The sequence below is a fragment of the Mesoplodon mirus genome (genome assembly GCF_964341445.2).
Source record: "Mesoplodon mirus genome assembly, chromosome: 4".
Lineage (NCBI taxonomy): Eukaryota > Metazoa > Chordata > Mammalia > Artiodactyla > Ziphiidae > Mesoplodon > Mesoplodon mirus.
This window is the reverse complement of record NC_138979.1, coordinates 185,891,276-186,007,078: the sequence shown is the minus strand read 5'-3', so window position 1 is coordinate 186,007,078 and position 115,803 is coordinate 185,891,276. Positions and strand designations below refer to the sequence as shown.

The 115,803-nt window shown below is 51.4% G+C and overlaps 2 protein-coding genes across 2 annotated transcripts; one reads left to right on the top strand and one right to left on the bottom strand.

Annotated features, from left to right (window-relative positions):
* Nucleotides 1-18,932: 18,932 nt before the first annotated feature.
* Nucleotides 18,933-24,750, top strand: HSP90AA1 (heat shock protein 90 alpha family class A member 1). The gene is made up of 11 exons (XM_082617840.1): nucleotides 18,933-19,080; nucleotides 19,611-19,772; nucleotides 19,866-20,232; nucleotides 20,523-20,656; nucleotides 20,953-21,273; nucleotides 21,494-21,659; nucleotides 21,833-22,023; nucleotides 22,357-22,504; nucleotides 22,731-22,999; nucleotides 23,315-23,648; nucleotides 23,954-24,750. The coding sequence occupies exons 2-11, from the start codon at nucleotides 19,611-19,613 to the stop codon at nucleotides 24,061-24,063; spliced, it is 2,202 nt and encodes a 733-aa protein (XP_082473966.1). The 5' UTR covers nucleotides 18,933-19,080; the 3' UTR covers nucleotides 24,064-24,750.
* A 24,826-nt stretch (nucleotides 24,751-49,576) lies between these two features.
* DYNC1H1 (dynein cytoplasmic 1 heavy chain 1) lies at nucleotides 49,577-115,177 on the bottom strand. Its single transcript, XM_082618168.1, has 78 exons — nucleotides 114,788-115,177; nucleotides 107,254-107,341; nucleotides 105,103-105,276; nucleotides 104,610-104,865; nucleotides 103,886-104,072; nucleotides 101,905-102,176; nucleotides 101,586-101,813; nucleotides 97,493-98,569; nucleotides 96,598-96,777; nucleotides 95,082-95,231; nucleotides 93,308-93,454; nucleotides 90,679-90,819; nucleotides 90,155-90,331; nucleotides 89,904-90,014; nucleotides 89,705-89,824; nucleotides 89,050-89,289; nucleotides 87,330-87,485; nucleotides 87,093-87,206; nucleotides 86,759-86,869; nucleotides 86,471-86,680; nucleotides 86,156-86,302; nucleotides 85,631-85,797; nucleotides 85,355-85,528; nucleotides 84,475-84,640; nucleotides 84,204-84,392; nucleotides 83,916-84,110; nucleotides 82,975-83,257; nucleotides 82,365-82,465; nucleotides 81,614-81,773; nucleotides 80,356-80,599; nucleotides 79,996-80,179; nucleotides 79,509-79,721; nucleotides 78,515-78,753; nucleotides 78,175-78,331; nucleotides 76,349-76,576; nucleotides 75,630-75,860; nucleotides 75,341-75,481; nucleotides 74,923-75,156; nucleotides 74,631-74,837; nucleotides 74,419-74,540; nucleotides 73,786-73,951; nucleotides 72,301-72,464; nucleotides 69,686-69,815; nucleotides 68,114-68,247; nucleotides 67,551-67,665; nucleotides 67,293-67,454; nucleotides 66,997-67,211; nucleotides 66,708-66,912; nucleotides 65,228-65,401; nucleotides 64,996-65,115; nucleotides 64,618-64,738; nucleotides 63,228-63,423; nucleotides 62,643-62,760; nucleotides 62,345-62,560; nucleotides 61,398-61,610; nucleotides 61,135-61,262; nucleotides 59,072-59,225; nucleotides 58,272-58,418; nucleotides 58,025-58,175; nucleotides 57,616-57,869; nucleotides 57,405-57,539; nucleotides 57,198-57,292; nucleotides 56,849-57,023; nucleotides 56,562-56,637; nucleotides 55,698-55,858; nucleotides 55,457-55,568; nucleotides 55,288-55,348; nucleotides 55,069-55,192; nucleotides 54,849-54,962; nucleotides 54,228-54,398; nucleotides 53,901-54,118; nucleotides 53,710-53,813; nucleotides 52,034-52,245; nucleotides 51,453-51,606; nucleotides 50,745-50,887; nucleotides 50,443-50,611; nucleotides 50,104-50,231; nucleotides 49,577-49,935 (listed from the first exon to the last, which is right to left on the bottom strand). The coding sequence occupies exons 1-78, from the start codon at nucleotides 115,038-115,040 to the stop codon at nucleotides 49,807-49,809; spliced, it is 13,938 nt and encodes a 4,645-aa protein (XP_082474294.1). The 5' UTR covers nucleotides 115,041-115,177; the 3' UTR covers nucleotides 49,577-49,806.
* Nucleotides 115,178-115,803: the final 626 nt, after the last annotated feature.

The following is a 115,803-nucleotide window of genomic DNA, read 5'->3' as shown; positions in this document are numbered from 1 at the left end:
CCCTTCGTGGTAAGTCCACCTCCCCTGTTAATGGTAACTGTTCCCCCAAACACGCCAAACCCCCCCATTCGACTCCCAATCAAGAACGCACTCCCACATCTAGACCAGGGGACTTCTCTTTCTTTCTTTTTTTTTTCTCTAATTTATTTGGTTTTATTTATTTTTACTTTTGGCTGCATTGGGACTTCGTTGCTGCGTGCGAGCTCTCTCTAGTTGCAGCAAGCGGGGGCTACTCCTGGCTGTGGTTCGTGGGGCCTTTCATTGTGGTCCCTCTCCTGTTGTGGAGCACAGGCTCAGTAGTTGTGGCGTGTGGGCTCAGTAGTTGTGGCTCATGGGTTCTAGAGCGCAGGCTCAGTAGTTGTGGCGCACGGGCTTAGTTGCTCCGCGGCATGTGGGATCTTCCCGGACCAGGGCTCAAACCCGTGTCCCCTGCATTGGCAGACGGATTCTTAACCACGGCACCACCAGGGAAGCCCGGGACTTCTCTTTCGACTGCCTCCCATTCTTTCCTCTCTGTTCCTTCTTCTTTCCCACGGGTACCACCAGATCCTTCCCCAGGCAGCCCTTGCTTCCCCAGGATGGAGCCTCTGCATCACCGTGGTCAGGCCTCCAGGATCCAAGCTGGCCATGCAGCAGCAACAGCAAAGGCTCTGATCATTTATCCTTTCATAATTTTTGTCACCATTACATTATTTTGAGTCAAATGTTGCTTGTCTTTAACTTCTGCTCATTGTCCTGTCCTCCAGCTTCAGATGAGAGCCCTTCAAATAGTTCCCACCTGTCCCATCAGGCAGTCTGGGTTCAGCCATCCCGGCTTTGTCAGTGGTTGGTTACATTGATGCTGGGCAAGGTGCTGGTCTACAAGAAGAGCTTGCACCAGAATGCAAGCCATCTTCATTCCTGCACACAGGGTTGAGTTCAGCTGACTTTCTTTTGGAGCAAGCTTTATCAAGGAAACGGCATGTTGAGTCTCTCCTGGGGCAAGCAGTCAGGCAAGAGTTTGTGAACTGGCAGCCAGTCCACAGATCACACTTTGAGCAGCACTGTCTTTTAGGGGATGATTTACAGTCTCAGGAGCTTTGTGAATAACCTCTCACTTCCCTGCCTGAGTTCAGAACTACTTGAGAGACACAAGAGTTGGACAGGTGGTGATTAAGCTATTAGCTTTATTACTGAAAAGCTGCTTAGAAAGAAGGGTTATACATCTGTGGCCAAAGATACTTCCCTTTGAGTTCAAGTTGCTTTTGAATTCATTTTACCCACCCTGCCCCAGTCTGTTGGGACTGTGGCAGACCCCCACCCCGGGACATAGAGCTGGCCAGGATACATGCGATCTGCAGACAGGTGATCAGAAGAGGACTGATTTGAGAGTGTTCAGTTCTCCTCCCAAACATCACCAGTCACGTCCTTCCTCTAAGAGAGGAGGAAAAGGCGCAGGGTGGGATGAGAGACCAGGAGTGCTAGGTGAGCGGTCAGGGGTCCTAAACCTGCAGTCCATGGCTTCTGAGGATCTGTGAAGTCCCTGAAATGGAACAGGGTGTGTGTTTGTGTGTTTGTGTGTGTGTGTGTGTGTGTGATATTTTTCTAGAGAGTCTATAGTAGGTGTTGTGGGTACTTTGACCAGATCCCTTTAACCCACGACCTGGGGCTGCTGTAAGTATTGGCTGTTAGTCACAGCTTCCCCCTTCTTTGATGAATGTTCCTTGACCAAAAGGGAACCCCAAGCCAGAGGGGCTATACCTGCCCCCACCAGGGGAAACTGACTGCCTTGGAGGGGGCTCAAAGACCACCCCCTGGCCTCAAGGTGGGAACAACTGTGTAGTGCAGCTCATGCTCCAGGACGTCTCCTGAGGTCAGGTTGAGCTCATCTCCCGCTTAGCCCTCCTCCCCTGCCCCAGCCTGTGTCCCTCACTCTCTTTCTCCTTGGAGCACTCCCTCCAAAAATCACTTGTACAGGAACCCCTGACTCAGGCTCTGCTTCCAGGAGCCTGACCCAGTTCAGGGCTCATTAGCTCTCATCAGATTCTGACAGTGGCTTATGATCCTGAAGTGGGTTGTAGAGTGACCCCCAAAGGATATATGTCCACATCCTAATCCCTGAAACCTGTGAATGTCACCTCATTTGGAAAAAAGGTCTCTGTAGATTAATTAAGTTAAGGATTTTAAGATGAGATCATCTGGGATTATCCTAAATCCAATGACAAGTGTCCTTAAGGAGACACACAGAGGAGAGCCACTCAGACGCAGAGGAGAAGCCACTTGCAGTTGGAGGCAGAGATTGGAGTGATTCGGTCACAGGCCAAGGACACCTGGAGCCACCAAAGGCTGGAAGAGGCAGGGGGATCCTCCCCTAGAGCTTCTTCTTTTTTTTTAGTTTATTATTATTATTATTTTTTGGCTGCGTTTGGTCTTTGTTGCTGCGCACAGGCGTTCTGTAGCTGCGGCGAGCGGGGGCTACTCTTCGTTGTGGTGCGCGGGCTTCTCATTGCGGTGGCTTCTCTTGTTGCGGAGCACGGGCTCTAGGTGCGTGGGCTTCAGTAGTTGGGGCACGCGGGCTCAGCAGTTGTGGCGCACGGGCTTAGTTGCTCCGTGGCATGTGGGATCTTCCCGGGCCAGAGCTTGAACCCGTGTCCCCTGCATTGGCAGGAGGATTCTTAACCACTGCGCCACCAGGGAAGTCCCTCCCCTAGAGCTTTAGGAGGGAGTGAGGTCCTGCCAACACCTTGATATTGGACTCCTGGCCTCCATAACTTTCTGCTTATGCCCCCCAGTTGTGATCGTTTGTCACAGCAGCCACAGACGCCTCCCGAAGGTTAGGAATTCCCTCTAGACTTCCCCGTGGAACTATGAGAGTGCCTGAACTACTGTCCCCACCCCCACCCGCAGCACTGCCGCCGCCAGAGTCCTCACCCCCAGGCCCTCTTAAAGGGCCGAGCTCATCAGGGGAAACGGCCTATACTTTGCCGAAAGCACTGCATAAGGCAGCAGCTTTTCTGTCCCTGAAGCTATTTCCGCCTTCTCTCAGCATCACTCTGCTTGGTATCGTCCCCTCATCAGTGGATCTATCCCTTTGTTCTTCTTGCTCTAAGAATAACCTTAAAGACCTTTTTGTTTTCCTCAGGGTTTCTGGCAAACCGCGGCACTTCCTGACAGTGTTTCTGGGGATTGTGTCATTTCCCAGGATCCATCTCTGATGATGCGCTCCTTCATTTGCATTTCGTCCGTCCTCTCAAAAAATGAGCTCAGCGGGGAGCTCGGGCTGGCGCGCTGATCTCCACTACTGCTTCCCTCTCCTCGCCTTCATCATGATTATTCATGATTTATAATCAGGATGTCTTTTTAAAGAAGCTCCCTACTTGGTAGTAGGTGACAGAATAAAAGGTTCTTGATTAAATGGTGGCTCTTTTCTGCTCCCTGAAGGTCAAAAGCTAATGAAATACTTTGATCGAAATGAATTTTGCTATTCTTTGCTATAAAAATAGCAAAAATCTTCCAGGAGGGGTTGAACAGTTGTTTGGGTGGATGCTTTTAGAGGTCAGGAATCATCGATCCGAGGGCTGCTTCTCAGCAAGGAACTGGAGAAGGCAGACTCGGCTCGGCCTGTGCACGGATGTGATGTAAATGACTCGCATGCCAGGTGCCTAGTTCACGGAACTCTCCCTTCTCTGCTTGGACCCCTGTTACAGCTTTCTAACTGTCTCCGTGCGTCCAGGCTTGGGACCCTTGAATCCCAATCCCACCAAGCCGCCAAGAACACGAATCTCCAGATGGCCTGCTGTTCCCTGCAGGCTGGAGACCACTTCCCTCCGTCCAGCCCCGGGCCTTCCAGATCTGGGCCTGCCTCTTCCAAGGCCCTCCTCCCCACATGGCTCCCTGCCTTCCAGCTGCTCTTGCTACACTGCTTCTCCCCTCGCGCCTTTGCACACGTGGTCCCCTCCACCTGGCGTGCCCTTCCTCCGCCCCACCCTCTCTTCCTCGTGACTCAGCTCAGGTGGCATTAGCCGTCAGGAAGCCTCCTCTGGCCCTCACTGTGCTCCCATCACACCCTGAGCCTAGTTTTATCATTACACTTACGTCGGGGAGTACAATGACCTCTCCTCATGTCTGTCTCCCCAACAGTGAGTTCCCAAGACCAGGAAATGAGTCTTGTGGACTCTGGACTCTCCAGACCTAGATCAGTGTGTGTTGAAATGAGGGTTGCGTGAAATCTCTTGTCTCTTGGAAGGAACATCAGGCATTTAGCAATGCCTATTCTCTATTCATCTACCTTATAAATAAATTATTTTAAAATGTTTGGAATACTTTCTTATATTTATTCTTATCCAGAAAGAAAAGAAACTAGAAAATTTTATAATAGAAAATCCATTTCGCTTTTTCATTATTTTTATATTTCTGCCAACTGCCAAAAATTATTTGAGGCAACTTATAATGAAAGGGAAAATATCAAGCCATTAAACCACAGGCCTCCACCACCACTCTCACCAGTAACAGACTTCTGCTTACATCTTATTGGCTGGGACTGGGTCACATGACCCCTCTGACTGCTTAGGGGCAGGGAAAGCAAGTACAGCTTTCCAGCCTTCATAGTGAGAGCTGTCAAGGGAGAGACAGTTGGAAATAACTGATTAGACAACTAAGAGTGTCTGCCAGTGAACGTAAGTAGCATTTAACAGTCCTTAATTTAGGTTCTTATGTGACCCAGGAGTCCTGCTCATGAGCAAATATGTTTCCATCTCTTCAATTTGGAAGACACTCTGGGCTCTACCTAAGAAAGGAAATGCACTCTTCTGAGGTCTTCCTTCCTGAGAATGCTGGAAGATGCTTACATGACATACCAGTCAAACTTTTCGGGTGCAACTAACAGGATCCCGACTCTCAGCAGCCTAACTGAAAAAGCCAAACCATGGGAGGTGCAGGGGGTGGGGAGCTTGATTCCACACCTGGATCTTGAAATCTTCTCACCATCCTGGTGACATTCACTCTCCATGATACCAGACTTATGGCCTCAACATCCCAGACTCACATCCATCCGTATAACCTTGAATCTGAATGGAAAATAAGCTTCTTCCCAGCATTTCTAGTTAGAAAGGTCTGATTGGTCCGATTTTAATTGTATCCTATCCTGAACCAATCAATGTGTCCAGAGCCACAGGTTAGGATGAGATAGGAGCATGCCCCAAAGGAACAAAGGTACTGACACCAGAGGAAGGGGATGGAAAGAACACCCAGGGGAACAGAAACAGCATCCACCACACTGGTGGGTGACCATCTTCCAGGCTGCTGTGCCGCTGGTCTCTAGTTCTAGCGCTGCTGCTGAGACACGATGACAAGTCAAAATCAACTCCCACTTCCTGAGCACTTACTATGTACCAGGCGTTTCCCATGGTTAAGAATCCGCCTGCCAATGCAGGGGACAGGGGTTCAAGCCCTTGTCCAGGAAGATCCCACATGCCACAGAGCAACTAAGCCCGTGCACCACAACTACTGAGCCTGCACTCTAGAGCTGGCAAGCCACAACTACTGAGCCCACACGCCACAACTACTGAGCCCACGTGCCAAGAGCCCGTGCTCTGCAACAAGAGAAGCCACTGCAATGAGAAGCCCACGCACTGCAATGAAGAGTAGCCCCCGCTCACCGCAACTGGAGAATGCCCGCGCACAGCAACAAAGACCCAACACAGCCAAAAATAAATTAATTAATTTTAAAAAAATTATACAAAATAATCACAGGAAGTAGGTATTATCATTCCCATTTGGCTGATGAGGAGAAACCATCACAATGCAAGTATGTGACAGAGCCTGGATGTGAACCCAGGTTTTTGATTCCAGGGCCTGTCAATACAGAGGACAGAAGTTTGTGATTTACAGAAGTCATGTCATTCATGCATTTAGCTTACACACACACACACACACAGCCATGTAACCAGTGCAGGAATCGTGCCCACCACTGTGTCCATATGCCCTGGTCACCATTGCCTGTGCCCTCACGTGGTTCCAGTGAGCAATCAGCCTTGTTTTTCATACAACTTGGCCCCTAAAATCAAATTAACCACCCCATGTGGTGCTCAAGGAAGAACCAACACCAGTTCCAAGCTGGAGGAAAACCCACTGCACACATCTACAAACAGATGCCGCCCCAGGGGGATTTCCAGGGGGACTGCCCCCCGAGCCACCAACTGTGCAACCCAACCAGAGCTTCAGACGCTCCAGTTCAGCTTGTCTGCATTGTCAGAACAGTGCTGCTCGGTGGAGCCTGGAAAAATAAGCACCAAGTTCTGGTTTTGCTGCAGGCCCTCTAGCCTGTCCAACACCAAGAGTGGACGTGCCGCCTTCCTCGGGAATGGAAGTTGGGGATGAGCTGAACGTCCTGAGGTCACCTAGCTCCCTTTCCTCTGACTCTGTCCACCTTTCTGGTCCCCAAGTTAGCTTTCGAAGCAGGACGAGAACACGCCACATACGTCAGTCCCCTTGACAGTGACAGGACAAGTCTAAGGAAGTTGGGCATGTCCTACTGGGGCAGGTCCAAGTTCATCCTGTGCCCCCCTCAGGTCCTGACAGGTAGCAGGTGCTTGGCACGTGTGTGTTCGAGGTATCTGTCCTCATTCGGGGATTCCCTCCCACAGAGCCTCTCTCACCGGCTTCGTTCCCCCCCCACCCGTGTCAGGGTGACTTGCTGGCCGATCCCCGGGTCCGCTTCCAGGTGTTGATGTTGTGGCTGCTGCTGTCGTGTTGGCTTGAACACTTCTCCTGACACCTGGTGAAACCCTGGCTCCGCCCGCACTGGGCTCTACCTTTACCAAGAGCTGACTGCTCGTCTGTGCTGTGTTTGGTTTGGAAGTCCGGAAGACGGTGTTTGTGCCGCCCGTGGGGTGCTTGTTCACTTGGACCCAAAAGAGGCCGAAGTGCCCCCTGGGTGTCGGGCGTGTATCTGGATCTGCCGCCCAGTCTGTCTGTCTCTGGGAGCACACCCCCGTCCCACCCTCTGGGTCACCAGGCTCCCACGGGAGAGAGCCTGACCTCAAGGGAGCCAGCCACGTGTGTTGCTTGTAGTGTTCAGGGTAGTGGGACTAAGGTTTACAATTCCTGCCCTAAACGCTCCCAGGTAGCTCACCAGCCTTCCACGCCACCCTTGGTGAGGGCTGAGGGCCGCAGGATGGCAAACGTTGGCGCCACCGTCGCTGTCCACTCCCTTGTCTGCCCTTTCTTCCTTCGTTGCACTAGCGTCACTCCAGGGCCTGCTAGGGCCCAAGCGGTGCGCAAGAGGTTGCCAGGTCCCTGCCTGAGTGCACCTGACACGCAGTACAGGGCCAGAGTGCATGTGAGAGAAGTACTGGGAAGGAGCAGAAAGGCGTCCAGTTCCCTGGGCTCCCAGAAGAGGAGGCTCCGGAGCACCTGCCCACGGAGGGAAAGCGCTGGGCCGTGGGGGCTGCGGGGAGGGGAGGGGGTTGGAGTGACGGCTCCGGAGACCAGAGTGCTGCTGGCCGGAGGTGGGTGGCGGAATGAAGGCAGGGCCCGGCAGACTGTGCCGAGAAGTTTGGACTTGACCCCGAGGTCAAAATGAGCCATGGAGCAGGGATCCAAATCCGTGGCCACGGGCTTCCCTGGGGGTGCAGTGGTTTAGAGTCCGCCTGCCAATGCAGGGGACACGGGTTCAAACCCTGGTCCAGGAAGCTCCCACATGCCACGGAGCAACTAAGCTCGTGCGCCACAACTACTGAGCCTGCGCTCTAGAGCCCGCGAGCCACAGCTACTGAGCCTGTGTGCCTAGAGCCCGTGCTCTGCACCAAGAGAAGCCACTGCAGTGGGAAGCCCGGGCACCGCAACGAAGCGTAGCCCCCGCTCGCCGCAACTAGAGAAAGACCATGTGCAGCAACGAAGACCCAATGCAGCCAAAAATAAATAAATAAAATAAATAAGAATTTTTTAAAAATCCGTGGCCAGTAAAGACATGAAAAGATATGATTACTAACCTAGGAAATGCAAATTAAGATCACCGTGAGAGGCCACTGCACACCCACCAGGTTGGAAAACAATGTTTACTACATCACAGCAAGTGTTACTGATGATGCAGAGCAACGGGGACTCTGCTGGGAGGGTCGACCGATGACATTGTTTTGAAAACAGTTGGCGATGTTGGCCGAATTGAAGAGTTCAGTACCCAGTGAAACACGGAAACGTTACTGAATATCCACAGCAGCACTGCTTGTAATCGCAAACATCTGGAAATAGCCCAAATGTTTACCAACAGAACAGATTCACAGACTGTAGTGCAGTCGTGTGGTGGAATATTATACAGCGGGAAAGACGAATAACTACAGTTATTTGAGTCAATGTGAACACACAGTGGTGAGCAAAGGTCACAGAATACATGTGATAACCATTTATTTATGTTCAAAAAAATCCATCTTTTAAGGACGGACGGAGACACACACACACACACACACACACGGTAAACAGAGCACTTCAACGTGATTGGTGGAGAATTCCCGGCGGTCCAGTGCTTAGGACTTGGCGCTCTCACTGCCGAGGGTGTGTGTTCAATCCCTGGTCAGGGAACTAAGATCCCACAAGCTGCGTGGCACAGCCAAAAAAATTGTTAAAAATAAAGCTCATTGGGGCTTCCCTGGTGGCGCAGTGGTTGAGAGTCTGCCTGCCGATGCAGGGGACACGGGTTTGTGCCCCGGTCCGGGAAGATCCCACATGCCGTGGAGCAGCTGGGCCCGTAAGCCATGGCCGCTGAGCCTGCGCGTCCGGAGCCTGTGCTCCGCAACGGGAGAGGCCACAGCAGTGAGAGGCCTGTGTACTGCAAAAAAAATAAAAATAAAAAAATAAAGCTCATTGTTTAAAAATAAATAAAGCTCAAAATTAAAAACATGATCAGTGATGTCGAATAACATTCAACAGGGTGGGCCTACATGGCTGCTAATACTATACTCTCTCTAGCTGAGATATATATATATATATATACATATGTATGTATATATATATACACGACAAATCAGTATTCTGAGAGAATTCACTGAGTTTAATGCCCCTCACTGCTGCCATCCTCCCTAAAAAAGGAAAAACGTTGGGAGGCTTGCCAACCCTTCTGTTTTAAAGGGGGAATTTTTAAATAATAATTTTATTTATGGATTTTTTTAAAAAAGAGATTAGACAAGATAGCATTAATGACAGGAACTCCAAGGCCTCTGAGAACACAGGGACAGGTTGCTAATCCATGGGTGGTGGGCACAGCGGCGATCACGACTGGCCGGCTTCCCGCCCCTAAGAACACCCTAGGGGGCTTCCCTGGTGGCGCAGTGGTTGAGAGTCCGCCTGCCGATGCAGGGGACACGGGTTCGTGCCCCGGTCCGGGAGGATCCCACATGCCACGGAGCGGCTGGGCCCGTGAGCCATGGCCGCTGAGCCTGTGTGTCTGGAGCCTGTGCTCCGCAAAGGGAGAGGCCACAGCAGTGAGAGGCCCGCGTACCGCCAAAAAAAAAACAAAAAACAAAACACCCTGGGGTTTCTAGAGCATGAAATTCTTCACCAGCCCCTTCATACACTTGTAAGGTTTAATTCCCTAGTTATTTTAATTAGGTTAATGAGATTGAACGTTGACTGAAATGTCGTGTTGGGTGGATTTACTTATCCTGTATTTTTAAGTGAAATGCCAAGTTGTTGGAAGGGTTTGGAATTTAAAGGCAGCATGTTGTCGGCGTGCTGCTCAGAATACTGCATTGTGACGTAGCTTAGAAATTAATTCTTATTATACATCCAGTAGCAACTTGAACTGTGAACTCAGCACAGTATTTGTCATAACATATTCATTGGGACACAGTTGTTAAGTAACACATTTACACACGCTTGTCTGCCCTAACTTCAGAGAAGGTAGAGGGTGTTTGCAAAGTGTGGAATTTTCCAGTAGCTCATTCACTGCTCAGTTCTACATAGTAACACACTTGTGCCCCAGTTGATCTGCCTTGAGTGAAAAAATTTAGAACCATATGAAGACAGATGGAACCTGCTCTAACTGTCCCATCCCTGCCCCCCTTTTCCAGATGAAAAAACTGAGACTTAAAGAGACTTGCCCCAAAGTCAGCAGAGGAGGAAAAAAAAGAGGATCAAAGAGGCAGACACCACCTCTCACTGGGCAGGGAAGAGGCAACGATGATCTGGCTCTTAAAGAAGCGGGCGTTTTCCAGGCAGGACTAGAAGAGACAGGCAGGGGCAATGGCACAGGTGCAGAGGTGTGGAGGGCAGGAGTCTGGCCAGGGAGGGGAACCCTTTATTGCAAGGTTTCGAGGTGAGTGGGGAGCAGGGGGAGAAGCAACAGGATCACCTCGCTGTGGAGGGCCTGGTAGGGACCCCCTCATGGGGAGTCAGTGCCAAAAACGCCGACCCCATTCGTGGCCCGACCAAGCTGCCCACCACCTGGGCCACATGGGCAGAGTCCTAACTGACAGCCAGGTGACCCCTGGCTCAGTGCAGCTGGAAAGGAACTGTCAGCTCTTAGGCCAGCCAGGGACATAACACCTGCTCGTTCCCCCACCCCGTTTCAGCTTCGGACCCACCTCACCTCACCCTGGGGCATCTGAAGATCATCAGCCCCTCTGGGCACCTGTCAGGGCAGCTGGGTCTGCTCTCCCACTGGCTGAACAAGAGGCTGCCCTAGGGTGGGTCTCAGCCTAAAGGCCTCTGCCCTTGTATTGGCCGAGACGGAGAAGGGAACAGGGAGGGCAGAGCTGCCCCCGCCGGCCCCGCTTTAGGGCCACCACCCGGGGATCTCAGGAGATGTCAGGGAGGCTGAGAGGCCCAGGGAGGGCTGGACACACCCCTAACTCCATCTTAAGACTCAGAAGATTCGATTTGAAGTTGGCATTTTTCTATCCTCCGGTCTTTCTTCATGTATGTGGGGTTTTAGTGGTGAAATACATATATATACAAATTATATATAATTTAATACAATATATATGTGTGTGTGTATACATATATATATATTTAATTTTAAAAAGTTGCCTCCTGTTTTCTCACAGTTAGTTTCATTCCTACTCAGTGGAAGGCTGGAAGCTTTGCCACGAACTCTCCAGGGTGAGACATTAATGATGGTGATCTAGGGAATTCCCTGGTGGTCCAGTGGTTAGGACTCGGCACTTTCACTGCCGATGGCCCAGGTTCAATCCCTGGTTAGGGAACTAAGATCCCGCAAGACGCGCAGCGTGGCCAAAAAAAAAAAAAAGAAATGATGGTGATCTAGACTGCAACTCACATAATTCTCTTTTTCCTAACTTTCCAGTTCATGAGAAATAAAGAAAAATGAAATTCCTAAACATCAAATCCATCTCCAGTTGGAGGCCCCAAACACAACCAATCACCTGGCCAGTAGATGGCACCAAAGGCTAATCTGCCTATGGACGGAGGGTTCCTACCTGGTTCCTTCCAACACTCAGTTACCCCTTCTGCACAAAGATGGTAGATGGCCACCTGCTCTGTGCCCGGTTGTGAGCTGGGTTTGGGGGATAAAGAGATGAGAAAGACAGAGTCTAATTTCAGTTCGTCCCCGTGGGCTAGAGCTGTGGAAGAGGCACCCAGACAGAAGGAGGGCTGGAGGAGGTGACTGTTGAGCTGAGCTGAGCTCCTACAAGTGTTTCCTGGAAGAGAGAAGGGTGTCCTGGAGGAGGAACTGCCCTGAGATTCCAGGTGCGTCTGGGAAACAGCTGACAGTGGACAGCAGGGTCGGGGACGGTAGATCAGCGCCAGACCTTAAAGTCTGTGATGATCTCTGTCCAGCGAATGAACGAAAGGGTGACGGGCCCTGCCATCACCATCATCCCCACCAGGGTGTGTTGGATCCCCTGCCCTGGGGTCATTCTGCTGCCCGGGAGGCTGGGAGGGGCCTGAGAAGGGAGGAGGGAGGCTGGAACAAAACCAGAAACCACCACCACGCTTTCACGTTCTGTTCTTCCTCCCTCTGTATCTGACTCTCTGCCATATTCTTCTTAACTCCCAGCTCACCTGATCAGGGTTGGCGGCGGGCTCTGGGTGACGGGTGGGGGTGTCTGCAGCCAGCGTTCCGGGCCTCAGAGCTGAGAGCCCCGAGGTCAGGATGCGGGCTGACGTCACAGAGTGAGCGGCTGGAGGAGTGAGGGGCCCAGGAGCAGGATGCTCTGGGCACCTGGGCCTGGGGTTTGAACACCTAGAAAGGACTCTGGCTCGGTGTCTAGGGAGCCCAGGGACATTTCTGCACCGGGAGGTGGGTAGGTGAAACACGAATGCAGACCAGATAAACCCAGGGAGAGGCAGCTGAAGGCGACCAGGTGACTAGGATGTGGGGAAGAGCTCCCGCAGACCTGGCAGCTGTCAGAATGCGGGGCTGAGGGAGAAGCCAACGATGACTCAGAGGCTGGACGGTGAGTTCAAGGGAAGGTGGCAGTGCTTCCGGGAAGCAGTCTGCGTTCCTGCCCAGGACCACGGGTTCCTTTAGGACCCGAGGACAGGCCAGCACTCGTAAGCGTGTTTATGGTCCATCTCCCCGCCCCCCACTAGAATGTAAGCTCCTGAAGCTGTGGCCCGGGCCAGGATTCTCCAGCTCCGTGTGCCTTGCCCGGGGGCGCAGCACACACCTGTCCTCTGCCTGACTCGGGGCAGGCTCGGGAGGGAGACCAGGAGGGCTGGGCGTGGGACAGGGAGGGAGAGGCCCCCACCCCTCTCCTCGGCCATACCCCACACGCGCACGCGAATGCGTGCAGCCCCTGACCCCAGCCCCCTCTCTCACCCCCTCCCAGCTCCACGGCTGCACCGAGACTGTGGTCTTCAGGAAGTCGTGCTCCTGTCCACACACGTCCACTTCCCTCCCACCTGGCCGGCCCTTCCGCCGTGTTCTTGCTCACGTCCCCAGCGTCCCGTTTACTGGACGCCCATCCTCTTGGATGCCTCACAGATGTTTGCGCCCAGCATGGTGACACCGAGCGGGTCACCTGCCGCCCCATGCTGACTGCAGCCCCCACCCCCCCCAACACACACACACAGGATGCCGCGGGGCTCCTTCACGTCACCCAGGCTGTCACCTCGCGCTCCTGGTCTCTCCCACGCTTGCCCCTTCTCCACCCACCAGGTCTGCAGGTACAGGCCCTCCGTGGGACTCACTGGTCCAGACCTTCATCTGCACCGTGGTCGGAGTGGACACAGGTCTGACCGGGCCCCGGGGAAGGCCTCTGATCCCTGCCATGGTCCTCGGGCCACATTTCGAGTCCCCTGGCTCAGGGCACTGCACGATGCGCCACCCCCTGCCTCAGGCTGCTCTGTGTCCCCCTCCCCCATCACACGGAAGGGCTTTTCCCACGGCCACTTGCTTTTCCGCCTTGCCCTCTCCCTCTTCCCCACGGACTCCTAGTAATCCTTCTAGATTTCGCTTTTGCAAGCACTGTTCCTTCTCCTTCTCCTGGGTGCTCCCCTAGCCCAGCGGCTAACGCCCGCCCTCATCAGCTCTCAGGGAAGCCTCCGGTGGGGCCCACACCCTGCCAGCACGCGGCATCTTATAAATCCATGGGTCAACGTGGTGCTGGCTGCACGTGTGCCTCCACCACGAGGGCAGCGACCCGATTTCCGCCCAGTGTGTCCCAGGGCTTGGACACGGGCTTTCAGTAGATAGGCTTAAATGAATGGTGCTCCTTAAACAAGACACCATTTCCTCTATCGAAACTGGCAAACAAGTTTTTTCCGGCCACACTCAGTGCTGACAACGGTGGGACGGCAGGGGGAGGGAGTGTTCGCCATCCCCTCTTCTGGTGACAGCATGTCAGGAAGCAACCTGCCCCCTCCCAGACTTCCAGGAGAGGCTGCCCCACGTGGGCTTTGAAGGATGGGTTAAAATTTGCCAGAAGAAATAAAATTTTGGTACCAAAGTATCCCCAATTTTATAGTCAACAGGAAAACCGGTTTGCTCTGTGGAAATCTACCTTAGAGCTGACTCTAAAACACATATGGCCAGAAACAGAGGGCTGGCCCCCTTCCCTTGCTCGCAGCATTCATCACCGCCTTTGGGGCTCTACTTGCAGCCCTCCCTTCCCTCTCAGGCTTGAGCCCAAACCCAGCAGATGGTCACGAGCGCAGGACAGCATCCTGGTGCTTCTGTGGCTGCCAGTACAGTCACCCTGTCTCCCTGCTCTCCATCAAGGGAACAACAGTGCCCCCATCCTCTGAGCACTCACTGCGTGCCAGGCACTAAGGTTTCCTGCGGATTAGCTCGGGGCATCCTCCCACATCCCTGTTGTAGAGATGAGATGACCTAAGCACAGAGAGGTTGCATAGCGTGCTCAAAGTCACACAGCCAACTGCAGACTGTGCTATAACAGACATCCTGCTCCAAGTCAACTGTACCTATTTCCAAAGTATGGATTTTCCAATATAGTTACAATTTGATTGTAAACACTTCTCCAAGGTCATTGCTACACATCAATTTTTTTAAAAACAGCTTTATGAGATATAATTGACATGGAATAAAATGCACATGTTTAAAGTACAATTTGATATGCTTTGAGATAGGGAAACACCTGTGAAATCACTCCTGCAATCGAGATAGTGATCAGATTCATCACCTAAAGTTTCCTCATACCAAGGGACTTCCCCAGTAGCCCAGTGGCTAAGACTCCGTGCTCCAGATGCAGGGCACCTGGGTTCAATCCTGGTCAGGGAACTAGATCCCACATGCTGCAACTAAAAGTCTCCTCGTGCCAAATCCCTCCTTCCTGCTCCTGTCGGCCCCACTCAGCCAGGCAACCACTGATCCGCTGTCACTACAGTTTGCATTTCCTAAAATTTTATGTAAACGACTGGCATCTTTCCCTCAGCATAATTATTTTGCGTAGAGAACATTTACCAAGATAGACCATAATCTGGGCCATAAACCAATAAATTAAATAAAAGGATTCAAATCATGCAAACTATGTTCTCTAACCACAGTGGAATTAAATACTAGAAATCAATAACAAGGGCTTCCCTGGTGGCACAATGGTTAGGAATCCACCTGCCAACGCAGGGGACACGGGTTCGAGCCCTGGTCTGGGAAGATCCCACTTGCCGTGGAGCAACTAAGCCCGTGCGCCACAACTGCTGAGCCTGCGCTCTAGAGCCCGCGAGCCACAACTACTGAGCCCATGTACCGCAACTACTGAAGCCCTAGAGCCCATGCTCCACAACAAGGGAAGCCACCGCAGTGAGCAGCCCTCGCAGCACAACGAAAAGTAGCCCCCACTTGCCGCAATTAGAGAAAGCCTGTGTACAGAAACAAAGACCTAACACAACCAAAAAAAAAAAAAAAAATCAGTAACAAAAAAGACATCTGGAAAACCTCCAAATATTTGGAAACTAACATATTTATAAATTACCCATGGGTCAAAGAAGAAATCAAAAGGAAAATCAGAAAATTATTTATTTACTTTAATAAACATGTATACAGCAGTTGCTGTGTGCCAAGCCCTGTCTTGGGCCATTTCCAAAAACAGAATGTGCTAATTTAGCCCTCATAACAACCCTATGAGGAAGACACTTTCATACCCATTTTTTGGACGCTGAACCCAAGGCACAGAGGGAGTAGTGACTTGCCTGGGTCACACAGATAGGCAGTGGCAGAGCTGGGATTTGAATCTGGGACACCTGCATCCAGGGTCCGTGCCTTGTGTCCCACTTTATCAATGGAGGGACACTGAAAGGTTTCAAATGGTAGAGAAAAATGGTCAGATTCCTGACAGCAAGATCACCTTGGGATGAGTTCAACAAATATTTAGGAGCTAAATCTGCAGGACTTGGAGATGTATTAGAATAGTGTTGAGAAAGCAGGAGACGGCTGGGTGCAAAAGGAAGAAGTGAGAGTGGAGGGCAGGGTTGGAGGGCTCAGCAGTGCCCATGCCAGGAGGGAAGGGGCCCCACATCCTGAGGACCTATTTCCATCAGGGGATGGGGGTGTACAGGGGTCCCTAAGGAAATTCTTGCGGAAGGTCCACTAGAACACTGAGAGGGAATGGTGTTTCAGGTGGAAGGAAGGGTGTATGCACGGCGCTGTGGGGGCAGCTTGTGGAGTGAGGTTTAAAAGGAGAGCGACGGGGAGCACAGTGGGAACCGAGCACCGGTGGGCGGCAGGGGCACCCGCGAGGCCTGGCAGGCCTGGGTAAGGAGCTGTCTTTCTCTCTGGAGTAACGGGGCGTCAGCCAGTGTCTGGGGAGTGTGTGCAGGAGGGCTGACGGGGCCAGATCTGGGCTCTCATAGCTCGCCCCAGCTACAGAGTGGAGACACCCCAGAGCAGAGGCAGGAAGCAGTCTGGCGGCTACGGAGGGCTTCCAGGTGAGCGGCTTCCCAGCACTGGGGGAGGGGTGGGGGACGAGGCTGGAGGCAAGTGGACGGACTCAAGAGGTATCTAGGAGATAGAAGTGGCAGGGACCACGCCAGGTCCCCTGCGGGGATGCCTGGGCTTCTAGAAGGTGGTGGGATAGTCATCTGGCTAGTGAGCCCTGGAAGAAAGCCAGGTAGGTGGGGGAAGTGAGGGCAGCACCCGGGTCTGGAGCTGGAAGAGGGCCAGCGAAAGGCCCGGGGAGAGGACGAGTCTGAAGAGCGAGCAGAGAAGGAGCAGTGGGGGAGAGGGAGGCCCCAGCGTGGTGCTGGTGTAACCAAGCGGAGGGGTCGGGAGGGCACCGGCGGTTGGTGTGGAACCGGTCCCAGGCGTCTGGAGGGACAAGACCCAAACGATCCTTGTACTCAGCGACTGAGGTCGGCAGGCCGGCAGGGGAGAGCCGGAGCGCAAGAGGATTTGGAAGAAGGGTGTTAAGGCTGGAGCTTGCTGGGAAACCCTGGCTCCCCAAGCGGCCTCTGGAGGGGAGGGGAGAAAGCTCCAGAAACCGAGAATTTCACAGCCGGGGCTTTGAACGGCTCATCTACAAGAAATCTTACACCTCCCGGGCAGTGGCCCGAGTGGAGTGCAAAGAAGCGGACCAGGCCTCCGAGTCAGGAGAACAGGAGGGCGGCTGCCGGGCTACAGGAGGGGAGCCCTTGCGCAGCTGACAGTGGCAGTGGCGACAACGAAACTTCAGCGCTACCACCCCATCTCCCCTCCCCTGCTCCCTCTCCTCTTCCTCCCCCCTGCCCGCCCCCAGCCCAGGCCGCAGGGAAAACCCGGGCCACCGGGAGCTTCCACACACAGCTGGGGCCAGAAACACGTTTTACAACGCACCCCTACGAATGCTAACAACCCCCATCTACCCTCACCACGTGGCTGGTAGTTTCCAGTCTATTTTGCCTGTTTTAACGCTGGTCAGGACGCCCTGCGTCGATTTCACTGCCTCCTGAAGGGTCTCCAGCCCCAGCGGAGATCCCTGTTGCTGGAAAAGCTAGGTTTCTCTGTAGACTAGGAACTGGAGAGAGTCGTCAGCCAAGTTTGTTTACAACCTAAGGAGCTTCCAGATTGTTCCGGGGGGGGCGGCAATGGTGGGAGGAGCTAGAGACAAAGGAGCCGGGAGGAGGGGGAGGGTTTACCGGGAGAGGCCTGGGCGGGGCAGGGGTGTGCTGCCGGGCGAGCCTCGGTTTCCTCAACGGTGAACACCCCTCCGCCCCCGCTTATTGACCTGGGTGAAGCCCAAAGACGCCACCCCGCCTCCAAAATTCTTCCGTGATCTGGCAGTAAACACTTTTGGAATTCCCATTTAGAAATCGGTTTTTAAAGCAAGTTAATCACCCAAACCATGAATTACATACTTCGTATGGAAACCTCAAACTACACATAAGAATAAGTAAAAGAGATGAGCTTTACAAAATCATGATGATGCGCGTAGCTGGGTCAGCTTGCATGGTCACCACGTCCCGGAATTCCAGACTAGGGCCCGCAACGCGTTGAAGGATACGGTTTTAAAACAAACCCAAAGTAGGTACAAGTCCCCAAGGGACTGAGCAAAAGCTGGGAGAATTCCGTATTTTGTGTCCGTTTCAACATTTCTTCCTGGGCACAGCGGGGCCTAAGGACAGGACCAGTCCCCAAATCCGAGCGGCGGCCTGCCTTGAGGTGGGGTCTATAGCGATGAGTGGGGAACCCCTCGTTCCCCATCCCACCTCAGCTTCAGAAACAGCCGCACGGGAGCCCCACGAGTCCCCTTTGCTCCCCATGCACATACGCGGGTCACCCCTCGCTCACACACCTCTGCACCCCACACCCAGGCCGCAGCCCCGGGCCTCTGCATAACGAGGCTCTGGGAGGCACCTGTTGCCAGAATTCCTGTACCCTGAACCCATAATCGCTGCCCCCGGCAAAAAAGTGCGCCCCGTACCTCCCGACCCGGCCCTAGACGCCCAATCGCTGCCCAGGGCCCCCAAACCCCTAACCGTGGCTCTGAGCCTCTGATCAGTGCGCCGGGCGTATACATGTGACACGGGACCGGACCCCTCACCCCTGCTTCGATTTCCTACATGCGGCCTCAAGGCCCCAAACCTGGCCCCGGGCCCCCAGTCTCGGGCGCTAACGGTGGAGGAGCCGAAGCTTCCACAACCTGGGGACACGTTTTAACCACCGAGTTTACTTTTCTGCACTTCACGGAGCCGCGAGCACGGGCACTCAGTCCCCGGTCGCACTCCCCGCGGCCTGGACAGGCGTGGCGGTTCACCAGGGCGGCCTTTGGGCCGACGCGCGCCGAGCAGGGGTCGTGGGGCCGAGGCCGCCGGCGCGCAGAACGCAGCGAGCTCCGGGGCAGGGCTGAGGGTGATGACCCGGAAGGCGCGAGACCTTCCCGAGAGCTCCGCGCCGCGCAGGCGCCCGACGGGCCGCGCGGGCGCGCGCGGCACGGCCGTTGGGGGCGGGGCGCGAGGGCGTGGGGCCGCGCGGGCCCGGGGTAGGGGCGGGCGGTGTCCAGGGCGCAGGCGCAGGCGCAGGCGCAGGCGCAGGCGCGCGGCCGCGGCGGCGGTTGGGGAGGGTTCTTCCGGAAGGTTCGGGAGGCTTCTGGAAAAGGCGCCGCGCGCTGGGCGGGCTCGCCTCTATATAAGGGAGGCGCGGGGGCGGCGCGCCAGTTGCTTCTGCGTCCTGGTGCTGCGTTGCTGCGGAGCGTTTGCGGTCCTTTAGCCGAGGTGAGGGGGCGGCGGGAGGGGCTCCGGGGGGGGCTCCGCGTGGAGGGGGCTCCGAGGGAGGCGGCTCCACGGTGGGGGGGCTCCACGGGGACCCGGGGCCGGGCGGGAGACGGCGGCGGGTGCACCCCCCTCCGCCGGGGCCCCTCGGCAGGCGGTGCCGGGGCGGCCGTGGCGTCTCGCAGGCCTCGGGCCTGCTGCGGTTTTTCCTCCCCTCCCCCCTGCGGGAGCGGGCGGGCCTGCGGGCTCCGCGGAAGCGGGGGCGGGAGCCGCGGGGGCCTGCGTTCTGCGCCTTGGGAGGAGTCCCCGGGCCCGGTTCCCGGCCGGGGTGGGGGTGGGGGGCGGCGGCGTCATGGCGGAGTCGCGCGGGAGCGGCGCCCGTGCGGCCGGCGTGGGCTGCGGCGGCTCTGGGGCCTCGGAATGAGGTCATCCCTTTGTCAGCCGGCGCCTCGTGCGCGCACCGGCGTCCGAAGCGGGCGCGGGACGTGGCGGGACCCCGTCCGGCGGCCTCACTGGCTCCGTGTCCTCTCCAGATGCCCGAGGAAACCCAGACCCAAGACCAGCCGATGGAGGAGGAGGAGGTGGAGACGTTCGCCTTCCAGGCGGAAATTGCCCAGTTGATGTCGCTGATCATCAACACATTCTACTCGAATAAAGAGATCTTTTTGAGGGAGCTTATTTCAAATTCGTCCGATGTAAGTCTTTCAATGTAGAATTTGGACTTAGTTTCGGTGTAAAATTTACCATTTAGGGGCCTTGTGCGTAATCTTCTGTGTTTTTTTTAATAGGCTCTGGACAAGATCAGGTATGAGAGCTTGACAGACCCCAGTAAACTAGATTCGGGGAAAGAGCTGCATATTAACCTCATTCCGAACAAGCAAGATCGCACGCTCACTATTGTGGACACCGGGATTGGAATGACCAAGGCCGATTTGATCAACAATCTTGGTACCATTGCCAAGTCTGGGACCAAGGCGTTCATGGAGGCTTTGCAGGCTGGTGCAGATATTTCTATGATTGGCCAGTTTGGCGTCGGGTTTTATTCGGCCTATCTGGTGGCCGAGAAAGTGACCGTGATCACCAAACATAACGACGATGAGCAGTATGCCTGGGAGTCTTCTGCAGGAGGGTCCTTCACAGTGAGGACTGACACAGGTGGGCATCCGAGAGAGCACCTTGCTGGGTCAGTCGTTAGTGGGGGCAGTGGGCCCCTGAAGGTGCTGTGAAGTGTGTGTTTTAAAAAAAAAATAACTTGTGTTTTCCTGAAGTGGGATAGCCTGTTCTTGCTTAACTGCTCTGGGAGTCTTTCCGTTTGCAGTAAGGGTAAAGCCGTGCTTCACAGACGTTAGAATGACTGCTAGGAGAGCTAAATTGACAGTATGTTCGTGAACCTTGATTAGGCCATTGAGATTGAAATTGAGCTCGATTTTCCATTTCCTTTTCAGGAGAACCTATGGGTCGTGGAACAAAAGTTATTCTGCATCTTAAAGAAGACCAAACTGAGTACTTAGAGGAACGGAGAATAAAAGAGATTGTGAAGAAGCACTCGCAGTTTATCGGCTATCCCATCACTCTTTTTGTGAGTGTCTGTTTTTCACGTAGGTAACCAGAGCGACTGAATTGAAATCTTTCGTCCTTAGAGCTCTTGATAAAAGAAGAGGAGTTCTGAACGTGCAGTGTTTACTGGGCTGGTGGGTGGAGCTCTGTCTTACTCTGTCCAGGCACTCAGGGCTGTTGAGGTAACATCAGAAGCTGATGAGTAGCTTCCTGGCTACTTACTGTTTTGAGTTGGTTTTGGGTGTAAGTGCCTCAGCGCTGTTCAGCTTATTTTCTTAGTTCTGGGATGGAGAGGTGATTTACGTACGTCTTTTGAAGGTGGAGAAGGAACGTGATAAAGAAGTCAGTGACGACGAGGCAGAAGAAAAGGAAGACAAAGAAGAAGAAAAGGAAAAAGAAGACAAGGAGTCTGAGGACAAACCTGAGATAGAAGATGTTGGCTCTGAGGAAGAGGAGGAAGAAAAGAAGGATGGTGACAAGAAGAAGAAGAAGAAGATCAAGGAGAAGTACATCGACCAGGAAGAACTGAACAAGACGAAACCTATTTGGACCAGAAACCCGGACGACATTAGTAACGAGGAGTACGGAGAGTTCTACAAGAGCTTGACCAACGACTGGGAGGATCACCTGGCGGTGAAGGTGAGCGCCGGGGGCGTCAAAGCCGGGGCCTCTGCAGGCGCTGTGCCTCAGACGGTTAAATTTGAGGGTGGTCTCTGGCAGCTTTCTCTTGCCCACTGCCCCGTCCTTCTCCCGAAGTCTTGAAGTTAGGTAACTGCAAGTGTTTGGCTCTGGGGGTTAAGAGGTACCTGTTGGTGAAAGTTGATTGCACCGTCTTGATCTTGGCTGTGTTTTATTACAGCATTTTTCAGTTGAAGGACAGCTGGAATTCAGAGCTCTTCTTTTTGTCCCAAGACGTGCTCCCTTTGACCTGTTCGAAAACAGAAAGAAAAAGAACAACATTAAGTTGTATGTTCGCAGAGTTTTCATCATGGACAACTGCGAGGAGCTGATCCCCGAGTATCTGAGTAAGTGCGGTTGGGCGGGAAGAGCGGCCGCCGTCACCGGTCAGAGCAGTTCAGCCGATCAACTCCCGGTTTTTAAAGGGGAAAAAGTCGTTCGTCTGTGGTTTTTCGGGTTTACGTTTTTGTCGATTTTGTCTTTGGAGTGACCTTGAGCGCAATTTGGTCTGTTTTTTCAGACTTCATCAGAGGCGTGGTGGACTCGGAGGATCTCCCTTTAAACATTTCCCGTGAGATGCTGCAACAAAGCAAAATTTTGAAAGTTATTAGGAAGAATTTGGTCAAAAAATGCTTAGAACTCTTCACTGAACTGGCAGAAGATAAAGAGAACTACAAGAAGTTTTATGAGCAGTTCTCTAAAAACATTAAGGTTAGTTATAAACACACTTCACCATTAGGACTAGTAATCAAACTGGCTTCTCATTTTATTTTTATTTTTATTTTTTTTTTGCGGTACGTGGGCCTCTCCCTGTTGTGACCTCTCTCGTTGCGGAGCACAGGCTCTGGACGCGCAGGCTCAGCGGCCATGGCTCACGGGCCCAGCCGCTCTGCGGCATGTGGGATCTTCCCGGACTGGGACACGAACCCGTGTCCCCTGCATCGGCAGGCGGACTCTGAACCACTGTGCCACCAGGGATGGCTTGTCATTTTAAATGATTTTTTAATGCAGAGAAAGTCTTCCTAAAGCTCACCTATTTTTCAGCTTGGAATACATGAAGATTCTCAAAATCGAAAGAAACTTTCAGAGCTGTTGAGGTACTACACTTCTGCTTCTGGTGATGAGATGGTTTCCCTCAAGGACTACTGCACAAGAATGAAGGAGAACCAGAAACACATCTATTACATCACAGGTAATGGGCAATAAATGTTAGTCGTATCTTTGTGCTTGTGATTCCATAGGAACAGTTGGGTGTGTTTTCTACCCATGTGGTGTTAACATATAAATTAGTAGGGGTTAATCTAGGCAATGTAGTGTGAGCCTAGCCCATGTCTGTGTTTAGAACAGACTACATAGGAAGAAACAAAAGGAAATGAAACTGCTTCCTGTTACGGATCTAAAACTTTTTCACATATCAGGTGAGACTAAGGACCAGGTAGCTAACTCTGCCTTTGTGGAACGTCTTCGGAAGCACGGCTTGGAAGTGATCTACATGATCGAGCCTATTGATGAGTATTGTGTGCAGCAGCTGAAGGAGTTTGAGGGGAAGACCTTAGTGTCAGTCACCAAAGAGGGCCTGGAACTTCCAGAGGACGAAGAAGAGAAAAAGAAACAGGAAGAAAAAAAGACAAAGTTTGAAAACCTCTGCAAAATCATGAAGGACATCTTGGAGAAGAAAGTTGAAAAGGTGTGTGAATACAGTCTTCTCACCTACATTTAAAAGGAGTGTCAGGTGTTTTTCAAACTGAAGTTTTCTTAACTTACTAATAGAAAACTTGAGCATTTCCATTTAGTGATGGATATAGATCTCAAGATCCTTAAAGACTTCAAGTGTAAGAGAACTCAAAGGAAGAAAATGTCAGGTATCTGAGTTTGCAAATAGTGTTTCTGATTCGTCAATACTGAAGTTCTTTAAATGTTCATAATAAAGCTGACAACAAGTACTTACAAGTTAGAATAGGAAATCTTCTTAGGCCTAGTTATCACTGTGTTTTGATTATAGGTGGTCGTGTCTAACCGATTGGTGACATCCCCGTGCTGCATTGTCACAAGCACGTATGGCTGGACAGCAAATATGGAAAGGATCATGAAGGCTCAGGCGCTGAGAGACAACTCAACGATGGGTTACATGGCAGCGAAGAAGCACCTGGAGATAAACCCTGACCATTCCATCATTGAGACCTTGAGGCAGAAGGCAGAGGCTGACAAGAATGACAAGTCTGTGAAGGATCTGGTCATCCTGCTGTACGAAACGGCTCTCCTGTCTTCTGGCTTCAGTCTGGAGGATCCCCAGACACATGCTAACAGGATCTATAGGATGATCAAACTTGGTCTTGGTAAGCCTTGTGCAGATACCACGTGTCAGTACTATTGGGGGAAAAGCTTAAACGCATGACTGCTGAAAAGGGTAACATAACTTTCAGCAATTTGAACACAGTTGGGCTGTCCCATTCAGTTTGGGAAACCCTAAGCCACGTGAGTTAAAGAGGTGTAATAGGCCTTTTGATTGTACAGGATAAAAAAGGAAACGGGGTCATATACCGCGTAACTGCTCGGCCTTGGAAGGTGGCTGTGAACTGGCGGTGTTGGGATAGTTCGGTGGTTTTAGGAAGTCTCGTCCGTGGTGTTCATTTCCCAACAGGTATTGATGAAGACGACCCCACTGCTGAGGACAGCAGTGCTGCTGTGACGGAGGAGATGCCGCCCCTCGAAGGAGACGACGACACGTCCCGCATGGAGGAAGTAGACTGAGCTCTGCCCGAGGGATACGTAGCCGCGCGTTCGGCACTCTTGTTTTCAGTTCTTCTGATAACGTTTTCAAGCATTTCTTTAGTTTTGTTAACATTTAAAAACCTGTATGGCATGACAGCTACTTAAGGGGAAGATAAGATTTCTTTCTACTAAGTGTGATACTGTGGTAATTTAGGCACGAAAAGCAGAGCTAGTTTTTTTCTAGTTTCATGTTGGCTTATTTTATAGCGTTTGTTGTAAGGTGTATGTAACCTACGTTAACTTCATGGTCTGAAGTGTTCAGCTATCAAGCGGACTCTTTAGTAGACCAACTCTTCTGTCACTGAAGTGTTCTGAAGTATATACCTTGATGTTTAAAAGAAAATACTTCTTAAAGCAACTTTCATCTTCTGGGATTTACTTTTTAAACCTTCCATCGCCTGGGTTGACTGCATGTGCCAGGCCCCTAGGAATTAGTATGAGTATGTTCAACTGAACCAAAACCAACTTGATGGGAGTTACTGTCCATACATAGGGCTTGTTTTCCACAGAAAAGTGTTGTTGAGAGTAGCAGAATTATAAGCCTATCTAGGCATGTTGTAAAGCTGTTTGAAAAGTGACTCGGAGCAAGTTTTGTGAATGGAGACATAGTGCTCGAGTCACATTCTGCTTTAAAAGTTGTAACAAATACAGATAAATTAAAAAGAACTTACGTGAAAATGTCTTATTTGGGGGGTGGGTATAGGTGACGGGATGGTCCCAGAATGTAAAATGTTAGGTGTGCACACTTGCCTACGAGGAGTCAAGGGAATAGATGATCGGTGTGGACTGCCGGAGTCTTACTGCTGTGATCTTCCAGGGCACACTCAGGTGGCAGGTGGGGGGTGAGCATACATTCTCGTGATGTGTTTTTTGGGTTTTTTTTTTTTTTTTTTTGGCTGTGCAGCATGCAGGATCTTAGGTGGTATCTTAGTTCCCTGACCAGGGATTGAACCCACGCCCCCTGCAGTGGAAGCTTGGAGTCTTTTTAACTACTGGACGACCAGGAAATTCCCAGAGCATATATCCTTAAAAGACACAGATGAGAACAGGTGAATCTGACACTATGTGTTAAATTTCCTAATACCATTCTCCCGTAGGATTTTCATGTCCAAACTGTGCTTTGACGGTATTTGTGAAACGTATCTGATGCTCTAATTATCGTCTCTGAACTACCTCGGCCTTAGGAATGTCTGGAAGTTGTTCACCACGTGTACTTAATGAGTGCCGTTCCACCTGAAACCGCCTCTGCTCCGGGGTCTCCGGTTCCTTATTGCGCGTCAGGCGAGGTGGCTGTAGAGAAGGTGCCGATGGCTGTGAGCAGCAGTTGGAGAGGCGTGAGCTGTGGGAAAGTCGGTGGTAGCATCTCTGTACAGGATCTGCATCCTGAGCCTAAGACCACGTGAAGGGTGACCGTGCTGAATAGGGGGCAGGGAGAGGACCTGAGAGTCCTATGCTGCAGAAGATCTGTCACCTAGTGTTCAGTGGGTACCAAGTGCCCAGTGAAGTAATCGCCTTTAATCCTTAGAATCTTCTGCAGCAGCAGTTCTTACCTCCCACTTGTCTAAGGAGAGAATTGAGGTGTCCACACTGCTGAGGAATTAGGAATTGAAAGGCCAGGGCAGAGGGGAAGTTTTCTTCCGCGTTTCCCGTGTCTAGTAGGAATATAGAGGAATCCACTTGAAGTCAAAGGAGCATTTCAGGGAAACAAACTGAGAGCCTCTATAAATAGTCTCCCACTTAAAAAAAGATCTCCCACTGAGCATGTTTTCCGAGTTACTGGAAAGCGTTTATGGCAGATACATGTACTTTGGAACTGTAGTACCCCCAGAACTCGTGTGCCAGTGACTGGACCATGGAGACCCTGGATGCCCAGCCCCGGGAGGGGGGGGTTGGTGAGGAGTTGAGCTGAAGGACACACGAACACGGCCTGGAGGTGACGCCCCTCAGGCTGGCGGGGTCTCGAGCCAGCTGCTGCCCAGTCCAGGGTTAGGTCCCACCCTGCCTAGGCGAGTGCTGAAAAGCAGAGACAAGGGTGTGGTGCGAGGTGGAAAAACATTCCTTATTCACAGATTATGTGGCTGCGAGGACAGTCAGAAAGGAATCTACAAAATTGGTACAAGAATAAGTATAGCAAAATCCTAAGATACGAGATCAGATTGAAATTTTGTTAGCAACAAAGAACAGTCATTAATATTTTAAAATGCATAATACCATATAGGAATAAATTTTACAAGAAGTCTTGCAAGACCTGTATGCTGAGAACTGAGAAACGAGACCTAGGTAAACATAGTGGAAGAAGCCAGACAGAAAAAGCTACCTACTGTGATTGCATTTTCGTAAAATTCGAGAAAAGCAAAAAGCAAAAAGCAGCTCAGCGGGTTGCCTGGCGCCAGGAGTCCTAGTGGGACATAACTGCAGAGGGACGAGATTCCATGCCCCAAAACTTGAGGCGATGGCTGCACAGCTGTAAATGTTTATTAAAATTTAAAGTACACAAAATGGGTGAATTTTAATGGTGTGTGGTACATGAGTGTACATGATTAGCAAATGAAAAAAGCAACGCAAAGGTATAGAAAGCAGTCTATTGGGGTTCAAAAGTGACTGAGCCGGCCATGTCCTGCACCTCATTACTTGTAAATTGGAGCCAAGGTACCTTAAAAGCCTGTTCTGCTTCATTTTAACCTTGGGAAAAAAAAAAAAAAAGCCTGTTCTGGCGCTTCCTAGGTAGTGGGCTTAGCAGGTGCCTGGTCAGGTAGGACCTTTCCTCCTGTGAGTCCTGGGAGGTTGCCTTCCTTACCTGGGCTCAGGTCCGCAAGTGCCAGCCCCCTCTAGCTTACTCTGCCCTTGCTCTCTCGGGCCTCAGAACTTTCAGTAGTTCCTACCAAGCACGGATTTGTCATATGTTTTGATTGAATGCCACCGAAGGACCAGCCCTGCACACAGATGAGAGGTACATCACTGGGAAGCTGGCCACGGTGAAGGCCAAGGAGCCCCAGCTGAGGTGAAAGCGCAGAGCTAGGAGGGGTCAGCTGGTGGGGCAGGGCCGGGGAGGGGGGTGCTCCAGGAAGGGCGTGGCAGCTGACACAAAGCTGACCCCACTTCAACAAAGAAGTGGGGGGCTTCCCAGCATAATAGGCCAGGCTTGAGAGCCGGGATGTGTGAGATTTGGGGAACACATGGGCGTCTGAGGAGAGAAAGCTGGAGGCTGAAACTGATTAACTGTGTGTGCCTTGAACGTGAGCCATTAGCCTCGGGCCTGGATTGGAGACTGTCCAGCAACTTAGCCAATGGGAAGGCAGTTGCTATGGTCTGCCATGGGGCTGCTTTTTTAGGATGGGCGACCCCATGCCCACCCCTTGAGAAACGTCCTCAATACCAGGAATACTGAGGGGATTTGGTAGATCAGCTCCACCAACTCTGAAGTTGTTTCATCTTCATGAGGTGCCCCTTATTCCATTTTATGCTACAGGTGGGAATAATCCTACTGATGGTACCAGGGCGCAAGCACGCCAGCTCCCACTGGCTTCTCTATCCCACAGCCCCGAGCTAGGGTCTGACGACCTTGCCTCCAAAGATTGAGGTTTAGGAAGAGCCAATAGGACCAGTCCTGACTTCCAAGAATAGAGATGTTTGTTTTGTTCTCTTATGTATCCCAGATACTTAGTGTTGGGCACATGGCAGGCACTCAAATATTTGTTAACAAATTAGTGTAAGCACTTCACAGTTTACAAACACTTTAACTTACAGTTTCTAATTGTTTTCCTAACTTTTATTTTGGAGATTTCCAAAACACTTGCAAAAAGCAGAGAGGGACAAATAGGTGTTGACAAGGACGTGGAGAAATTGGAACCTCGCTGCTGATGGGAATGGAAAATGGTGCCCTTTTGGAAAACAGCCTGGCACTTCCTGGAAAAGTGAAGCCTAGAATTACCATATGATCTAGCAATTCCACTCTTAGGTATGTACCCAGGAGAAATGGAAAACGTGTCCACAAAAACACATAACAGTCCTCCCTGGGTATCTGTCCCTCAGGGGCTTGGTTCTGGGACCCCCAAGGATATCAAAATCTGAGGATGCTGAAGTCCCTTATATAAATGACGTGGTCAGCCCTCCGTATCCACAGGATATGTGTACACACGTTTTCATAGCAGCGTTATTCATAAAAGCCAAAAGGTGGAAACAAACCAAATGTTCATCAATGGATGGATGAATGGATAAATAAATGGGGTGTAATGGTGCAATGGACTATTATTTGGAATATTGTTGCCATAGAAAGAATGAACCTTGAAAACCATGCCAAGTGAAAGAAGCCAGTCACAAAAGGCCACAAATTTATTGTATGATCTTACTCATGTGAAATGTCCAGAATAGGCAAGTCCATAGAGACAGAACGTAGTAGCTGCATGGTTGGCCAGGGACTCTGGGGAAGAGCCATGGAGAGTGACCACTTAATGAGTGTAGAGTTTCTTTTTGGGGTGATCATAGTGTTGAAAAATTGATTGTGATGGCTATGCGATACTGTGAATATAGTAAAAGTCACTGAACTGTACACTTTAAAGTGAATGAATTATATAGTATATGAATATCTCAAACTGTTATTGAAAAAATGTAAAAGAGTTTGGTGGTCCCTCAAAAAATGAACAATTAGGGCCTCCCTGGTGGCGCAGTGGTTGAGAGTCCGCCTGCCGATGCAGGGGATACGGGTTCGTGCCCCGGTCTGGGAGGATCCCATATGCCGCGGAGCGGCTGGGCCCGTGAGCCATGGCCGCTGAGCCTGCGCATCCGGAGCCTGTGCTCCGCAACGGGAGAGGGCACAACAGTGAGAGGCCCGCGTACGGAAAAAAAAAAAAAAAAAAAAAAAAAATGAACAATTACCATATGATCCAGCAATTCACTACTGGGTATATACTCAGAAAGCAGTGACTCAAAAAGGTATTTGTACACCAGTGTTCATAGCAGTGTCATTCATATTAGCCAAAAGGTAGAAACAATCCAAACACTCATCAGTGAATTAATGGATAAACAAAATGTGGTACATCATATACACAATGAAATATTATTCAGCCTTAAAGAGGAAAGATATTCTGGCACATGCTATGACATGGATAAATCTTGAGGACAGTAAGCTACATGAAGTAAGCCAGACATGGAAGGACAAATACTGTATGTATGATTCCACTTACTTCTTTTAATTAATTAAAAAAAAATTTTTTTTTTGGCTCTGGGGCATGTAGGATCTTAGTTCCCTGACCAGGGGTCAAACCTGTGCCCCCTGCCGTGGAAGCTCGGAGTCTTAACCATTGGACTGCCAGGGAAGTCCCCTGTATGATTCCACTTAATATGAGGTCCCTGGAGCAGTCAAATTCATAGAGACACAGTGGAATAGTGGTTGCCAGGGGCTGGGGGATGGGGAGTTGGTATTTAATGGGGGCAGAGTTCCAGTTGGAGATGATGAAAAAGTTCTGGAGATGGATGGTAGTGATGGTTGGTTGCACAACAATGTAATTGTATTTGATTCCACTGACCTGTACACTTAAAAAAGGTTAAAATGGTAAATTTTATATTATGTATGTTTATAGACACACACACAAAAGTAGAGGGAACTGTTTTATGAGCCACTACATACCCATCGGCCAGCTTCAACAATTATCATTCTGGGTTCTCAGTTGAGTTTTCAATCCTCTAAGTATCATTACTGATTCCTTTTGATAGATGAGGAAACTGCAGCTTCAGGTGGCCACGGGTAAGAGGTGAGGCCATGAATAGACTGTGTTTCCCACTACTCACTTCCCCAGTGGGTTGTCCACAGACCTCGGCTTTTTTCCACACCTGCTTTTTCCATTCAAAGACCCATTCAAAGCGTGTGATTGATGGAGCCTGTCCTACGCTGTGTCCTAGATACCTGGTCTCTCAAGGCCTTCACACACCACATCACAGCTCCTCCACCTGGGACAGTAAAATGTACATAACCTAACGTTTACCATTGTTAAGTGTACGGTTCAATGGCATTAACTATATTCAAAATGTTGTGCAACCATCAACACTATTTCCCAAACTTTTTCATACCCCAAACAGAAACTCTGTACCCATGAAGCAATATCTCACCTGGGATGGTCTTCGTGCCCCTCTGTCCCAGGCTAAATCCTCCCGCTGCCTGGCCTCAGTTTACCTGTGGCTACACTCCCTGCATCCTCTCCCTTTCTTGGTGGCATGTCTCACAATTGTCCTGCAATTAGTCTACGGTCCGTCTTGCTGTCTACCACGAAGGTAAGCACGTACATAGTTTGCTCACTGCCAGCCCAGTGCACCTGATATGTATTTGTGGATTGAATGAATACCTGGTACACACAACTGATATTTCCCCCCTTCCTGTGGGGATGGCAAATTGTTTAAGCAATTTTGTATAATTTGGAAAGATGTCCTTCCTTTTTCTAAGACTTCAAGATCTGCTCAAACCTTTGAAAGTGTGATAAGAGATTACGCTTCTATAGGAAGGAACATCACTGTTCCTCCTCGGAGGAACATTCCAGGAAGCAGGGCCCTTCGCGAGTCATGGTGTATTAACAGCGCCATCGAACTCTGAACAAAGGTCCTGCGATGCTGTTGCCTCTCCGAGGAGCTGAGCATATTATCTGCCAAGTGTATCTCTCTGCTCAGAACATACGTCATCTTTTTTTTTTTTTTAATAATGTTTATTTATTTTTGGCTGTGTCAAGTCTTAGTTGCGGTGCGCGGGCTCAGTAGCCCTGCAGCATGTGGGATCTTAGTTCCCTGATCAGGGATCACACCTGCACCCCCTGCATTGGAAGGCGGATTCTTAACCACTGGACCACCAGGAAAGTCCCTAACATACATCATCTTCTCATGAAAGTACCGTTAAGTCCTCAACACTAGACCAATGAAAGTTCTAGAGCTTTAAATGTGGTCCAAAAAGCACTGTTGTTTTTTTTTAATTCCAAGTTAAAAAAAAAAAAACAATCAGAGTGAAAAAAATTGATAAACCAACTACCCACTTTACAAAAAGTTGAATGGATGAAGCCAATAAAATATTTAACATTTGAACTCTGTTCATTGTACGTGGAACCTCATGTGCTGTTGTTCCGATTCAGCCAGCTGGTCACGGCCAGTCAGGCCGATCCACACCCCACGCAACCTCCCTCCGTGCCCTCAGCTTTCTGAAGCAATTTCTGAATTTCACCCTATCAATTCATCTGCAAGTATTTCATCTTTTCTTTAACATATCTTTGTAACTCAAACAGACTGAAGGTACTTGGCACTACAAATCAATGCACAATTAAAAACAAGACAGGATGTTCATTTTCACCGCTTGAATTCAACACCATACTGGAGGTTCCAGCTAGGGCAGTTAGTCCCGATAAATAAAAGGCACCCTGATCGGACAGGAAGGAGTAAAAATTATCTCTACTTGTAGATGATATGATCTTGTATATAGAAAACTGTTAGGAAGGGACTTCCCTGGCGGTCCAGTGGTTAAGACTCCGAGCTCTCAATGCACGGGGCACAGGTTCGATCCCTGGTCGGGGAACTAGATCCCGCATGCCTCAACTAAGAGTTTTCTAATGCCACAGCTAAAGATCCTGCATGCCGCAACTAAGACCTGGTGCAGCCAAATAAATAAATAAATTAAAAAAAAAAGAAATCAATAGGCAGCTTCTACACAGGGTGGTCTGGCCTGCTGTGGGAGTGCAGAGGAGCGGCTCTTAACCAAGACTTCGAGGTCAAGGAAGGCTTCCTGGAGGAGGTGCCAAACTAAGCCGCGGAGGTTAAGAGAGTCGGGATGGGGGCGGGGTGAGGGAAGCCCTTCCAGCAGAAGTCAGATCTGTGGATGGTTGGGAGGGAGGGGGCTTGGTACCTTCCCAAATCGGGATGGAGACGTGGGAGGGGCTGCAGCCCTGGGGCAGGCGCAGTGCTCCGGTCAGGACGCCGCCGGGGAGGAGCGCGGGGTTAAAGAGTTTGAAGGTCAGCCCAGGGCACAGGGGAGTCACTCAAGGTTTTGTGGCAAAATTGTGTCCTTAGAAAGGCCCCTCTGGCCGCGAGTGGAGCACGAATGGGGGGCCTAGCGCGGCGGAAAGGATCAGAGGAGTTTCGAGAAGGGGCAGCATGAGTCCACCGCCTGCACGTTGGGGCGCGGCGGGCAGGGAGCCTCAAGATTCGTTGCCATGGAGATGCCTGTGACGTCACACAGGTCTGGACCGCAAGACCTTCCTTCTCGACTCGGTGATGGTGACTGTGGGAACAAAATGAACATGCTATTCAGAAGGTAAGTCTGCAGTGACCGTCCTGTGCCCTGCGCACCCGACGTCCGTATTCCGACCCCAGCTGCTCTGAGTTAGCATTAACCGCGGCGCCAACTTCACCTGCCCAGGGCGTCCCGCCGGCCCCGACTTGAGTAACAACACGGCCCCCCGGAGTCGCCCTCAGGAGCCAGTTCCTTGCTACGTCTGGAGGCTGCAGGGGGCGCTGCGGGTCTCGGGCAGGTGGGCGCAGGTGCGCCCGCCCCGCACGAGGTGCTGCTTCCCAGGGCGCCTTTCCCCGCAGCTGCTGCCGGGCGCGGCGGCGGTTAAAGCCGCGCGGGCGGATCAGGACGCGGGTGGGTCTCCAGCGGCCCCAGCGTCCAGGAGGGGCCCGAGGCGGCCGAGCCCAGACCCTGAGGGGGTCCCTGCCCCGTGGGAGGAGGACCGCCCGGCCCCGTGGTGGCCTTGCAGGAGTGAAGACCGCGTTCCCCACGTGGTGCGGGTCGCTGCCCCGCGGGACTGAGGACCTGGCCCCCAGCCCCTGGGGGGGTCACTCGTGGGAGGGAAGAGCCTCCACCGTGCGGGTGGGCCCTGCGGGAGCGGAGCACCCTGGGGGCCCCTCTGACAGGAGTGAGGAGGGGGCCCCACTTCCTGGATCTGGGCTCCCTGTCTCGGAGAGGCCGCGGTTCTTGCTCCCCTTAAGGAGGAACATCTGTTGTCCCCGCCCCCGCCCCGCTCCAGGAGTCGGGCCTGCAGGGCGGAGAGTCTCCGGCACGAGGTGAGGCGGGGCCGTGAGGGAGTGAGAGGGGGCACCGCAGCTCCCCTCCCGGGGGCGCCCCGGGCCGGCTCTGACCGGTTGAGGGCGGGAGGGCGGCCCTCCGGCTGACCCCGCCCCCTCCCGGGACGGCGAGCAGCCAGTTCTTGGGAAGTCTGGAAGCTCCCCGCCCCCAAGCCCACAGGAGAATTCTAGGACGCCTAGGAATTTACCTGGGGTTAATTAACGTCTGCACGCAAAGCTACGCAGTATTTTTCCAAACTAAAATATTATTTTAACCTGTGGTTTCCTCTAGACAAACTGACGTCAAATAAGAAGTAAAATCCCGGATGGTCTTGTTCTCTAGGTTTTCTGTGGGTTCCTTCAGCCTGAACGGGAACTCTTCTGTTTTGGTTGCAGAACTTTGTGATCTGATGGATTCTGAGGGGAGCCCAGGAGCTTCGGAGAGGCTGACCTACCACACAAGGTAAAATGAGACGTGGCCACCTCTGAAACGGCTTTTCCCTTTAAAGCTGGGTCAACATTGTCTTAAACTGGAGTTGTAAGGTTTTTTTAAAAAATTATTTATTTATTGGGGCTTCCCTGGTGGTGCAGTGGTTGAGAGTCCGCCTGCTGATGCAGGGGACACGGGTTCGTGCCCCGGTCCGGGAAGATCCCACATGCCGCGGAGCGGCTGGGTCCGTGAGCCGTGGCCGCTGAGCCTGCGCGTCCGGAGCCTGTGCTCCGCAACGGGAGAGGCCACAACAGTGAGAGGCCCGTGTACCGGAAAAAAAAAAAAAAAAAAAAAAATTATTTATTTATCTTGGCTGCCCCAGGTGTAAGCTGCAGCATGCAGGATATTTAGTTGTGTCATGTGGACTTCTTAGTTGTGACATGCATGCAGGATCTAGTTCCCCGACCGGGGGTTGAACTCCGGCCCCCTGCATTGGGAGTGCAGAGTCTTACCCACTGGACCACCAGGGAAGTCCCCAGGAGTTTTAACTTTTGACCTGATCTTTACATGGCATTAAGGGACAGGAGATTGCAAAATGGAAAAAACCAAAAAATCCACTGTCATTCCTTTTTTAAAAAATATTTATTTATTTATTTTATTTATTTATTTTCCTTACTTTTTTGGCTGCGTCGGGTCTTAGTTGTGGCACATGGGGTCTTCATTGAGGCATGCAGGATCTTTAGTTATGGCCTGCAGGCTCTTCATTGTGTCGTGTGGGCTTCTCTCTAGTTGTGGCGCGCAGGCTCCAGGGCACATGGGCTCTGTAGTTTGCGGCACGTGGGCTCTTGTTGAGACGCACGGGCTCAGTAGTTGTGGTGCGCAAGCTTAGTTGCCCTGCGGCATGTGGGATCTCAGTTCCCTGACTAGGAATCAAACCTGCATCTCCTGCACTGGAAGGCGGATTCTTTACCAATGGACCACCAGAGAAGTCCCTCTCATTCCTTTTTAATTTATATCTCAGAATAATTGTACCCAAAAGTGTCTGGTTAAAATAATAGCAAGTATGTATGAAGGTGTCTGTCTTAAAAATTAACACTGGAGGAAAAAAAAAGAAGAAAGAAATACCCCCTGTGACTTGTGCACGAAAATACAGACTTTAATGTCCCCCGCCCTTCCCAAGAACCTGACCACATACCCGGCAGAACGTATTTATTTGGAGCGTCCATTCTTTTTTTTTGACCAGGGATCGCACCCCGTGCCCCCTGCAGTGAAAGCGTGGAGTCCTAACCACTGGACCACCAGGGATGTCTTGGAGCGTTCCTTCTTGTTCTATGTGCAGTTAGGAAAGGGGGATAATGTGCAGTCTCCTGACTTCCCTTTAGACTATTTCACTTGAATAATATTTGCTGAGAACCTACCCTGGCCCAGGGCTGGGAGTTGAGCCAATGAAGGTGTCCTTGGAAGATGTTCACATCCAGGATTGTTTCTTGTTAGAGAGAGAGAGAGAGAGAGTGTGTGTGTGTGTGTGTGTGTGTGTGTGTGCATGTGTGCACAGGGGTTTATCTTTAGAAATTCGACCTTCAGAGACTTCTTGCTCTCTCAGGTTCCTGGTCGAGGAAAGATGCTCAGATATTTGAAGCTTAGCCCAGATCTTAGTTTCACGTGGGTAGAAAAATAAAGACCTAGCATCCTGTGAAATGACAGACTGTTTCCAGGCTGCCTATTTGCACTCGAATAAAGCTAATCGTCTTAGAAACCACTTTTGGGGAAGAGGAGTTTGAGAAATCTTTCAGGACAAATTTTATTGCAAGGAAAGGATGCCCATTTTGAACTGTTGGTTAGTTTTTGAATATTGTTAAGTGAGAACTTTTTGAGTGTGTTTTTCCTTTGAAGGGGGAATGCAAAATTGAGTTAAGCACTGGGGCCAACTTCGAGGTGCCCCGTTTGGCATGCTGAATCCCTTCGTCCCCAGCGTGCCTCTTCCATGTGGTCATATGGAGGGTGGGGGCCAGGAGGCTCACGATTATTTTTGCTCCTTCTTTGCAGATCTTGAGAGTAGATTTGCTAAGCTCCTCTTTGTCGAAAGACCATTTTGCATCTGCTCTGTTCTTTTCTCCAGACCAGCGTCTCTCTCGCCCAGCTCCCCTGCTCTCAGAAGCTGGCTTTCTGGACTTCACCTCCACCTTCTGTTTGCGGCCGTTACTCCTGGACTCCAGGTAGGAACCTTCAGAAGTGGCTCTAGTTCGGGCGCTGGCGTGTCCCTCAGGGGTGTTGCTGCCGGGTGTGGCTCCAGGGGTGGGGTGACCTGGGCTGCAGAGTCTCTGGGGTTTCGGGCTGTTTTGGGAAGGCCCATTATCTTTTTCCTCTTCCTGCCTTGTTAGCAGGCTTTTTTTTTTTTTTTTAATTGGAGTATAGTTGATTTACAATCTTGTGATAGTTTCAGGTGTACAGCAAAGTGATTCAATTTTATGTATATATACATATATATTCTTTTTCAGATTCTTTTCCATTATAGGTTATTATAAGGTATTGAATATAGTTCCCTGTGCTGTACAGTAGGCCCTTGTTTATTTTATATTTAGTAGTTGTATCTGTTAATCCCAGACTCCTAATTTATTCTTCCCCCTCCTTTCCCCTTTGCTAACCATAAGTTTGTTTTCTATGTTTGTGAGTCTATTTCTGTTTTTTTTTTAATTAACTTATTTAATTAATTTATTTTTGGCTGCATTGGGTTTTCGTTGCTGCGTGGGGGCTTTCTCTAATTGCAGCGAGCAGGGTCTACTCTTCATTGCAGTGCTCAGGCTTCTCATTGTGGTGGCTTCTCCTGTTGCGGAGCACAGGCTCTAGGCGCGCAGGCTTCAGTAGTTGTGGCTCGCGGACTCTAGAGCGCAGGCTCAGTAGTTGTGGCGCACGGGCTTAGTTGCTCCATGGCATGTGGGAGCTTCCCAGACCAGGGATCGAACCCGTGTCCCCTGCATAGGCAGGCAGATTCTTAACCACTGCACCACCAGGGAAGCCCTATTTCTGTTTTGTAAATGAGTTCATTTGTATCATTTTTTTAGATTCCATGTATAAGTGATATCATGTGATATTTGTCTTTTTCTTACTTCACTTAATATGATAATCTGTAGGTCCATCCATGTTGCTGCAAATGGCATTATTTCATTCTTTTTTATGGATGAGGAATATTCCATTGTATATGTTAGCAGGCATTTAATTTTTTTTTTTTTTTTTTTTGGCCGTGTCTTGAAGCTTGTGGGATCTTAGTTCCCTGAGCAGGGATTGAACCCATGCCCTCTGCAGTGAAAACACAGACTCCTAACCACTGGACTGCCAGGGAGCTCCCAGAAGGCATTTAATTTTTATTATTAATTTTTTTTGCTATTATCCAGTATTTTACTAATTCATTAAAGTGTTCTATTTACAAAGTGAATTTTTTAAAGCTTCAGTAGGAAAATTTGGCAAGTGTTCAACCTGCAACAAATGTCTACTTACCACATTGACCCTTTGCCAGTTAGTACATGAAACCAGCAAAAGATGCTAGAAGAGGCTGAGAGACAAACGCACCCTCTCATCTTCCATCTCTGTCTTCCTGTTGGGCTTTTACTCCTCTGGTTTAATAACCACAATTGTGCAAAGTTGAGGGCCCGATGGGCAAGGGGATGGGGCTAGGACAGGTCAGGGGCAGACCAAGGACTGGCCAGCAGTTGGTTTGCTGGTCCCTAATTTTTCCATTTGAAAACCCCAGGTTAGGGACTTCCCTGGCGGTCCAGTGGTTAAGACTCTGTGCTTCCACTGCAGGGGGTGCAGGTTCGATTCCTGGTCAGGGAACTAAGATCCTGCATGCTGTGTGGTCTGGCCAAAAAAGAAAAAAACACCCAGGTTACCAGGTTATGACTTCTTGACACCTGTGAAGTCAGTCTATGAAAAAGACCTTTTCCCAGGTGGCCCCTGGGATTGTTTCTGGATTTTTGTGTGTGTGTGGCCATGCTGCATGGCTTGCGGGATTGGGACTTGAACCCACATGCCGGGTATTTCTCCCCACGTATTGGAAATATCACTTTAAATGATTGAAATCCTGGCGACCAAAGTTGAATTCAGGATGGTTTCATGTCTAACCTGGTCTTTGGCCATCCTTGGTGCTTTCATGTTTGACTACAGATGCCTCCGGCCCAGGTTGGGGGCTGTCCTATCCCTCACAAACTAAACAGTGCCGTGATCTGCTCTTGTTCTTTTGTTTTGTTTTGTTTTGTTTTGCGGTACGCGGGCCTCTCACTGTTGTGCCCTCTCCTGTTGCGGAGCACAGGCTCCGGACGCGCAGGCTCAGCGGCCATGGCTCACGGGCCCAGCCGCTCCGTGGCATGTGGGATCCTCCTGGACCGGGGCACGAACCCGTGTCCCCTGCATCGGCAGGCGGACTCTCAACCACTGCGCCACCAGGGAAGCCCTGCTCTTGTTCTTTTGAAGTTCAGGTGAAAAGAACAGAATTCTTTAAGATCATATGATTTTTCTCTGAGTACAACACTTGTACGAACAGGGCTTGTTAGTTTCCTGTGGCTGCCATAACAAATGACCACCAACCAGGTAGCTTGACAAAACAAGAGATTTATTCTCTCGCAGGCCTGGAGGCCAGAAACCTGAGATCCAGGTGATGGTTGGTTCCTCTGGAGACTCTGAGGGATACCCTGTTCCAGGCCTCTCTCCAGCTTCTGGTGGCTGCCAGAAACCCTGGGTTTGTGGACCCATCACTCCAATCTCACATCACTCCAATCTCTACATCGCCGCCTGCTCTGTGTGTGTGCGTGTGTGTGTGTGAAATCTCTCTCTTATAAGGACACCTGTCACTGGATTTAGGGCCCACCCTAAATTTAGGATGATCTCATCTTGAGATCCTTAACTTAATTACGTCTCAAAGACCCTTTTTCCAAATAAGGTCACAGGTTCTGGGGTTTAGGGTGTGGACATATATTTGAGGGAGGGGGTACCATTCATTCCACTCATTTTACGGGGCCTCCTGAGAGAATTTTGGACAGCACCCTCCCATCAAAGAAGAAACACCATACAGCATGCAGACTTGCACCACCCGGTGGATGGGTGGCACTGATTTAAAATGTACTTTGGGACTTACTTGGTGGTCCAGTGGTTAAGGTGCGACTAGGGTTCAATCCCTAGTCGGGAAGCTAAGATCCCACATGCCTCGTGGCCAAAAGACCAAAACATAAAACAGAAGCAGTGTTGTAACAAATTCAAGAAAGACTTAAAAATAAATAAATAAAAAAAATAAAATGTACTTTCCCAGGGGCTGGGTGCCCTTTGAGCCTGATCCCCTTGGGTGGTGATTTGCATGGAGTTGGATGTTTCAGTGACATGTTCATCTCAGAGCAGCCAGTGAAATCATAGACCAGCACAGAGAGCAGCGTGCTAATCCCTCTCACAGCCATGATGGGCTCCTCAACGGCTCACGCATTTTACTGATAGGGAGACTGTGGCTGGAGAAGCTACTTTATTTTTTCAATTATTTATTTATATTGAGGTATAGTTGATTTTGAAGTATAGTTGATTTACAATGTTCTGTTAGTTTCAGGTGTACAGCAAAGTGATTCAGTTATACATACATATATATCAGATTGTTTTCCCTTGTAGGTTATTACAAAATATTGAGTATAGTTCCCTGTGTTACACAGTAGGTCCTTGTTTCTCTATTTTATATATAGTAGTGTGTATCTGTTATATTCTAAACTCCTAATTTATCCCTCCCTGCTTCCCCTTTGGTAACCATAAGTTTGTTTTCTACGTCTGTGGGTCTGTTTCTGTTTTGTATGTAAGTCAGGAGAAGCTACTTTATTTATTTATTGGCCTTGCTCTGCGGCTTTGTGAGATCTTAGTTCCCAGACCAGGGATTGAACCCGGGCCCCGGCAGTCAGAGCGCTGAGTCTTAACCACTGGACAGCCAGGGAATTTCCTGGAAAAGCTACTTTAGACATCTGAAGTCGTGCAGCTGGGTTAGTAGCAGACATGGGTTTTGGACCCAGGAAGTCTGGTCCCAGGGCCTTCAGCTATTCAGCCTCCAGGAGAATCTCTGTGTGTCTGGCTTGGAGGTCTTACAGGATGGTGGAGCCGCTCTAGCCGCAGTGAAAGGAGGGGTGTGTCACGGGGGGAGAGCATTTGGTTTGGGATATACAGAGCGAGAGGTCTGTGAGCACACGTGCGTGATTCATCCAGGAAACCTTCACTGAGCACCGCTGCGCGCTCCTCACCGGGCCAGGCCTGGGGGACACAGCTGTGGATACAGCCGCGAAAAGCCCAGGTGATGGAGCGTGAGCGGGTTGCAGGGGCTGCCGATCCCGGAGACACAGGAGGAGGAGGAGGAGCAGGAGGAGGATACGGAGCACGTTAGAGAGACGAGAACCAGGGAGGACAGCGCAGCCTGTGTGCGCGAGAGACGGTGGGGAAGGTCAGCACACGGGAGACACCGGGCCTCGAGGACGGCCTCGCGCACACGCCGGTGTGTGTGCCGGGCAGACGCTGGGCGGGCAGGGGGCACTCGGGGGTGGAGCTTAACGGGCACGACTGGCAGGTAGCAATTTGGTGGCTCTCGGGACAGAGTGGTGACTTCTGAACTCTTCCATAGGAAACGTGCAAACAAACAACAGGTCTTCTAACATCTCCAGCTTCCGAGCAGGAGCCTTTGTAGACACAAGTGCGGCCCCCCTGGAGTTGTCACCTGGGTTAGGCTGTGGCCTTGGCAGAGGACCCCGAACTGTGGAGGGTGGTGGACAGGGAGAGCGCAGCGCAGCCCCGTGGGGTAAAGGAGCGGGGACGGGGCGCTGCGAAGAGCCAGAGGAGAGAAGGTACAAGGTCACCCGGCTGAGACGGGCCCGGGGATCCTCGGGCCGACAGCCACCTTCCGGGGGTGGAGGGGAGGGCGTGGGGTAGGGTGAGGAAGGGGCTGGGGGCCTCCCCAAGGCCCACTTTGACCTTGGCTAGGAAGAAGTGTCCAGAAGGAGAGGCCAGGAAGAATTACTGTGTTTGTGTGACCTGGTGGCTTCGAGGTTTCAGAGAATTCTCCAGTAAATCTGCATGATAAGGGCTTTTTTCTTAATTTTTATTTTTTGCGGTACGCGGGCCTCTCACTGTTGTGGCCTCTCCCGTTGCGGAGCACAGGCTCTGGACACGCAGGCTCAGGGGCCATGGCTCACGGGCCCAGCCGCTCCACGGCATGTGGGATCCTCCCGGACCAGGGCATGAACCCGTGTCCGCCGCATCGGCAGGCGGACTCGCAACCATTGCGCCACCAGGGAAGCCGCCATGATAAGGGCTTTTAACAGTAACCTGTGAGGGTGGAGAGGGTGGGCTGTCTGTTACCGCTCTGCCTGAGAAGCTGCTGGGCGGGGCGGGGGCTTAAGGGGGATCCTGAGACCTGGCACCTCGGGGCCCAGGACATCCCAGGGGTGGCGTGGTGTGTGTGTGTGTGTCTCTGTGTGTCTGTGTGTGTGTCTCTGTGTGTGTGTGTGCGCATGTGTGTCTTTGTGTTCCGTGTGTGTCTCTGTGTGTGTGTCTGCATATATGTGTGTGTCTCTGTGTGTTTGTATGTCTGTGTGTTCCATGTGTGTGTCTGTGTGTGTGTGTCTGTGTGTGTGTTTCTGCGTGTGTGTCTGTGTGTCTCTGTGCGTGTGTGTCTCTGTGTGTGTCTCTGTGTGTGTGTGCATGTTTGTGTGTCTTTGTGTCTGTGTGTTTGTCTGTGTCTGCCTGTGTGTGTCTCTGTGTATTTGTGTGTGTGTGTCTCCATGTGTATGTCTGTGTGTGTCTGTGTCTGTCTCTGTGTGTGTGTCTCTGTGTGTGTGTCTTTGTGTCTGTGTCTGCCTGTGTCTCTGTGTATTTGTGTGTCTGTGTCTCCATGTGTGTGTCTGTGTCTCTGTGTGTCTCTGTGTGTCTCTGTGTCTGTCTCTGTGTGTGTGTCTCCATGTGTGTGTCTGTGTCTGTGTCTGTCTCTGTGTGTGTGTGTCTCCCTGTGTGTGTGTGTGTGTCTGTGTGTGTCTCTGTGTGTGTGTAGGGGAACAGCGTGCAGTCACATGGCAGGAACCAGGACCAGCTTGTGGCCTTAGCTCTGTACCTCAGGGCGAATCAGATGTTCTTGGCCTCAGTTTCCCCAGCTGTAAACTGGTGGACACCCTCAGACCATCTGCAAGTTTCCATCTATTAACTGAATTCCTCCTGGCATCAAAGAAAGGATACAAGACCTACGCAGAGGGACTTCACTTACTTAACGTCATTTACTTATTGTATAACGTGTAATGTTTTTTTTGTTTTTTTGGCCTCACTGCGGGGTATGAGGGGTCTTAGTTCCCCAACCAGGGATCAAACCCACGCCCCCTGCAGTGGAAGTGTGGAGTCTTAACCACTGGACTGCCAGGGAAGTCCTAATAGCTTTTCTTAACCATGTGTATGAAATGCCTTTTCATGAAAAAGTCTATAAGAAGTCCTTTACCCTGGTGCCCGTCAGCCAGTCCCTGGCCTGCACCCCAGGCAGGGGGGCGGGGAATGGGGAGAAAGGGGGGTCAGCTTCCTCTACTCGTTATAATTTCACTTTTTGGCACTTTTATCTAACCTAGGCCTAGAGAGAGTACTAAGTAACTCCCAGGGTGTGTTCCTTTGGAAATCAAAATTAATTCTGTTTGGGCCTGTCAGAAGGACACGGGAGCCACCTGAACAAGTTCCAGCCAAAGTCGGAACAACATAAATGTTGCAGTGTTTATTATAACCCAAGTATAAAGTAAATGAGTCCGTACTGATATGCATGAATGACTGAATAAGTAAGTCAATAAATGGGAGAAAAATCACCCAGGCCGAGGAATTTATGGAACTTCGCCCTCCGGGGGCATCATCCTAACTCCCCACGCCTGAGTGGAGGCTGCGCAGAGAGACTTCTTCCCAAAGAGGACGGGGTGGAGACGGAGGCGAGGGAAGGTCACTGTACAGTGGAGAAGGCTGCGGGGCATGGCCACAGCCCGGCGATGGACACGTCCGGGTGACAACGCCTGCTGTGATGCCCTCGTGATGAGAAGGCGCCTCACCTCTGTCACCCCCCCACACCCGTAACCCCGTGTGTTCACAAGGAGAGCATCGGTACATCCCGACCGAGGGGCGGCCTCGCAAAGCTGTCAAGGTCCTCAAAAGCAGGGGAGGTCTGAGACACGGCCAAGAGGAGCCTAAGGAGACGTGAACTAAATGCGACGTGGCGTCCTGGATGGGATCCTGGGACAGAAAAACGATTTGGGGGGAAAATTAGTAGTGTCTGAATATATGGATTTCAGTTGATACTAAAAAAAAAAGTAGATTTTTGGGTTTTGCTGGGAACTTTCTAGCCTTTAAAATGCTAATGCATATGGTGCTTTAGAGTCTGGTTTGTAGCATTTCCTGTTTCCGCCTCAGAACTGGTGTTCCAAGGAGCCCGGTTTGGGGAAGCCTGAGTCGACCATGTGTGGCGCACACAGTGGCTGGTGGTGTGTGTTTGTAACAGACGTGTTTCCCACAGAGCCTAGGGCACCAGCCCCTGGGATTCCGGAGGAAAGCAAGTGACATGAAACAGCAAGGAGGTGTGTAGTCTCTTTTCTCATGAATTTGCGTTGTGATCTGTCTTGGTTTGTTTTCAGTGGATGTTCTATCTCTTCTCTTCTTGGGGTGCATGTTTTTTTAAAAAAAAAATTGTCAAATTTTTTAACGACCTTGTGCTTCTCAGGGAAAGCTCTCTGAGTTTGTCAGCTTGGGCAAATCCGTCCCCAGTCTGGGCTTACATTTCTCATCTGCTGAAAAACAAACCACAGCGGGGAGGACGGGATCTGGATGAGCGGCCCCCACTCTGCTCCAACGTTCTAGAACTTTCTGTGTCAATGGATGTGTGACTTTCCCCGTGAGCGTCTATAAGACCGGGCATCCGGGTGGGAAGGGGCTTTCCGCAAGTCGAGGCTCTTGTCGTGTGCGGCCTCCCCATGCCGCCCGCTGCTTGTGGGTTTCCTTTCAGTGAAAAACATTTTTTTAGAAAATGCCCTAGATTTGTCTTACTGAGCTATAACTCACAGAGCGAATAGCTCTGACTTTTGACAACCGTACCAGGGCATTGGAGACAGAACAGCTCCCCGGCTCCAGGAAGCTCCCCCTGCCCTACTGTGGTCAGCCCTCCCCCACCCCTGGCAACCACTGACCTGTGCTTTGTCCCCGTGAACTTGACGTTTTGCAGTTAAGTGAAAGGTCCATCACCGGCCCCCGAGCCATGGCTGGTCTGTGGAACGGCCAACCCAGCTGCATCCAGGCAGCGTTCCGTGTGGCCAGCACCAGGACCGGATTCCAAAAGAGGCAGAGAAACATGCTCCGTGGCCTCAGGGTACTCCCTCCCCTCTTGGCGGGGTGGGGACACAGTGGGGAGGGGTGGAGGCCCAGAGCAGACCCCGTGTCCCCGAGAGCAGGAACCCTTGCCCAGGACCCCACCCCTCCTTGGAATTAGTCTTCTCAGCGGTTCTTGGTGTCAACTTTTCAGGCCTTTTCGCTCCTCCCCAGCTAGAGATGTTCAAATTCCTGTCCTTTGAGAGTCTGTCTTTTGATCAAGAACAAGAGTTGCTTTTCCTGGCAGCCTGGTGTTAGAGGGGAAGGTTCTAGAATATCGGGTGCGAGTCCTGGGTTCTTCCCAGGGACCCTGAGCAAGGCCTGGCCCCTGTGTGGGCCTCAGCTGCTGCATCTGTAAAGGAAGGGTTTGGGGTGGATGATCTAGAATCTTCCACCATCTTCTGGCTTTGGGTCCAGAACACGTGCCAGGTGCTGTGTAGAATGGACGGGTCCTTCCTGGTCCTTCCTGGTGTGGTGGTGGGTGGTTGAATCCAGCTGCAGAGTCTGTCTCCTCTCCGCATTCCTGGTTCCAGTTTCCCCGCTTGCAGTGGCCCAGGTTTGCATTTTAGACCCACAAGCCACACCTGCGAAGGGGTTCCCCCACCCCTGTGTGCAAGCTCCCAGGAGATGCCTCTCCTTGTCACCACCCACCCCGCAGGGCCACCGTCCACAAGTGTCCGCATGGCAGGAACTGCTGGCCTGGGCGGTGGGCCCCTAATTCCTTGCCTTTGAACATGAATCTGCTGTCTGCCCCCCTTCGTAGAAAGGACTGTTCAAACCTTTTATTTGTCCAGGCCAATCACAAGAAGAATCACCTGGACTGTGTTGAAAGTATCTGGAGAGACATATGTCGCCGAACAAGCCGGCAGCTGCTCCTGTCTTTAGGGAGAGTCGGGAACCCCCTTGAAATCCAAGTTCCCAGAGGCCAGCCAAGGGCAACCTTGCAGGCAGACCTTTCTAAGGACAGTGGTCTCGGGCCTGTGCTGTGAACTGCTCTCTGGCCAGGGGTGTTGCTATATTTTAGAAAAAACTTCACTTGGATATTTAAGTTGATTGTTTTTTTCCCTTTTCCAATTTTTTTTAAGAATAAAAATACTCAAAGTAGTTTGCCTGAAGATTGACAAGACAATAGGTTTGCAGTTAGTCAACCTCAAAACGAATCTCAGTCAAATTAAATTCACTCTCGCTCATCTCGCAGGTGCAGTTCACCCTGGCCTCGTGGTGGTTTAAGACCCCAGGTGTCGCTGAAGAACAGGGCGGGCGTGCTGCTCCGTCGTTCGACCCCAAAACAGTGAGCAGAGGACCTGGCCAGGTGTTTCTCGGTTTGCGAGAACTGATGCCGTTGGGTTATTGCAGTGTGAGACCACCCCTGCCCCCCAGCAGCCAACATACACCCAGTCTGGTGTCTGGGGCCTTGGGGCCTGGCAAGGACACTCACTGCTCTGCCGGGGGGTGGGTGTCACTAGAACGGGTGTCCACTTCGTGAATTCCAACAATTCTGGCCAGTGTCTTTTCTTTCTCTTTTTTTTTTAATTAATTTTTATTGGAGTATGGTTGCTTTACAATGTTGTGCTCTGACCAGTTTCTGAATCTGGAGTGATTTCGGTTGCCTCTAGATTAAGGTGTTTGTATTCATTTTTGCCTTCTGGAATGAGTAATAGTGTCGGCTCTCCAAAGGGGAAATAAGCCCTCTTGGGAGTTTTCACCACCCAAGGGAAAGGATTCCACGGGCTCCCTGCTGACTCGGGCCTTGGGTCCCTCTGTGTGGGTGACTGAGGCCGCGCGCGGGTCAGTGGGGTGGGAGGTGCGCACGCATCTGGCCGTGTGAATGGACCTGATTGTTTGCCAGTCCTCACGGCCGGGCCGTCTGGAAGGAGGCCTCAGCAACGCACGGGGTCGCACACAGTAATGAGCCGCGGGCGCTGGGGCTGCTCTCTGCAGGCCTTTCCAGCCAGAGCCCCTCGGCCCAGAGCACTGGCACGGGAGGAGAAGAAAGAAGAGCAACAGGTAGGAAAGTCTGGTGCGAGCTGGCAGGTGAGGAGGGTTGGAAAGCTCCGAAGCCCCCGTGGCCGGCGGTGGTAGCGGTGGGGACACGTGGCTGCCCTGGGGGGGGTTTCCTGCCCCCGCTGCTCAGACCTCCTGCGCACGCGGCCAGCCTTTGAGAACAACCTTGGGCACCTTGCAAACAGTGAGCATTTGGACTTAGAGACTCATTTCCGCCTCCTTCGGCCGCCTGGGACAGCTCTGTGTGCCGGGGACCGAGGCTTCATGGCTCGGCCGCAGCCTGTTTGTGCAGGCCGGTCAGGGAGCTGGGGCGGCCTGAGTGTGGCCCTCACCAGGGTCATGGCGCCTGCTCTTTGGAGGAGCCGCTGGGAGGAAATGAGCTCAGACCCCTGGTGGTGGGCAGGGTGGAGCCAACGCGGGGATGAGGGCTTTAAATGATGGGCCTCAGGCTGAGCCCCCAGCAGTGGTGAGCCCTTGGGCTTTCTGGGGGCTGTGGGATACTTATCGAACACATTAAAAAATATATTTATTTATTTGGCTGCACCGGGTCTTAGTTGTGGCACGTGGGATGTTTAGTTGCGGCATGCAGACAGGATCTAGTTCCCTGACCAGGGGTCGAACCCGGGCCCCCTGCACTGGGAGAGCAGAGTTTTCACTGCTGGACCACCAGGGAAGTCTCTATCGAATGCATTTTTAACGATTTATTTGCAGGGCAGATCATGCAAAATTTGCCAAGGTCAGTGATGGAAGAAATATTTAGGCATGTGAGGGGTGTGATCTACTTGATTCCACTGCTAGAAATTGCTAACTTGGGCTTCCCTGGTGGCGCAGTGGTTGAGAGTCCGCCTGCCGATGCAGGGGACATGGGTTCGTGCCCCGGTCCGGGGGGGATCCCACATGCCGCGGAGCAGCTGGGCCCGTGAGCCATGGCCGCTGAGCCTGCGCGTCCGGAGCCTGTGCTCCGCAACAGGAGAGGCCACAACAGTGAGGCCGCGTACCACAAAAAAAAAAAAAAAGAAAGAAAGAAATTGCTAACTGGCTCAGAAATCCTTTTGTCATCAGTTTTTAGATCTTTATGATGCCGATTCAGAAGATCTCCCCGGTCACTCCTCCTGTAGTTTCAACGACTGCTCTCTGGGCGATGTGAACTGTGACGTGCCTTTGCACATGCTTAAGTCCAGGAGTCCAGGGGAAGTGAGCTTAGAAGACCCCCTCTCGGGGAACATTCCAGTCCTGGTTGGTCCTGACGGCTGCCAGCTGGGCCCCTGCATCCCCGGAGGCCAGCGGCCTGGAGGTGCAGGGGCGGCTGGCCAGGCTCCCAGGACCCCCGGAGGACTCGGGGATGGCGGAGGAGGACTGGGGACCCCACGAAGTCGGCAGACACCAGGGCAGAGCCAGAGCATCACGACCGCCACCTAGACTCGGGACCGAGAGGGACAGGGGGCCCAAGCTCTCACTCTCCAAGAGGAAACTGGAACTTCTACTTGCAGAGCCTGAGAAAAATAAGAGAAAGAAGCAGTATGTGGCCTAGACCAAGGTGAGCGGGGTGGGCGGGGTCACCTGGGAGCAGGTGTGATGCGTGACAGGCCAGGGCCTCAGCGGTCAGAGCAGTGCTGACTAACATAAAAAGGGAGCTTCCGTGAAACCTGTGGCCCCTTTATGTCTCTTTTTAGGGTTTAAACAATAGAAATGTATTGTCACAGTTTTGGGATCTAATAACCCGAGACGAAGGTGTTTGTTAGTAGTTTACGTCCTAAATAATGTCTCTGGGCCCCACTACTTCGCCTACAAATGGGTTTCCAGTTCAGGAAAGGCCCCGCCTCCCTTGAATCCCAGAGAATTTCCTTACTTTTGCTAAACATTTATGTATTTTTTAAGCCTTGACTCGGGGCGGTAGGGGCCCACTGCTCTCTGGCTGACGTGTCTCCCGTTGGGCCCTTACACCCCCAGAGCTCTTCACACGCAGCCGCCCTCGGGGGGGCTCGGGCTCTCGGGATTGATGACAGAGTTTCGTCAGGAGAGTGAAAGCAGATGGGCCCCCGTCCCTGGCCTGAGAAGACTCCCTCTGCCCCGTCCCGTCCTTTCTCTGTCCCGTCTCCTCTCCCGAGCAGGGTGTCCTGATGGGGTAACCTCTGAAAGAACAGGCGGCGGAGGCTTGTTCCTTTTTCTGTCTCACTGAGCCTTTTTTTTTTGGTTTGTTTTATTATTTCTTTGGCTGCATCAGGTCTTCGTTGCTGCACGCGGGCTTTCTCTAGTTGCGGCAAGTGGGGGCTACTCTTCGTTGCGGTGCGCGGGCTTCTCATTGCGGTGGCTTCTCTTGTTGCAGAGCACAGCCTCTAGGCTCGCGGGCTTCAGTAGTTGTGGCACGTGGGCTCAGTAGTTGTGGGCTCTAGAGTGCAGGCTCAGTGGTTGTGGCACATGGGCTTAGTTGCTCCGTGGCATGTGGGATCTTCCTGGAGCAGGGATGGACTCCGTGTCCCCTGCGTTGGCAGGTGGATTCTTAACCACTGCGCCACCAGGGAAGCCCCTGGTTCCCCTTTCTGCCAGCTCTGGCCACTGTCTAGCCTGAACCCCTGATGGCAGGTGAGGGGTGGTCTGATGTGGGGTCCCTCCTCGGGGGTGAGGCTGGGGGGCAGGAAGTAGGGGCCCCGGGTACTCCTTGTGGGGTCCACGGGGAACCCCGACGGGGAGCCTCAGTCCTGGGCCTGCAGTGCCCTGCCCCCACCCCCTACCCCCAGGACACACGGGGACAAGGGTCTGGCAGTGGGAGTGGCTCCTGCCCTGCGTTTACCCTGCGCCAGGCCTTCAGGGTTTCTAGGATGGCATTCCTTCCCCTGTGCCCTGGAATCCCTGCCCGGCACCACCCAGCACCTGTGCTCAAGACCCTTCCCCGTAAATGGGGTAGGGGTGGCGAGGAAGGGTCAGGTGGGGCCAGACACCCACGGTGGGCCTCCGGGGCTCTCCTGGGCATTAGTGGCGCTCGGGCAAGAGCCTGCGGCACCGTGAAATACTCCCGGGGACTGAAGAAAAGCTAAAAAGCCTTATTTATTGCTTCAGAGAAGAACATGTAAAATGGGCCCCAACCTTCAGTCCGATACCGCTCTGGACTTCCTCAGGCCACCCAGGGACCCCAGAGGGCCCGTCCAGAGCCGAGTGGGAGGCGGCTCTGGCTCTGAGGCCCCAGGCCGCTCCGCGGAGGCCGCTGGGGCTGGGAGGGTGTGGGCAGGGCCAGGGCGTCCAGTCGGGCCTCAGGCCGTCACGGCGCTGGGGCCGAGCTTGGCTCACAGGCAGCCCGCGGCAGGACGGCCGGGGTCACGGCGGGGCCCGCGCTGACGCCTGCGCCGGCGCCCTGGCGCCCCAGGAGCTCTCGCGAGGCCCCGCACAGGCCAGAAACCTGCTTCGCAGGACAGCACGCCCGTCTCTTCCACCCGCCACCCTAGGGTCGTGGAAACCAAGGTGCCAGAGAGGAGGCGGGACGAGGGCGTCCACCTGGGCCATGGGTTCCCGGTGACGGGACACGGGACACGGCGCCAGCCCCACGCCCCGGGAGCGCCAGCGCTCTCCTAGGAACGGGGCTGCCTCTGTGTTGTGAAGGGTCCAGGGTGCCCACAGGAGCCGGAGCTGAGACAAGAGGCCGGAGCCGGCTCATGCTTAGTGTTTTATTTCATAAAACAAGCCACGCTTCGGCCCTCAAAGCCACGTCCCTGTATCCCTCCCGTTTCCGCCTCCCAGCCGTCTGGCTTCTTTCGGCTTCGTCCAGCCTCACACCAACAACTTTCCTTTGACAAGTCCGTACCTTCCACACATCCTAATGATGAATAAACGTTAAATATTAATTTTACTGTTACAGGAAGGGGCGCTAGAAAAGGCGAGTCTCACTCGGTGCAGAGAACGGCGACGCCGCGCTCGTAGAAGCTGCGCGGGTCCTCCTTGGTCGCGATTTCAAAGTCCACGGTGAAGATGAGGTCTGCTCGGGTGAAGTTCAGGTAGACGGGGAGGGTCACCTGCGAGGAGAGGGGGCTCTGGAGCAGGGGCTTCATGCGAGAGGGAAGGGGCGGGTCCTCCTGGGACGCAGGCACTCGCGGCCGGAAGGGGTCGGGGACGTCGCCCCGGCGCCCGGTGGGTGTCCTCAGAGTCTCCCTGACCCCAGAGGACGGGAAGGAGCCACTCACCACGTTAGCCTTTTTCTCTGCGTTTGTCTGCTTGACCCAGCGCAGCTGCGTCAGGGGGAGGACGGTGGAGATGGCGTTGGAGAGCGAGAGCTTGTTGTTGCTGCACGTGGCCCCCTGGAGCTTCAACCCTGTCGGGGGGGGGGGGGGCGGGCGGTCAGGACCCCCGAGGGGAGCACGAGCTGCGCGGCCACAGGCCTGGGCTCCAACTTAACACGTGCGCGTGGGAACCACCAGCAGGCGGCCTGCGAGGGGGCGATGGCCGAGCTGCAGGCCCGGGGACGGGGGAGGGGAACCTGAGGGAGAAGAGAAGCCCAGCCGGCCGGAGCGGCCCCCACTCACCCGTGACCCCAAAGCTGCAGGCGTCCAGCGTGGTGCTTTGCGAGGTGGTGACGTTCACCTCCAGGCAGAGCTCCTCCAGGGACCAGCTGTTGGCCTGGGCCACGTACTGCCTGGTGGCAGTGATGTACGCCTCGGGCACAAACAGGCCGCCCAGGCACACGTGGATGTTCTGTGGGAAGAAGCAGCCCCAGCTGAGAGCCGGCCCCACTGGGCCCCTGAGCGCCAGCACCCGGGCCAGCTGCCGACCCTCCCGGGGACCCTCCCCGGGGATCCTCCCCCAGCTCCTCAGGAGCAGCCGCCACCTTTAGCTCCTTGGCGCCACCAGAGGCAGCCGCCAGTGAGATGTTCTGCAGCTGTTTGATCCTCTCACTGAAGTCGGAGACCCACTGGATGACGGTCATGCCGGCGGGCACCGTGTAGTGGGACCAGCTCCGGGGCAGAATTCCTGCAAGCAAGGAGCCCTGGCGTCAGTGCCGACGGTTCCCCCGGGGCAGGTGGGTGCCCAGCTGAGTGCGGGCAGGCCTGCCCCCGTGTGCAGGCTCTGCTGCTTCCCCTCCCCGGTGCACCTCACACCCTGCACGGGCCACCGTCCCCGCCGCACCTGCCCCGCGCCCATCCGGGTGACCCACAGGATGCGTCTGGAGGAGCACGACCGCCCCGAGGCACCACAGCCACAAACCCCGCCACGGGCGGCTTGGTGGTACTGCCAGTTGAGGCTCTCAGAGCCGATGGAAACCCCGGGGGTCCCTGTGCCTTTGGACTCCAGCACCCCGCCCTGCTCTCCCCCAGCCCTAGTCCTCCCTAAAGACTGCAGAAGTGAGTAAAGATTCTGTTCAGTGTTCAGTGAACCAGCATTAAAAGAAAACAAATTCTGGGGCGTTTCTAAGTCTGCTCCCAGGTGCGGGCATCGAGCTGTCCCAAGGGAAGTCTGGGCGAGGCCTGGCCGGGACCTGCCGCCACTCTGAGGGGCTCCCGGGAGCACCCGCACCCCAGCGGCGCCGCGGGCGCACCTTTCACCAGCTCGTTGATGAGCGTGCGCAGGTAGTTGGTCTGCTTCTTCTTGCCCTCGCACACCTGCACGACGTCAGCAAGGTCCTGGCGGACGTCCTGGAGTAACTTAGCGCCCATCTTCACCTCTCTCTCAAAGAATCTGAACAGAGGATCCTAAAGGTGTTGGGAAGGAAGGCCAGAGTGAAGGGGGGAGGGAGTCTGGGAAGAGGTCTTTTCTCCAGCAGAAAACAGAACCAGAAGTAACAGCCTCAGGGAGCCCCGGTTTCACAGCCCTCCCCGTATTGTTCACAGTGTCACCCCAGCTCGACCCTGCACTAGACCTCGCGTGAAGCTGTGGGCCTGCCTGACCGAAGGCAGCTCTGGACAATTCTGTAAAGAAGGAGAACGGCTGCCGCCGCTTCCTTGGGAGTCATTTACCTCCTCGTGGAAGACAGACCACCTTCATCCTAGGGTGTTCCCTCCAGCCCGGCCCAGGCGCGCGTGCGCTCCGAGACAACACTGAGCTCGGCTCGACCCGCCCGGCCCCACTTGCTAGGACCCCCCCAAGCCCAAGGACTCGGCGGGGGGAAGGGCCAGGCACCTTGATGTTCTCCACCGTGCGTTTGAGGTGGCTCAGCGTCTGAGGAATGAGGTGCAGCCAGTTGGACGCGGTGGTGTGCAGCGTCCGCATCCAGGCGGGGCGCCCGTCGGACGTGGCATCCGGCCTTGTCTTCTTCTCCGTCTCTGCGTAGGCCAGGTCGTCCTCGTCCTCCAGCATCTGCATCTTCAGCATCTTACTGATCATGTCCACGCCTGGGCCGCAGGGAGAGAGTGCACAGCAGGAGAGCAGAGGGAAAGGGACTTGAAGGTAAAGGCCGCACACCGCGCTTGTTTACACAGGTGTAACTGTGCGCCCTGCAAGGTACCACGCGGGCACCTGTCCTAAAGCACGGAGAATGGCCTGACCAGAAAGGTAAGGCGGCAACGACAGGTCACGTCCCGACTGCTGGGGCTGCTCCAGTGGCCGAGTGCAAACCCCAGAGGCCTCTCCTAGGCTCGCGCATCCACTGTCGCCGGGGTGGGCTCTGGGGCGCGCCGGCGCCAGGCGGGGAGGCCACCTGGGCTGCCAACGTGTGACCACTTCCGGCTGGGACTGCGCTGAGCCGCGTGGCGGCCTCCCACGGGCTCTGGACTCTGCCTCTGCCTGCGGGTCCCTGACCTGAGTGGAGTGCTCCAAGTCCAGTTCCTGAGCGGCACTGTCACCTGGACGCTGGGCTGGAGGACAGGGCTCAGCTTCCCCAAGCCAGGGCCCTGTGGCCCATACCTCACGGCCTCCACGTGGGCCCCACCACCTGGGGCACCGTCAGCTCTGGCGTGACACGGGGCTCGGATAACACTCAGTACAGTGTCGAGGGGGACCCAGCGCCGGTCCCAGCAGGCGGCATGGGGCTAACTTGCTAAGTGATCTCAGTGCACGCTGCCGTACGAGACAAGGCCCAGCACCCACGCCCCCCGCCAAGACCTGCCCAGCACCCAGGCCTCAAGCCCTCCTCTGCTTCTCGGCTGGCCAGCCCGGCCTCCCGTTCGGTCACCTGTGGGGCCTGCCACCCCCCGCCTCCCCCAGCGAGAGGCACGCGTTCGAGGTCGTGGTCAGTCAGAAAGAAGGCCCCATGGCTTCTCATTACAGAGCTGAATCGCGGGCCGGAGGTAAACTGTCGGGGTCTGTCCTATCAACCAGGGCGTGAGTTTGGGCAAATCACCCATCCTCTGGGCCTGTTTCCCATAAAGAGAAGCCTGGCTCAGATGAGCAGTTCTCAAACCTGAGTGTCTCAGTGACTGGGGGGCTTATCAAAACAGACGCCGGGCCCCAGCAAGCCCAGTTCTGATTCCCCACCGTGGGGCCCGAGGACCTGCATGTCTAAATTTGCAGGGGAGGCTGAAGCTGTTGGTCTGGGGACCACACTTTGAGAACCACTGGGTTAGATGATTTCTTGAATAGTCTTGAAGTTCTAAAAAAGTGTATTCCAAAAAGAGACTAAAAGATATGCCAAGAGTTTAAAAAAACTGAACAGGAGAAAAAATGAAATTACTTCTGAATCTAAGACAAAAACCTAAATGCAATTTCCCGACTCCACGTATGCAGCTATCGAGCCTTTTCCCCAGAACGGAGCCTGTACTGCAGGAAAGACACCAGCGGGAGCAGGTGGTTTTCCCCGCCTCCCTGGCGGTGGAGGAAGGGAGGTGCGGTCCGGGGGAGGAGGACAGCTGGGTACCCACCCTGGGTGGTGAGGAGGACCTTCTCAGCGTTGTTGGGCAGGCCCAGCCAGGAGGGGGTCTGCGTGTCCGGGAGCAGCTCCACCCACTGCACGAACTCCTCGCGCCTGGAAAAGCCGCGTGCTCTTAGTGCCATGACACGCGGGCCGGAAGCGCCCGCCGCCTCCCCGTGGGTCCCGGGGGTGGGCGCACACCTGATGCCGTCTGGCATTTGGATGTCTTTGTGCCCGTCGACCTTGCAGGCCAGCTTAAATTCACTGTCGAAACTCTTGGTGGTGAACAGACGCTCCAGGAAAGTGTTGAGCAGACGTTGGTCAAACTCGTTGTCCACCCGCCCGCCGTAGATGGACTGGGCCATCAGGGTCTTGAGCGCAGCCCAGGGGATCTTGTCTGGCGAGATGTTCTGCCTTCCCTGGGGGGTGGGGAGAGGCTGGTCACGGGGGTGGAGGCTCCTCCCCCACGCTCACAGCAGGCGGCCACCCGTACACAAGTCCCCCTCTCACGGCACAGCCCACACTTGCCTTGGCCGTGTCGTCCAGCCATGTGTCCACCGTGTCGCAGGCCGACCGCAGGTCAGACTCCCCGAATTCATACTTCTTCGACCACCCGAGGGGTGCGTATCGTAAGCGTTCCTGGATGACGGCGTGGAACCAGGCCAGCAGGAAGTACAAGCGGGCTCGCTCGTTGGGGGACTAGGTGGGGAAGTGAGCAAGGAGAGAATCACCAGAACGCAGCCCCCTTTCTATCTAAGAAAACAGTGCCGATCCTGTCGGAATCAAAGTCTTAAAAAGAGCTTTCCACGTACTAACACTGGAACCACTGTGATGTTAGTAATTAACACGAATATTATTGTTAGGAGAAAACTACGCCAATTTTTCTATTAATAAAGGTGTGCTCCCAACTACGCTGTTAAGGGAAGTTATTTAGCCAACAGAAAATTACATAGGAGAGAACAAGTTTCTAAAAACGGTAGAAGAGGTGGAGTAAGGCACAAAAGGAAACAGCACTTAAGAAACACAGAACTGATGCACCGCTCCTGCCACAACGCTCTCCTGCCCGCGAGCCGGGTCCCGGTCTCCTCTCGGTGCCTGGACGTCTGCGCGGCCGCTACACCCTAGCTCGGCTCCGAGCCACGCACTCACCTTGCATATCCGAGACACGGGGATGCTGCTGAAGGTCCTCAGCATGTTGGCCTTCACGCCCGGCGGCGGCTCGAACACGAAGATGCGGCCCGCTCGCAGCAGGTTCACGGGCACCTGAGCAAGACACGGCACCCGTGACCGTGGCTTCCACGTGTGCTCCAGCTCACACACACGTGCACAGGGTGCCAAACCAGCGCCTCGCACCCTCCGTGCCACCCACCTTGGGGTTAATCTCCATGGTGAGGAAGAGCCTGAAGCAGGCGTGCGGCTGCAGGGAGTGCAGCTTCTTCTCCAGCTGCATCAGCCAGCCCGGAGCCAGGTGCACGTTCTTCAGCATCACCCACCTGCAGGGCAGGGAGAAGGCCACAGCCACACCTCACCTTTCCGGCCTGAGTTCTTGGGCACTCGGGCCTCGTAAAGCAAAACCAAACAAGCCTACCTGCCCGACTTCACAGCTGTATTTATTGCCTTATCTGCTTGGTTAAAGCCTTCTGCCGAGCCTGGTACCAGAAAGCTTAGTGTCAGCACGTGGACGTGGACTTGGACTTCAACGCCCACCCACCTTGAAGTCTGGGGTGCCCCCCGTGGAACTGACCAGACACCCTTACCAATGGCGATGGACGTGATCTGTGTGTTCTGCTCAGCTGCGAGGTCCTCCACGTGCCCGCTGGCATCGTAACCGGGCACAGAGCACATTAGGACAGGGGTGTTTGGCTTTACCTGCAGATCAGGAAGTCGGAATCGGGTGAGAGAGCATCCCACCCGACAGTGCGCCTGTCGAGGGAGGAGAGCCCTGTGGAGGGGCTCGTGAAAACGGGCCGGTTCAGAGTCCGCAGGGCCAGAGCCTACCTCCGTGTCCACGATGTGGGTCAGGTCGAGCGGCTGCTCCATGATGGACATGAAGGAGTCCCCGAGGTTTGTGGAGACAAACATGTGAGCCATGGCCAGCAGGCGGTCGGGGCGGAAGGCCTGAATCAAGAGCAGCCGGTGGATGGCTTGCCCGATGGGAGCTGAAACGAGGCCGTGAGGAGGGCTGGGGGTTGGTGACGGCAGGGACTTTGAGATGCTCTCCCGCCTGGACTGCTCCTGCCACCAGCTCTCGCTCTGCACACACTCAGTGTCCGAGGCTCAGCTCAAACACCCCAGACGCCACGACGCCCGCCCTGTCCTCTCTGCCTGAGAACTGCCACCACCTCCACGCTGTCACTGAGCCCTCTGGGAAGAGCTGTGACAAGACCTACGCCTGGGTCTGTGGGTGATGAGCACTTACTGATTCTAAATGACTGACTACCTCATACCTATCTGTGGAGAACCCCGAAGATTCTCAGGAACGTCTAAGATCACGGACACCCCACAGCCCACGACTGAGCTGCAGCCACGCTGGACATCACCCTGTTCTTCCTCCCCATCGTGGGGCCTGTCTGGTCCAGAGCCTCGCGTAACACGCTCGAAACCAGCCGGCTCCCCGCCAATGTTAGGCAAGGACCTCCTGATCTGTTTCTCTTTTGGCCTTTAAGCATGAGTTGCAATAGGAATTGGGAGTTTTTCGCTTTCTTACGCCTAAGTCGTCTCCTAAGTTTTAACACCGAAATACTTATCTCAGGAATCAATGGCTTTTTATCTTTGGGGAGCGTCCCTGCCTTCGAGCAGCAAAGCCCAATTTTACACTCCGGTCCAGAATGAAAACAACGGGGGAGGCCTCGTGGGGCTTACTTGCAGGGCTTTCCTCGCTCCAGAGGTATGGCACCGTCTGCTCTGGGGAGCTGCTGTCCAGCCAGATGCCAAATTGCTGTGGGGACAACAGTGTCACCATGTGTCACCAAGTGTCACACCAAGTGTCACCACGGAGCAGAGCCCACCTCTGGGCAGAGAGGTTGGGACCAACGTGTCAGATGTCTGACGTGAGAAAACACCACACAACGTTCTGGGGGTTACACGACACGCGCGGCTCCCTGGGAGTGAGGCCAGCTTCCCCCCGGGAGCGTTCACAAGACACTTACCTCGTCGGCCTGAACCTTCGCAATCAGATCCCTAAACGCGGGCAGGCAGCTCAGCTGCACTGCCGCCTCGGCCTGCTCCACCGTCAGACCCTGGATCTTGGGCGTCGAGCCAGCGTTCAGGACGATCTCCTTCCCCCTCAGGAAGTGCTGGAACTCGGCATCGTAGGTGGGCTCCCTGGGAAGGGGGCAACAGTCAGCTGGGGTCTCTCAGATTCAATTCTACTGTCACTAAAAGAGCAATAATGGCTTTAAGGAGAAAACAAAGCTCATCCCTTCAGAAAATGCTAGTAGGCAGGCTGCAAAATGACGACGTTCTCTGGTGGAAAGTGAGGCAGGGCAGCCGACTTACCCGATGGTGCCCTTCAGTTTGATTCTCGCCAGCAGCATGGCGAAGGTGATGTGGTCCTGGTGCAGCATGCCTCGAGCGACCCGGTTAAACGCCACCTGCAGCCGAATGCAGGAAGCATTGCCGATCCTGGAGAACTACTCCCGAGCCCCCCACTACACACAGGCGCGCACATGCACGCACCCCGGGACGGCCGGGCGCGCGCCGTACCTGGAAGAGGTCCTTGGTGATGATGGAGAGGCGCTGCGTGTGGTCGGTGACACCCTTCAGGTTCGGGTTCTCATACAGGACGTTGTGGTAGATGTCCAGGAAGAACTGCAGGGAGTACTGGTACAGGAAGTGGATCTGGAAGTGGCGGAGGCGGCTGTTAGCGCCTGTGCTCGTGGGGCGGGAGCCCCCGGCCGGGCGCGGCCCCGCTCACCTGCTTCAGCGACTCCATGGTGAAGTAGATGCTGCTGCAGGCGGTGGACAGCGGCAGGTACTGCTGGGACACAGTCTCCACCTCCTGCATCACAATGTCCGTCTCCTCGACCTTCCTCGTCACCTCGGCGGCCTCTTTCTTGAGGTTCTCCAGGGTCGTTATGATCGTGTCATCATCCAAAATGCGCCCTTTCACCTCATTCAGAGCTTGTAGCAGAGACTTTTCTAGCTGACGTAAGCGCAGCTGAAATTCCCCTTAAATGATGAGAACATCCAGAGTTCACTACAGGACTTAAACGTTCCTTCCAAGGAGCGCTCTGTGATGTGTCCGACCCAAGCCTGGCGCACCCTCGTCCTGTGAACGTTCAGGCCCCCGACCTGCACCGAGAACCATGGATCCAGAGACATACCTTGGAGTTTAAGAAGATCGGAACGTTTTTCATCCACGTCAGGTCTTTCTGCCTTGAGAACTTCGTTGAGACATTGGCTCTGCAAACTGCTACGGGTGACGGTGAAGTTGACGAAGGTAACCCGGGAACAGAGATCGGGTGGGAACTCGACCTGCCAAAAGGGGCGACAGACCAGGCAGCTGTGCTACACATCCGCGGCCTCACCTAACGCCGCCCCGTCTTCACGGAGGAGGGCCCCGTCCCTTACCGTGGGATCCCGGGTGGACAGGAAGATGACAAAGGATGGCGACAGGTCTATGTCCTGGTCACCGAGGGTGATCAGCACTCTCCCCCCTGTTCGCCGGACTTCACGGTTCAAAACCGGATTCAGAACTGGATCATAGCTCTCCACGTCCTACGTATGTATATGTGAGGTGTTATTGACAGGGAGAGTTTTACGGTGTTTATTTTCACCCATATAACTGATTTTCTACTCCAGATAAAGACATCTCCCAGAAGCCACCCAGCTATTTAGACCCGCGCTGCCCAATACATGGCCATTAGGCACATGTGGGTACTTAAACAAAATGAAAAGTTCAGTTCCTTGTCACACTGGCCTGTGAAGTGCTCGACAGTGGGGCCGCCATGCAGTTCAGCACAGGCTAAAGAACGTTTCCGTCACTGTCCCGGTGGATGGTGACGATCTAGACCAACTAGAATTTTAAGTGCAAACACTGCTTCTGTTGGATTTTTTATAGATCTATCTCAGAGCTTTAGCTTTGCTTTTTTTTTTTTTTTTTTTTTTGGCCATGCCACTCGCTTTGTGAGGTCTTAGTTCCCTGACCAGATGTTGAACCCGAACCCTCGGCAGTGAAAGTGCCAAGTCCTAACCACTGGACCATTGGGTAATCCCCTAACCTTGCTTTCATATCAAATGATGTCTTGCAAAGTTCAAAAAGTAGCACGTATTATGTGATTCACATCAACTGCATTTGCAAAAACCTAAATGCAGTCCTATAGCCCTTCCCTCTGGGAAGCAGTGTCTGCAGAGCTGAGATGCACACGAACCTGGACCAGAAGCGGGTTGCCGAACCTCAGAGCACTCTCCAGGTTCTTCCTGAAGGCGTCGTCCAGGAAGCTGGTCCGTGTGATCTTCCGGTCCTTATACTCATTCATGATGAACTCTGTGGCCTGTCCTGAGGGGTCGATGATCAGCGGATACCTGAGGACGGGCCCCAGAGAAGTAGGTTAGAGGTCCACAGGAAGCACAAGGACGTGGCGGGCAGAGCCCGACAAGATGACGGGAGGGCTGTCCCACACTCAGCTGTGGGTTCCAGGTTTATCGGCAGAGACCGACGTGACCTAAGGCTTGATACTAAAATCCTCTTTTTGAAGAACTTCTATGAGGGGGAGGTAACTAAACCACAGACTCTGCCAAGAAGGGCTGTAGTTAAAGCTTCTTTCCTTTCCGGGACGGACAGGTGCTTCTCCAAGAAGTCCGCGCGCACCGCACAGGGCAGGCATCACCACCACTGCTGCTGCAGCCCCACGAGCTGGCGGCCGCGAGGGGTTTACGCTGCCCAGGACCCTAATACACACGCGTGATTGTACAAAATTCAGAAGCTACGGAAGGGCAAGTGGTGAGAACCGCCCCTCCCCCTCCTCCCTGGTCACCGGTTTCTGGTCTGTGTACACAAAGGAGGTTTATGTGTTTGAGACACACGTGTGTCCCCGGGGGAGCACACCACCCCACACCGTGGCCTGCCGGAAGCACCCTCACACACGGGCTCTGGACGAAGGGCCAAGTCTGCAAGGGCCCCCGGCCTCCCACCGGGGGGACACACGGTGACCTGTTCACTGGCCCCAACGAGGGGCGTCAGAGGCATTTCCGGGCCTCTGGTAGGACACACTCTGTCCTGTGAATGTTCTGAGATGCATCATTCTTCACGAGTGCTGGGCTTTGGGACACCCAGAAGCATGCATTTTCCACGTAAGACAAATGCAGCCCCCCCCCCCCCCGCACAGACCCCTCATAGACGCCACAATGGGTGGACGTTCCCGCCAGCGCCCCCTGGCGAGACCCTGCGCCACTTGTGAGACCTGAGGGTTGGTTCCGCTTTGTGCCCTGGGGACAGTGGCATACAGCAAGGGCTCAAAGGTTCCAAGATGTGCAGATGCGGTTAAACAGGACGCTGGGAATCAGTTCTTTGAAAGAGAAAGAAAACCCAGGGTGGCTGGGTTTGGGTGCTGCCACAGAGGAGGGTCAGTCCTTGAATTGCACTGTGAGCCCCCTCGGCTGCAGGCCCGTTCCTCCTCTTACTCTGGCCCCCTCCTTAAACCAAAATCAGGGAGCCGCTTCCCTTAACTCTCTCTCTAGCTAAACACTTCCAATTCTTGTAATATTTTAAGAGACAGTCTGTTTTTTGTTTTTGTTTTTTGGCCGCACTGCATGGCTTGGGGGATCTTAGTTCCCCAACCAAGGATCGAACCCACACGCCTGGCAGTGAAAGCACCGAGTCCCAACCACTGGACTGCCGGGGAATTCCCGAGAGGGTCTGTTTTGATTTTTGCCCAATACACAGCCATGCCCATCAATTTCAAAAGGTTACATGAGGCTTCCCTGGTGGCGCAGTGGTTAAGAATCCGCCTGCCAATGCAGGGGACACAGGTTCGAGCCCTGGTCCGGGAAGATCCCACATGCCGCAGAGCATCTAAGCCTGTGCACCACAGCTACTGAGCCAGCATGCCACAACTACTGAGGCCCGTGCACCTACAGCCTGTGCTCCGCAACAAGAAAAGCCACCGCAATGAGAAGCCCACGCGCTGCAACCAAGAGTAGCCCCCGCTCACCGCAACTAGAGAAAGCCTGCGGGCAGCAACGAAGACCCCATGCAGCCAAAAATAAATAATTTTAAAAAAAAGGTTACACGAGAACCACTCATTGTAGGACAGCTTGGACAGTCACAACATAAGAAAAAGGGAACCGTGCACAGCCCACCATCAGAGGTGAGCACGCGGACCCTCCCAATGTCCTATTCACCTCTTCTAAAGGTGTTTTGAAAAAAAATGCAAAGGGGAGAACTGCACACAAAGACTTCTAACCCGTGCCCTTGCTGCGCACAAGCATGTACCTATTGAAGCGTTTCAGCATGATGGCATTCTCCGTGCACAGGTCGTCTGCAGGTAGGGAGCTGGCCTGCCAGCGGAGACGCTCGTCAGCGTTGGACAGGTACTCCGTCCTCGCGATATCTGTGCGGAACTGAGAGGGACAGCAGTTACGTACGGATCCTTTTCTTCAGGACGCAGACAGGCACGGCTTCCCAGTGGAGATGGTGACAGCTTACTGACCCTCATTTTGGCTCCCACCTTTTTGAAATTCCCTGTGGACGGTTACCTGGATGTTGGCTTGCTGTAAGTGATGGGACCAGGTGGTAAACAAGTTCTGGCGCATCTGCTGGTCAAAGTAACCCGCATAAGCAATAAACGCAGCTGACAGGAGACAGTCCCCGGCAATGGTGGACATCTGATTCTTGAAAGTTTCACTTGTTTTTTCCCACCGTTCCCGTTCAGCAGACAAGCTCTTCAGAAGAGCGGTGCTCCGGTTTACCTAAAAAGAAAACCAAACAAGCTTTATGCTGAGAAGTGCAAATCTGTTCCTGCCCATGGTGGGCAGGGTCTGGGAGGGCTGGAGAGACAAGCACACTCATGGTTCAGATCCTGAAGGAGGTTGGGACCCAGATAACCCACAACTGAGGGCGACACAAGTCTCAGAATCTGAGGGCATAAGATGTGTGTAGAGAATTAAGTGTCAGCTTTGAGACTTGTGGGTGAGCAGATATGCGGGCAGGAAGCAGGTGGAAGGAACCTCCAGGGGAAGGCTGACCTGGAGGGAAGAGGTGCCATAGGCAGGAGGCTAAAGCGCCTATTTTGAGGACCCAGAGCAGTGTGGGCAAGAGTGATGGGGACCACAGCAGAAGGGACAAGCAGGGGGACGGGAGACCCTGACAAGGGGCCCTCGGTGATGCCACGTATGAAGCCCAAGGCGGGAGGACAAATGGGTTTGGAGCTGGTGGCGGGGGAGAGGGCTTCCCCGGCTCCCGAGTGCCCGGCTGGCGTCCACCTAACGCCACTTAGTAAACGCACAAGAGACGGTCACCAGGACCCCCGTGGACGTGAAAGAGCTCATCCCCCAGGATGACCGCGGTACGTGCAGCCCGTGTTGTCGCCTGTTACTCCAGCGCTTCCCCCGGCGAGGCCAGCGAGCACGGCACGGCGAAGGACACCGCAAGGCAGCGTTTCAGGGGAGCGGAGGAAAGAGAGCGCTCGCGACGACCGCCTTACTTTGGCTTCGACGGCAGCCAGGTCCGCTTTGATGGCCTGGGCCTCCGAGATGAGGACCGCGTACTCCTCCTTGTAGCGGGCGATGCTGGCCTCCAGGTCGCGGATCATCTGTTCCACCTCGTTGGCCTTCTGCTGGTTGTCCTTGGCGTCATCCTCCAGCTTCTGCAGCTCGTTGCGCAGAGGCTCCACTCGCTTTAACATGTCGGCGTAGTTGAGCTGCGGAGGGCAGATGGACTGTTTTCAAAAGGGCCCGGACACGAGGCCCCCTCGCACAGGGGTTCCCAGCCAGGCTGATTACCTGTGCGATGGCCCACTTAACCATAGGCCCGCAGGCCAGGGAGGCCCGATTGACGATTTCGTAATTGTAACTAGGGTTGGACATGTAGTTCTTCTTCATCTTCTCCCTTATGGCGTCACTGCAAAAGAGGAATTGTACTTCTAAGCGTGTGCAGGGCAAAGAGTAAAGAAGAATTTTCAGGAAATCGAAACGTAAAGGCTAGAGCCAGCTCAGAGACCACCAAGGATGAGCCGGCCTGACCCTAGTTCCCAGGTGACCAGGCCACTGCTGCTGAGAAGGACTCTCACCCTCCCATGCACTCCCTGTCCCCTGACAGGAGACAAGCTCAGGGCCAGCTCTGTGCTTGTAGCCACTTGTGGGGATGGAAGAGTATTCGGCTCACAGAGGTAAAGGGCTCAGGGAACTACTGTCAGGAACGGGGAGAGGAAATCTGACTAGTTTGAGTGGAAATGGCCTGGAAAGGTGTTTGTGCAGCTGATGAGCTGACATTACCTTCTGTGTACGCTAAGCCAGAGACACGAGGCCACAAGCAAACACGAGACCCTCATGCCACCAGAACGGCTTCCCCCACCAGGTGCCACCCACCTGATCTCCTCGGCAGAGAAGTTCACGATGGTGGGGATGAAGTTCTCCCTCATGATGATGGAGCGGATCTGCTTCCAGTCCGTCGTGCTCTCCCCCAGCAGTAGGCAGATGGACTCGAGTGCCAGCTTCACGGCGGCAGGGGGATTGGCCATGGACCGCACCTCCACCAGGTGCTGCTTCTTTATGGACTTCACAGCTGGGCGTGGCGGGAACACAAGAGGGTGGGGTGGAAAGGACGCGGTGAGAAGGGGACCAGAGCACAGCCAGACACTTGGACTCTCACCAGAAAAGGGGCACGTGTGCAGAAGATCCAAGAGAATGTGGGATGTTCTGTCTTAAAACCCTCTGGAACAGCTGACGTGGCCAAAATAATGACAGAGATCTTACTGTACTAAGCCTAAATCGCAACATTCTGTAGAAAGGACAGCATCTTTAAAAATGTCTCACAAACCCTCATTAATTCCTTTACCTCTATAAAGATTTAAGTATTAAAAAAAGAAGCAAAATTATTCATTTGTTTTACACCAATCGAACAAAGACCTTTTCAGTCTGTCACAATTTAGAAGTTGTCTTCACCGGCTGGGGTGAAGATGTGGAATTAACAGTTCTAAAAAAAATGGCCGATGCTTTCCATAAACTGAAATGCACATTTTCCTAACCTGAACTTTTATTAAAGCACTTTTTTAAAGTAACTCTTTGGCAGGTGAGAGCTAAAGTAAATTCTGATCAAAGTACAACGCTCAATGAAAATCTATGGTGCATTTTAATTCCTCCTGTGGTGTAATGTGAAAACGACAAGCAATTGGGTTATTTGAAGTAAGTTAAAGGCTGATGGGCAGGAAGAGGCCCAGGTTAAGGCCACGCCTAGGTACCGGGCAGACGGCAGACGAAGACGGGACGCCGGGGCACTGCGCTCCCTCCTGCGGCATTTCCCAGGTACACGGGGTGGGAAAGGGAGGACGGGGGACTGCTACCAACCATTAAATTAGTCATCGCTGGCCACGACCAGGACACTCTAATAATTATAAGTAAGACAGCAACACTGCCTACTTTACGATATTTCTGGATGAAACTCAAGCCAGAGATTTGCAAACAGCATATTTATGAAATTATCACCAGATTTAAAAAAATGTACTGACAAAAAGCTTCTTTTGTCAATTTTCTCTTATGAAAAGGGTTTCACTATGGTGAAAGCAGACTAGCTTTACGGAAACTTTGCTTTAAGAGATGAAGACAGTCTTTAAGTATTTAGAAAAGGCTTCAGAGACTTGAGACTCATCAATGACGCTTTTGGAAACGTACACAACCGGGACCTCTGGGGGAAGGCCATGCTGCCCCCTAATCTGTCCACCCTTCCCAGAGAGCCAGGCCTCTGGCAGTGTGCACACACCATTCTGGGCCTCGATGACGGCCGGCTCCACCTTGTCAAGATCTTCCTTGACGCTCATCTGTTTGTCTGCGATGACCTCCTGCTGCTTATGCAGCTGTTCCTGAATTTCTTGGCTCATGACCTAGAGAGGAAGGACGGCTCAGCTCTGGGGTGAGCACCGGTTAACTCGCCGAGTCCCAAAGTGGCACTCCTCATGCCGCCCGGGACAGACAGACAGGCGCGCGTGCGCGCACACACACACACACACACACACCCCCTGCCCCCACCACAGACCCGTTCAACCCTAAAGCCCATCTCAGACTAAACTCCCTACTCCCTCATGAGAGACGGAGCACGCCCGGCCCACACAGGCCACGTTCCCCAAGCACGAAGATGCACCTTCTTCTTCTCAGCCTCCTGCTGGTCCTTCACCATCTTCTTCAGCTTGTCATTGGCCGCCGCGTTCTTCACCTCCAGCTCCTGGCTCTTTATCCTGAGGTCCCGACGCAGCTCTTCTACCTGAGGAACAAAGCCACGTTCAGGGGAATGAAAAACACGCGGCAATTACCTTCCAATTAAGAGGCCCTCCCCTAGCGCAGCCCCAGAAAACGCTGCTCAGGCCGTGACGTACCTGGTCAACCGTCTCTTTGATCTTCCTCAGCCCGACGTTCAGGTGCATCTGCTGCTCCTCCAGCTCGCTCCGCTTCTCGTGGAACAGGTCGGCGTAGTGATTGATGAAGTCCAGGTAGTGGCGAGGCGTGATGGCCATGGTTCTGCCTCCTCGCTTCGCTAGCCGAGCGTTAGCCTTTTGGAAAAAAGTCAAATCACTTCGCTCTTCAGGACGTTTGTCCTCTGCAATTTAACCTCAGGAGATAACTGTTGTGCTGGTGTGGCGCGACGGCACAGCCCCAGCCCCCGGGAGTCGCATCGCTCGAGACGGAGTCTAGCTCAGGAGCCCACGGGACCGCAAGGAGCCCTCACACCTCTGAGCTTCTCCTCTGACTTCTAGGGGTAGGGCAGGGCCAACAGGACACCCACAGGCTCAGAGTGGTCTTCACAGAGCCTTCCAGAGGGGAGCAGACTGGACTCTTCTAACAAAAAGAGCCTAAAGGAGGGGTAGCAAACCACAGCCAGCCCGTCAAACCCTGCAACGCAGCCTCTGCATGTGGAGTGTCAGCCCCACGGCCATGCTTGCTCATGGCAACGCTGCTCTCGTGCCACAGCGGCAGAGCTGGGTAGCCATGCAGGGGCCCAGCTGGCACCTGGCCCTTTGCAGAGAGAGTGCGTGACCCCTGCTCTGGGGGAAGAACACAGGCCTGGCCAGAGAGGCAGCAAGAGAAGCAGATGGAATCAGTGTGGGCAGGGAAAGGGCCAGACGGCTCCGAACACACAGCCGGGCGACAGGCGGGTTGAGACGTCATTGACAGAGGTAGGAAAACAGGTGAGAAACAGGCATCTCTTTTGCGGGTGATGGTACAGTGTCAAATCCAAAGCACCTGGGGGTCTACTTTTACATCGGTTTAGCTTTACGTTAGTACGGCAGTTAGTTTTGCTTTTCCTACGATCTCAAAACTGAACCCACACTCAGCCATAAAAAGAAACGAAATTGAGTTATTTGTAGTGAGGTGGATGGACCTAGAGACTGTCATACAGAGTGAGGTAAGTCAGAAAGAGAAAGACAAATACCGTATGCTAACACATATATATGGAATCTAAAAAAAAATGGTTCTGATGAACCTAGGGGCAGGACAGTAATAAAGACGCAGACATAGAGAATGGACTTGAGGACACGGGGAGGGGGAAGGGTAAGCTGGGATGAAGTGACAGAGTGTCATGGACATATATACACTACCACATGTAAAATAGATAGCTAGTGGGAAGTAGCCACATAGCACAGGGAGATCAGCTCGGTGCTTTGTGACCACCTAGAGGGGTGGGATAGGGAGGGTGGGAGGGAGACGCAAGAGGGAGGAGATATGGGGACATACGTATATGTATAGCTGATTCACTTTGTTATAAAGCAGAAACTAACACACCATTGTAAAGCAATTATACTCTAATCAAGATGTTAAAAAACCAAAAAACAAACTCCCCCAAAAAACTGAACCCACCTGGTGAAGAGTCTGATGAACGAACACACAGCTGTTTACGATGGCTTCCCGGTGTGACGGTGGCTGTGGCAGTTTGTCATACACGACTGGCATGTAATCAGGCACGATGTAATTCGGCTTCTCCAGGTCCATCTTACTAGTGAATTCTTTGCCGACCTGATACAGAGCTTCAGTGGACCAGTCCCCAAACCAGTTCAACACACACCTGAAAACGATGCCCACATCTCAAGACAGCTCCCGAGAGCAGGGTCTGCCCCGTGGAAAGCAGAGCCAAGTGGGATTGGCGTACCTGTTGAACAGAGCGGGGGAGGTGGCCGCGCGGTCCTTGAGCCCCTCTGAGGATGGGTTCATGGTGAAGACGACGTGGAGGTTGCGGATGACCTGGCTGGTGAACCACTTGTACAGCTCCTCGTGTGAGTCCAGCATCAAGCCCTCCTTCTGGGCCCCCTCCTTACACTGGGTCATCAGGGTGGCATACTCATCTCCTTCGAAGAGGCCGGGAACCTAGGAAATAAAACGGCACCATGGCTGGCCGGTCCTCGGAACCCGGCGCCATGTAACACGATGCGGTGTGTCACTGATTACCTCTCCGTTGGCCAGAAGGGTATTCATCCGCTCCAGGAATCCAGAATCTAACACGTTGGACTCGTCCATTATAAAAGCTATCTTTTCGTTTTTACAGCCAGAACGTCTCAACACCGTGCGGAGATCTTCATCGAAGTCCTCCCCTGTGTACTTCCTGTGGACCTACAGAAGTGAGGCAGGTCAGCTCCGCTCTCGCTCAAGGAGCTGCGTGCATGAATAGGACCTGCTGTGGGGCTGAGAGGCTGTGGCCAGACCCACCTTAATCTGGTACACGCTCAAACCGTTCATCCAGGCCACGAAACGGGACAGGGTGGTTTTGCCCGCTCCACTGACCCCGATCAGAAGCAGGTGGCCTTGAGGCTGACGGAATATTCTGAAACATTATCAGAAAGAAGAAAAGAGTTAGGCTTTTAGGCTTCATTCCCCTTTTGACACTCAAGTCCTAAACCTTCTCAGGATCAGTCTACAACATTTGGAACGCGTTTTAACTTGAATTTGTACACTAAACATTCATACGGCAATTGTGATTTGCCAGGTCCGGTGAGGCGGCAGAGATCAAAAGGACATGGCGCCGCCCCCGGACACCCTGATGACTCGAGGGAGACAGGCCGAGTCTAGCAGGAGGGTGAAGGGCTGCCGTCGCGGCCGGTGGGAAGCTCGGCTCAGCAGAGCTGGACTAAGAAGCAGGAGTCGCTTGGCAGAGGAAGGCAGGGGCGTGGGAGGCCCGTCAAGAGGGCAGCACGAGGCCTGGCCTGACCCCGCCCCCGTCGGATCGAGAGCGGCTCGGGTGAGTGGTGAGGGTGTAGCAGCAGAACGCCCACCGGTCGATCCTGAGCACGTGGTCCAACACCTCATTGAACAGGACCAGGGGGACGTCGAGCTCTTCTTCGTAGAAGACTTTCAGCCTGGCTTTGACGTAATCCCTTAACTCTTCTTGGTCTACTGGGATGTAATCCTGTAGGGAAAAGGTAAGATCCAGTGACGAAGAAGAAATCATCTTAGTTCTTATAGCAAAGTGGGTTATATTTCCATATACCAAGAAACTGTCAAAAATGAGACGAAAGCAGGTATTTATAACATAGGAACAAAAATATAAGTAAACTAGGATGAGACATGGAAAGACATGGAAAATCTTTACAGAGAAAACTGAACTTCACTCAAAGACATCACAGAACATCTAAATAAAGGAAGAGATACACCATGATCATGGAGAGAAAAACACACAACTAAAAATGTCAGTTCCACCCAACTGACACATAGATTCAATATAATCCCAGTCAAAATCTCAGTGGCGGATGGTGGAAGTTGTTTTGGTGCAACTTGACAAGCCAATTCTAAATTTCATTTGGAAGGGGAAAAGCCCAAGACTGGAAAGATGACCCACCCCTTTAAGAACCAGGTGTTCTGGACAGATACCGTCCTATCAGGTGGACTTAGAACTGTGATCAGGACCACGTGGTTTTAGCACAGGAAGCAGCAAATGGACCAATGGACAGGACAGAGCTCTGTAACAGACTCACGCGCGCAGGGAAACCCATGTGACAGTGCGACACTGCAGAGTCCCAGTGCTGGGACCGTGGACATGCACAGAAGAAAAACTGAAAATGAACCCACAGCTCACCCCATACACTAACTCAATTCAGATGGATTAAGGGTTTAAACGATATTCCATTACGAATGTTTGTTCTTCAAAAGACACTATAGAGAGAGTGAAAAGACAAGCCACTGGGAGAAGATGTTGCCCATAAATGAAACAGGATTAGTATCTAGAGTCTAGCAATACATAGGAAATTCTAGAAACGCTGAGTGAATCTCTCTTGTTGTTCTTGCTTCTGTGCCTTTAATTCTATCAGGCCCTGTGCCTGCCACACCCTTGCCGACACTCAGATAAGCCCTATGAACACTTGCCTAAGCCACTATGTCAGGGTCAGCTCTCCCAAGATGCAGCCATCCACCCTATGAGACTGAGCTCCTACAGGAAGGCTGTCCTCATTCCTAAATCAGCATCGCCTACTGAAGGAAATGCACATCAAGACTGTCACTTCCTATGATGTCAGCTCTCTTTTTCAGAGAAAATGGCAGCTCACAGCTATTCTGGAAATGTCACTCTATTTAGCATCCTAGTATATGAAACATTTTCACACAAGTTATCCCTAACTGCCCTGATTTCACTGAAGCCCCGTCTCCTGCTGGTTGGATCCACAGCTCTTGGAGTGGCCACGGTCCTGAGATTCTCTGCCCTGAATTATCAACGGCTGCAAATACGTGGCCCATCATGCCTATAGCCGTAGCTTCCTTTATAGTGCACTTCAAGGCAAAGACGTTTCTGACGAGATTCTAACTAGAAGGACAGGAGCAAAGAAAGTATTCCTAACGTGATGTAGTCGCGCTACCTTTGACAACCAGTTGCTGTACAGGATGGGCCGGCTCATTGCCTTCTCCTTGTCTATGTTGGGGAAATGCTTCAGAGCAACCATATCAATGTTTTCGTCGGTCCAACGCCTCTCCTCATCTTCTACAAGTCTGTCGGAAGAGAAGACAGAGGCCGTGGTGAGAAAACACCTGGTTTTGTGGGTGCTGTGGGCTACTCCAAGGGCTGGCATTAGTCTTCTACCAGAAATTTTCATTTTCTACAAATGGAAGAACCTAAGACTCTGAACTCGAGATGACTTAAGTAATCTGAAACATAGATATTAAATACGAAAATCTTAAAAAAAAAAAACTCCTCTAAAAATGTTTAAGTACATTGATTTACAAAATGAAAACTTCATGTTAGTTTCTAAGCTTGCTTAATATAAATGTTTTAAGTATCAAGGGGCATTATGGGAACAGAAATAGAGAACTACAAGGTATACAGTTTTGGAAACACAAGGCTTACGGAGAAAACCACAGAGCAAGCAGGTGAGACTCTAACCGTCCCTACAGGTGTGCTACCTTCTGAGCAGCTGAATATATGATAACTTAGGCTACCAGATGAAGGTCCAATGAGCATGTCACGTACTTACTGTATGTAGCCAACCAGAATTTAGAAGCACAACTGCTATTGCGAAATTTCAATCTAAACAAAATTATATCTCTGGTATGTTAAGAAATGTAAAAATGATACTGTTGCCCAATTATTTTTTTTAATTAAAGAAGGGAGAACGAAGGTAGCGCACATAACATAAAAAGGACCGCCTTTTAAAGTGGTAGAGCCCCAATACGAGAGACAAAAGCTGGGCTGCCAGGGCTCGTGTGCCCCCGCTCTGCCTTGGTTAGCTCATCTCTCTCCCTGGCTCTCTGCAGGGCAGCCCTGTGGGAAATGAGAACTCCAAGGAGGCTGGCGTGGAACCCAGTCATCTACAATGACGCAATATTCCAAGACTCCTCGAAAGCATGGTGAGAAAAGCTGCCTGAAGGCAAGAATAACTGGTCCTGACGTGTAACTGCGAAAGGCTCAAGTATTTCTTAGTCTGGAGGGAACCATCTGCCTTGGGTCCTGCCAGGGGAGTAACTATTAACCAACTCCTACGACTACCCACACCTGAGGCCATGAGTGGTCAGAGGAGCTTGTCCTGCTGGGACCGTGTCCTCTACAGATGGGCCACCTCGGGCAACCTCACACTTAGCCGGGGACCGAGGGGACCTGCCCTGCCATCAAGTTCCTGCCCTCCTGCTCCTACTGTGCAGCCCCTCTTGCTCGGTTCTGAGTAACCTGTTCATGGGCAGAACATTTCCCCAGATAGTTTGCAACAGGAAATCGTGGTGCTCCACTAAATAGTAAATCAGTTAAGATTTGTTGTTTGTTAGAAGTTTAGAGTTAAAGCAACACAAGTCTAACTTTTTCTCACTAATCAAAAATGAGCCTAAAAGGCTACAAAGGACTGCAGTGCTAAAATACATAAAATTAACAATATAAGAAAAATCAATAAAAATGACAGAGCAGGAACTAGGAAAACTAAGAATTTACTATAAGACAAAGATCGTACAGAACTATAAACAAAGAATACAAGAAAAAGATTCTGATTTAAAAAGGTCAATAGGGATGTCCCTGGTGGCACAGTGGTTAAGAATCCGCCTGCCAATGCAGGGGACGTGGGTTCGAGCCCTGGTCCAGGAAGATCCCACATGCCACGGAGCAACTAAGCCCGTGCGCCACAACTGCTGAGCCCTCGTGCCTAGAGCCCGTGAGCCACAGCTACTGAAGCCCACATGCCACAACTACTGAGCCCGTGTGCCACAACTACTGAGCCCTCGTGCCTAAAGCCCGTGCTCCACAACAAAGAAGCCACCACAGTGAAAAGCCCGCTCATTGCAACGAAGAGCAGCCCCCTGCTCTCCCAGACCAGAGAAAGCCCGCGCGTAGCAACGAAGACCCAACGCAGCCAAAAATAAATGAATAAAAAACAAAAAAAAAAGTCAATAATTTTCAAGATGCCTTGAGAGAGAAAACGACTCCAACTTTTTACTGAGACTTACGGTGGTTCAAACCACAAAATCTTCCACAATCCAAGCTGACCACTACAGCCACTAGCAAGTCTCTCCCTTCAGCACTGGTCACTTAACTAGAAAAAGTCAAAACTTGCAAGACTTGAAATAAGTGGCCAACAGGTGAAAAGAGAAAACTAAAGTCCCAGAGATACAGCTACAAATCCTCTGATGAGAGCAAAGACTGAGGGTGAGGAAGGGGTGGTGGTTACGGAACTGCACCCCAAGCTGCTGTTAGGAGGCACTGAAATTCACCTGTGACCTCTGTGCCCTGACCTTGTGTGGGGCCCACTCAACAGTGAAAGAGGTGAGTTAAAGTGCCTTGCCGGAGGTTACCGGTAACCAGCAGGGCTATTGGGGTCTCGTACATGGGGGCGGCCGTGATCAACTCCCAGATGCAAGGCTGCCCTCACCACCTCACTACTGTTCATCACCAGCTCAGCCTGCCTCAGGGCAGGCCAGCCTCATGCAGACCCTAACTCGGGGGGGTCGGAAGGGTCAATGTAAGGGAGCATGGAGCTACCCAGAGCCTTGGCTTTACCTGTCCTGGAAGAGACGGAGGGCTTCATGTGCCCAAATCCGAATGAGGCCTTCCACAGGCAGAGTCTCCAGGGGTCTCAGTGCCTCGAAGATACCTCGCACCCACCGCGTCATTTCACGAGGTGAGTAGATATAGTGGGGCTGTGTGTCCTGAGTGAACCTCTCCTGCAGGAATTGAAAATATGCAAGTTACATGTAAATGTCCTAAGACATGGAAAGTAGTCAAAAAGTTAAATGCAGTATAACATTTTTATATTAAGAATAAAGACTCTAGACCCTGGAAAATTTGAGAATGAATTGGTAGATAATGTTGGGACTACTGTTCAGAACAAAGCAAGATCCAAGTTGCTCACTTTATGTTGCAATTAATTATATTTAAAGATTTATACGTAAAAAAAAAATAGGGCTTCCCTGGTGGCTCAGTGGTTGAGAGTCCGCCTGCCGATGCAGGGGACACGGGTTCGTGCCCCGGTCCGGGAAGATCCCACATGCCGCGGAGTGGCTAGGCCCATGAGCCATGGCCGCTGAGCCTGTGCGTCCGGAGCCTGTGCTCCGCAACGGGAGAGGCCACAACAGTGAGAGGCCACAACAGTGAGAGGCCCGCGTACCGCAAAAAAAAAAAAAAACCTACAAAAAATATTCCTCTAAAATATTTTTAGAAATGTAATTCCTAAGTTGAAGGAAAGCTTTTCTAAGCATTATTTCAAAAGCGGAAACAATTAAAGAAAATAGTCTATATTTAATAATATTTAAAATGCTGTAGGAAAAAACCTGCAATCATACAAAATTTAAATCATTTGCGATACGTGACAAGCTAACGCTCATAAAGTCCTCTAAGTAAGATGGCTGTCTCAGTGGAAAGTCGGCAGTTCTCTCGCAAGGGCCCTTGTCAGAGGCTAACAAAGAAACGCAAGCCAAAAACGTGAGAGCCACTTCTGCTCATCCAGTGGGCAAAGATCTTTTTTTTTTCAGCAGTGCCTCACAGCACGTGGGATCTTAGCTCCCCAGCCAGGGATCGAACCTGCGCCCCCTGCATTGGAGGGGCGGAGTCTTAACCACCGGACTGCCAGGGAAGTCCCAGTGGGCAAAGACCTTTTCGATAAATATTTTTTCAAGGCTGAAAGAGGCACTGTGGTGGAACTGTCACCGGCCCAGCCCCCTGACAGGTTTGGCCACATGCAGTCACCACAAGCACTGCAGGAGAACAAGTACAGACAGGCACATGTCGGTGCTGTTAAACAGAAGTGTCCACATCCTTTTAGAAACGGCACAGCACGGTCTCGGTTTCATCAGGGGAATGAACACATGTACGTGTGCCAGACGAGGACGGCAAGAACAAGCAAGAGGATATTCGCGGTTGCAGCACCGGCCGGAAGCATGATCTGTTGAGACCCTGGAGCAAGTCTCCCGGCTCAGCCAGAGCTCCAAGTGAAGCTCAGTCTCTCAACAGAGCCCTTTGGTCATGACGGGCAAAGACGCCGCGCACCTGGGACATGGTGTAGAATTCCACCATCGCCGCGGTGAGCGGTTCTGCGTATGTGCGCAGGGACGGGATGAGGCGCAGCATGGCCCGGTTGAAGGTGCCGTAGATCTGCGTCAGGGAGGCGGGTCCCGGGTAATCCACATACACCACAGGCACGTGACGCAGGAACCTGCACAAAGACAGCCCGGCTCAGCCTCGTATGGGCTGATGAGCAGCGTGCCTGGGAGGGCTGCCTCCCTGTCCCAGGCCGACCAGGGGCTTCCTGACCCGCCCCCATGGCTTCACGCCACAGCTGACTGAGGTCTCACACAAACTACTCGGGCCTGGGTCTGACACACAACTGTAGATGCAAAAAACCGGAAAAGAACCGAGCAAAGGTGGGAAAACAATTCAGGCTTATTTCAGCCTCATCCTGGCCCTACAGGCAGGTCTGGGGCAGCTCACTACTGTGCAGCCAAGTCGTCACCTTCATTTTGAGTGTGTTCCCAGCACAGTGACATAACCCCGGAGGAACCCCATGACGAGCAGTATTTTGTTACCTTTTTATAATTAAAACCAGTTTCGTCATGCTACATTTAAAGCAAACCCGGAACTGGTGTGTGTGAGATCAGGGAAGTCTACGGGGCTGTGTGTTACCTGTGAGAGAGGGGCTTTCTTCCAGGATCTGTGGGCGGGTTACAAGCCCCGACAAACTGGATCCTCTCCAGCTTCACCCAAGTTTGATCTGAGGTCCGGTAAAAGCCTCCGTGCTCCACCATCTGAGGGCAAGGGGGGAGTGAGACACGTTAGGGGCAAATGTGAACAGGACACGTTGTGGAGGAGAGGGCACCTCGTGGACATAAACACACCTGTCTGATGAAGGATATGACCCTCTGCGTCCCATATTTATCCATGTCTGGCAGGTTAATTTCATCACAGAACAACACCAGCCACTTTCCAAGCTGAACAGGGGCCAGAACGACCCCGTTAGGTGTGCGTCTGTACTCGCAGTAGTGGTCAAAAGTCTTCAGCAGGAGCTCTGGAGTAGTGGCACTGGAGAAGTTAAGACCCACGACCTGGAGAAGGGAAGAAACAAGTGAGGCGCTGGAAGGCCGACCCGTGCTCGAGCCCCGGGCCCGCTGCCCACTGCGGCCTCTTTACCTCCATGTCGGGCAGGGCCCGGAGGGCGCTGAAGAGCGTCATGGTCTTGCCAGACCCAGGAGGGCCACACAAGACCAGCGGCTTGTGCTCGGCCAGCCAGGTGTACAAGAGGGCCTCGTGGCGGACGGTGTCCAGTGTTGGCACAACGACATCAGGGGCGGCCACCTTGTGCGTCTCCACTTCAATCTGAGGCACCTTGGCCTGCCACGGCGACCATTCTCCGCTGATGGACACCTGCACACACGGGCGGGCGCCGGTCACCCTGGGGACCCATGTACCTGCTCGCCTAAAAGACTTGCTCACTTTCATGCAAGTCAGAACCTCCAAGTCAACCTGCCTCCCTTGTGCCACAGAAAACTCAAAGGACAAAACCCTCCTACGAAAGAAAAGACGGCGTCCAGTCGAGGCGCGCACTCACCTCGTAGTCGATGATGGGGATGTTGGGAGCAGCGGGCAGTGGCACCGTCGTGATCCTTCTGATGTATTCGCCCAGCTCTGCTCTCATTTTCAGCCGACTGTCTCCAGACAAGGACCAAAGGATGGCGTAAACCAGATACCGCTATTGGAATAGGAAGTGGGTCCCGTTTTGAATGCAATTTCAGCAATAAAGGAAAGACATTTACAACGATGCTACCCTGAAGCAGTGGTGCCCAGAGATGCTGCCGGCACCTCCCCCAGCACCTGGCCACAACCGGACCCCTCCTGACCTGGATGTAGCGCTCCAGCTGCTCTATCTGCATGGGGAAGTCAGGGTGGTTGGCGTTGTACTGGGCCACGTTGCGGCAGGCCTGGTGCAGCATGGAGAAGAGCGAGCCCAGGCAGCGCAGGCGAGTCAGGTCCATGATGTGCTCCAGCTTGAAGGCGTGCTCCAGGGCCTTGGTGACCAGGCCGTTGGACGTGAAGTACGGCTGCATGATCGTTGCTGCGTCCCTCTGGATCTATAGGAGGGAGTGAATGATGCTTACCTACCATCTCAAAAAGTGGGGGCGGTTTCATCTCCTCTAACCTAGGCCCAGGAGAGGGTCACGCGACTGTGAAAAATAGTTTTATGGTTGAAAAAATGAGGAATAAGGCGTCAACGACCAACGCTTATTCCTTCATCTTGGTGGTTCTCAAAAAAAAAATCACGCTTCCTAGGAACACTGGTCTTCACCATCGAAATGCAAAAGGTCCCCCTTTCATCAATTTGCAGAGAAAACTGAAAGAATTCCTTTAATTTTCCGTGCACGGCTACGCTTTTGCAGCTGCGACGGCACTGATTATGCAAACCTCCAGCGCGTGGCCGGCTTCAGCAGAGGAGCAGTGACCATCGTGAAAAGCGCCCCGCCTTCCAGATGCTCGGGGCGGGATGCCCGGCCCCGCTCTGCGCGGCGGCCCAGCACCCTCGGACGCCAGCTGGCGGCACTGGGCGGAGCGGCTCGCGTACCTGCAGCATCGGGGAGGCGGCCTCCTCGCTCTCATCCTCCTTGCCCTTGCGCCGGCGCTGGGCCTCGTCCTCCCCCTCGTCCAGGGGGATGCTACGCAGCCTGGCCAGGAAGTTGTTGAAGATCATGTCTGTGCTGAGCACGTCCTCACTGAACCAGACCATGCCGCAGCGCGACACCGTGGCCAGCGTGGCGTACTTCAGGTCCTGCACTTCAAACATTATGCGCACCTTGAGAGAAGAGAACACTGAGCACAGTTAATGACGTGGGTTTGGTAGAGACCCGGATGCTAAGATTGTTTTACCCATGTGCCCACTGAAAGAGCAATTTAAATCCAATCTTGCTGCACTTGGTTTACAAGTAAAAATGTCTATGGTTTGCCTCATCACAACATCCACCAACCTCTCTCCCTGAGAATCTGGGCAGGAAAAAACCTGCGTGTGGTGGGGAGGAGAGGACAGCTCCCTGGGTGGCAGGGTCAGCAGTGAGGGGCTGTGGCCAGGCTCCTGGCCTTGAACCCGCCGGCAGGCTGGCCAGCAGGGTCTCCTTTCGCATGTGGGGTTGGCAGCCTCGCCAGGTCCCACTGTTAGTCGCCAGTGGGGCTGAGATTCAGACTGGACCGTCTGATCCCAGAGCCTTAAGCTCACTGCTAACACGCCTCACAAGATCCATCTTTCTGACAAGTTAGAATCTACTGGGTAGTGAGCTGTAAGCAAAGAACCCGACAAGTCAAATCAAGACACGAGTCTGCGTACGTGCACATTCCCAGACCCGTGGCTTGGTTTCTGAAGCGGCGATAACCACCGATGCTGACCCTTCGTCACGGGAGAGGCTCCTGCTCACCAGCGGCTCAGGAGTGCCGCCGGACTCCTCCCTTCCCTCCTGCCCACCTCCAGCCTGTCAGCCGACCCCACTGGCACAAGCTTGAACTCACACCCACAGCTCAGCTACTTCTCAGCACTTCCACGGCTGTGCCTGGGGTGCCGTGGCCTCCCAGCTCACCTAGCGGGCAAGCTCCAGTCCTCAGTGACCCCGGGCCTGACCTCACCTCGCCCGTTTCCCCTTGGGTCCCGCCCCAACTTCTCTCCCCATCAGCCAGCCGCCCCGCTCTCCTCGCACACGCCGGGCACAGCCAGACGCTCCTCCCCCGCCACCCGCCCCTCCACCTGGAACGCCCGGAAGCCACAGGAGATGCCCCCTCGTGCCCTCGGCTTCCCCGGGGAGCCTCGGCGCCGCCCCTTCTGCCAGCGCAGGCTCCACCCCTCGGCACCGGCGGCTGCTTTCCTCCAGTTTACTTTCTCCATAGCCCCATCACCACTTATCCTGTCTCCCACCTCAGACTGTGAGCCCTGGGAGGGCAGGGGTTTTGTCTGTGTTGTTTACAGCTGCATTTTCAGTATCTAGAACAAGGCCCGGTACACGACGGAACTCCAGAAAAGTGGGGTCAAAGTCTGAACGCACACCCAGGCCAGGCCTGCCCACGCTCTATCGGGTGGTGTGGTCAGGACCTGGATCAAGGGCTCATTTCCAAGGTTGAGCCTGAAAGCGTCCACGTCTAAATCCCCTGTTCTGCCATTTCCCAGAGATCCTAACTACAACCCCACCTCACGGAGCTGTAGGAAAGGCTACCTGGGAATTACGGAGTATGCGTACTATTCAGCACGTAGTGGAAAGTTACGAATGAACGCTTCGAAAACGCTTCTCACTAGCCACAGGAATGGAAAGAACCTGGCGCAGAGAGGCCCCGATGCCGACTGCGACCGCAGAGGCTGGGGCCGCTCCCCTGGCTGCGCGCCCGGCACTCAGGGCAGGATACTTAGCCTCGTACGTTGGGCGGAAGGCTGAGGCGCTCTCCGTTGGGCAGGGTCAGCAGCTTGTTGTCGTCCAGCACGGAGTTCAAGTTCTCCACCCACTCGGGGTCCACATCGCCGTCAAAGACTATCCACTGGCGCTTCTGCAGCTCACCCCTCACGTTGTCTATGATCCTGGTGTGGGAGGAGTGTACAGCAGCGGGTGACTGAGGCTGAAAATGCTCAGCCTGTAACCGTCTCTAAAGTGACTTTAATGTGTCCAGAGCGTGGTAAGCAGAAGAACGGACGCTGTCACCACGAGGACACAGCGCCTAGGTTCCAGTTCTTGGAGTGCAGACGCCCGCCCAGTGCACTTACTTCCTCAGGACGTGTGTGAACAGCCCATCCGTCCACTCCCTGGTGTTGGGGTCCAGGGTTCCGTACAGGTGGTCTTTGCTGATGGCTTTAGGGTCGATGATGTGGGCCACGCCCTCCACGCCCTCGAGCCTCTCCAGGGCCTTCAGGAGAACGCGCCAGGCCATGCTCTTCCCGCTGCCCGAGGGCCCCACCATCATCAGGCCGTGGTTGATCTGGGTGATCTGATAGAGCTGGAGAACCTGAGGGCCAGACCGACCAGCACCGTGAGCACTCCAGAGAAAGAACGTGGCAGGTTCCTCCCCACTTCTCCCACCACCGAGCGAGAAACGTGTGCCGTGACTCTCTCAAGGCAAGCACTGGGACTCTCTAACCAGAGAGACCTTCAACCGGCCACAAGCACAGCCAATACAGAGGGTTTTTACTGAACTGTGGAGCCGTTTGACTGAGTCAGGAGATGCTCACCGAGCTGCCTCAGAAGAGGCCCCTGAGATGTCCTGCCGGGGGGACAGGGACCAGATGAACGAGCCGCCTGCCTAACCCAGGACCACAGCTGAGGGTCAGCACGTACAGCTTGTGCACGTGACACGCTTTTCTTAAGCGAATCTCACAGAGGAGAGAAAGGAAGGAAGTTGATACAGAATGTAAACTCTATCGATTAGCACATTTACGTGGTTAATCGTGGTACCGCAAAGTCTTGTAAGCAGATCTTTTACTGCCACAGACGGTTTTCATCACGATCCCCTTCTAGCCAGCCTTTTCAGAGAACAAACTGTACCATGTAATTGAACATTTCAGGTAACTTTCCCTATCACTACTCTCAAGTTAAGAAAAAATCCTAACAGGACTTGGGGCAAATCTCCACAAACCAGACGACGCGCCTGGTGGACAAAGCCCGGTAAGACGTGGCTTCTCCCCCAAGTCCACGGCCGTCGTTACCACTCGCGGCCGCCTGCGGGGTCTGTGAGGCGCCAGCCAACACCACGATCCCAGCTACCTTTTCAACCCACATCCCGCCGACTTCTTCTCCGTCTCCATATGTCAGGTACATCTCCTGGCACACTTTCTTGAGCTCCTCCCTCAGCGCTGTCATCTCGCCCCGGTGATACTGGACCCCGGGGAACACGTCCGACAAGAGGCTGAAAAGGAGCGGGATGTCTTCTGCCACCAGCTTTGGCACCATCGTCTCACAGACACTCTGGATCAGGATCTGCGTGGGGAGAAGGGGATGAGCTCTGTGGGGGGGGGGGCGGCTCCACGTCTACTGCCCTGTCCCTGGAGGACCCACGGCACAGCTGTCCCGTGAACAAGCAGTGAGGCCCAGCGCCCTGCCCCCACCCCCAGGCTTCCCGGTCAAATGCGGGTCCCCTCCGTTCACCCCGGGGCACATGAGCCACAGTGAGAGCCCTCAAGGCACGACTTCACGGTGGCAAAGGGAAAGACAAGCAGAGTCTGGGCCTGAGCGGTTAGGGGGCCCCGCCCACCTCTTGCTCAGGGAGATTCTCTGCGATTTCTCCTTCGTCCACCGCCTCGCCACGCTCCGCCTTCTCCCTCTTGATCTTCTGGATCCGCTCCCGCTTCACGTTTCCGGCACTCACCAGCACGCTCTTCAAGGCTCGGAGACCAAAGTCGTAGTGGCTTTGAGAAGAGAGCTGCTCGTCGCATAGTCTAAAAGAGAAAGGGTTTTCTTAAAAAACAGTACATTCTGAGCACCAAGAGCATCGAACATCAAGAAATAAGAGACGGATACGTGGAAGGTAGTGTCGTAACTACACAGGTAAACTTTAAATGGCACACTTGACACATGCTAGAAACACGATTCGGAATAACTCTAAGGGACTCACTTGAAGAACGGGACGATCTTGTTGGCAAGGACCTCGGCGGTGCGGAAGCCCTGTGAGTACAGCATGACCTGGGCGATGAGCTGCCGGTCGGGCTTGGTCATGGCCAAGCTCCGGAACAGCTTCTTCAAGTTGTCTGGAAGGTTCGACCGGCCCGCGTAGCCAGGGTTCATGGTGATGAAGATGGCCATGTCTGGGCTCACCTTGACTTGTTTGTTCAGCAGCTCACAAGTAATGGGGGCAGAGGCTGAAAATCGGAGGGTGGTGTTAAGACTCGTGATAGTCAAAAAACCACTCCAAAATTTCTGTAAAACTGCAGAGCAAGCACCCATCTCCCTGCTGGCCCAGGACTCCAGGGGAGCTGGAAGCTCTCACCAGACACGACGCCCACCGGCCCAGGCAGGCCCATCTTCACCCACTTCACCCACACAAAAGCCGTCCGAATGTGTAATGGATCAAGTCACCAGAGGCAGGAAGCCCACTATTTGTGCATTACTGAGCATCACAAGGTCAATGCAAGAATAGAAACGCAGCCCAACAATAGTTGCAGAAATAAAAACCAATCCATGCTGTGACAAAACTGACCGGCTGAGGTCACAAGAATGACCCTCTCCTAGGGCCATCAAAGGAAAACACAAAATAAACAGCCCCCCGCCTCCCATCCCTGGACTACTTAGGGATCAGACTTCCTCCATAGGAGAACATGGAACATGGAGTACACAGGTACTGATTTCTTTGACACTCCTTTTGTTTTACTTAGGAGGTCTGGTAAGATGAGTTACCGTTATTATGGAAAAAAAGGGAACTTTAACAGGTAAACTCCCCAGCATGGATGTATTTATTTATGTCCTCCAGCTCACGAGCCCAGGCTGTGGGCGCAACAAGCCCCTGGGCCCTCCGAGCAGGAACTCCCACCGTGACGAGGGCTCGTTCCCAACACTCTGGCCAGGAGGCCTGGCTCTGTGGGATGCAGGGAGGAGGAGGGGGATGCGGGGGGCCCAGAGCGGCTCAAAGCTGTGCTGTGCGCAGACGCTGGGGGAGGGAGCACGGGGACTCTGCTACAGGGGAAGGACTGACGACTCCGCGGGGCTGCTCTGGGGCAGGGTGCAGCGTTACCCTGGGCCCTACCGCCTGTCTTCACTCAGGACGCACTGCCCCGCCTGCAGCAGCCGTCCTGGAGCTACGGTAAAGTCTCGCTTCTAATCAAAGAGGCAGCCCCCTCTGCGCCCTCCAGGCAATGGTAAGGAGAAGCCGGTCTCACTCTTATCGTAGCTGGGGCTGGAGTGCTCGCGCAGCGCCTCCTGGATGCACTGCACCTGCTGGGACACGGCCGACAGCATCCGCTCCTCCAGGCGGTTGAACTCGTCAAAGCAGCCCCACGCGCCCACCTGGCAAAGCCCCACAAAGATCCGTCCCATCGCCTGAAACGAGAAGAAGGGAAGGGAGCTGAAACCACGGCCGTGGTGCTGGCTGTACGGGGCTCCGATTCTGGCTTGGATGACTGGTCCCACCCTGGGCAAATCACATCTTGAAACCCCTGTATGCTCATCTTTGAAATGGGAACAATATCGCCTTCCTCCCAGGGTGGGGGGGTGGAAGTGGCTGTGAAGGTGGCATCAGCTTCACACGTGAGGCAAGGAGCCCAGCCCCACAGGTCAAGTGCCTCAAAAACAGTGGTACAGATGTAACGTATCATTTTTCCTCCTGTGCCAATAAAATCCCAATGACAAAGTTAACACGTTGCTTAAAAAACCTTTCCCATAGTATTTGTTTATTCCCAGGCATAGACACCAGAAAGATATGTTACACTGAGGAGTCTGAAGAATTTGAAGACGTGAAGCTCAAGTTGGTGTCAAGCACGTGCTGGGAACCTCAAAAAGCTCAAGTAACCCTGTCCCCAAAGGACCATGCTGTGCTGTAAGGCTAACACAACTCTGAGAGGTGCCGCCTGCTATTCCCCACCCAGCCCTCTCAGGCCCTTAACTCTAGGTGGTTCCCACAGAGCTTCTCACCTGGAAGTCAAAGGTTTCATCACAGTTGAAAACTAAAACAAAGCGTCCAAGCTGATGGCCGAGGGCTTTGACAGACTCGGTCTTCCCAGTCCCAGCGGGCCCTATTATTTGAAGAAAAGGAATTGAGAACTCAAATAAGAACACACCTTTAGTTTTAAGAACTGTAAAACGCAATTCATTTTAAAAAACCAAAGTACAATCATCCCTCGGTCTCCATGCGGACTGGTCCAGGACCCCTGTGTCTACCCAAATCCATGGACCCTCGAGTCCAATAGTTGGCCCTCCGTATCCACAGGTTCTGCATCCATGGATTCAACCAACCTCGGATGGAAACTTTAATCCATGGTTGGTTCAATCTGAGGATGTGAAACCGGTGAACATGAAGGGCCGACTGCCTATCTATTAAAAAAAACTCTGTGTCTAAGTGGACTCACACAGTTCAAATCAGGGTTGTTCAAGGGTCAACCATAAATGTGATAACCGCCAACGATTTGAAGTTTTAGAAGGTACCAGCCACGCAGTTAAGAAATACATTTAGATCATCTGCTTAATCTTGGAAGAGTACGTTTCCTATCTGACTCCACCTGTCCAGGTGTGGGGAGGGACTCACCGAAGGGGGACCCGCCCAACCTGGCCTCCAAGGCCTGTGTCATCGTCAAGTAGCAGCGGTCGGTGAGGGGGGTCTGGACCAGCTTGTCCTGGACGCCCAGGTACTCAAAGCCGTAGTTAAACTTGGCGTTGGCCATTTGAATCGACAACTGCTGCAACACATCAGTTTGCTTAGGGTCAAAGTAAAATCGCATTTGGCTGAGCCACTCAAAAGATTTGGCGTTGTCGATCTTGCTCTTGATCAAGGACCTGGTGACATCTCTCTGGTGAACCAACTCTGTAATCTGAAGAAAGAGTCACTTTAAAGAGTTTATCAGAAAGTACATTTCACGAACTAAAGTATGAAAACTAAAGTACATAAGCGTATCCTCGGGGTGCGGGGGTTATTGAGTAGACTTTGAAATTGAGATTCTAGGTCCAGTTACAGTGTAAACATTCACTTTTAAAAACAATAAAACTGTTATTCACACAATGGAATTACACAGAATCCAGAGCTGCAGCAAAAACCAAGAAACAACAAACAAAAACTCTGCTAGTTGCAACTAGCATGAAACGTGATGGGAGAAGAGCTGTCTCTATCCTAACAGTCCATCTGCTGCACACGGGGGCGCAAAGCCCAGCAGCAGCAAGCAACTCGGGCTCAGAGACACGCCGGGCTGGTCCGCCACGGGACATGTTCTTTGGGAAGGAGAGGACGAGAGTGTGAAAGACCCAGAGGGACGAGTGTCACCCCTTTGTGTCAGGAGGTCATGTGCGTTAGCTCCTGTCCGCCAAGACTGCCTTTCAACAGTACCAGAGAGCCAAGTACACACCCCAGCGTTTGCCAACAGGCCATCCACTTGTTTTTCTCCCTGACACCAATTAGGATCTTTTTCAAGCGTGAGTTCTTTCAACTGTCCGAGGCGCAGGCCCAGGAACCTGACTGGGAGGAAGGGGACTAACCAAGTGCTCCAGCTTGCGTCTCCGGAGCGGCGGCTGCTCCATGAGGACCGAGTCGGCCAGCACGTTGAGGGTGACCTCCACGTTGCTGAGCACGGGGTGCAGGGGGGCCGTGTCGCCGCTCCCGCCGACGCTGCTCAGCGCCGTCTCCACGTTCTCAGACCAGGCAATCTGGGCTGACAGGACCACGAGCTGGGCCTGCGAGACACGGCACACGAGACCCAAAAGGATGGTTTTAAAGATCAGCCAGTGCCCTCACCTTCAGACTGTCCCCCTTCTACTGGACAGTACCTGGTATTTGTCAATCCAGGTGATGTAGGTATTTGGGTCAATTGAAGTTGCTTTACCAAAAATCTCAACTTCCGTAACAGACTCAGCGAGGAGTTTGGCCAGCGTGACCCTCATCTCCTTCTCCACTAGGGTGAGCCACTCATTGATTTTGGGATGTTCAGTAATCGACACGGGAGTTTTAAACAGAACCTGGGAGAAAGAAACGCTAAGAAGTAAAGCGCGCAGAGATGGGAGTGAGCCTTTCTAAGTCACAATCAATAAATGTAACTACCTCCTCTCCTTCACGGGATGAAATGCCCAGGACGACAGAGTTATCTTCATTTAGGATGATGCTCGAAACACCAGCAAACATTTTCTTGAAATGTTTCTGTAACTTAGCTACATTCTTGCTGTTTCCAATGATTTCAAGCAAATCTTCATCACCCACAAAATAAAACCTAAAATTAAAATAGCATTTAAGTTGCTAAAACATTACATATACACAAATAAGGGGAATCAAGGCAAAACTTCAAATTGTATAGGAAAGGAAAGTGGATATGGATTGTGATGGACCGTCTCCAGCCTGCATTCAGATCACATCCGAATTTCTTCCAGCCCTCAGCAAAAGATATACACTCACCTAACAAGATCCTGAAGAGAAATTCAATGGATTTCATATAATTCACCTCACCTTATGAATTTTTTAAAAACCTGCTCTATTTATACGAAGTCAACTATTCAGAAAGAAAAGAATGCCACTTAGAAAATAAAATACAACTTCCCTGCTGGTCCAGTGGTTAAAGACTCCGTGCTTCCACCACAGGGGGCATGGGTTTGGTCCCTGGTCAGGGAAGTTCCACACGCCACACAGTGTGGCCAAAAAAAAAAAAGAATCACAGCTATATTTTTAAGAGATGCTAGCTGCCTGGGAGGGTGAATAATAGTTTAAATGAAGCTTAGTAAATGAACTCACGGTAGAAAATTAAGGATTATTCGTTATAATTAGGAATCAACGGATGAAGGAGAAACGGTAGTCACTAAATCGGTCATCGGTAACCAAACCCTTGACGTCAGAGTGACCAACACACAGGCCAGGAGGGAGGGAGGGGCAGGAAGGAGGCGCCGGAGCTGACCTTCCCTTCAGCCCCTGTAAAAACCACCCTCTCTCTCACCTGGGGAAAGATGAGCGCTCTCTTTCCAGGTACTCTCCCAGGGCTTTCTGGATCTTTCCTAGCAGGTCTGCTAATCTCTCCAGAGACCTCTGTACCCCCTGGATGTTTAGAACATCCATGACCAGGGGAGACTTGGATACTTTTTTCATGAGAGCCAAGAATTCCGTGCTGATACTACAAAGCAAATTAAAAGCGAGGTTAACGTCAGCCTTCGTGCAAAGGGTGGCTACCGGCCAAGGCTACCCTTCAGCCCTCCATCCCGGCTCGAGGCTGTACCTCTGGAACCGCTGGGTTTCCACTGGCAGCAGGTGTTTGATGTCTGCGCTGCCCGTGAAGATGCCCTCCAGGTAGACCCAGCGCCTCTGCACGTCGATCCACACGTCGAAGAGAGCCATGATCCGGTTCAGTTTGTCTTCCCAGCTCAGGGCGTCCTCTTCAAACACCTAATAGCGGGTGGATGGAAGGCAGAGCTCAACTGCTCGACTCTCCGCTCTCAGATACACCAGAACTTACCCCGATGTGCAGATAAAGATCCTGTCAAGTTACGTGGCTCACATCTTCTACCAGGCACCTGGTAACCGTGAGTCTGGCCATTTTTATTTTTTAATTATTTAAAAAAAATCTATTTATTTTGGCCACACAGCATGCTGGATCTTAGTTCCCCTACAGGGATCGAACCCGTGCCCCCCGCAGTGGAAGCGCATGAGTCTTAATCGCTGGACTGCCAGGGAAAAGGCCCTGACTGTAAGTCTGACGGTAAAACAGTGGATGTGCGGGGGGGACACCTCCCCACGGCGGTACCTTATAATATGGAGAGAGCTTCATGGCGGACACACTGTTGATGTGCTCTTTGACCTTGTTGAAGAGGTCGTCCCAGCCTCGGATCAGGCGACACTTGTTCTGATAGTTAACCAAGTCTAATTCGTAAGTATTCCACACTTCTCTTATCTGAAATGAAACCAAAAGAGGCTCGTCATCAGTACGTGGGCGTTTGCCAGCCACACAACTGACCGAGCGTAATGGAGACAAAAGGGGCCGCATGTGCGGCTCAAACCTACGTCAGTCTGTGTCACAGCCTGAAACGAGATACAGAATGCCCGTCGGCCAATTCCTCACCTGCTTCAAAAACTCCTCCAAAGCCATCTCCCCCTGTGCCACAAGCAGCACGTCCTTGACAACCGCTTCATTCTTCTGCAAGTCGACGTCCCAGATCTGGCCGAGGGTCAGCTCAGAAACAACCCAGTTTACATGAAGCCGTTTCATCAGCTGTTTCCAGTGGCGGTCTTTAAGCGCTTCGGATTTCAGTTCAATCACCAGCATGTTTATCTGTGGAGAGAGGGAGCCATGTTACCCATGCAGCGTGTTTCTAGGAGACATCTGTGACCGCAGCTCCGAGTCACCGACCTTGAGGTAACCTTTCAGAAGCCTCTGGACAAACTCATAGGATGCGTACTGCCGTAATCGCGCGGGGAAGTTTTTCAGCTGGTTCAAGAGGCCGTCTAAATTTTGCCGAAGCTGTCAAGAGAAACACAAGATGGTATTTAGTTTGCCAACATTGCTTTAAACGATGAAATATTTTTAAAATGGTTTTAGAAGAAATTTTACATTAACTTGGATGAATAATGTAAACGACCATTAAGTGACATTTTGTGAACTCTAACAGTTCCTTGCTTGCCAAGTCAAGTCTACACTTTCATACGTGAAGGTACACGTAGCAGCTACCGTTAACTCCATGTACCTTCCGAGGCTGCACGGAAACCCATGGCTGCTCCTTCATCTGATCGATCTGCTCCCAGACCTTAGAGAGCTCTGACCAAACGCCTTTGAGGTCCTGTAGCTCCTCTAGGGCCACCTGCGATGAAGCAGAGTAAAGCAGCTGAACTTGGAAGCAGAGCCACCCCGGGGCTCTTGAGACACTGCGGGCCAGAGGCAGCGTGCGCACGCGGCCCCAGCTGCCCGCCAGAGCGGTTCGTACCTGGACGCGCTCCTCGCTGCCCCCGAGCAGGCCCGTGTCTGTCAGCTCCAGCGCCTCCTTGGCCTTCGCGCACTTCTCCCGGTCGTCCTTCAGCCTGCCGAACTTCCCTTCGTAGATGGTGAGAGCCTGAAGCGCCTCCTCCGGGCGGAGGTTGCCCTGAAGCAGTCAAGGCCAGAGGATCAGAGCCGGGGCTCAGGACAGGCGAGCTCTGGCTCTGAAATGGTGGAGGGGGCCTGCTGGGCTTCTAGAATTTGTGATTCCTTCAACACGTCTACGTAGGTAAACATTCAAAAGCTGTACACGGATGGTGCACGTCCATTACTGGGTGAACTTTTACCTCCAGACTTGACACAGGAAAGGTGGAGCACCTCTTGACTCCGCCATCCCTCACTAAGTGCCGTGGGAGACGGAAGAGAAGAGTCCGGACAGACCTGGGCCTGGAGCAGGACACTCCTGACCGAGGGGACAGGGTGCTTGGGGCTGCCCGCCACGCCCTCCCCGAGGTGCAGAGTCATCGTATCAGTTACCGAGAGAAGAATGGAAAGGAAAGCACCGTTCTCACCGGAGGAGACTCTACTGCAGCCGTAATTAACACTGTTAACCTTTGAGAATGACTACACAACATATCAAAGCTTTCACTATAACACGTAACTAGCAAGGTGAGGCAACAAAAGATACTCAAATTCAGGTGATCACACTCTTGTCTAGTGATCAGTACTCACTCCCCTGCACAGCCTGGAAGCACTGGCGTTAGCAAAAGCGCAAGCCTGCTTAACACCGGGGCCCCTCAGCCAAGATGAAACACAAGGCAGGACCTTGGGCCCAGCAGCACAGACAGGGCTGCGGGCAGGACAGACGCCAACCCAGTAGACGTGGGGCGGCCAAATCAGCCCCTAGGACTGGTGTGGAGAACCTACATCCTCACTACAAAACCAGACTGACGTTCAGAGCATTTCAAAACCCTTCCCCTTCTACGCGTACGTGTATGTCTAAGTTTGAATTCCACCCAGTGAGCCGGGCAGGCTGTGACCTACGTGCCTGAGCCCCACACTGGCTGTCCCCCTGCCCGGACACCCCCTTGGCCACGGCACGCTTGCCAGCCCCTCCCTCGGCCTCCACATGTCAACGCCCAGCGGAGCAGGAAAGCACCGACACCCCTTTCCCGCGGCACGTGTCACCATCTGACTTAAAACACGTGTTCTTCTCGTTCACTCTTTACCCTCCGTGCCCCAGTGGAGTGTAACTCCGTGCAGGTGGGGCTCCTTTCTGGTCACCGCTGTATCTCTGCTGCCCAGAATAGAGTTGGTGCTCAATAAAGACTTGAATGAACCCAGAGGCCAGGGTGTGGCAGGCCCTGGTACAGAAAGCCTTAACGACTGCGACAATGACGCAGAGTTCAGGGCTGCCCCCCACTGCACAGACCTAGCAGTGGCGGCAGCGGGATGCTTGGCCCGTGTCCACGAGAAAGGAAATTCTAACTTCTGACTATGCCTAAGTAAGAGGATAACTTACAAACAGAAAAACAATTCCCCGACTTAAGCAACTGTCACGAGGAGGTCTAAGTCGGCTTTCGTGTTTTCAAATCCACTACCTGGAAGTCCTGCTCCTTTTAATCACAGGGAAAAGTCTTCATTCTGGAAAGCTAAGCCGTGGCAGGGCTTTTTAAGTCTGAGAGCAGAGACGCCAGGTCACCCGCTGCCGGCCCGGGGCCGAGACTCACCGTGACAGGCTTGGTCTTCTCCCAGTCGGCCAGCAGGTCGGTGGTGCGGCTCTCCACCGCCCGGTCCTCCTGGACGATCTTCATCTGCAGGTTCGCCACCTGCTGCTGGATGGCGGAGTCCTTCCGTCGCATGATGTCGGTGAAGGCCCCCCACTCTCCCTCGATGTTGTCGATGTAGAGCCAGGAAGGCGGGAACTGGAACCTCTGCTTTTCCAGCAAGCGCTGGCCGTTGCGGTAGAGCTTTGAGGGTTACAGAATAGACTGAGCGATTTCCTTCACAGGGGCAGCAGAGACTGCTGTCAGACCCCCCACGAATGGGAAGGCGCCCCACGGCTACGGAACACACGGGCTCCCCTCCTGACGGTGCCATGGCCAGTCCCGTGACGGCTCCTGGCTGCACCGGGTGGCCCTGAGCAGGGTCTAAGCGTGCCAGAGCTGGGCGTCACACCCTCCTTCCAAAGTATGAGAAGGTATGATTCAAGTTTGAGGACTTGAAGGTCCACAACGACAGCAGAAAATTTTAAAAGACAGGAGCCAGTGGTTCTCAAACCCTGAAGTGCCTACGAATCACCTGCCCCCCCTTACAGGCACGGCAGGGGCGCGACAGAGACGCACTGCAGACCCCACCGGAGACACAGCGGGGGACAGAGCTCACCTCAACTTGCTTTTCAAACTGCTTGATCTTCCGTTTCAGGGACTGCACGTAGGTGATGAAGGTCACAGCGTCGGAGGTGCTGGCCGTGTCCACTGAGTGTTGCTCCAGCTCCTGGCGAGACTGTCCGGAGAGAGCAGTGTGTGTAACAGAGCGCCGAGGGCCCCGGGGTCCGCCACGCCGGCGGGGCCCGGCCCCTCACCTTGGAGATCTGGGAGTGGAAGTCGGCCATGTTGGAGCCGAGCATCTGCCCGAATTTGCCCAGGACTTCCTTGTGCCAGGAGTCGTACTTGAGGTTCACCTTGGACTGGACCTGCGGGCGGGGGAGGGAGGGAGCACACGGCGGCGCGTGAGCAAGGCTCTCACACTGCAGTGTCTACGCCTCGGCTTCATTTCAGTCGGACGCTGCCGGCCCCGCTCCTGGACGCCCTCCAGTAAGTCAGCAGCGCTCACCTTGCCGTAATCTATGACCACCGGCCCAAACTCCTTCTTGGTCTCCGCGTTGTCAAAGGTCCCGCGGGCCTTCCTTATCTGCACCAGGAGAGCCTGCCACTTGCTGAGATCTTCCCCGAGTCTGTTGTAGATGTTCTCAGCTTGCATGTCCCACAGACACTGATACTGAAGCCAGACCTGCAAGTGAACAAGAACATAGTTAAATACGACAGTTTGACTTTTCATTTTGTAAAACATTAACATATATTTTCATATGCTGTTAAAAATCCCATGTTCTTTCATCGCTGTTAGGAAAACTCTCACTTCAAATTCGCAGAATTTTCCTATCAAAAGAGAATAGTTTCCTGTTCTCCAAAATGACTAATATCCCACAAGGTTTGCCCTATCGTTCACTCGTTTTAAGACAGCAAATATCACCTCATCGTTCACATTACATATAGTCAAGACCTTTTAGCTCCATGTTCATTAAATCTTATACTCCTAAGTGTGTAAGACAACGTATTTGAATGAAATTAGCTTCTCACCTTGACATACTGCTCGACTTCAGTTACGATGCCCATGACTGCAGAATAGGATTCCTCCAGGGCGACGGGGCCATCTGGCATCCGTGTTAGAGCGTTCCGGTAGAACTTCTCTTCTTCGGTCAGCTCATAGTGGACACCCACCTGAGCAAACAAAGCCAGACATGAATGCAGGTAGTGCGCACAAAAATGTAAATCTCAGAGTCACTTTCCCTTAATTAAAAGAAACTGAAAGAAACTGTATTTAAGGGATAACATTCACTTATCCCAGTCACAGGTAACCAGAAGCCTACTTATAACATAACTCCTCAAACCAATGAAAGGAACATCAACCACAAGGCAGAAGATATGGCGTCACTATTGGCACGAGGCAAAAACAGAAAGCAGGCGAGCCCTAGGAGCAGAGGGCACGACGCCCCCGAGCAGGGCCCTGCGAGACCCGAGCCTCTCATCCAAGACGGCAGGACTGAAGGTGGCGCCTACGAGAGCGTGAGACGACCACGACCGAGTGTTAACACCAACGTGGATGCTGGAACCCACAACAGTCATTCATTTGTTTCAACCATTTGTGGGCTGTCATGTGCCAGGCACTGTTGTAGGTACAACAAACAGACAAAAACCTCTGCTCACATAGATTTACATTCTGTGGGAGGAGAGAGACAACCAAGGGAAAAGCAAAATGCACAGAATGTCACAGGGTGAGCAGTGCCATGGAGGAAAGCAGGGAAGAGGGGACGAGGGGATGCGGGTGCAGGGAGGGTGTGTTTTGAGCAGGGGAGTCGGGGGGGCCTCACTGAGGAGGTAACGCGTGGGCACAGACCAGGAGGTGGAGGGAGGGAGCCTTGTGAGTATTTGCTCCCAGGGCTTCCGAGCAAGGGGATCAGCAAGCGCAAAGGCTCAGGGGCGAGGGTCCGCCTGGCACACGTGAGGATGAGCGAGTGCCCAGCGCGGCTGCAGCAGAGCCGCAAGGGAGAAGCAGATCAGGGATGCGGCGTGTCACGTGGGGCCCAGCAAGGCACCGTGGTGGGTGAGACAGGAAGCCGTTAACGGGCTCCGAAAAGAGGAGCGTCAGGGCTAACACACAGTTTTAAGACGCACTCTGGCTGCTGTGTTGACAACAGACTGTAGGGGTCAAAAGCAGACACAGAGAGACCAGTCAGGAGGGGGCTTAAATAATCCGATTGAGGGATTATGGTGGTAGAGCTGGATGTGGTAAGAAACAGATTAGGGTTTTTTTTTAAATTTTTAAATTAACTAATTAACTTATTTATTTTTGGCTGCGTCAGGTCTTCATTGCTGCACGCGGGCTTTCTCTAGTTGCGGCAAGCAGGGGCTACTCTTTGTTGCGGTGTGCGGGCTTCTCATTGCGATGACTTATCTTTGTTGTGGAGCACGGGCTCTAGGCGCATGCAGGCTTCAGTAGTTGTGGCGTGCGGGCTCAGTAGTTGTGGCTCGTGGGCTCTAGAGCGCAAGCTCAGTAGTTGTGGCGCACGGGCTTAGTTGCTCCGTGGCATGTGGGATCTTCTCCGACCAGGGATCGAACCCGTGTCCCCTGCACTGGCAGGTGGATTCTCAACCACTGTGCCACCAGGGAAGTCCCGATTAGGGTTAATTTTGAACATAGCGACAGTGGGCGTCCAGGAGCAGGTTGGAGGATGGGAAAGAAAAGACTGGGGGAGGAGCAAATCTGAGGGAGGGGACTGAGAGACAAGTCCAGTCTGACACGTCCATCAGGTGGTCACATGGAGACGCCAAGGAGGCAAAGGGACAGGCAGTCTGGAGTTCAGGGTAAGGCCTGGCTGGAGACAGGAACACGGAGTTGTCCACACCCGGCTGGTATTTAAAGCCAACAGGCTGGATGAGACACAGAGAGAGTGGGGTGGAGACGGCGCTGAACACGTAGGGCCAGTGAAGCAGATGGGCCAGCGAGGTGGAGGAAAGCCAGGAGAGCCGGCAAAAAGAGGGTGGCAAGGAGGGGGCAGGAAAAAGAGACCTGAGCTTACGTTCACAGTTAAGAAAAGAGAGACGCTTCCGGATAGGATCGCTGTTTTCCAGAAAAGTCGGTTACAGCAGAGATGGTGGAATATGCTTATTTGAAAACCACTGGTCCTATTTAGAAGTACTATTGCCTAGAGACCAGGGACTAAATGCAACGGTCTCTTGAGTTTTCCTTTTGCTCTAGGAGTGTCCTAATAAGAGCGTACTATATCTGGGATTTGCTTTAAAATAATCTGCTGCTGGGAGGTGGGGAAGGGAATATAATGAAACAAAACTGGCCACATGTTGATAAATAAAGCAGAGTGGTATGAGCTCATATGATTCCCTCTGCTTTTGTGTTTGTTTGCAAATTCCCACAATAAAATGCAAGTGGGAGGGTGGGCAGGGAAAAGCAGGAATTAAAATTCCCAAAGAAGTTCACGGAGGCAATTCCTAAGAGACCACTGACACCAGAGCTCCAAACCCGACTGTGTGGAAAAGTAACTACTGGGAAAAACGTCAGGTCACACAAAGCTTCCTCCAGCTTTCCCTCAGAGTGCCGAGCTGAGGTCTGGAGTTTGAAAAGACGTGTCCAGCGCTCTTCGAAGAGGCGCGTGGAGGTGGAGTCCCAGAGCGAGGGAGGCGCGGCGCTCACCTGGTACCTCTGACTCTGGATCCTGGGCAGAGACAGCACTACCATCTTCCAGGCAAACATCTCCTGGTACAGCTTGTACCTGCACTCCTCGATTGGCGGGTTCAAATAGATGACCTGGTTGGTTATTCTCAGCTCATGAACGACATTCTATGAAGCAAAGGTTTCATGTTGACTCAACAGTCTATTTCAGTAAAATGGCTTTGACAAGGAACAGTTTCTCTAATTATTAAACTACTTCCGTCTGAACCACAAAGTCTGTTACTTTATTAACAGACTCGGTCTCCCCTGACTTCATGTTTGTGGTCTGTGCCCTCCCCAAAGGAAGAGGAAGTCAGAGGGCAGGCCCCGCTTGGGTCCTTCCTGGGTCCCCCAGTGCCTGGGTGTCATACACACAACAGGTGCTCAGTGAAGCACCATCGGATATGACGTGCGTGATGATATCTGGACACGAGGACCTTGCGACCTGAGACACCAGTGACATGAGGTTGATTTTACTGATATATGTTTACAAGTCGGGGTCAGTCTGTGCCACCTGCCAGTGCTTTAAGCTAATGGAGAATTCCAGCTCAGTCTCCACTAGATACTGTATCCACTCAGACACACTCACTGGCTTTTCTGCATCTCAGTATTTTAAAAAGTACACTCTGGGGATGAATATCTGTAATATTCCAAAGTGAAAACATTTTTCAAGCATAAAAGCGGGAAAAAAAAGAAAAGGTATAAAGTCTGCGTAGAAAAAAAGAAAAGCCAATTGTTTCTCCCAGATCAAAGTTTTTAGTTGCCCAGTTCTTCCAGGCTTCTGTCTTGTGAGACCTTTTTATTGGTAAATATAACACACATACTGTCAACTACATAAAACTAACACATGGCTTAATGAATTAGTGTAAGGTGGACAGCTTTATAACTACCACCCACGGCAGGAGACAGGGACCTGGTTGCAGAGTCTGAACAGAACTTTCTGGAAAGCTTGACAGGCCCCAGTTGACCCCTCCTTCACACGAATGGGAAATAGCTGGCTTGGAGACAAAGACTGCTGTCCAGTGTGCTGACCAGTGTGCTACCGCATTCTCCCACAAGAACTCGATGCAGAGGTTTGTGAAAACAGTGACATGTTAGGGTCATCGTCTGAACATCTGCTTGTAGCAGGTTATCATGTTCAGTTCTGGAAATTTCTTACATGTCATACATGCTTGGAAAGCAGAGATCTTTTTTTCCCCAGTGTAAATTTATTTCTAAATATTATTTTCTATTAAAAAAAACTTCTGTTTTTGAAACTATTTTAGACTTACAGGAGAGTTCTAAGGCACCAGCTTCCTCTAATGTGGTGTAATTACCAAAACAAAGACGTCAGCACTGATATAATACTGTGAACTGAAACACTGACTTCAGTCAGATTCCCAGGATCTAACGAGAGCGCACATAACAGTTAGTTGTCACAGCTCCTCACTCCCTTCCGGTCTGTGACCTTTTCTCAGCTTTTCCTGTCTCTCTCTCGTGACCCTGGCGTTCTGGTGACCTGTGGGATGGCCCACCACCTGGGTCTGCCTGACGTTTTCCTCATGGTTACGGGGGGGAAGACCATAGGGGTGAAGAGCCCTTCTCATCACACCACAGGCGACATCACACATCTCCCCTGGGATGCTGACTTGGGTCAGCTGAGCATGGTGGCACCTGTCAGGTTTCCCCACTGTAAAGTGACCTTTTCCCTGGTAGTTTTTAAGGGGAGAACCTTGTTTAATTTACTCTCGAATCGGCTGCCCTGGGAAATACTGACCTTGATCTTTGGCTCCCCTCCAGGTTTGTGACTAACTTGAGGTGCGTCCGTATCCATGTCAACCTCTGCTTTATCCTCGGCTTGTCCGAGAAGCACCTGGGTCCAAGCTCTCAGGCCAGCTTGCAGGCGGACGCCCAGTATCCTTTCAATCTACAGAGAAAACGTGTCCAAGAACAGTGTTTCTTCCAAAAGTTAGCTCACGGAGCACGTTAACAGAAAGCTGATGTTTTAGGTCCAGGATGAACTGTTTCTGACTACAAGCCTTCACCCCTGCTTCCCAGCCTCATTTCCTCACCTTCCAGCCTCAGATCGCCATCTACTAGGCTGACTGTGCTCTCCATGTGCAGGATCCCCACTTATAAGTGATAAAGATACTAACACAAACGCAGCAGATGTAGCGAAGGTCTTGATATTTGTTCGGTATGATAGACAATTTACAAAACAAAAGCATTTTCCTGGTAGCCTCAGAGATAAAACTAGAAAACTATAATTTGGAGATTAAACAATTTTCTTTTTCTTTTCAAAACTGAGGCATAACTGACATGTAACATTATTATTAGTTTTGGATATACGACATAATGATTCAATATTGGTATACACTGCACAATGTCACCACAATAAGTCTAGTTAACATCCGTCACCAAACAGGGACCATTTTCTTTCAACAAGTAAAGAAGAAAGCCAGAATTCTCTTCTGATCTGTAACGAGACAAACAGATTTCCTATGACTAGGATGTCTGTATGTCTTGTTTAGCGTCTGGCCACACAACCATCCTGGGAATGCTGCGAGAGCGGCTTGAGATAAACTGGGATTTGCGGTCGATTCAGAAGAGGAGGGCCTGTGACCTTTCACTGTTTGGGTCCCACTGGTGGATACACTGCAACCTCTGTATCCACTTTAAGGAGAAAGCCTGTGACCCACACACAACAACTTCAGAACTGACCAACTATCATCTGTCCACTGGGTGACCTCTGCCATAAAACATCCTCCTTCTAGAGACTTCACAGCTGCACTCTCTGACATACACTGACGAGAAAGTGACATGGGGTGGTAAGTATGCTTCAAACACACACACACACACACCCCTACACGTGTGAGCCAAGATCCTCTCCACCAGGAATAAGAGGTTCTTGGATGCTGGGTGGGATGGTGGAGGGGGACAAGGTGGTCAGAGAAGGGTGCCAGGAGAAGAGGGCCAGGAAGAACCACCTAAATTATCAGCAGGGCAGGGAAGGGCAAGTAGGAGGTTGTCAAATATCCAGAAAACAGAGAGAACTCCTTCTCCTCCCCTACAGCTCCCCGCTTCCAACTTACGAAGAAGGTGACTACGGCCGATACCACGGTTCAGCGCTATCATTAGCTACACGGGATTTATGGAGAGAACTGGACTGTCACTGGGAACTTCTATGGAAACGTGCTCCTCAGTGACAAACCAATCAGCTATGGGACAGGGCCCACCCCCACGCAGACAGCGGACAGGTGGGCAGCACTGCGTGTGACGGGCCCCGTACCCACCTCCATGTCCAGCTTGCTGACCCAGATGGGCAGGTTGGAGTAGGAGTGCAGGTTGAGGTCGTCCACGGCCTTCTGCACCCGGTGCAGGATCTCGGAGAAGGTCTTATGATCGTACACGCAGGTCTCCAGGGACCGCACTTCCAGGTCTATTTTCTCCTCAATAATCAGCAGATCGTCCACCTAAAGGAAGGGACGTTTAGTATTTAAAACACCCACTCACTCTGTTCCTTTATCTTCCGTATATTCTTCTCAATTAATACATGTCCGAGGCAGAGTTGTTCTTCCACAAATAGCTAACACCCTATGTGTGGGTGCGAGAACACACCCGTGTCTCTGTGGAGGAAAGGAAATGTCTGGAAACAAGCAGCTTCCCCCCCTTGCCCGCCCCTGCTCCCGGGAAGGGTGACCTCTGACTGCCAGTTTGGGAGGAGGACAGCAACGCACTCTGCTCAGCACTTGCCCTCGCTGGGAGCCGGCCGCGCACCAGACCAGCGGACTCTGTCCTGCCCGCGGTGGCAGGCGTGGGGCCAGGAGGTGGCAGCTGGGCGAGGGTCTGGGGAGGAAGTCCAGGTCTGGGGCAGACTGGCCGCGAGCACCATGACTGCAGATCGAGAGCCCATTCTCCACGCAGCTTTACCAGTAATAAAGCTCTCGTGCCCCTCACCTCTCTACTGGTTTCCTACCTGCACTCGGGCTGTCGCTTAACGGCTTCCCTAAAGCCGCAACACCATCCAGCAGCCAGGTGAGTGAAAGGCTGCTTTCTCCCTCTCAGCGGACTCGGCCCTAAGCTGTAGGGATCACGCGTGCCCTCTGTGGAGGAGCTAATGTGTTAACTGATTAGCCATCGCTGGTTTTAGCTCATTCCCCGGATGTGGAGGATGAAAGCAGAACACACCTTTTCTTGGAAGTTGAAGACAGTCTCCGCTAAGCGCTGCACGTAGGGGTCGAGCTTGTAGGACTCCCACACCAAGGCGATGCCCTCCGCGATCAGAGCCTGCACCTCCTTTTTCAGGCCCGCGACCAGCAGGGAGATGGTGTTGCGCTCCTCCACCTTCTCACACGTGCGTTCGTAAGTCCGAACGCTCTCGATCAGTGAGATGGCAAATGGGTAGAGCTGGTTTGCTTGGTGAGCCTTGTTCACAATCGCCAGCGGGACTCGGAAACCGAGCCACTTGAGGTTTCGCACTTCTTTGGAGAGTGTGATGATCTCGGGGAGGAAGTTAACCTTCAGCTTGAGGACGTTTCCGGACCGGCCCCGGACGCGCGTGCTCTCGATGGTGAAGATGCGGCCCGAGACGCCCAGGTTGCGCTGCTGCACCTTGCGGGCCCAGTCGTCAAAGATCTCCTGCGTGTTGAGCTTCATGCGGAAGCTGTCTCCGTCCTGCTTCAGCTTCTGCCCCTCCACGTGGTTCTCCCAGCCCTTGCCCAGCACGTCCTCCACACGCTTCATGTAGGCCGTCAGCTGTCGGTCGATCTGCTTCGCCCAAATGATGGACCCCGACACTGGTGGCAGGTCGCGCACGTGGCTCATCTTACACGCCTGGCTCTGCGGGTACTGGACCTTGAACTTGTCGTGCAGAGACTCGATGTCGTCCTTCACACGCTGGATCAGCTGGGTCTGGTACTCGCGGATGGCCCCACGGATGTGAGGCCTGACAAACAGCGCGTTGAACCTGGAGAAAATCCTGAACATCTCATTGGCGTTCTTGGCCGTGCCGAGCTGATCTCGAAGGCGAGCGGTGATCCGGGTCTCCACCCTGTCGATCCTCTCGTCGTATCTCTTCATTGCAGCCTCCCAGGCCTCCGTGCCCTCTTTGGAGACGTCGAGCCCGTCCACTTCCTTGACGTTCTCGTAAGCGAGGTTGACCTCCTCTATGGCATTCGCGTCAGCGGCATCAAAGAGAACCTCGGCTACTTTCATGTCTTGGGGTTCGGGCACCTCTCCTTGGTTCTGCTGTGCAACTGCTGTGACCTGGAAGGAGAGGACTCGTAACCAAAAAGGTCTGCCAAACGAAGACTCATCCTGTTGCACACAAGCAGCACACACCACACAAAATGACCCGTCCACCACGTAGGTTCAACGTTTAGTCAAACATTTCACAAGTGCAACTCAACAAGACCACGTAAGACACTATATGGTATGTTTTAACTCTGTGCTGGAAAGATCTTCTGACAATGTAGTTTCTTTGCTTAAGCTAAAAGAACATGTCTTAAAACCTGGGTTTGGGGTTCTTCCCTCTTCAATGTTTAGACTATGATTAAAATTGCACTGGAAAGCTCAGGAATTCACAGGAGTGCTATGTACAGACTTAGTATCCAACATGCTTTTCCTTTTTTTTTTTTTTTTTTTAAACTTTAAATTATAATCCATCGGTCCACACCACAGCAGAGGGACAGATAAAGTGCTACAGTAACTGAGAAGAGTCCATTCAGTTCCCTTCATGCTACTGGAGAGACAACAGAGTACACACAGGATCTTTGCCTCAGGAAATGTGAAGACTTCCAGGCGTGTCTCAGGCCCACACCCTCACAGAATTGTAACGCTAGGCAGGGGTCTTGATCTGGGGTCCACAGATGCCTCGGAGGAAACTCAGACAGTCTGTGAATTTGTTTGGGGAAAATCATTATTCTCACTAACTCCCTAATTACATCTAGCATTTCCTTCAGTTATGAACGTGGGCTGCAGCCACCGCTGTTCACAGCTCTGACTCTGTCATCAAGAAATCCTCATCACATTACAGTTGTACACATCCTAAGATCCTGTTTATGTTCACTGCTTCAAGACTATGGTATTAGTCCTGTCACGAGGTCTTGCTCTTTTACATGTTCAAGGAGGAGCGCACAGATTACTAGATCACAATTTCAAAACTGCTGACAACTGTTTATTTGTAAACCCGTGCGTTTTACTTTATGTATTTAAAAACATTCTGAGGACTCCGAGTGATGACAGTGTAGGAGCAAAAAGTGGGCACAGTGATTAAGCAGCCATTTCAGGACAACGGAAAACAAGCAATGGCAGCCAGCACCGTGCGCTGTGTTGTATCAGGTGAGAGCAGTGAGCTGCCGGCCGTCCTGCCTGGAGAGGCTCCCATCCGCCAGCTCAGGCAGGAACACCCGCAGCTTTGCAGGTGGGAGCACAACAGCAATAAGCCTGAAGGGGAGATTCTGGAAAAGACAGCCTGGCAAGGGCCGAGGTGCTAAATTACATGGACACACAGGAGAGCCTGGGGAGTCCTGCAAGAATGAGAAGTCTGGGCAGATTTACAACTTGCTGTCAACCAAGAATTCTAGAACCGGTGAAACTATCCTTCAAACACGAGAGTGAAATATTTTTCCCAATAAACAAGAAACGAGGAAAACTGTTGCCAGCAAACCTATGGAACAAGAAATACTAAAGCAAGTCCTTTAGGCTAAAGAGATAAGACAGCAGAGAGTAACTTAGGCCACAGGAAGGAATGAAGAGAACTGGAAAATATGAATCGGGGACAAACGTAAAAGATTGCATTATTATTTTTCTTTTCTTCTCCTGATTTTTCTAAGATATATATGACTGTTTAAAACAAAACTTGTAACGCTGTATTGCTGGGTTTACAATACATGTAATAGGTATGTAATATACATGTATGGGCAGAACAGTGTTATTTCCACTGTTATAAATGTGACAAGCAGGAGGAGACATGGCTACACCGGTTATGAGGTTCAGTCAGCACTGAGCACATCATGATAAATTAAAGATCTAGAGTAATCCCTAAAAAAGAAAATGCAAAGAAATACAGCTACAAGTCTATAGAGGAATTAAAATGATATACTAAAAATAACACAGAAGAAGGCAGTACAGGAACAGAGAAACAACAAAAATGAGACGAATGGAAAACAAATAGCAAATGGCAGGTCTAAATCCAACCATATCAATAATTATCTTAAATGTGAACAGACTAAGTAGTCCAAAAGACCGTTCTGAGAATGTATGCCTGCACACCTGAGTTTATTATACATTTTACAAATGTAAAGGACGTACATATACCCTATGGTTTACAAACAAAAAGAAAGCAGATAATGATCTTTTAAAACAATGATATCTGAGAAGAGGGACGTGGCAAAAAAGGGTTGAGACACCCTAGGCCAGAACGAATCAGCTCCAGTCTCAAGTCTCTCATGGACACAATAAAGGGTTAACATTTAAACCAACACACGCACATGTGTACATATAAATTAGTACCGCGCTGAGTAAAAAGATGCCGAGGATGCGTTATTAGCAATCTGCTTCACTCTGAACAGCAGGCACTCCTAATCGGAGAATGAACCCTTCTAGACTGGATCCCCCCCAACCCAACTAACAGCTTATTACAAAATTTTCAAACTACAGGAGGGTAGAAGGAATTCTAGACTGAATACCCATATACTGCCACCTAGAGCCTATAATTAACATCAACCAATTAACATTGGCTCTATATTGGCTTTATCCTATACCTATCCACTTACCAACTCTTCTACCTATAAGTATTTCTGGACTGGGTTTTTTAAAGGGAGAAAAGCATTGGTGAAGAAGAGTGGTGAACTGAGAAGAGATAAAAAAGCACGAACAAAGAAAAGGAGTCATTTAATTCTTTTAATAAATCTGAGGCAAATGCAATCATTATCCACATTTTAGAGATAAGGGGTCTGGGGAAAAGGTTAAATAATGTGCCCCAGGCACGTGGCTAGTTCAACGGTGGGATTAGGATTTAAACCCACGAAGTGTGGCTCTGGGGTCCATGCAATCTGGGGATAGGGATCAATCGATGGAGAACGTTAAAGATTTGAACTGAAACACCATGATTCAGAATCACTAGATCTTAAAAGATTACAGTGACGGGTAAAAACGGAGCTCAAGAAGTACTTCACAGTATAAAACAGAAACAAGTAGTTACATCTAAAAAAAAAAAAAAGAGAGAGAGAGAGGGTCATTCAAACAATGCACATACGAATTTTTAGAATGTGAATCACACCTGTGGCCTCAGGACCCTGACAATGACAGCTCTCAGCTGCTCGTGCTGACGTCTAAACTTCCTCATCTGGTCAAGGCGAGCCTGAAGCTTCCTGTGAGCAGGGTTGATTCGCCACACCATCTTCAGGTTTTCTTCCCTTTTCCTTTTGACAATGTCTCTCAACAACACCTGGAGTTTCTCGTATTCATCATCCCAAGTCTGAAAGACTTCAAAGCACGCGACCATAACCTGGCATATAATTTAAGAAAGGAAGTTTATTATTAAAGCATATTTTCATCTCAGTGCCCTCAGGTTGGTTTTCTGATATATTACAACTCACTTTTTCAAATTCTTCATAAGCAACATGCATCAGTTTTCTCGTGCCCAGCACTTTGAGTAACTGAGAACTCAAGTCTCTTGAAATCGCCTCCACCAAACGCAGTGCCCTCTGAATGGGGTATTTTGTGTTTCGGATCTTTCTCAGATGGGTGAAAATTGCAACAAGTGCCTGCCTTATCTTGTCCAGCTCAGTGGCAGACAGCAAGTCATTCAGAGGAAAATCTTTCATCAGAGGATTGTAGTCATTCACAGTTTCCAAAGCCTGTTTCAGACCTAGATTAACAGAGAAACAGTTAATGGTTTTCACACGAAGTGATACAACTATAATGTTATTATATGTCAGTTATACCGCAATGAAAAAAAAAAGCAAAAAGATATTTCTTTTAGGTTTAAATACTGGTTAAGTAAACTAAAGTATATCCTCACAACAGAACATTTTGATGTTGCACAAGATTTAGTGACACAGAAATTGTGCTATTTGAAAGAAAAGAATGTTATTAACAAGATAATCCCAGTGTGGTCTCATTTTTGCTTTTTTAAGAATATCAGTCAACTCATATGCACTCCAAAGGCTATGAGTGGTAGCCCCAAAGATTTCATGTTTTTTTGCTTTCTATATTATCTAAACATTCTAGTAATACCGCTTTAGTATTTTTTTAACATCTTTATTGGAGTATAATTACTTTACAATGGTGTGTTAGTTTCTGCTGTATAACAAAGCGAATCAGCTATACGTACACATATATGCCCATATCTCCTCCCTTTTGCGTCTCCCACTACTTTAGTTTGTTTGTTTGTTTTTTTTTGCGGTACGCGGGCCTCTCACTGCTGTGGCCTCTCCCGTTGCGGAGCACAGACTCCGGACGCGCAGGCTCAGCGGCCATGGCTCACGGGCCCAGCCGCTCCGCGGCATGCGGGATCTTCCCGGACCGGGGCACGAACCCGTGTCCCCTGCATCGGCAGGTGGACTCTCAACCACTGTGCCACCAGGGAAGCCCTACTTTAGTTTTAAAAAACTAGAATTTTATCATCCTTAAGAACAGCAAAATTTAAATTTTATACCCATGGCTCAAGTTAGGGGAAGGTATTATGGACATGGAATCACAGAAGAACCTGGTTCCTGGTCTTTTTTTTTTTTTTTTTTTTTACTTCCTCTGGCATAGGATTTACAAAAGAAATGTATTAGCAAAGAAATAAAGGTTTCAGAGGTATTAAAAAACTCAAGGTATACATTTCAGTACTAGTGAGTGCCCATATCCTAGTGAATGTATGCAGTATGATCAATAACTGGAAGGTTTCCACCCGGAATTTCCTCTAACATTTAAAATGTGGGCACCACAACCTTTTTTGGAGGGGAAGAAAAGGACGTGACAACTACTGCAGTCCTCATGACTTGTTCCAACACGTCTCTGGTGGGCACAGACTGGCAGAGCAACGTCCACCCACAGCCGGTCACTCCACATTTGTGTGCCTGGTACATGCCCATTCAACATCACTCCCCCTGCTGCCCGTTCAGAAAGTAACTTTATCTTGACCACTTTTCAGAACAGGGAGGAGGGCAGAGAACAGAGCAAAGGGGCAGGTAAATAGCGGAAGGGAAAGTACTGACCAGCTCTCCTTCCACAGCCCTGTGGGCAAAGAACTTCTGCTTGTCGTAAACCATGTTTCTGCTTGGATTGTCAAAAGCACACTTGACTTTACACTAAAAAAGTACAGCCTACTCAAGGAACCAAGTAACTGAGAAACAGGAGGGAAGCTCCCAGGGTCCCCTGTACTCATGCCTAGAAACTGGCTTATGTTCTTAAAACCCTGGAAGGGAAAGGGAGGTATGGGAGAAAATCATTTTCATTACCTAGAGCTGGGGGAAAGATGAGATAAGTTGCCGAGGAGTAAACAGTCAGGAAAGATGGTGCATCTATTCATTTTCATCACAAAACCCAGGTCAACAGCTTATTGATCAGACTATCAGCTCTAGTTTTTACCTGTGTCAGTGTCGAAGCTGACGGTGGCATGGAAACGCTTGCCATGTTTCAAGATATCCAGAGTCAGAAGAACTTCTGGGCTCTCTCGTTTCTCCTGGATGCGGTATAACGCACGTTCCAAGTTTAGCCAAAAACTAATTTCCTGTAAGGCAGTTCCTGAGGCAGGATCTCGATCAAGTTTGGTCACCTTAAATATAAAATAACATTCAAGAGTATTCAGCATTTAAACAAAGGTAAAAGACACACCGTTAACTAAGAACATGCATTATAATTTAGTTTTTATATTTCAAGCCGATTTCCTTCCTTGTATTATAAGCGGTTTAGTTTGAAATCAAAGGTCTGGACTTCCCTGGAGGTTCACTGGTTAAGACTCCACGTTCCCTCTGCAGGGGGTGCGGATTCGATCCCTGGTTGGGGAACTAAGATGCTACATGCCACAAAGTGCAACCAAAAAAGAAAAAAAAAAAAAAGAAATCAAAGGTCTGAGACAGCTGAGATTAGTGCTCTCTCAGGGATGGTATTTAAACCATGTCACAAGGCACCCTGACCATTCCACTCCACTTGGGCCGACATTAATCCTCCACTGAGCATTCCTGGGACCAGTGGGAGGTACTGCTAACAGTCATCACAGAACTCACCTCATTGACAAGAACTTGGACCAGTTTTCTCACAGATATTAAGGAGTAAAGCATTTTACGTGATATTTTCAATACTGTGCTCTTACTTTTTGAATTTCTCGGATCCAGCGGTTAACTCCAGATTGTAACTGATTGAGAAAAGTTGGGTCTTCAACCTTATCTCCAAAGTCTGTAACTTTTGGCTTTTCTCCACGCTCATAACACTGTTTTGCAACATTTGTAATAATTGGATGAATGGGCAGGCTGATCTCTGGAATTTCAATATTCTGCTGCAGGTGAAGGAGTCCCATTTCAAGTTCTGCAATCTTTTTTTCAACTGAAGGAGCCATTTTATCACCATCCCTAAAAAGACAGGAAATACCTCAAACTTTAGTGCGCTACTGGTCTCCAAAGAGATTCTATTATTTCAGGTCTGTCAAATATTAATAATATACATTTTATTAATGCAACAGATTTACATCCTCTTGGTTTACTAGCTTTTCCCTCCCAATTTCTGAATTTTACATCATCTTCCACAGTGTGTTGTGAACATTAAGTAAAATACGGCATTCAAACCAACGAAGGAAAAATGGTTTTTACCTGTCTGCCTTGCCAGACTCTCTGATATAGGACTTAAAAAAAGGAGCCACTGCATTGCTAATGAAAGAGTGCAAGGTTTCATACGGCGAGTCTTCACTGAGTGTGAGGACTCGGAGCTGGGAAGATACTGGCTTGTCTGCATCAATCACTGGAGTTCGTTTAATGAATGCCAAGCTGAAAGAACGGAAAAGAAGAAATTAGAACAAAGAGTCTCATTCTTCATCAGTTTTAATAACTGCAGCCTTCTTTGTGTTGCATGCAAACTAAAAATTCATTTGAATGTTTTAATTTTAAAATCATATTAGGAATAGACTAAATTGTTGCTTTTCTAATAGTGAAATACATTGCTTCTCTTTCTTTACTCACCTATGTGAGAACTAGCAAATCAAGGTTAAGGTTATAACATGTGACCATGAAAGCAGACCAAGTTAGTTTATCTCATATGGGGGTTGAGTTCATAACCTTGCCCTCAGGAAAACTAACCTCCCTAGCAAGTGCAAGTTACAAGCCCCGATTAACTTAAATGTGATCTCATGATAATTTGTCCCATTCATTTATGGCATTGAATCACATGTCAACTTGACTAAACAAAAGTCACCTGCAAGTTGAAGTGACGAGAGAACATTCCAGGCCCCTACAGCCTGGCCTAAACCAACCCTCCCAGTTTCACCTCCTGCTACGCGCCCCCTACCCCACCTGAGACACCCTTTAAACTACATGGCCCATTCTCTAAACTTCATGTGCTTTTGTGTAGTTGCTTAAGAAACCTATATTCATCTGTTGAAGTTCCAAGTAACCCCCAAAGCCCAACTCCAGCGTCACTTCTCCCTGGGGCCATCCCTAGGCGGAAGCGATCTCCCCAGTCTTCGTGTTTCATGGTATTCTACACCTTCAAGAGTTTGCCAAGTATTACAGCTAGCCGTGTACCTGCCATCCTGTCTCCCAAGACCATAAACTTCTTGGGAAAAGGAACTATGTTTTATTCCTTTGCACACCTACTGCTGTATCTTACACATAACAGGTGCTCAAAGGTGGTTGAATTAACAACTTCAACAGAAGCAATATTTGAATTTTCCAGTTCTCATATTATGTATATGTACTTTATACATAATACTTCACATTATTCTAGAAAGTCAGTGAAGCTTCCTGATGTGACACGCTGAGAAGGAACACAGTCACAGTAGTATTCCTGCTGAAAATGTGCAACTTGACTGTAACCATGGAGAAACATCAGACAGATCCAATGGAGGGGCAGTCCCTCAAACTACTGGCCTGCACTTATCAACAATGTCAGTATCATCAAAGACACAGAAAGAAAGACACAGAATTGGATTCTGGATCATGGGAGAAATACTGTAGGGGACATTACTGAGACAATATGAATATGTACCATACCTAGAGTAATACTGTACCAAAATTTCTGGAACCTGAAGACTGTACTGAGGCTATGAACAAGAACGTTTTTGTTCTTAGGAAATGCTGCAAAGTATTTAGGGATAAAGGGGCAGGTTGTCTATAACTCTCAAATGGTTCAGGAAAAAACATGATGATGCAAACATGGCAGATGTTAACTGACATCTGGGAGTTCTACATGCTATTCGTGCGACTCTTATAAGCTTGAAATTATTCAAAATAAAAAGTTTTTAAAAGCCAATGCAAAATAAACATTTACTCATTTGAATATGAATATGTCTACTGGAGTATAAACTGGCACAAGCTTTTCAAAAGGTGGGAAATCTGGTAACACACATTAAAGACTTCAGTGATGCATCGCATCTGAACCAGTAATGCTATCTTTAGGGATTTATCCTAAAAAGAATCAGACTGCTATCTATGAATGTTTACTACTTACTTATAATAATGAAAACTCAGGTATACTCTGAGAGCATTATTAGATATGCTAAGTACATTATGGCTCAAACCTAGAATGGATGATGCCATGATATGGCAATTAAAATGAAAATATTTTAGATTTTATACTGACTTGGAAATCCTCTTAATTTGAATAAATAAAATCAAAGATAAGAAACTGAATTAAAGAGCAGAAATCTTCTGAGTGTTTTCTTAGTATCTCTGTCTGAGTCGATTAGGATTTACATTTAATCCTCACAAGTTTATAGTCCACAATAATGGTATATTCATGCTACTCACCTATTGGACTTAACTCCATAATGAATGTCTATGTTGATGTTATAGGAAATAAATTCTTTTTCTTCTTCTCCTTCATCACCAACATCCTCTACAAATCATAATAAATATTCTATCAAATTCATGTCAGTATTCCAATTTTTAATTTATCAACTGTTCAGAGCGTGATTAGCCTCACCCCAAGCCCAGCCTGACGTTTAAACCCCTACGTGACTTGGCTCTACCTAATTCTCCCTTCTACCCATTTTTTCTGACTGCTGACCCAGGCACTTACTTGCTGTGGGATCTTGGGCAAGGTTCTTAACTTCTTGGCATCTCCGTTTCCTTGTTTGTAAACTGGGGACGCACTGGCAAGCCTGGGTCTGCCTAGAGCGGGCCCTGGCCCCAGGGCGGTGCTAGGTGGTGTCCATAAGGCCAAGTTCTCCCCACTGCCTCCCAGCAGCCTCATCCCCTGTGCTCCAGTCACAGAGGTCGCTTCCCACCCCCAGCCCCAGGGTATTCTGCTCAGGTGTCTACTCAGCGCTTTCTATGGGACAGGCATTACTTTAGGCGCATCACACATCTACCCCTCATGACACGACACTATGGGGCTTGGCATGACTAGTATTATTCTTATTTTCCAAGCAAGGAATGTAAGTAAATTGCCCTCAGACATGTGACTGGAAAGGGACAGAGTGAAAATCCAGACGTCTGACTCCAAACCCCGGGTCCTCACCAGTACGCAGCCCGCCCCCTTCCCTCCTTAAGGCCCCTACAGGGAAACCCCCATCAAGAGAACCGCTATCAAGAAACATCCCCAGGTCACCAAGGGGGCATTCACCTGGCTGTCCCCTTTGCCCTTATAGCGCTTTCAGAGCCTGCTCTGGGGTCAATTTATGAATACAGCAGTAATTTGAAAAAGCTTACTGGAATTTGATACTAAGATGACTCAAGATGCATGTGAATAAAATTTCTATAGTTAAAAATGAAAATTGAAAAATTAATATAAAAATCATAAAAATGGGACGTAATACAAACCTCTAGATCTAGTACTAATCAGCTAGATGGGTACACCCTCTAGTTGAATTATCTTTGGTATGACATACTGTATGGAATAACTGCATTAGCAAAAATTAATATTGAAGGATGAATCTAACTTGATATGTACGATTTGCTTTCACTTCTAAGTCATGGTGTAATAACAAAGGCAGTAGGCTTAACTAAGTGATCTCGGGAAAGTCATTTTTCTTCCTCTCAGCTTCAAATTCGTAAAACGTAAAAGGAACAACAGAGGAGGGGGTGGGATATTAAATTAGGTGGTCTATAAGGTTTCTATAAATGCTAAAAACTATGAGCAAAAGCTATTTGCTTCTTTCATTTTAAGATGAGACAAATACAAAATTCACACTAAAAGAATATAAAATATTAGTATATTTATTTATATATATATATAAATATATATTTATCAAGACAATAACTCTTCCAAAATGTTGTTTTCAGTATAATTTTAGGAAGGAGAGGAGTGGGTGGTGGAACATTTTCGATGCCAGTGACTTCCTGGCTGTTTTTTAAAATTACTAACTACCTGAAAAAAAACCCCAAACCAACCAACCGAGTTTTCTAACTACTGAAATGTGGACATACCACAAGATAAGATAAATCATACTGCCTGAAACCAATCAAACATATAATTGCAATCTGTAAAACACAAAAACAAAGAGTATAAGGAAATACCCCCAAACTAAAATAGTTGTCAGGGTGGTGGGATTATGAAATATCTTTTCCCTTGATTTTTGGAACTTTCAATAATGCTGTTCTATGATTTATATAAAATATGTCATTAAGGTAACACCCAAACAATAGACAATAAAAGTAACATTCTATAATCACCAAAGGAAATTACTAAGTAAAAAATATGGTGTAACTTTGAATCATATCTTCCTCCCGGACAGAGCGGCATCCTCTATACAAATAAAATTATATAGAAAACATGCCGACTGGACACAACATCTAACCACATCCCCAGCACATCCTAATGCAAACAGGGTTAAAGGAACCGGGCAGCAGGCCAGGCGATGAGTCACGGCTATCTCGGGACCACTGTGAACGCCCAGCCCAGCCCAGCCCAGCCCACGCTAGGACTAACACTGCAATGCAGCAGGAGACGGCTGGGGCTCGGGAATGCACACACGATGACATAATCCTCAGACATGGGTATGCAAAATAGGTGTCCTCTACTGCTCTGTAAAATTCTAACTTCCTTTGATGATACGCAAGTCATCATTAGTATCAGCCATAGACTACATTTTGGATTAGTTTTTTAACGCTATTCCCCATACATACGAAGATCATACAAAGTCTGAGGATGTCTGACTCCCGTTATAAAGAACACATGACACTGTTTTATAAACTGCCAAACAATTTAAACTTTCCTGCCTCTTTATAAATTATTATCTTTTCCAAATAACAATAATTCTATTTCTGCAGAAACTTTTTTAAAAAATTGTTTAAAGGAGGAGAGAAAGACACTTAATAGTCCATTCCTAACAAAGAGGGTACTAATCCTGCTATATTAGAGGCTTATATACGAACACAATCTGCACGTCTATCAGGTAATACCACTTTCGGTAAAGTTTGAACCAGTTTCCTAATGATGCTAAAGTTACTGGTTAATACACAACAGACCGATACTGTGCTGCCTATTAACACATTCAGGGAACTAAAACACCAGGACAGAAAGTGCTGCGCCCGACTCTCGGGTTCCCGTGCTGCAAGCCATACTGATACACATGACAGCGCCCGGTGGACATTCCTTTGGTTAACTTCTGAGAGTTTATCAAATTTCTAGAGATGTTCAAGATGTCATTCAGCACTATTCTGCATACGCTTCTATTGAAAGATGAATGTATTTCAAAGTACGAGTGATTTGTATCATTACATTGTGAATTAGGTGAGCAATGCGCCTCATTTAATGAAATACAAACAGATGCACATTCAATCACCTTAAGACTCATACCACCTCTCCTAGGTAGATGGGTATGTGTCCGCAGACTGGTGAACAGGCAACTGGAAAAGGGCGAGGGGAGGCTGCCGGCTCCCCTGCCCTTGGTCATCCCTCCCTCCCTCTCCCCTCCCAACGTTCTCCAGCCACAGGGCAAGCGTGCTCTCAAGCTAGCAAACGAAGCCAGTCATTTTCTTTGGCCAGAGGACGTGTTACGTGCTCCTGGCTCTCTTTATCTTTCCTTTTCTTTTCCCTTTAAAATCCAAGCAGGTTCCTAATACCACATTACTTTGGCCGATCGCTGTCGTACACGCCCTCCCAGTTCTCCCGTGGTCGCTCTAGCTCTCCGCTTTCCCATCCCTGGTACTTCCTCCAGCCACCCTGATGTCCACCCGCCCTCCTGTCCTCCTTCTGAGGCTGTGACTTCTTCGCACCCACTCCCTGCCCTGCACAAGGCTGAGAGCGTGGTGAGGGTCTCGGGTCTTCTCTTCCATCCATAACATTGCTGGGAATTTGAAAGGAGGGTTGAACCCCATGTGATCCTTGTACACAAGGTAAAACTGGGGCTCCTCTTGACATTTCCAGGAAAAAAGAGAAGGAAGTGAAAATAACTAAGTCAGTAATGCCTAAAGGATTTAAGGCTTCATGAAGCCTTTTTAAGGCTAACACTAATTCAAAAGAAATAATTGCTATGAAGTAAGTGAAAACAAACACTCCTATTCAATGGATACCAAGGAATTCAACAGAGAAATTAGTTCTTAGGTTTCAGAATTCTTCTTAAAACATCCTTTTCCTCACTGGGTCTTAAAATCCTGCGGTTTTGGTTTCCTCACTCATGACAGAGGCGCTGGACTAAGTCTCTCCCGCCGTTCCCAGCCTGATACTCCACGATGCTGAGAGACGAGATTTCCATCTGTCTTCACTTTTTAAAAAGAAGTAATGACTGCTTTCCCTTTCCTGTACATGAATTGCACGCACAATGAAACCCCTCACTTTGAGAAGCATCTTGCTGCAGACTGCTTTGTCCTACAGAGGGTGGGGGGCCCACCGACAGCGTGACAGCACAGGACAGCAAGAACCCAGGTTGATGGACTCCTGGCCCAGTGCTCCAAGACAGCGCCGTGTCCCAGTAAATGTTTCCTATTAATTTATTAATCATTTTATTAACCATTTTGGGGTCTAAGCCAGAAATGACTACTTTTTAATCATCAATCTACTACCTTTCTTCTCTTTTTAGGGAAATTAAGTCTTCAGAAAAATAATGTTTAAAACTCCACAGAAACACTCCCCATACCCCTCCGTAGGCCACCACGTCTCTAGGAAGCTGGGTCCTGTGAGGAGCCCTGGCTTCATTCCAGGCAGGAGTCTTCCAGACTCCAGCCATCTCTGCACTAACGAAGAGAGGGTAAAACCCCCTAACTATGTGCGTTAGGAACAACTAAAATCCCAAGCTTCGGGTGAGCACCGACTAAAGGCAGCCACTACTTCCAGTCTTAAAGACGAAGCTCCAAGGGTAACACATCTGAGTGGAACAAAACCGAACCAAAACCGCACAGCGCCCGTTCCCAGCCTGGTCCCAGACAAGCCCTGGAACCACCACTCCAGCAGCTGCAAACCGCAACATCCTTACTGGTCCCTACCTTCACCACCCAACCTTTCACCGGACAGAACACACCCCAAAATGCACTTCAGGTCAAAAGCGCTACAAAAGTGTCATTAACATCGAAATATGCCTACCACGTAGGGATCACCTACCTGGTCACACTTTTAGAAGTCCGCTATGAGGAAAATAATTTTCTATAGGCCAGGAATTACAGGAAGGAGATTTCTCTTTTTAAAATGGAGAGCTACAATTTAACATTCCCTTTCACCAACTCTTCACTATCAAAATTAACTGTTAAGGGGACTTCCCTGGTGGTCCAGTGGTTAAGACTCCGCGCTTCCACTGCAGGGGGCATAGGTTAGATTCGATCACTGGATGGAGGACTAAGATCTCGCATGCCTCGCGGTGTGGCCAAAAAAATAATAATGATAAACTGTTATAGTCACAACCTTTATTCTACACTTTAAAGAAGGCTCTACTTTAACAAAAAAAAGTTTAAAAAAGCTACCTGGAGTACTTAAAAATACATACAGAGATAGACCTTCATATATAAAAAAGCTTCTATATTCAATGTGTTTGGAACATTCCTTCCATAAAAAAGGGGGGAAGAGGGGGGAAGATAAAGTAGAAGTAACTTCTGTTCATTAAATAAATTATACGACTTCATTGTTGGTGGCGGTCTTTATTCAGTTCAAACCATTCAGATTTATTCTCCATATCATAATGCAAGCCTGCCTTTTCACTGTAAATAACTACTGGATGTTCATATTTGATTAAATGTGCAAATGGCAGTGTTAACTCATAAAAACCAGCCCTCCTTCTAAGTGACCTGGGTTAACACTTATATCTAAATTATGCTAGTCTAGCCAGGATGCTAATAAGACTGATGGGACCACATAGTTTTTCCTCAGATTTTTGTAAGTGAAAAATAAGTTAAGACAGGTTGAATTACTAGAAATACTTCCAGGACTTTTATAAATCCAGGAATGAGGTAGGATTTCAATTGCAGACAGTCTCATTACCTAGTCAACATTCAAAAGTGCAAGTCATTATGGAGCCAAGATTTGGACGCGTGGATACTCGTTTTGCTGAAAGGAGAAAATGTACCCATCAAGAACACAGAGGTGATTTGCACCAGAAAGCATTCAACAGAAATAGGGTCCCCCTCCAATAATTTTAGCAAAGTTCAATTCTAAGGTGTTTGAGAAAAGTGAATCACTGAGGAGCACTCTAGAAGCAAAGAACAAAACCTACAATTATTTTCTGTAAGAAAGAAACTGAGACCTAAGGTAGAAATCACTGATTTCAAAACAAAAACCGTGCAATGAAAATATGATCAAGAATCAGCCAAGGTAAGGCTACTCAAAATACAATAACAATGCAGATTAAAATGTATTTTAATAAAATAATGTATATTCATTAAAAAATGACAAGACAGATACCAAAATGCCGACAGTGGTCATATCCAGGTCGAAGGGTCCCAGGTGACTTTAATTTTATCTGTATACTTTAATTTTCTATTGTGACTATATACTTTTTTGAAAGAAAATAGATGAGTTAAAAAAAATTTTTTTTAAACAGTAGTGGTTTCCATGCAAGAAAACAACCCCAAACATAAAAGAAAACCCTAAACAACTTTAAGACTCTAAATATGCCTGGATGGCTTATTTGCTTTGAACATTCCTTGTGGATCTAAGAAAAATACTCTTTCACACTCGCTGACCCTCCTGCAGAGGCCAATGCTACAATGAAGCATCTCCTGAGTAGGAGAAGCCTTTGAAAGAAACAAACTATCTGCAAGAAACTAAGTGTGTGTAGGGGTGAGAGGGGAGCGGTGAGGCAGATAGTTGAGATTCTCTTACTGACAGAACCATACATCTTTTGAGATTATAAGAAGCTTGTCTCCGAACACTTTCAGACAATGCCCAGTCCTTGGTGCTAAGCTAGCATTTACCTGGACATCATCCTTGGCTTGCCGGATGGACGGTGCCACACCCATACATGTGCTGTCAAATAAGCTCGCCACTGGCTACAAAATGGTCTGAAAGCATCAAGGGGAAACCCTCCCTGAAGGCAAGCTCCACTCTCAAGGGAACCTAGGCTTGCTTTGGGGAGGTCACTAGAGGAGACTGCGGGAACATGCAAACCTTTTGTCCCGTCTCTTCACGAGGTGCCTAACCTAAGTCTCTCTCCTTTTAAGATCTGTAAAATAGATTCAAAGACCATGGGGTCATCATTAGGATCTAAGCATCACACAAATACAAGGCATGATGAAGGAAAACAAGCAGTGGGCTGGACACTGAGATGTCGAGTCTAGCCTAGGGAGTAGGATTAGCTGGTGTGACCTTGGGGCAGTCACTTCGACTGAGCCTCAGTTTTCTCGCGTCTGAAGTGGGCAGATGCACCCACTCAGCAGGGACAGCATGAAGTCCAAGAGGGAGACCTGCGTGCGCTATCCACCTAGAACAGTGATGCCCCGCTCGCAGCCGGGGCTGTCACTGTCACTCCTCGGGCCTCGGCATCTGGGTCCGCACAAGGCAGAGGCCGGGATGCCCGCCGGTCAGGGCTCCCCCAGCTCCGGCTCGCCAGTATCTCCCCCTACACCCGGACGACCGAAGGACCACAATCCAGGCTGCCCCCGGCGCCGCCCCTGACACATCCCTCCCGAGGCCGGCCTGGCCTGGACACAAATCGAAACCGAAAAGCCCATGTGACATTGGAGGCCGGGATGCGGCCTCCGCCCGCGCTCAGCCCGGGAGACGCTGTCTCCACCCAACTCGGCCATCTTGAGGCCGAGCTGACAAAGCGATCCCATTGTTGCCGGTGACGGCGAGGCTGGGCGCCCTCCTCCGTCCCCGCGACCCGGAAGGGGGCACCCTGGGGCCCTGGCGGCAAGGGGTGTGGCGGGAGCGAGGCGGGGCGCCGGGGGACCCACCGCAGCCCCGGCCCCGCACCTTTGAGCGTGGAGCGCTCCACCAGGACCGTGTGCACCTGCGGGTCCGAGAGGAACTTGCGCATCTGCTCCAGGGCGCTCTTCTCCTCCAGCGCCGCCTCGAGCGCGGCCGGGGCCTCGCCGCCATCCTCCAGCAGCAGCGGCACCAGCTTGCGCAGGTGCTTCTGCAGCACCGACACGTCGGCCACGTTCTGCACTGCCGACACCTCCAGGCCGGCCGAGCCGTCCTCGCCGCCGCCCCCGGGCTCCGACATGGCGCCGCGCTCGGGACCCGCAGGCAGCGCTGAGAAGGCGGCCGCGACTCGGCGCGAGAGCGAGCGGGCGGACGCACGAGAGAAACGAGCAGCACAAGCCGACCGCCCGCTAGCCCGCTGCCGACTGAGGAGAGGGAGCGCCGGCTCCTCCCTAAAGGCCGCCGCCCGCCGACCCCGCCCCGCCGCCGCCGCCGCCCGCCTCCCGCTGCCCGCGGCCGGCGCCCGCCGCAGCCACTGGGCCCCCTCACGGTACCGACGTCACGACGTCGGGCTCAGGCGGCCCGGGTGACTCCGCCGCGCAGCCTTCTGGGACTCGTAGTTCCAGGGCTGGGCAGGGCTCCGCAGTACCCACACCTCAAGCCCTAAAGGTGGGAACTTGCGGGGGGCGGTGAGAGGTGGTCAGGGACTACGTCTGTCCTGTTCACTGCTGTGGACTCAGCGAACAGCACAGAGCCTGAGACACTGCACTAATACTGAATGAATGAATGGTGTTAACGAGCTAACGTGTTTTGAGCACTTAGCCTGTGCCTGACATTGTTCTAAGCACTTACCCCTTGTAGTTTCTTTGAACGAATGAATGACTACGATGTGTTGAGCTAGAATATAGTCATCTGTGTTATTAAATATACGTAGGGAGACTGCGGATCTTTTTCAGAGGGAGAGGAGATGAGGGAAGTGTCACATTGCTAGGCTGGAAAGAGGGAGGCTGGGAGGGGACATTCCCAGAGCAGGAAGCAGCTTCTGCAAAAGCAGAGAGGCCTGA

Excerpts from the sequence above, each read along its gene's own strand:
- DYNC1H1 (XM_082618168.1), bottom strand. The coding sequence starts at position 115,040 with ATGTCGGAGCCCGGGGGCGGCGGCGAGGACGGCTCGGCCGGCCTGGAG. Across the intron at positions 81,774-82,364 it reads ATGAAACCTTTGACTTCCAG|GCGATGGGACGGATCTTTGT; the intron begins GTGAGAAGCTCT and ends TTCTCGTTTCAG. Across the intron at positions 62,561-62,642 it reads TTAAGTGGGCCATCGCACAG|CTCAACTACGCCGACATGTT; the intron begins GTAATCAGCCTG and ends TGCCCTCCGCAG.
- HSP90AA1 (XM_082617840.1), top strand. The coding sequence starts at position 19,611 with ATGCCCGAGGAAACCCAGACCCAAGACCAGCCGATGGAGGAGGAGGAG. Across the intron at positions 20,657-20,952 it reads GCTATCCCATCACTCTTTTT|GTGGAGAAGGAACGTGATAA; the intron begins GTGAGTGTCTGT and ends CGTCTTTTGAAG. Across the intron at positions 23,649-23,953 it reads GATGATCAAACTTGGTCTTG|GTATTGATGAAGACGACCCC; the intron begins GTAAGCCTTGTG and ends ATTTCCCAACAG.